Here is a 121,896-nt window from a genome sequence, read left to right as displayed (position 1 = left end):
TTAATTGTTTAAAATTTGTTTAATTCTTTTTAATTTTATTCAATGTTTTCTTCTTTCTTTCAGACGGCAATAGGTTCCTTACGACGCGATTGTTGTCATCGCTAAGGTTATAAAATCAAAAACTACTATTTGTACTTTATTTTTATAATACATAGAAAAGGAAAACTTTCATCCCAATTTATTGAAGACTCAAATGAATCCACTTAACCTCATTTTGCTGTAAATAACTTTTCAAATAACAGAATACGAGAAAAAATAAGACTTGGCTTAAAAGTCTCGCTATCAGACCGTAAAATATTTTAAGTAAAAAAAAATGCTGTATGTCACCTGCCGTCAAAAAAATGTCAACAACTCTTCTATAATTTAACGTAATTAATCCAATATGTACATGATATTATTATAAATGCTGTAGTTACCATAAATATTATGAATGCTATCCTTACCCTTTGTCATTTCTGTGAAGCACACGGACCGCGATCTTTATTTTGCACGTTTACAACTGATAATGACGAACACATTACGGAACCTTCCAAAGCAAGTGTTCAGTGTACAGGCTGTGCCTCGTTAGGTCCTGAAACTGTTTTAAAATCTACAGACGACGATGGCACCATATATTGTAGCAGAGAATCTGTACCCAGTGCCGACGTTACGTCATTTCTGAGACAAGCTGCTATTCGAAGTATTACCTGTGAAGTAAGTATATTTCATAGGATTTACCTACATTAAATTGTTACTGCAGAAATATTTCGACCGTTTTCAATAACTTATCTCTTAGTATCAGAATCATATATTACAATATAATCACCTATATTTGTACATAAATAAATTTCTTAACAATGTAATACAATCTTACTTTAATTGGTCTCGTCCATTTCTTTATTATTATAATATTGATATCTAATGAAATTTATATAACTAGGTAAACTGGAGCAAGGATGGTGGCATAGTATATTTTAGTGAAGCACAAGGTCATGTGCTAAGCTTCACATTCCAGCTGTGCGATACACGAGCAAGAGGCCTCAAGCGATGGTTCTCTATACTGGTGCTTATGAAAGACAAGATGTTGCTCTTGAACATTACTCCAATGCTCTCTGAACACATGAAAGTAGGTTTATTGTAAGTGCTACATATTTGTGAATCACTAAAGAAGAAAGTTATATTAAATTCTTATTATTCTAAGAAAAATTGATTACATCTATTATTTTAACAATAAACAATCAATTTTTTAATATCTTTACCATGTGATCGGTCCTTCATGATGTGACTCTTGGTATTCAAATACCACTGACAGATACCCATTTAAAAATAAAAAACCTAATTTACAAAAGTTCATGAATGACTTCTGCAGTGAAGGAATATCACCATACAAAAAGCAGACTTGCAGTTTTTTTTCTTTTTTTTATTGCTTTATTACTGGTAGGGCGTTTTGTGGGCCTACATTGACAGGTACTAACATCGTGCCTATTTCTGCTGTAAAGCTGTAATGCATTTCAAATTAAAGGGTGAATCAGCTGTTGTACATTAAAAACTGGGACTTAGAACTCATTTTTCAAGGTGCATTAATGGCGATATTAACGTAGCAAGCTAAATTCATAGACCATTTTTTCCTAGGTGATCAGGAAGTCTCAAAAATGACTGCAAAAGATACCATTTACTGCATACACTCTTAAAAAAAATCCATTCCAAAAAAAACTCAACTGCTTTGAATGGATTATCTGCTTGATCCATGAATGTGCACTTATTTCATTGTTGCAATAATATTTTCAGAACATAGCTGCAGAGTTACAAAAATTGGCTGTTGCAGTTTTTGATGAGGAACAAAAAATTTGCTCACAGAGGGCATTGAGGTTAAGAACAGGGAGAAATGATTTTGGTCAGTCAAGGTCACTTGTTCAGTTGACAGGTAGGTACTATTCAGTTTTTTTTCTAAAACAAACATTTTGTAAAATCTGTTATCAAAACAAAACCTGCACTGCTTACTACACGCATCTCAGTAATCAATGTTTTCAGGAAACAAAGAAATATTCAAACTGTTGCACTCACATTTTTCATGGATACTAAAGGCAGGGGCACGTGTGTTTTCTGAAAATCTATATACCAGTCAAGATTTATTAAAAAAGATAAGTCCCATTATCCCAATTCTGGAGTCAAACTCAAGTGTTATTGAAAGTAAAGCAAAGTACATCCCTATGAGAGTTTTGGAGTCTATGTTATCAAATAATGTGTTCAGAGTAATGTTATTCTGTACATTGACCGGAGTGAATGTGAGTTTTTGAACTTTTTATTATATTAATCACATTATTAATATTCACAATATAAACGAACAAGCTGGTATTTAGTATTAGTTTAACATTATTCTGTAGAATCTGTACTGCTGTTTTTTTGTTGCTGTTCTTTTTTAAACCTGTTTAGAGCATGGAATAGTTTATAATTAACTAATATTACCAAAACAATAACATGTCTCAAGTAGTGCCATTTATGCAAGTAACCAAACAAATGGGTACACACTATTACATGGTCTATAATTTGGTCTGCCAATCTACAGCAGTTAAAAGGTATATAGATTCTAAAGCTAATCTTTTTTTAACATATACCAAACTTCTCAATTCAATTCATTGGTGGCATTTATTCAATATATATTTTTTTTATTTGTTTCAGATACAAATGCAAACCAATTTCAGGGATCCAGAAGAAATATTAATAAGTTTCAGGAGTTTACTACCAGAATTTGATTCATCAGCCAAACATAAAAAACCGAATACAGACCCTTGTATTATATCTGAAATAGAACATGGTAATTTTATTTCCAAATGGATGCAAACTTTACCTGTTAATTGTGAGTTTATTACTATTGAAATTAACTCAGTACTCACGAATAACTAAAGGGTTATATAATGATAAAAGCTATACATGATATGATTTATTATGACATGAATTATTCCAGGTCCAACGCTGATGAAAAAAATTGAAATTGCAATAAAAAATGAACATTTTAATGAAGCAGTTCTTCGCCAACATGTCTTATCATTGGTTTTACAATGGCAAGGGTAAATTGAAAAACTCAGTCCATTGGTTTGATACAAAAAACTAAAATATGGGTTTTGAATAGAATTTTTCTATTTGTTTTTTTGTCTTTGTTACTTCCAGAATAGCACAAGCTGTAAAATCAACCATGAAATCATCAGACAACAAAACAGATTCTGTTAAATTGAAACAAACACTCGGTGTAGCTCAGTATGATGAAACATTACTTAAATATTGGATGGATGCATTCTGTAAATAAAATGCCGATGTGTAGTTATTTAACTAATATTTTCTGAAATAATTAACTTATTTTTGTATTTATTTTTAAGGTGTTATACAAAGCTGAATGTTCACTTAATAATAAAAATGTTTACTATTACCTACTGTTGTAGTTTTTCATCTTTACGAAATTAATTATTTCAGTGATAAAAAATATCATATCAGTTTAGTTATTTCCAAACTAAGCTGTCCTTTGTAAGAGATGTCAAAACTTTAATATGATGAATGCCAAACATAATAAGAATAGAAAATGTGTTTAGGCCAGTGGGTCATAACGTAAACCCTGTGACTGCCAATGAGTCTAGTCCATTGGTCCTGAAATCTCTACTAATTGGTATTCATTGTTTCCGTAAGTCACGTTATTTTTGGTCAATATTCGGAATATTCACGTCTATGATTTATGGACACTTGATATATTGGTGCGGCCTTTACTGTGGCCACATGGTATCCGTCATAGTGTTCAATGAGTTAAACAATAGTAGTGTCAACAATTTAGCTGATAAATATTGCTTATTATATAGAGAATTGGCAATCACCCACATCAAGTTGATATCATTTACATTGTCTGCCTATCAAAGGTAATTAATTATTATCTACTATAAAGACAACACTAGATCAATTAGTACATATAAAAGGCGAAATATTTGTTAGTGTTGTTGGGACTATTCAATTATAAAATAATACCAAGTAATTAGGGTGTGTAGTCCTTATATTAAAAATTAGACATTAGCACGACGACTGGGCCTTGCTTTTTCATGTCCCTTGGTGCGAACATAGGGTTTAGTGTGAGAGCGCGGTGCTCCTGGAGCAGGGCCAAAGTGACGCACTGCCTCACGAGCATTTCGCTGACCTTGTACCAGTACTGTCTTCTTGCCAGTCGGAGCACGAAGAGCCAGCTGATCAAAAGTAAGAATTTCTCCTGTAAATACAGAAAATTGAAATCAATTTTCATTACAGATACACAATCAAACAGAAACATCATAACATCTTTGAAAGATGTTTTAAAAAAATTGACATGGCCTAACTTACGTTGCAAAGATTAAAATTAATATTTATTTACATAAAAATATAAATTGCCATATGTTTGATGGACCATCAACAATTGATAAACCAATCTGGCAAATTTCTTTTTTTACTGATCAGAATAAACTCTGTAATAGTATCTCTGTAATAATTTAAATTAGAAATAGTTTGTTAGTAGTAGTGTAGAAGCATTAAGAAAATATTTTTTTTCTTACAATTGGCTTCACTGGTGCTCATAAAATAAAATTATAGTGTTGATCTATAACAAATCTCTTTTTCAAATTAATTATCAAAGTTAATTATCAATTTACAATATAATTATCTTATATAAAATTATTAAATGATCTTTTCACATCCAACAGACTTGTTATTATTTACTCCTTTTAAAGTATCAGAAGAGTTATTTTATGGACTTAACAATAATAGATAGTAAATGGGAGTCTCTAAATATACATTGAACACAATATAATAATAGTGAGCTAAAATTGTTAGTTTTGAGCATGAGATTTATAACATGGATAAGTTCAACTGTTTTTCTCAGAATCTAATAAACTTGTATTGCCTTATATAGTAAATTCTGGACGTTAATTTATTTTTTCGGAGATTCCTGAACGATTTTATTTCTGTTATTTCTATGATTTATAACCTTATTGGCAGAAAAAACAAACATCTCACCTCCAGCAGCCAAAATGCGTGCACGAGCTTTTTCGGTAACATGAAGAGCAGCCACCGTCATCTTCGGTATCTTGTACAGTCTCACGTCATTTGTGACTGTCCCCACTACCACGGCAATCAAACCCTCACGAGTTGGCTTCTTCATGTGGCGCGCCAAACGAGACACAGAGATTGGTGGCCGGTTGATACGGCTCATAAAGAGCCGGCGTAGAACGATCTGATTGAATTTGGCATTTGTACGTCTGGCCAAGTATCTGTAAAGCTGTGGACAAATAGTTGAGGTTATCGTAGGTCTACAACAATTTTCGCAGACAAACTATGTGCGTATAATAACAAATAAAATTTTAAGTAACATCGCTAGTTATAATGAAACATTTAATCGTAAGTACCTTTACAAGTAACCTCAAGTAAATATCTTGAGATTTAACTTCGGTGCGCCGAACTTTCCTGTCGTGTTTATGATTGATGTCAATACCCTGAAATATTCATAAGAACACATAATTATCACAGTTTCGTAATTAAAATCACTTTGAACTTTCACATCACTGTATTTTCACTTGGATTTTTAAAGATTTATTTATTTATTCGTTTGGCAAAACTCACCATCTTGACAACCAGAAGAAAAAGAGACTATAGACAATAGAACAGAGTATCCTAGATACATCAAAATGTTTGACAGTTTATGTTGGTGTTACCAATAAAATATTTGGTGTGGCAATCTTACACTCTGGCAGGAGCGAAGTTGTTGAATTATTTTATTTTGTTTATTTAATAGTGTTTCTTCATGTTTAAATTTGTAATTTTGGAGGTTTTATTGAACTTAAATTTAATCATTGCAATTATTCTGCGATTTTTCCTCACGTACTGGTGACTGTCCTCGTCGATCTTATAGATGACGACGACGACTTCGATCTAACCAATAGATATACTCACTGAGTTTTTCACCAGTTCTTCTCAATGGGTCGCGATTCCGATACTGTCGTAGATTCTGCGAAAGACTCCTCGTATTGGGGTTAGTGTTAATAAATCCAAACAGGTTAAGCTCGTGAGTTCACCTACCGTTCACACGTAGTTGGAATAGAGTCTCAGGCTACTAGTGATTAGGTAAGGATAAAAAGGGCAGACTTCGAACTCAAAGTGTCAAGAGCATTGAATAAATGAGTTTCAGGGCTCCGACGCAAGTTTTTGAGCAACGGGGAGGTTTCAGTGAGAGCAGTCAGTTCAACTGCGACAAGCTCCGCTTACCATTCCTAACACGTAGGTGGAAGTCAGGCGGTTTCCTCCTGACCAAAAAATAAAAAAGATTTATTTACGTTAAAGTTATCATCAAGATTGTTTTCTCATAATTTCTTATTATTATTTACATATATGTATATATTTAAAGATGCGGGGATCTTTTAAGTTTAAAACAGAATCCAATATGTCATTCTCCTCATAAAGATCTTTTTAATGTCACTCTCGCGGTTATGAAACAAGTGAGGAAAGACTTTAGTTATGTCAACAGGACAATTTAGTTTCGACCGCCGTTTTTTCAAAAGGGATGGAATTTAATACGAAACATAAAAAATTAACAAAAGCCAAAAATTCTGTACGTACGCCTTCAATTGCGAGATCACGTTTAAACAAAAAGAAAATTATCACGAGACAAAGAAAATGTGCGTGTCTTCCTGAAAATTATTCTGTGGTAGAATTCCCAGCAATTTGGAATGAACTACGACAAAACGGTCAGCTCTGTGATGGAACGATAATGTGTAGGGATTTGAAAGCAATAGGTGTTCATCGCGCCATACTATCAGCAGTTAGCCCATATTTTAAAGCTATATTTATAAACTCTTTAAACAAAGGTGAACCTGAGGAAACTAAAATATTTGTAGATGTTCCTAGTTTCTATATGAATCTAATACTGGATTACGCTTATACTGGAACTTGTAAGGTTACAGCAGAGAATGTTGAGTATCTTCTGCCATACGCAGACAAATTCGATGTTGTGGGAGTTATCCAACTTTGTTGCCAGTACTTACTGCAAGAATTAAAACCTCATAATTGCCTAGGAATATTTAAATTTGCTCGATATTATTTTTGCGGTGAATTAGAAAAGAAGGGGAAAATGTTTATAAGACAGCACTTTAATAAGATACTAAAGGAATGTAATGAATTTAAATCGCTTACTTTCGAAGAATTGGAAGACATTTTACGAGATGACGAACTGAACGTTAAAAATGAAGAAATTGTTTTTCAAGCTTTAAAGACTTGGGTCGAACATGACTTAGAAAACAGGAGAAAGTACATTCCGTCATTGCTTTCATGCGTTAGATTTGGTCACATAAGTTTTAAATATTTCAAATCAAAAATATTACAATGGCAGCCAGTGGTTGATGATGTGGTAAATATATATTTCTCTATTTTGAGCTTAGAGATGATTAATAAATGTATAATAGTTAATTTAAAAAATTATTACAGAAATGCCAAGAAGCGTTATACCCAGCAGTGGTGTTTTTAACATTACTAGATTCAAGACCTGGTATGGAAGCAGATTTAAACGATCCACTGGCGCGACCTAGAATTCCTTTTGAAATACTTTTTGCTGTTGGAGGATGGAGTGCTGGTAGTCCTACGAGCTTTGTTGAAACATACGATACAAGGTTGATTCAGTATTTAATTTATGCTTGCAATACTTACTCTAGATATATAATATAATTATTGAGTTATTTGCCAGCAAACAACTATAAGCAACTAATCGACAATGATATCGTTCATTAGCTGTTTTAAAGAGTAAACCCAACTATTTTTATTGAAAGCCATTCAAACCTTTGTCGTTTCAACTATTAAAACTTATTAGGTACTGGTCGAATAAAGACATACATAAAAATTCGCACAAACGCGAGTATGTTGTTTTGTAGGTCAAGCATGTTGCCGTCATAGATCCTGTGAATATTTGTACTTGAATCTTTTCTGTATTTGCTACTTGGATGCGGGCGCATATTTTCTGCCCGTGCATGTTCGGTTTTAACATTGCTCTAAGAGTTTCGTCAAGTTCGAAAGCCTGCGTAGTGTGGAACAAAATGTAGACTCAGAGAGCTATTCTGAGCTTTTATTAATAGAGCCTCGCCAAAGCATAAATAAAATAAATTAAATAATCGTATAATTGATGTAGGAGATGATTTAACCTGCAACTGAAAATTATTTCGCTTGATGTTCTGCTTTTGGAGGCATGATAAAAGCTTCATATATTTCAGAGCTGACCGCTGGTTTCTTTCAATTCACATGGACCTTACTCCACGTGCTTATCACGGCCTCTGCACACTGAACAATCTGATTTATATGATCGGAGGTTTTGATGGTAGTGACCATTTTAATACGGTACGTTGTTACGACCCTGTCACTAATACGTGGCACGAACGCGCCTGTATGTATCAAGCCAGATGCTACGTCAGCGTTGTCGTGCACGGTCAGTATTAGATTAAAATCATAGGGATATTGATAGTTTTATGAAATTTTATCAATTTTTGTAAATTTGACAATACTTAACTATGAACATTCGTGTAGTATTTTAATTTAGGTACATTGATTCTCAGCGGTATTCGGTATATTGCAACAGTTCCCTGCTAGAATATGTGATTCTCGATCCAAAAAATAATCGATAATCGTCTTTATTATTTTCCCTAATATTGGTTTTGCTTAATTAAAATGTAGTCTAATTTAGAGAGGTCGCTCGTGAGATTCGATTTATTCTTTAAAGATTTTATACCTTGGTAACTAGACTTTTAAGCCACACTGTTTTCAACTGATAAAACCATAGGCAATTAATATTTTTCTGTTAGGTTAAGGTAGTAGTTATCAGTCTTTGTATACCTACTTTTTTATATTCGAAGTTGTTTTCTATTTAAATCTTAAATTATTAAATATTTATATTAGACGGTATGATATACGCACTTGGAGGATATAATGGACGTACTCGTATGGCTTCAGTAGAACGGTACTATCCTGACAGAAATCAATGGGAGATGACCACTCCAATGAATAAACAGCGCTCAGACGCTAGCGCGGCATCACTAGGTGGCAAGGTGCATATTTTACTAAATATAAAAATTATTTCGTGGCATAGACTAGCGGATAATTAATTTCAGATGTGTTGTCATATTACTAGTTCTTGGTGGATCCTGGGATAGCTAGTCTTAGTAATTATATACCTACCATACTTATTATAAATATTTAATACAAAAAAACCCACAAAATTAGCTTTTAATCTAGCATTGTTGATTATAATAGTGGAAATAAATTTTATTGACTTCTTTTAATTTGAATAGTAGTAGTTCGACCGTTATTCCAGTAGCCTCACAATCGCCATGCGCCTACCTATTTTATTGTAGTGATATAGCTTAAGTAACTAATTAATACATTTGAACTTAACATTATTTCTATTTATATGTATTTTTCATTTAATGTTAGATTATTTTTTTAATGCTTAGTTAAAAATCATGCTTTAATAGCTCTTATATTGTACACTATTCCCCTCTTATACATCGTATTTCTCTCTGATAATGGTTTGCTGGAAGAAAACTCATGAATGAGTTAAGCTCGCCTTTGTACATAGTATTTAGAATTCTTTAAATCTGTTTTTATTGTATTTTCTTTTGTGTACAATAAGTATAAAATAAAAATAAAATAAATAAAATTAACAGCCCTTTAGAAGAAATTGTTCTAGATTTTTAATCGTTAGTGTCTGTGTGCTTAGTGCGAGCTTTTAACGTTCTTGATAGCGTAAAAGTTCACTCAAATTTGTGTAGAGTTCGAACAACGCCCCTAGCGGCAAACGTTCCAACTCCACTCTTCCATTTACTGGTAGTAGGACCTCTTGTGAGTCCGCACGGGTAGGTACCACCACCCCGCCTATTTCTGCCGTGAAGCAGTAATGCGTTTCGGTTTGAAGGGTGGGGCAGCCGTTGTAACTATACTGAGACCTTAGAACTTATATCTCAAGGTGGGTGGCGCATTTATCACTTAACCACTTGACACCAGGTGGGCCGTAAGCTTGTTCACCCATCTAAGCAATAAAAAAAAACTAAGCACACTGATTTATTACTTTTATTATCCAGATTTATATAGTGGGCGGTTTTAATGGACAAGAAGTATTGAGTTCTGCAGAAGTCTTTGACCCAGAGACGCGTCAATGGAGTTTCATCAGGTCGATGCTCAGTCCTCGCTCGGGAGTTAGTCTCATCGCCTACAGGGAATGCTTATTCGCGCTAGGTGGCTTCAATGGATACAGTCGTCTTAATACTGGTGACTTTAGTTTTCCTACAATAATATCAATTATTTCCAAAATATAGTCTTAATACCACATTTAATTTTAAATCGCGCTATGGTGATTTTAGTCACTCTTTGGAAGTACATCTTCACGGGTGTGAGACTTATTTTATTTATTAGTCCCACGAGTCATTTTATACTAATCATACACACAATCAGATTAAAATGACACTACGTCCCTTGTTTGCCGCAGACCAGCGGCTCTCAATCTTTTTTACACAGTTAGAACACTAACATATTCTTAAGAAATTTGCGACACCCTCAAATAAGTGCAATATTTTGATAGCATCAAAGTGAAGTGAAGTATGTATAGGTAGGTACATTTATTAAACGTAGTTGTACAGTTAATATCTAGTAAACAGTTGTATATTTACACTATGTAAGTAGCACAGAGATGCAAATTCGCAAGATCACCTTAGACAAAAATATCATATTTGTAAATATCGCGAGACACATGCCAGGAGCTTACGACCAACCAATGTGTCGCGATACGGTGGTTGAGAGCCGCTGTCGTAGATAATAGACTTAGTGGGGTTTATGAGTTGATTTAATTTTTAAATTATTATTTAACAAAGGTGAGAAATTTAATCCACAACGCGGCGGCGAATGGCAGGAAGTAACGGAAATGTTTAGTGCAAGAAGTAATTTCGCCACGGTTCTGTTGGACGATATGATTTTTGTCATCGGAGGATTTAATGGTATGAAATGATACTATAGGAAACTATTCGCATAACTTTCGATAGGACCATAAGGCTAGATATTTTATCTGAAATAGGTTTATTTGTCTTTTTCTTAGGATTTATATCTAGGCTATACTCGTAATTCTTACATCAAATATATTTAATATTCAGAAACAGGTTATTTACTTCAGAGGAATATATTAGCAAAAAGAATTTTATCCTTGACTATTTAAAAAACCGACCTTTTTTTATTGCATAGATTGGTGGACGAGCTCACAGCCCATCTGGTGTTAAGTGGTTACCGGAGTCCATAGACATCTACAACGTAAATGCCGCCACCCACCTTGAGATATGAGTTCTAAGGTCCCAGTATAGTTACAACGGCTGCCCCACCCTTCAAACCGAAACGTATTACTGCTTTCCGGCAGAAGTAGGCAGGGTGGTAGAACCTGCCCGTGCGGACTCATAAGAGGTACTACCACCACCACTACCACCAGTAATTACGCAAATTATAATTATGCGGGTTTTATTTCTATTTTTTTATTACACGTTGTTATTCCTTCAGCGTGGAAGTCAATCGTGAACATTTGTTAAGTACCTACCTATTTCATTAGAAAAATTGGTACCCGTTTGCCGGATTAGAACACTGGTGCATCGCAAGATACGATTGCATCAGAGGTTTTACCCTATAGGCCACGTCGACTAAATTATGTATTCACAGTTTATTCACAGTAATACATGTTATGTTCCCTACTTGACAAATAATTAGTACGGAAAGTATTGATAATAAGAAGATGTAGAAATATCTAGACGCAATGTCTGATTTCCATTATTTCAATTTGTAAATAAAAAAATGTCTGTTTAATTTAATATCTATACGATCTTTTTTGGAATAAGATTTCTTTAACTAATTGATATAAAAAAAAACTGCAATTATTACACTAGTACACCCGGCTTTGTGCTTTTGGCGCTATAATTTGATGACTTCTGTAATTCTCAATGTTTCATTAAGTTGCTGTTTGATTATTTTTTTGATAATTTCTGTAATTCTCAATCTTTCATTATGTGACTTTTGTTTTTTGATAATTTCTGTAATTCTCAATCTTTCATTAGGTGACCTTTTTTTTTGATAGCATCTGTAATTCTCAATTTTTCATTAAGTGGCTGTTTGATTTTTTCTAGGGTCCACAACAATTCCTCTCGTGGAATGCTACGATGGAGATACTCTAGAGTGGTACGACGCCGCTCCAATGAACTTGAATCGTTCAGCGCTCAGTGCTTGTGTTCTTGCCGGTTTACCGAACGCGCGTTCCTTCTCTTATTTGGCGAAAGCTGTGCCTGCCGCTGGTGCTGATCAAGCTCCTCAATCCTAACAATTACGAAGTCATTTAATACCAACAATTTAAAATTTACCTTTGATGGTGTTGAAGTGGTGCAATCGAAATGCAATAATTTTTGGATTAATTATGAAAATCATCAACTGTATTAGTGACTTTTTTGTAATTATGCGATTGTTTCAAATATCTGTGATATTTTAATTGTATATAGGACTTTCTGTAAATCTTTTATCGAATCTTAAATCATGGTGCATCCTTATTTTATTATGAAAATGCTAATCGTTTATACTTTTTTTTTGTTTTGAATACGTGCGTCTTTGTAAAATAAATGTATCTAATTGTTCGGTAAATTTGTGAGATAGTTTTTCTGTGATAAAATTGAAATTTAAAGGTTATTTTTGAAACTTATTTTTATACTTGACAATGTTAAAATCATGCAGCAGATCGGCGCAGTGTGAGGAGAAATCTGTGATATTTTTTATTTGTTTTTAAAATGGTAAAAACATGATAAATGAAATTTTTGTAAACCGAGAAATATAAATATGAAATAAAGAAAAACATTTATATTATTAAAGTATTTTATATAGGTATACATATTATGTATTATAACAAGAAAACATTTATTAAGCGTGATCATCGAAATCCGCATGGAAATTACAATAAATGTGTGTGGTGTCAAGGATGGGATAGCCATTAAAGACTTCGAACTCAAGTCTTAAGGTGGTTACAGCATTCACTCTATGTGGCCTGTGGACCTTCAGTAAACATTGGGTACCTCCAGGCAATTCATGATTCGCTCTAGGATCTAAGTTATTTTGAAACTTCGCTTCCTGAAACTGTGTGTCACTAGGGTCGCTGTTTCAACTGCACACAAATTTGTAACTTTTACGCTATCGAGAACGTTAAAAAACTCGCACTAAGTACACTGAACTAATATTAAATTGTTGTATGCGACTGGCATTTGCGTGAAAGGTGTGGCACGAGGGTGTGATTAAGAAGAATTGGTGATTTTCATGGCAGTTCCCGTAACATTCTGAAAATATCGTCATTCGGTGGGATTGATATTTCGAGCTCTGTGAACTCTGATCTTGAGGCTAAATTCGCTTCTATAATATTGAGACTACTAACAGATACCAGACTTGTAGGTATCATACAAAGCAGAGGTTCGGTGAAACGGTCCTTGCGCCGGAGCTCCCAAATTTTTATTTTTTTATTGCTTATATGGTTGGACGAGCTCACAGCCCACCTGGTGTTAAGTGGTTACTGGAGTCCATAGACATCTACAACATAAATGCGCCAACCACCTTGAGATATAAGTTCTAAGGTCTTAGTATAGTTATAACGGCTGCCCCACCCTTCAAACCGAAACGCATTACTGCTTCACGGCAGAAATAGGCAGGGTGGTGGTACCTACCCGTGCGGACTCAAAAGTGGTCCTACCACCAGCTATTATTTGTCTCCATGCAGAACAGGGTTATTGGGGTTGTTGATAATGTTGATCATTTGAAACCTATGGGTTATACACTGCTGCTATGTACTCTTCATTAAGTGAGTCGTGGAGTCGTGTCCCTTTCAAGACAATAAAAGGAGGGCCACAAATTTCTAAATTTTGATAATAAAGGGTTTTGTTTAAATTTCGAATAACAAAATGTAGTTGAGTGAAATTTTGAAATATGTACCATGTTACATTGGCATGTTAGTCATTGTCATGACGGGCATGCTGCACTCACGAGAGCGTAACATTAATAAAATTTAAAGTTGCAACGTATGTACTTATAAATGTAATATACTAGGACTATTGTTTCAACAAGTTTTCATTTCTATAGACGCATGCTTACGCGTTTAACTCGTTTATTTTAGTTACAGTGTAGACAGACACCTTTAAAGACAATATGGGTAACAACATTTCAACTGGAACGGCCCTTTGATTGAGGCATCATGTTCTTAAGAAATTTATTAATAGAAAATAAAAAAATAAATTTACTAATCAAATTCAAATTCTAATTCAAAATCATTTATTTCAACTTAGATGTCAGCATAACACACTTGTTCATAGATTATACACTTAATATATTCGAGATGCACTTGTTGAATGTCAAAATATAAATAACAATGTTAACTCTACCACCGGTTCCAAAAAAAGCCACAGTCCTAAGAAGAACCGGCGAAACAAACTCAGCGGGCTCTTTTTTTTTCTTCACAATTTTTTTTTTAAATCTGTTTTGATTCTGGAATTACAATATGCACAAACGAAACATTGACGATAGCATCGTAGTTAGAAATAAACAAAACAAGCCGAATCAACGGGGCACAAGACTTGAGTGGAGTGCTGTCGTGCGTATTTACTACGAGGGGGGAGGGGACAGAGGAGAAAATACTGTTTTCCCCTCCCCGCTGACCCACCCGGGGAGTTTCCGTCTCGATCGAATCGCAAGTAAAGCGAGGGCGGCAGCGAAACTAAGCACTTCACATTTTTAGGCGCGCTGTTTTTATTCATCAATTAATATGGACTTAAAAGGAAAGGTTGCATTGATAACGGGCGCGGCTTCCGGCATCGGCTTAGCCTATAGCGAAGAATTATTAAAACAAGGTGCTAAGGTAAGAAATTAATGAAACATACGCTGCGTCACTTCACCACGATGTAATTTTAAGTTCAAGGTAACAAAAAAACTGTTGAATGAAGTACTTAGGTACTGTGCAAAGACGCTATGCACTATTTTGTACTATAAAATTGGACATTTTATCACTTGTGCCATCATTATTGATTTCTCAAATACTTTTATTTTTACTGTCTGAATCCGTTTGTATTGATTTTTGCCGGCGCAATGCTCCGGTCATTGACATGATTTTTTTTTTTCTTACCTTTGTATAAATTAGATTATATGGTACACTTAATGTGTTGATTAGAATTAGTAAACATATTCTGTTAATAGTAGACTTTAGTTTTGCTAGTAATACATTAGAATTTTAAAAGTAACATTGTTAGAATAGGTATTAAAATTGATAGTGCAGAGAGATTGATATCAAATATTATTGTTCATCGATGTCGAGAACTATACCTAGTACATAAATGAACAAAATTAAAAACAGTACCTAATTAATAATGTATAAAAAACATCACCGATAATATTACATTACATTATTTCTATGAAAATAGTTTTTTGGAAACTTTACATTTAAATTTATGTTTTTTTTTTTTAATTAAAATAATAAAACCGATAGAGTATCTGTATAATTAATAGTGTAAATACGTGGGCCTAATGTTTGTTTTAAGCGAAGATGAAAGAAGGTGTCGTTAATTGTATATAATCTGTAATACACATTGCAGGTTTCCCTATGCGACATCGATTCGGAGCGCGGGGAACAAGTAACAGAAAAGCTCGCTTCAAAATATGGCCGAAAAAACGTTTTGTTTTGTCGATTAGATGTTACTGACTATCCACAATTTGAAGGTAACAAAATCACTACGTAGTATAAAACAAAGTCGCTTTCTCTGTCCCTATATGCCTATGTATGCTTAATTCTTTAAAACTACGCAACGGATTTTCATGCGGTTTTTTTTAATAGATAGAGTGATTGAAGAGGAAGGTTTATATGTATAATAACATCCATTAAATAGTGGAGAAATCAATAATAAATTACAGTTTCCGAAGCGAAGCGAGGGCGGGTCGCTAGTTTTATATAAATAATACTAATACTAATATTATAAAGAGGAAAGATTTGTTTGTTTGTTTGTTTCGAATAGGCTCCGAAACTACTGGACCGATTTGAAAAATTATTTTTCCATTAGAAGCCGACATTGTCCCTGATGAACATAGGCTACTTTTTTAATTTTTTTTTAATTTTTTTTTTTTTCGTTTCATGTGTGTTTTAAGGTTTCCGAAGCGAAGCGAGGGCGGGTCGCTAGTATATAAATAAACTTATGCATAACATAGGACTTAAAAAAGAAGACATTGATCAAGATTTGTAAATTATGTTTTATTATTATTATTTACTGAAAATAGCCCAAGATAGAGACACATGGTATTCTTTAGAGGAGGCCTTCACCTTCACTTGAGGAGGGTTCATGCAAACAAACTTCTATATTCACAATTCAAACTTTTTTTAAAAAGCGCTTTCTACATTTATACTTTTTAAATGAAGAGGAAGGAGGGAAGAGGCTGAAATACGTGTTAATAGCATCACCATTATTTTTTATCTTCTTTATATTTGAAATATGTATGTAACCTACTATTTGCATGGAATAAAAGGCTTATTTTTTTTAAATGATATTTTAAAATTTGCACCAAGGTAATATTAGAGACGTACCCGATTATTTTAAAAATAAACTGGCGTTCTCCGCTCCGGATATCCTTAGAGTTTTAGTACCAGTAATTTCTATAAATACTTCTTGAACAGTTAGGGTGACGACAAGACATCGTATGTATTTTCATCTCGTTGTTGCATTATAAACAATGGATGCTATTTAATAACTTACGATAAAAGAGAAGTAGGTTGTTGAAAATTAGCATTCGGCCATTTTATTAACACAGTCAAAACATTCCTTGCTTTTTTCCCCCCTACCTATTTTTTATTGCTTAGATGGGTGGACGAGCTCACAGCCCACCTGATGTTAAGTGGTTACTGGAGCCCCTACACATCTACGACGTAAATGCGCCACCCACCTTGAGATATAAGTTCTAAGGTCTCAAGTATAGTTACAACGGCTGCCCCCCCTTCAAGCCGAAACGCATCACTGCTTCACGGCAGAAATAGGCGGAGTGGTGGTACCTACCCGTGCGGACTCACAAGAGGTCCTATCACCAGTAAAGTAACCTAACCTGGTAGCCTTCGGAGGCTATGCCAGCGTAACCGAGCGAGTAGGTGAGCTCACGGGGCTCTGACCTGAAGAGATTCTTTGGAAATTAACAAATTGGTGTATATTTTACATTACGCATTTATAGATTTCGTAAATACTAAAAGCATATAAGTATTTCATGGCCTAGTTTCTATGTAGTCAGGACTTGACAAACCGTTAGACGAAGTAGATAGGTAGATTGCAGTGCGCTTAGTGCGAGTTTTTTAACGTTCTCGATAGCGTAAAAGTTTGCTCATATTTGTATGGAATGCGATCGTTTGCCTACGTTTGCCGCTAGGGGCGCTGTTCCAACTGCATACAAAATTGGGCTAACTTTTACGATATCGAGAACGTTAAAAAACTCGCACTAACACACACAGATAAATATTGCACGAAGGTAGATTAGAATTATAGTGTCGAAGCATTATTAGGTAGGGACAATTATTTTGCATTAGCATATATATTATATATGACATAGCCCGAAGAGTTATGAGATTGAAGTGGCTGTAGATAAAGCACAGTGCTGGAATCGAAAAACTCTGGAGTGGTGACCGCGCATCGTAAAACGCAGCGTGGGTCCCACGAGGTGGAACAACGACCTGTTAAAGATCGTGGGAATCCACTGGATGTGGACAGCGTGGCGTCGCTCATTGTGGTGAACCTTGGGAATACCTATTTCCAACAGTGGACGTTTATTGGCTGGTAGTGATTTTGATAATTAATTATCAAAAGCGGTATTGAAAGTCATAGAATGGTCATAGTAAATCGTAACGAACTTGTAAATGGTCAATCGGTAACGCGGTTCAATCTAAAAAAAGCCCCTTCTTTTGCCTATTCCGTGAGTTATATTATCGCTAGAAGACTTATAGGTAAATTAGATGGGGTCAATAAACATAGTCAATAATCCGAGTAGTTTTTTTACAGTGAAAATGCCAATTTGCCAAATTAAATTTAATCGTCATGAAAGCAATGAGAAATTTTCTGCTTATGTACTATATAATGCACTTTTGCAGAGGCATTTGTGATGACAGTAGAGGAGTTCAACCGGATTGACATTGTCATTAATAATGCTGGCTTCATGAACGACAGGCTTTGGGAACTCGAAGTCGATGTTAATTTGGTAAGTCCGAATGCTATTTTATATTGACAATGGCAAAAGCGTCTCTTGTCATTATGTCGTAAAGTTCTTACTATACGGACACTTCTCAATATTGCTAAATCTATCAACAAAGTACATAGTTATAAAGGAAAAAACAGATAAGCACCTTTTCTCGGCTTTTTGTAAACCGATTTTTCATTTTGAGTGGAAGCTTTTAATGAACTTGGGTGTTTAAAAAGAAAAACTAACTTTTTCATTTCAAAATTTATGTTAAAAAATTAACACTTAGTGCAGTACATAACCTTAATATGTCAGTGATTGGCATCGTATAAATATCCCGTAGCTAATAGTTCTAGAATACATATTCAATACATACATAATAATGCTGGTTGCATGGTTGGTTGGTTGGTCGAGAGGAAGAGGTAGACCTAAGAAGAAATGGATGGATTGCATGAAAGACGATATGTGTAAAAGGGTAGTGAGCCAAGAAATGGCTTAAGATAGAGGAGTATGGAAGGACAACATGTTGCGCCGACCTTTAAGTAACTGGGAGAAGAGCATGAGAATGACGATGATAATAATGTTGGGTGCGTATAGAATGGCGTCATCAGAGGTACGCTGCTCGCATATCGGTTTATGGGGAAGGATCGCGGAGGGCAAGGCGGTGTCATCGTGAACACGGCCTCTACAGCATTTGCGAGACCTCAAGTGTCGACTCCGATCTACACAGCAACGAACTACGCTATTGTTGGCCTCACCAGAGCTTACGGGGTGAGTGAATATTCCTTTTACTTTTTTATGTATGGCAATTGGCTTCTTGCGATACCGTTGTTGCCAGTGTCAAATTTATAAAAATCTTCATTAAAAATACATACAAGGTTTTATTACAAATTAAAATATGGAGCGAAACGCGATGAAGTTGATTGATATTGAGACTGTAATCAATTTGGATCAAAATGAAATAAACGAAATGAGATGGAATAAAATAAGGCTAAGTAAAACGCAGCTATTTATTGAGATTTCAGTGGATTTTTTTGGGTACCCAAGAAGCCAAGTTCATCGTCTTTCTTTCATTTCTAGACTTGTACACTTTCACAGGTGCTAAACGGCTAATACATGTGCAAGAATACTAAATAAATAAATAAAACCACACAGCTTCGCTCGACGCATTCCCACAAAAATGTTCGAAGTGGATATTTATTGAAGAAACAATAATTTTAGTTCAAATACAAAAATAACGGTACCCGTATAATGTTATAACTCAAAGCAGGAATTTGCTGTTTGGACATAAAACTGCTTTCAGACTACGCTATAATATGATAACATATAGTATATAGCTCATAGCACAACAATATCGCGCGCCATACATTGTTATGGACACGATCACACTGTACAGTACTATATATTATTGGCATTTTTCATCCTTTGGTTCATAGGATCAGTACCACGTCAATATGACCGGAGTGCGATGCCTCGTCGTGTGCCCTGGACTCACGGACAGTGGTTTGGTGAAGGATCTTGACAAGCAGCTTATGTCTTCAAAATACGAGACTGCTTGGCTAGGGGACATTACAGATTCTAAAATGCAGAGGTGTGTTAAATCAAAGTAATTTAGAACTTTATTAAAAGCAAGAAATACATAGTAGTAGATGTAATAATAATAGTAATAATAAATAGATGATCAACCATATAATGCAATAGTAGAGCACACTTAATTAGCCAGCCCCAAGAAACCGTGACATTTACTTGAGCGAGTCTGTAAATGTCACTAAAGTTCTACCAGCGCAAGCTGAGAAAGTAAAAATTTAAATAAAAATAATAATAATAATAAATATTTACTAACAATCACGCCACGTTAACTGGTCACGTACTAAGTTCGTAAAGAACTTGTGTTACAGGTATCAGATAACGGAAATAAATGTAAGATTTTTATTATACACATACATATTTTTAATAAACATCCACAACCCTGGAAAAGACCATTTTTTTATCATACAAATATCTTGCCTTGGCGGGATTCGAACCCGTGACCCCCTTGTGCAGTGACCATGTCACTTACCTTTTTTTTTTCCTACCTAAGCTGATAGCCTTGAGAGGCTATTTCAGCGTAACCGTGGCTAGTAGGTGAGCTCACGGGGCTCAAACCTGGCGACGATGCTAACACGAACCCTAGCAAGAGCCGTGCTTCGCAGAATCTACCACCGGATCGGAAACGCGACCCACTGAGAAGATCCGGCGAGAAACTCAATGGGCTGTGTCTGAGAGTTAATTTACTCGTCGAGCCCTTCGAGCCCGAACGGTGACCGGTGTTTGAAGTACCTAAAAGCACCGTTAGTGGATCGGGAGGATCCGAGATGACATGTTTTGGGTGACATCGACTACTTTCCATTCTGTCCGCAGGATCGGGAATGTAGTTACCGGCGGCCACGATGAGAGGGTTCTCATGTCGTGCCGCTTTATCGAAGTGGCGCATCGACGCCGACTGCAAATACTTACTGACGGACTCTAAGTCCAGGTCGTCATGGAGGTCGACGTTCCTGACGAACCACGGGGCTCCGACGGCTATCCTGCAAAAACGGGATTGAATAATCTGGAAGGATTTTAAGTGAGTGCGGGCCGCGTGAGCGAACACTACACGTGCATAGGTCATGACGGGGCGTATGCAAGTTTTGTAGAGTGTCACCTTATTTCTAAGGGACATTTTACTTCGCCTGCATATCATCGGGTAGAGACGTCCTAGAATGAAGGCGGCACGGTCGCGTACCGTCTTGATGTGAGGGCGGAATGTCATCCTACTTTCGAGGGTGACGCCTAAATATTTGACCTTCGGGGCCCACGGTATGGGCTGGTCAAACATTGTGATTGGGCGAATGGCGGAGGCGGAGGTGTCGACGCGCCTAGTCGGGAGAGGGATGCTCAGCGTGGTGTTCGGAGGGCGACCCCTTTTGAAGAGCACCGCTGTCCTTTTCGTGGGGTTGATGTCGATGCGCCACTTCCGGAACCACTTTCCCGTGGTGGTAGCTGCGGTCTGAAGTCGTCGATGAAGAAACGCCTTCTTCCTACACGAGTAGTAGATAGCGGTGTCATCGGCGAAGAGTGCCAGATGGGTCTCCGGAGACCGGGGTATATCATTGATATACAAACTAAATAGTAATGGGGAAAGGGCGGAGCCTTGCGGGACTTCGGCTGTGACGTGACGGGGGCGGGAACGCGTTCCCTCGACTCGATATCGGAACGAACGGTTCGACAAGTAGTCTCGTATGATGAGCACGAGTCTGTCTGGCACTCCCATGTTATACAGTTTGTATATCAAACCGTTGTGCCAGACTTTGTCGAACGCCTTCGCTATATCGAAGAAGAGGGCTCCTGTCGGGATGGGTCACTTACCACTACACCAGACGATGTATTACTTTTGTGTCTTTTTTTGTTTATTTTTTCTTATTACTTTATTTTATATTTGTTTATTAAGGTAATTATTTGACGTGTTATTTTTATAACTCAAATTTTCTGTTATATGTGAAATCTTGTAACGCATGTTTTTAAGTGTATATTGTTATTAATGATGGTGATGTCGTTTTGAGGTCGATTATATAATATATATAGTAAATCGCATTTTGGTCCTCACGATACAGGCTGTACCTAGTGTGAGGATCATTGAATATATTGGTATCATTGGTTATATATTTATATTGTTGATGCCGTCTGCGTAATCTCTCAATTTGTTAAATATGTAAATAGTATTCTAGGTCATGATGTAAAAGTTTATTATAGTATATAAAATTATTATTTTTAATATCACTTCGGAAAAAAAAATTGTAAAGGAAATTCAACTCAATTTGAAGTTGTCGTGGCCTAAAGGATAAGACGTCAGGTGCATTTGTATATTATTTCTTTTTCTTACCTATGCTGATAGCCTTGAGAGGCTACTTCAGCTTCACCCTAACGTGTAGGTGAGCTCACAGGGCTCAAACCGGAGTGTTCCTAACACTGGCCCTAGCAAGAGCAGTGCTTCGCAGAATCTACCACCGCATCGGACACGCGACCCACTGAGATGATCTGGCGAGAAACTCAGTGGGCTGTGGCTGTGAGCCCGTTCACACACCGAAGCAAAAAAAAAAAGTAGGTACATGTTCATGATGAATTCAATTTGAATTTGATATTGTTTGTTTACAGCTCTGATCACGTTGGGAGAGCCCTGGTGGATGTACTCGCGAAAGGTCAAAGCGGCTCAGTTTGGATTGTCGAAAACGCTCAGCCGGCTAGGGAGTGGCGCGGCTAAGTGTAAATCGGCAAGGCATTTCGTAACATTGAGCGACATTTAGACTTGCTAGCACAATGAAGTTGGTTTAATCTCGGCCGCACATTCTAAGAAATTTTGTTCCGCCAACGCGCACCCATTTCACAAGTGGCGTCCTGATTCTGAAAATAGACATAATCTCCCAAGAAACAGTAATTTGTAAGTTTAGGATCACACAAAGACCGAATTTTAAAAAGTATTTAGCAATCTAAATAATTTATTCCTGAATTTCGAGAGGGTACTCTCGAAGGCGGAATATTTTTACTGTACGAAAATACTGATAATCGTCAAACTATTTTTTTTAAATTATTACATTATGGTATGTCAACATTAAACATCTAATAAAAACAAAAACTGCTTGAACTTTCAACATTGAACATTTTTTAAAGTTCAAAGTTTAGAGCAGCAGAAAACAAACTAATACCAGAGATATATATTAATAACATTTTTTAATTTATCCCCAACATAAATACAAAGTCTGAACATTTGCGAATCTTACCCATAAATTCGGTCTTTTGCTTCGGCATTTCTGTTTCTTATTGCCTACGTAAGAGCTCTGACGCGCTTCTGGCGAGCATTTGGCCGATCTATGTGAGGTCTAAGACGTTATCACAGACTTGTCTACAGCCTGTTTACTGGTGATAGGACCTCTTGTGAGACCGCACGGGTAGGTACGTGAAGCAGTAATTCGTTTCGGTTTGAAAGGTGGGGTAGCCGTTGTAACTATACTGAGAACTTAGAACTTATATCTCAAGGTAGGTGGCGCACTTACGTTGTAGATGTCTATGGGCTCCGGTAACCACTTAACACCAGGTGGGCTGAGCTCGTCCAACCATCTAAGCAATAAATAAATAAATAAAGCCAAGCGTTAAATTCCCGAAAAACATTACTTTCTTCCAATGTGCGGCGCGACTAAATGTGTAGCCCAATAATAATATTGTTTATTAATGTAACGAAAAGCCATTTTCACCTAATTTAAGAACTAAACTTCACACCATCTGATACATACCTACTTAACTTTTTCTCGAGAGTGTACTGTTATTAAAACTTACTTCGCAAGGGAATTAGTAACGGAGTGCAGTGGAGTTTAAAATTAAAATAGGTACTAACATAACATAATAACTTTTAGAAACTTTAATATGTATGGATTTCTTAAACATTTTTAATGCTTCACCTTAAATTAATACAATATATTGCTCAAAGAATGGGTACATAATCGCTTTCATTCTATTTATAATTTAATGTATGACGTAAGGATATTGATCTCCTACGGTTGTGTAAATATTATTTTTCATGCAATTTTAGATGCGTATTTATATTTATAATGAAATAAAAAACCACCAAAAACATATTTATACAAAATTAGAATCTCATACGATTAACAAAATATTTTGTGTAACGTAAGCGTTTAGAAACAAATATAAGATTTAGTTTTCGACAGAACCAATTTAATTAATGGTATCGGATCTGTAAAATGGTACGAATGAAAATCGAAAATCAGATACTATTTAATTGGATTTTTTCTCTATAGGTTAGGAGGTAGAATAGCCTTCCCTTTTTCCATAGATACCGTACATTATACTCGATGCGGTAGTTACGGAGACATTTACAGAATTTGTACGTAGACATGCATAATTTAAGTTGGATGGTATGTAATTAATTCGTTTATGAATTTAGAAAAAAAAAATACATAACAATTTACGTTCGATAATTTTATTAAACTTATATTTAAGAAGGGAAAAGCAAAGGGAAGTTTGCTTTTAGTTTTATAAGAATTTTTGTACATTATGTTGTTTTTTATGCCATGCAGATGTATGTTTTGTAGTAGCTTTTGTTTGATTTGCAAATAAATATTATTCGACTTGTATTTCATATCTACCTACCAGATATGGGTATTGTTTTGTTCCATTATTAAAACCACCTACAACTACGTAAGAGAAACATTCGATGAGTGTATCCTCTTTAATTACGGTACATACTACATCAGTCTTTATTAGTGGTGGGGCGTATTGTAAAATTACCACCACTTTGATTTCCGCAGAGAAGCAAGAATGCATTCCGGTTTGAGGGGGATAATAATAATTGGGAACAAATCACGCACGGTCATCCGGTTACAATTTAGGACTCCCCGTATTGAGTACCAGACTGATAAAACAGCTTAAAAATGATTAAATATATACTTAATATAGAAAATAAATACCCAGACAAAAAGCAAACAAACCTGTTTATCACACAATATTTTCCGATGTGGGAATCGAACCCACGAGCCTTGGCGCAAGTCAGTGCGTCTAACTACTGCACCACTGAGTTGTCGACATATAGTTTAAAACCTCCTCTGTAGGATATACGTTTTGATGTCGGTGGGATCAGGTAACCACAAGACTAGTCGGTAATACCTTTAGTTCATTCAAGACGCGCTTATCAGGTACCTAATAAATAAAATTACTGTTTGAAAGATTTGTAGTAAATGTATATTTTCATAATAATACAATCACCAGGTACAGTTTTGAGAAACAGATTTTACAAATACCACATCTTTTGTCAAACTGATATCAGCATGAAAAGGACCCCTGCTGCTCTATTTTATTTTTACACATCTTTTATGAAAACTAACAATGTTCAAAGTGATATTAAATTTTTTTTGTCCTTTTCTAGCATAAATAGATTTACAATTAAAATTTAATGTGATAAAAACTTTGGAACACTTCACTGTTTGATTACGAATACAAACACGCGACGCAAATCAAAGCGCGCTGAGAGATTTGGTAGTAACCCTGGTGAGCCGCGCTGGCGTCACTGGAGACCGCATCAGCAGCCCTACCATCACATTTTATTTAACTACAATCTATAAACAACTAAACGGCAATTAAACTTTTAAGTCACCCACATTAAGGATTCTTTCTCAAATTAGTAGGACCGCTGCTTTAATCGTCATTGCTTTTTAAAATAAAAATGGAAGAGCAATGACGCTTAATCAATAAAAACGTTCAATAATCTAACAATTATAGGCACAAATGCACAAATAGGTGAGAAGCTTTATGAAAATACATTTCATTGGGCGCTAAATCATATTAATCAGTACACTATGCAAGAAATTACATGACATTGGTGTAATTTACAAGTTGAGAGGCATTTTATGTTTTCCTTCTCACCACAGAATATTGACATCTGATATCACATGAGTTACATCCTAGCATCATGTTGGTCAATAACCTTGACAATAACACACAATTTTGATGCCAAAATTCAGTTCAACGGACAATGATCGCCCACAGCATTTCTATCCTTACAAAACTCTACTTGTGAGCTCTCTCGGCCGAAATAATCTATTGTATGCTTACGGGAATTTCTTTCTCATTCCTTCCATTAAATTGGATACAACACTATCACACCAAAAAATGTTCCACCATCTTAAAAACCTTTCAGTAGTATTATTTCCCGTAGTGACATACATAGCACACACGCACAGTCATATTCGATCAACACTTTTTTCACCAACTCGAACTTTTCCGTTACTTTTCCATTTGTGATAAGTCCTCGCGATAATAAATTAAGATTCTGTCTTGTAGTCTTCTCATCCCCTTTTCTACTTAGCTGTAACAAAGAATGGGAGAATTTGAAAGTTTAAGACAAATAAAGAGTTACAGAAACTTCATAGCCTTTGACTTTCTTGCATTTGAATTCTTATCACTCATCTTTAAACTTAGCAAAATGCAAAGAGATTTGCAATATTGTAAAATGATAATATAATATTTTTTTTACTTTGCTTACTTACAAAATTTTACAATTTTATAAAAATTTCATGAAAAGCCAATACTTTTTTATTTGTTTGTTCTAGATGAAATATTAAATAATTACTGGAGCCGCTATACTTTACAGCATGAACGCCACTATGTATCTATCTATATTGGAAATAAGCAGAACGGTAGTAACTACACATGGATACAGTTCAGCCTTTTTTTTTCTTGGGCTGGGACCTGAACCTCTTACAGAGTTCTCGTGCGCCCTATTTGTAGGACAAGATGGCAGAAGATGGTAAAGGCCAGAGTCACAGAGATTAAATGCTGATCCACTAAACTAATCTTGCAACTTTGCACTAAATGAGCAAAGCACGAGCAAGCAGCTCATAACGCTTCATAGGCAGTGGCTTGGCTCTGCCCCTGGCATTGCTGAAGTCCATGGGCGACGGTAACCACTCACCATTAGGACCGTATGCTCGTCTGCCCACAAAGACAATCAAAAAAGAAGAAGGAGGAAACAATTCATCAAACTATCTAATGAGAAGATATCAACTTGAGACATATTTCGTATAGTGTGTAGACTGGGTAACAGTACCTGGTGCAGACTGTTCCGGCGCGGCGGTGCTGGTGGAGGGCCGAGAGCGCGCACCGCGGTTGGAGCGCCAGGCATGTTGCTGCTGGTAGTGGTGATGCGCGTACTGTTGGTTATGTTGATTGTGTTGGTTGTGGTGCGCGGGATGACGCCACGACGCGCGAGGGCGCCAGGCCCCGCGCCGCGCCGACGCTACGCCAAACGTCTCTGAGTTCAGCTTACGCTCCGTACGCCAATCCGTCCGCTGAGACCTCCCCTTTGACCTGTCGACGGATTTATATATTAGACCACTAGATGTTAATTACAAAAAATCAGTAAGGCAATCAGAAGAGACTTTTTAGATTAATTCTTGCTTATAGTGTACTTAGATTAATTTTATAAACACAACACAACACTGAACTTTAAATGATTTATTGATGAAGTAAATGAAAAGTTGTTGAAAGGCTTCACTTGTGTGCTTAACAACATGTTACATACTTTTGGTGTAATAATAATTAAATAATTTGGTAATTTAATTCTCCTGATGTCAATGCAAAACAAAAACGTTAAAACAATTAATTAGACTATTTACTGGCACACAACTCAAATTGAACTCTAACCTGAAAAACTGATATGTTATAATTGAATATGGATAGGTACCATTTGAAGTTGGTTTTTAAATTTGTACCTTTGGACTGTTTCAGTGTGTTTGACTATCAGGATATTTATAATTTATTAAGAGTATTATAATATGAATTGGTTTTATTTTGAGAAAACACATACATAGCTATTTTATAGTAAGCTGACCTCTCAACAGCCTCACAGGATATGTTGTCAAAGAAGCTCTTGGTCTTGTCATAGCCAGTGAAAGACGAATCTTCCTCGACTTCAGGTTCGCCGGCACCCGTTTCGTTGCCAGAATCGTCTTTCTTGTCCACTTCTACTGTTCCCTGCATTGGAGAATAGGACATATTATGGATAGATATGTTTCATTCATGAAAATTTAATTTTGTAAATTACAATTTTTATTAATACATGTTATTTGTTCTCCCTATATCTAACCATATAGAGTATTTCGTCAACTGGGTAGTTGATTAATAGCATTAATTATAAAAAACAAAGAAATTTGGTGATAATATCATGGACTCTTTATCTGAACAGATTTTAAAATAATTTATAATACATAAAAAATTATTTAATGGATTAATATAATTAATTAGTCATTGCAAATGAAATTTTTTATAACTTTGTTACACTGCAATAAACATACAAACCTCAACTTTTACATCTCCTTCACTGATCTTAGTTTTGGCAAGTTGATTCCTCAGTTCTTCAAATTCAGTATTGGCCTGTTCAAAATCATAATCATTGTCGAACTTGAGTGTGTTCTTGTTTCGAGGTATGAATCCACCACGGCCACGTCCACGTGGCCTGCCTCGCCATCCTCCACGATTAAAGTTTTGTCCATCAAAAAACCCTAAACAAAAAGAGACTTTCAATAGTTATATTAATAACAATACTAATTATACTGTACAAAACAATAATTGTATTAAACTACATTTTAAATCTACACACAGCATAAAGACGTTGTGATATGTTGTTTGTGTTCTAAAAAGAGATAGATTTGAAATTACCTTGATGATTGTGATGCTGAGGTCTAGGTTGGTGTTGCATATTCTGTTGCTGAGGTTGTTGTTGTTGTTGTTGTTGTTGTAGTGGTTGATGGGGTTGCTGCTGATTCGTGCCACTCGGAAAACGTTGTCGGTTGCGTGAGTTGGTACGATTGCGTTGCTGGCCCTTTTGTTGTTGCTGCTGCTGCTGCTGTTGTTGCTGTGCAGTGTTGTTGCTCCCGCGTCTGCTATCCCGTTGTTGACCTGAGCTGCCAGCGCCTGTACCAACCTTTAAAATAAAGTTTTGAAAGTAGTCAAAACTTGTAGATTGAGAGTATGATAAAAAGAAGCGGATTTTGTGAGACAAATAACTTTACTTCTCCGTTCAAAATCTGAGAATGCTAAATTAATGTTTTTTTTCCTTTTTAAAACATCTAGTGTGTATATTTCAGTGCTATATTGTGTCTATTTGTGTGACACAATGGCAGGGTATGTTCTTCATTGATGATTCAACCTCAAACAGATTTGTTTATTCTTGACCTGGATGTTTAATATCTACATATTATATCATCAATTTAAATTATCTTTGGTTCCCATGGTCCTAGTTTGGATCCACATAATATCCTTTACTGTGATTTTTGCCTTGATATTTGTTAGTTTCTAGACCAACCACACTGCATAGGATTACCAATTATATATACTATAACTTGATTGTTTTTTATTTATTTAAGACTGGTGTTTGTAATAAATAACTCACCTGAATGCTTTGGTCAGCTGTTGGACTTTTCCTATGAACACCGACAGCAGGTGTACCTGACCGAGATGCATTTTGTTGGGATCCTCCACCAATGAGGTCAAGCATTGAGCCTGTAATAATTGTTTCACACTAAAGCTTTTAATTAAATAGAATGTAATTTAAATATTAAAGCAAAGCTAGTTAATGAAGTCTATGCATATTGTGATGATTACACAGATTATGTAGATACAACAAATTACAAGTATACACAAACATTTTTACAAGTAACAGACCAAGGAGCAGAAGCTTTTAAAAGCAATTTTGTTATTTACATTGAAAATCATGGTAGACTTAAGGAATATAAAGGTTTAAATTTAACAATTAAATTAATATGCTATACTTATTGAACCATAAAACATTTATAAGCTCTCTGACGTTAATGCCAGACTATAAAAGGCCATTTAGAAAGTATGATCTACACAGTAGAACCTTTATGTAAAGTTTAGTTTTATTTAGAGAAGCATAGAACAATTCTTTTGAATAATTTGTTGACCTTATTAGTATTACTGTGTCACAATTTTGTTCACATCAAGATGCTACCAAAATTTATTATGTTAGCTACAGATGATATGCTTTGTGTTTATATAATAAGCAGTAATGTTGAAGCTCAAGCTGAATGCTCATTAAAAATAAACCTTGGTCTTTCACTTGGTTGGAGTGGTGGTTCACTCCAGAACCAATTGGAGCCGTTACAGGCTGAGCTTGTGATGCCAGTTCCACAGATTGTTGAGGAGACAACTCACTCGTCTTGTTGAGCTGGTTGTGAACTCCACTTGGAAAGCCAGCCATTGGATGATACTGAGGATATGGAGTTTGTCCAACAACTGGATGGTTAAACTGCCCCACATACTGCCCAGGAGCTGGTCCAGTACCCAGAGTTGGGGGTACAGACATCTGCATAATGGCAGGATCATTGGGCATTGAAGGAACATTATTTAGCACCCTGATATCCTTGATGTCAGAACCACGGAACAGAATGTAGTCATATACTTGGCTTTGAGGTGCTACCGGATATTGAGTCTCTCGATCCTCCGTGCCAAATGAACGCACTAAAAGAAAAAATACAATAGTTAGTAATCTGTTTTCTTTGAAAATTAACTATGACGTAAACTTTACACTATATACTATTATTTAATTTTTTTATATACATCTTCTTGTGCATTGTCCTGGTCTTCAACCGTGTATGTTGTTTTACCATAACCAATCATGATAAAACAACATACATATACTAATTCATTCCAACTATTATCAAATCATATCTAATCCATTTCTGTATCCACAATAGACATTTACTAATTTTTGAGGCATAATTATATTGCAAATAATGGTTACCCCATGGATATCAAGCTACGCATGCTAAATAACATATACAAGCCTGTAAATACACCATCAAGAGCTGTATAAGATGATTGGAAATGTATTTCATGCTTGACTTTTTTCAAGCTTCAATAACTACTAAACTTCAAGATTGATTTTGTAATAATTTTAAATTTACAACTATCAAATGTAAAAATAATTTTTCCATTTCAAATTATTCCCCTTTTCTGAATTATGATTAAAGCTCATGGGACTATGAAGAGAAAACCAACATATTTAAATTTTATATTATCTAGTATGGACCCATTACATGTTTTAGACTGTGCATTGTACAGTATATGTGGAAATGTAGCTCTCCAGAGGATAAAAGATGTATTGTTTAATTAATTTAAATTGAGTTACATACATTACATTTATAGTAGGTAGACCAAAATCAAATGACTAATATGAAACTTATTAGAAAATAGATTATCGGATATTTAATCTTACAAGAATTGAAGGTAGTTAGCATATGATTTTCAAGGTCAACGGTGTATATTCCAATATAACATTTTTTTTTATTAAATATAGCTAGTCATTCAGACGTTTCATACGACGTGTTCAATGTAACAATTGTTATATACGGTGTACGGCAAGAACAGTTTACAACGTCACCAATGTGTAAACGCAATCAAAGGCACATTTCTATTTCATTTAAAGAGGGTAGAAAAAAAAATGATGTCCTGCAAGAATCAACTTTTTATCTTATGACGATTTCTTCTATCTATAAAGTTTAATTTTCGTACAGGTGAACTTGGATCATACGGAGGGAAAATCTTAGCACTTTCTCGAGTACTTACGATTTCTGGCGAATTAATGATGAAACGCGGTGTTTTAGAGACATTACAATATTTCACGTTTACATTAACTGCAAACCAATAGTTTACATAAAAATTTAAAGAGAAAGAATCCATTTTTTAGCTTACCGCTAGCCAAGGCGATAGTACATTCCTGAGGATCGACAGTAAAAAGTCGGCCTTCGTAACGAATGTCAGCTTTCGATATTAGGCTTATTTTGGAGCCTAATTCAGGCATTCCAGAACTCATTATGTCACTTTGCTTGACCGATTTCGATGACAAAGATTTTCGACGATTTCAAAGACTGAAAAACTATCCACCGAATAAATCAGAACAAACAACAAAATGACTGACGGGAAGTTGGCAACAAGCGCAGCGTTTACAAACAGCCAGTGTTGCCGAATAAATTACAGACTCGCATAGTCTCACAGGCGATCCATAGATTATACACTACAATTTGCTGACTTCGCGCCATATTATATCATGTGGATTCAATTCACCCGAATTCGTGTTCACATTTCTTCGCTACCAGTAAAACGTTTGTAGTAGGTGTAGAAATTATAAGATCCAAAATTCACATTCACAGATCAAGAGTAGAACGGAAATTGAAGGTATAGATCACAGGTAAAAGTATACGACATTAAGTTAGTAGTTGTAAGCACTTATTAACTCCATGGCATACAAAAATATATAGATTTATAGGGTTTAAGTATTAGTAATAAACATAATTATAGGTATATTATAGGTATACCAATGCGCATATTGCTTATTTACACAGTTTTTAAGTATGTACCTACTTTAAATATATATAATTATCACTGACCATTATGTTTTTTCTGCAATTGGACTGGTAAAGGAGGAGTATCTAAAATTAAAAAAAAATTGAAAAGCGCTGGAAGAAATTGTTTAAGATGATACTATCATCTCGTTTTTACCATCGCACTTGCCGCCACTGGAGTAGAATTCATTCATACTACCTGGAGCCACTGTGTTCATCCACAGTGCGCTGCCAGAGATCTTTTCTGGCACGTACCCTCCGTCTTTGGAATGAGCTCTCCTCTACGGTGTTTCCCGAGCACTATGACATATCCTTCTTCAAGGCTTGTGGAGAGTACTCAACGGTAGGCAGCGGCTTGGATCTGCCCCTGGCATTGCTGAAGTCCATGAGTGACGGTAACCACTCACCATCAGGTGGGCCGTATGCTCGTCTACCTGCGAGGACAATAAAAAAAGTTAAGTAATTGTACTATTTTGCTAGGGCTTCTACAGGCTTAAGCTTAAAATAATGGTTAATGACTAACCATTTAGCATCTGTGAAAATGCTCAAGACTAAGTATGGGAATTAAAACAAAATCTCAAAAAGTGGCTTCTCTTCTTCCAAAAAGTTAATTGAATTCTCTGAATTCCCAATTAATCAACTTTAATTCAGTTTACCTCATTTCATTCAATTTTATCCTATAGTCTAGTTCTGATATTCAACTTATTTTTAATTTCGCTAACTTTTACTTTTTACATAACTAGCAAGACTTGATTTCAAATCATCATTAGCTCACACATATACACGGCTAGACATAAGCCAAGGTTCACCATAATGATCAGACTACCTGTATCTAACGGATTCCATAACAAAATTCCAACAGGTTGTCGATCCATCTTGTAAGGCCTGACCACACTGAATAAACGTTGTCCCAAAATAACATAAAGTTTTGGCTGTATTGTATGAGCCCTTAATTTTTTCTGTCTAAAAAAAAAAGATTATTATTGTCAAAACCGCAAACTTCAAAATAATCCTACCAAACAATTTGTTTAAATTTCCAAATGTCCGTTGAGTTTGTAATTCTTTCTTTTTCGTGTTAGTTGAATACAAATTTCACTTTATGTTTGTTTTTGTAATATACTTGTGTAATTATAATCGAAAAATACGAATATAACTCAAGACGATTGAAGTGGAAAATGATGGAAAATCCTTTAACTTCAACGCCTGCCTTATCCAGGATTAGTATTGGCGGGAGCAGTAACACTTCAATTAGAAGACGTAGTTTGATACCTCAAAATAGAGTGGCCAATTCAAGAAATGAGGTGAGCAAATATGAATGCTTCAATTATTTAAAGGCAGTGGCTGTATTTTAAATCGTGCATTAGTTATAAAAATTACAGAGGACAAGCTTAAAACTAGATTTTTTTTTTATTCTTGTCACATTCTATTATATTAGGTTTTTAATAAGTAATATGAAGTTTTGATTGTTAATACACCAACCATAAAATAACAAGTTTTCCGCATGTCTGAATAATCCAAAAATTGTCCAATGATACTAAAACAATAAGTGTCTAGGTGTATGTTTTGATTGCAAATATATTTTGTTTTCTAGATTAAGTTTATCAATACAAGTCTAGCAATACTTCCTCACACTATATAAGAATGTAATCTAGCAAATTTAAAAGTTATTATTATTTATTAAATTTAAATTTAATGTTGTAATTATTAAAGTTTTAAAACATATATTTGGTCTAAAAGTATAAAAATCTTTTTTCCGTAATATAATCTTTGTTAACAACTAGGAGTGCAATGATGATGATGCTGAAAGGTCATCACTTGTGGCATCAGATCGCGTGGTTGCATCTACCCCACAGGCATCTCCACGTCGTGGAAGGGAGACTATGTCTTCATCACCACAGAAAGAACATTTCCAAGGTTGCCTTAAACTTTATGCAGAAAATGTAAGTTTGCTGACAACTAATTGATGAGATAATAATAATATATTCTAAGGAATTGAAATAACAGTTCAAAAACCTTCTCACATTTATGTTACTTTCTCATATTTATGATTCAGAATTGACTTATTATCACGGTAAGTGTAAAATATATTTGCTTTAGTTGAGTTGAAATAAAATTCTAAAGTGATGAAAATGTATTGTAAGATTACTGCTAATTTGGTTTCTTAATAAAATTAAATATATTTATTGATTATTTATAAAGTTTTCTCAACGATTTTCTTTGTTTCACAGAAAATAACAAAAGACAATGCATGGAATCTACAATTGATAGATTTTATGACTTCCATGCTTCGACGTCACGATGCTCGTATGGATAACTTGCAAACTGCTTCCACTGTGGTTGATGCTTCTGCTAGAATATACTCATTCAGAGTTGATGCCGTGCATTATGATGTACTTAAAATGGCTGGTGGTTTAATTAAAGCTGCTCAGGTAAACCACTGTTTACTAATACTATTTTTACTCTTGATTGACATTAAATGTATAGTTCCCATTGTCATCCTGCACCTGATCTGGACCGTTTTAAGGTATTTAGGGTATTTTCTAAAAGTGACTTCATACCATCATCACAATTAGCTCTGTAACCTAAATATTTGATTCGAAAGATACTAAATTCAATCCAGTAGTCCTTTCACCTTGTTCTCAACCAAATGAATTTCTCATTTACTGTTATTGGTGGAAATGATAAACTACTACCGTAAAATTAATTACAATTATGCAATAACATCTTTATTCCAGTCAAAAAGAGGCAAAAAAGATGATGAAAATATACAAGACGAAGGTGCATTAGATGGAGATGTGAATGCTGCACCCATTAAGAAAAAAAAGAAACGATCTAAAGGAGCGATAGCAGCAAATCCAGAAGTTTTTAATGGTGATTTCGACATCAATGACTGTATAGGTAAGTTTGTATACCTACATGCTATCCCCGTGCGTTCCAGAAGGCTATCCATATGCATATTACCAAAAATACAACAAAAACGTAATTAATGAACCTATGAGTTAATAAAATAAAATTTTAAAACTGTGTCTACATATTATTTCAATTATACAATTTTAGGATAAATGGAATTTAGATAATTCCATTTATCCTAAAATTGTTTAATTTAATCTCATATGCTACAATTTTATTCTTAATGAGTGATTGGACCTTATAAGCCACTATGATGAACACAGGTGTCTAGATAAACACTAATTACAATTTTAAATATTCTTTCTCTAGTAGGCTCATGGGTGCTGATAGAAGTAGTTTGTAATTTTTTTTTAAAAACAGTGTGTTTTATATAGATCCATTTTTTGAGAGGCTGGCCGCAACTACAGGAGATGTCACATCATCAAATAGAGCGTTCAATGCTACATTACCAATTCATGACAAAACTCTTGCGCTTATTCTGAGGTAAGAGTAATGGAAGGAGTTGATCATTGTGTTTGACTAATTCTCATTAATGTTAAAATCTAAATGCTTAATATGGTTTAGTTGTATAGTAATTGAAGTATTTAAAAAAATATTCCAACAGCCTAATTTTAAGTAAAAAAGTAAAATTTGATTCATCCAATGTAAAAGAAATTATATATAATTAATTACTTAATTACTCTTAATTGCAAATAGTATTCAAACAAAAACTTAAAGTGATGTATTATTTTTTGGTAGCATGCAAGATTTGTTTGTTTCATTATGCAGGACCGACACCAAGTTTTTAGAACCTGTCAAGGAGAACATCCCTGAAGAGTTGGACTTGTCACACCGCATCACCCTCGCCGTAAAGTTACTGCCGCCGTTTTTAGAAACGGATGCATTATGTGAGCCTTTCACGGGTTTCTCTATAAGCAATTGGGATCCGGATACCGAAGACAAGTTAGTGCCATAATATATATGCTGAATGAAACATTTGGCTATTTTCTAAGAGTTCCAACCAACACAAGGGATACAATTCTAAATCTAAATTTATCAGACATCTCATGGTCGAGCGCGCGCATTGTGTCTCGGCGATAAATTTTTTTTTTTTTATACATTTGGGTATAGTATCCAATGTTGGACTTTAGTATAACAATTTTATAGGAACAATTTTTGTGAATGCAACTTTATTTTGCTTGACATGTTTTGAGGATGAAATCTACAAATACCAAAGTGTAGATATCAGACACTGATACAAAATGATTAGCTACGCATCATATGTGTTGTGCAAAATTATAATTTAGTTTTAACATTAATTTATTGATTGTTTTAATAGAAGTAGATTCTATAAAAATAAAAAATGTGGTTTTGTATATTGTTATGTTATGGGTATGGTTAAAATAATTCTTATAAATTTTGTAGTGGGGAAAACAGAGTGACAAATTGGGTGGAAGAGAACAGATTGAATCTATCACAGCAAGCCTTGGCTTTTGATGTCAATGCTGAAGTGGAGCCGATACCTCAGGATGACTTACACAATGATTTGTATGGTGAGTTTTGCAAACTGTACAATAAATGTTGTTTTTCAACAACACCTCTTGTGAGTCCGCACCGGTAGGTACCATCATCCTGTCTATTTCTGCCGTGAAGCAGTAATGCGTTTCGGTTTGAACCATGGGACAGCTGTTGTAACCATATTGAGACCTTTAAGGTCAATAGGTAAGGTATGTTATAGGTCTCTATGGGCAGTGAGCTCGTTCACCCATCTAAGCAAAAAAAAAAAGATCGATGCGTTTTACGAGTAAAGGTTAACGTTTGCAGACGATGAGCCGCTGGGAGGCGTGGAGAGCGGCGAGGAGGCGGACGCGGCCGTGGCGGCGTGCGTGGCGCGCGTGGCCCTCCCCGCGCCCCGCCTGGCCGACGCGCGCCCCTCCGCGCCGCACCACGCGCGCCTCGAGTACTCCTACTGCTCCCTGGCCGCCGCATGGGCGGGGCCCGCGCACTGGAGACTCAAAAACAACAGAGGTTCTTAATTCTACCTATCTATAAGGCTACCTTCGCACGGGCTATATATTCAATTCACTAAATATTGAATAAATATATGTCTGAGTAGCCACATTTATTAACATCATCGTCAGAAATGGTAGGGGCGAATAGGGTGATCGAGCTAAGAGAATTAATGAGCACACCAATCACGTTTGTTAGAACGTCACGTTTGTTGTTATTGTAGTTGTTGTCTTAGATCAATTTAGAAATCTTCTCTTGGCGTTAGCGAACGAAAACGAATGACAGTTCTTAGGATGGAGACACCCCTCTTCAAGAATGCTGATTGGTAAGTGTGATAGCGTCTACGCGCCTCCATCGGCTAGGCTCTGTCGTAGTGGTCATCGAAGTTAGCCGAGTTCCGATGTTACCGCAATGGTGCTGCCATCTCTCGGGAATCGTGCTGCATTTCGTTTAGCTATCAAACTAATGACCGTCCCAAACATATGAATCTTCTGTTTAATTTGATAAACTGTCACTTTATTTAGTTTAAAAACAAATAAATAATTGTAATCCAATAAAATCGAAATATTAACTTTCTCACTTAATCTTTATTTACCGTAGCAAACATAATTAATCATATTTTAACATTGGCTGTACAGCATCAAAGCTTTCCGAGCGAACGCAATCGATGGGCGGGCGGCTGATGGCGGACGGCAACAAGAAGCCGGCGCGGACGAAGCGGCAGTTAGACTTCGAAGGCGCGGGACTCACGTTCGACTGCCGGTCCGCGCCCGTCGGGGACTACGAGCCCATCCAGCCGGCCAAGATCATGATCAGCAGGAAGACGCTCGCCACGGGACACACGTGGAACGAGACCAACTTTAAAACTCCTATTGATAGGTAGAGTGTTTTTTATTGTCAGGCTTCAGGATACTATTAGTACTTTCTATGTACAAAAAAATCTTAAATATATATATATAAAAAAAGTTATTAAACTTAAATGCAATTCTAAACTAATGACGAATTCGTCGGTAACCATGAAAACTCAAGTTTTCGAAATGTTGGAAATTCTTTAATGATAATATCAAACTGTAATATTTTCCCTTTTGAAGTGAAACTTCCTTATCGGCGTTGGAAAAAAATTTACCGTCACATTTTTCGGTTACGCGTCACATTTTTCCGTTACGCGCCATCTTTTTTGTATTCATGTCTATGATAATAAAATCCTCTTGTTTAAACTTTATCTAATTTAACTTTTTTGTATTCATGTCTATGATAATAAAATCCTTTTGTTTAAACTTTATCTAATTTAACTTTATTTAACCAATTTCTAGAAAGTTGCATGTAGATCATTTTTCGAAAAATAAGGCCATAAAGAAGTTTCACTTCTTACGTGTGTACACTAGTACACGCACACATTTTTTTTATTATATGTTCCTTCTTGTCTTTACCCCTTAGATGTGGTCCCCACAACATGTTTACTCTTCTGTCGAAATCAGAAGTTAGTAATTTCGTAGGACCAATTACAAAAATTTGTATGGAGTTGGAACGTTTCCCTACGTTTGGCGCTAAGGGCGCTGCATACAACTTTGAGTTAACTTTTACGCTATCGAGGACATTAAAAAACTCGCACTAAGCACACAGGTCAGCAGCACCTAAGATAGTTTCGAGTTCTATTTAATCCATTCTTTGCGCAGAGGTCTGGACGAATCGCACTTCTGCAAATTATTTTTACTGCGTAAAGTGACGATGTCGCGGAAACGTGACAACGAACACAGCAAGCCCGAGGAGCCCGTCACGGTCGAGGAGGTGCGCGACTACGATTACAATAATGAAAATGATGCCTCATATTGTCCCAACATACCGCCGGTGAGTACATTCACAATTCTACAATCCTATATTCTCCCAGTCAGTGATGTTAGAAACTCGCAGTTGATGCTGTTTTTCTCAACTAATTACAATAATAATCAACTGGTTGAGGTCGTGCGATACTCATATTAAACAATTTGACCGATAAATCTAATGACATCTATTATTGATATTTTATTGTATGTATAAAATTTGTATTCGTTAAGATTGTTAGTTGTACTTGTTAATATTGTTTACCTAATCTAATCAGTTTTAAAAATAATCAAACATACTACCGTATTCTGTCGTTAAAAAAGTAATATTTGAAAAGCTAATTTTTACTGGTGGTAGGACCTCTTGTGAGTCCGCACGGGTAGGTACCACCGCCCCGCCTATTTCTGCCGTGGAGCAATAATGCGTTTCGGTTTGAAGGGTGGGGCAGCCGTTGTAACTATACTGAGATCTTAGAACTTATATCTCAAGGTGTGTGGCGCATTTACGCTGTAGATGTCTATGGGCTCCAGTAACCACTTAACACCAGGTGGGCTGGGAGCTCGTCCACACATCTATAGAGCAATAAAAAAAAAAGCAATATCACAAACATAACTTAAGTTGTTGTTTTTGGTAGGATGCTGACGAGTGGGGCAACGAGGACGCCACGGCCGCCGGCGACCTGCACGAACAAGTCAAAGCCGTAGAACTCGAAGACATCGGGGACATGCTCGAACCACCAACAAAAGTAAGTTCGATCGTCACATTATTGATCCCGATTGATCTACGACAGTGTACAGGTTTCATTCCCAGTTGGATATGAGTTAGAAGTCTTGTATGTGTTAAGAATATTTGTAACAAAAAAAAATAGTTTCGTCTTGATGTCGTTTTAGATTTACTCATACCCAAGGATAAATATATATAATTATTCTATTCTTCTCTTGTGTGCTTCGTGCGAGTTTTTTAATGTTCTCGATAGCGTGAAAGTTATCTCAAATTTGTATGGAGTTGGAACGTTTGCCGCTAGGGGCGCTGTTCCAACTGCACTAACAACAATACACTAACACAGAATTACAACGAAACATATAATGTTCCGCATCCGTATTCCAACAGGTGGCCAAAATATTCATACCATACGCGATGCGGGCGAAAAAGGTCGACATGAAACAATTGAAAAACTGTACCTGGAAGATGCTCACTGAAAAAACTCCAGAAGGTTCCAAAGACGAGGTCACGGAAACGTCATTCTTTTCGATTTATTCCAGACTTCCGAGCAAACTGACGCCGAATATGAGAGAATCATTAAGTGTACCATTAGCTTTACTCTCAATTTTGCATTTAGCAAACGAAAAAGGATTGATTTTAGAGAAACAAGAAGACCTTAAGGACTTTGGCATAATAGGTTTGATAAAATAATAAAACAACTTGAGGTGAGGTTCTAAAATACATATAAATTTAAGCATATTCCTCACTACCTCCACTGAAAGCATGGCTTGTAGCGAAACTTGTGTTTTGAATACTCTAGTGTTTAGTATCTCAAATATGACCATAAAATATTAGTTAGTCACAAATTTTGATTGTTATTTACATTAATTTTTTAGTGAATTTATTGAAAGAAAAGAAATACCTAAAAGCCATTATTACCTGAACTACAAAACGAATTGTCTTTGACAACATCCATACATAATTCAATAAATTTGATGCGTCATCTGAGAGCTTACCTTATGTCAAAGTTGTGTATTGAAAGTAAAAAAAAATGTTATTGTAATAAATGTCAGTTTCTTGCAGCAACACTATTCCAGTTAATTACATTAGTTTCTAGGGTCGCATTTCCTTACTATCCTACAGATGATTAAATAATGTGCTATTATCAACGTTTCACAATTAGAAATGCAATGGATGTATGTACCGTAATTAAATATTGAATCTTGTAAATAAAGTTTTGACATGTGTCAAAATATATGAAAAAGTTTGTGAAAACATTGTATAGATGTTTTTAGAATAGACTTTATTTTTATATTTAAGTATTGAATAATATTTAGATATGTATGCAAGTACCAAGCTCGTTTTTTATTTTATATTCCCTGGCTTTTATTATTTACTATCAAAAGAGCAGTGAGGTAATCTATACATCAACAGCAAAAAAGGTAGATGGATAAGAAACATCCTTAATTTTTTTTATTGCCCGTGTAGCCAGACAGCCACATGGCCCACCTGATGGTGAGTGGTTACCGTCGCCCATGGACTTCAGCAACGCCAAGGGTAGAGCCAAGGCGCTGCTTACTGTTAAGTACGCTCCACAAGCCTCGTTTGAAGAATGTCATAGCGCTCGGGAAACATCGTGGAGGGGAGCTCATTCCAAAGTCGGATGGTACGTGGCAAAATCTCTGGAAACGCACTGTGTATGAACGCAGTGGCTCCAGGTAGTATGGATGAACTCTACTCCGGTAGCGGGCGGTGCGATGGTAAAAACGAATTGATGGGACCATTTCAACCAATTCCTCAGACCACTCCATGAAACATATGGTACAAAATACAGCGAGAACCGAAGTCCCTCTGCAGAATCAGAGGTTTCAAACGATCCGTGAGATCGGGATTATCGACAATCCGAACAGCCCTCTTCTCTATAGAGTCAAATAGAAGTAGCTGGTATTTGGAAGATCCGGCCCAGAGGTGGGAGCAGTACTTCACGCGAGGCCAGACTTTTGCTTTATAAAGCAAAAGCCTTTCTCTAGGCGCGAAGTACCGTTTCGCTCTGTTCAGGACGCCTAGCATTTTGTACGCCAGCTTGGCTTTGCCGTCCAAATAACTTCGAAATTGGACATCGCTCAAAATGTCGACCCCAAGTATCCCAATACAAGTAAAAGGTTGCAGGGATACTCCTTCGTCTAGCCTAGTAGTATTATTTACTTTTTAGATTTAAATGGCGACTGTGCAAGACATTCGCGCATCGAAACAACGAAAATAAAATTAATCGGATGTGGCACTGTTACAAGCCATACATGTAATTTGATTTTTTTATTGCATGCATGGACGGGTGAATGAACTCACGGCCCACCGGGTGTTACACGATTACCGGAGCCCATAGACATCACTACGTGAGACATGAGGTCTAAATCTCAATTGTATACTAAAACGGCTGTCCCACTCTACAAACTGGAATCCATTACTGCTTCACATCAGGAATAGAATGGCTGGTGGTACATAACTGCCTCGCAAGACGCACCACGACCAGTAATTACAACAATTTGTTTTTTTATTGTTTAGGTTGATGGACGAGCTCACGACTGGTGGTAGGACTTCTTGTGAGTTCGCACGGGTAGGTACCACCGCCCTGCCTATTTCTGCCGTGAAGCAGTAATGGGTTTCGGTTCGAAGGGTGAGGTAGCCGTTGTAACTATACTGAGACCTTAGAACTTATATCTCGAGGTGGGTGGCGCGTTTACGTTGTAGATGTCTATGGGCTCCAGAAACCACCTAACACTTAACACACTTAGCATTAAAATAATATTAGGGCTGCATCATAATTTGGAAGAGAAGGTCAAGGAAAAGATGAAATCAATAGATTTTAACACATTTATTCAACTGTACACTGATTCACAGTAAGAGCTTTCATGGAAAATCACAAGCACAGTTACCGACAGATCACCTAACATTACAATTTGACTGTGCCACGGCTTCGCAGTGGCAAAATGCTATAAACATAATTACATAAGATAATACGGTTTCGCGTCTACGGGACCACGCATGGTAACAAAGTCACAGCAAGCCACCCCGTGTAACAAAGTAAACACGCGATGGTAGATAAAATAAATTAATTTAATTATAAACAATTAACATGTTACTGTGCCTATAGAAAAAAAAAAAATTGTCTAAAACATTTGTTTTGCTACTTGTAAGTTGTTGGCGTTTATTTCTTAGAAACGGGCTTGTAGGCGAGCTTTCTAGACTTGAGCGTGGACCACTTGTGCCGCTTGTAGTAGTAGACAACGGCGGCAAGCATGGAGAACATGCCGATAGCTTTGATGGTCATCTGCCGACGGTCGTCCAGTTCGGGTTCTGAGCACCATTTCAAGAAAGTCGCAACATCCTTGGCGAGCTGTGACGCAGTCGCCGGCGTGCCGTCACTGTACTCAGCTGCCTGCCAAACATAATATAATATTTAGAGAGGGCGTTGATATTACTCGTATGTGTATAGAAAATAATATATAATGCAGTCTATTCTTCTTGTATAAGGCTAATTTTGTTTGTTAATGAAATATCACCAATGGACATATATAACGAGTTTAGAATTATCCATGAAACTTACTTCGTCAAATAGAACTTGCGCCATAGAGATGGCACCTCCTGGGAAGTATGGATTGTAGTTCTGTCCCTCACGTAGCACTACACCAGCAGGAGGTTCCATGTAACCAGTCAGTAGCGCGAAGATGTAATCTTCGCCGCCCTTACGTCCCGAGCAGATCAGAGACAAGTCCGGTGGGTAAGCACCTGATATCAATTAACATTTTTATTATTAGTTTTGTATTTAGGGAGTCAAGCATAATCACTTATTAACTTGCACTATTTAAATTTGATCTTTAAAATCCAGATAAAATTTTCTCTTCTATTTCAATAATTTCATTAAATTTAATAATACTAATATGTTTTTAACACCAATGCATAATACCTTTGCAATTTTTTTTAATGTAAATCTATTAAGTGAAAGTTTTTTTTTTTTTTTTTTTTTTTATTGCCCTTGTAGGCAGACGAGCATACGGCCCACCTGATGGTGAGTGGTTACCGTCGCCCATGAACTTCAGCAATGCCAGGGGCAGAGCCAAGCCGCTGCCTACCGTAAGTGTTGTTAAGTGGAGCCATGTGCCTTGAGACGTAAGCTTGATGTCTCAGTTTCATTTTATAATGACTTCCATCTTTCAAACCAATACCCATGACTGCATCTACCATCATAGTAAGAGGCATGGCAATTATTAAAAATATTAACTACCCAGACCTTTAGAAATCAAGGTTACTTAGTTTCCCTACAGGATTTCATGACATTGATTTCTTGTGGGCCCATTCACAAATGATACTAAGATTTTGCTCTGCATTTTATTATTTTCTACACATACCATTGTTTGCAGCACGAGCCGCATTTTCATTGGGGTATGGAGACGGCAGGTAGTCAGAAAGTTTACCAGGCCTTTCAAAGTAGTTGCCCTCCTCATCAGGACCATCTTTAATCATCACCTGAAAATGTTCAAGTTACCAATTAAATATTATACATTGTACTGCTATGACAGTTTTGTTCTTACTATGTTGGACAAACCTATAACTAATGAATATGAAAGTAATTTTTCTCTTTTAACTGACTACTTGTAATAAAAAGGGCATGTTATTGACAATTATAAAATACATCAAATATAATTGATCCCTAGAGTCATTTTTTTATATCATGCTTGGTATTAATGTCTCGCACATGATCATAGCCGGCCATTTAACGGCCGTCTGGTGTAGTGGTAAGTGACATGGTCACTACATAGGGGGGTCGCGTGTTCGAATCCCGCCAAGGGAAGATATTTGTATGATAAATATAAATGTCTTTTCCAGGGTTATGGATTCTATTAAATATATGTATGTGTATAATAAAAATCTTACATTTATATCCGTTATCTGGTACCTGTAACACAAGTTCTTTACGAACTTATCACGGGACCAGTTAACGTGGCGTGATTGTTAGTAAATATTTATTTATTTATTTATAGCATCAGGATAAAATTAACATTTATTTGACATAATCACCGATGACTGACCTCAGCAGCTTCAGCCTTAGCCTCGTCTTCAGTATGGGTGACATTGACCAAATTTCTGAAGGCAATATACTGCAAAGAGTGGCATGCCTTGCAGACTTGTTTGTAAACTTCATAACCCCGACGGACACTGTAACAAACATGGAACTAGGTGTTCTATGACAAATGATGTTTGATAGGTATTATGTTTTTCTTTGCCTAATGTATATACAATTACAATCCATTTCATACAGTAAAACAAGAAAATTGTATTTTTTCTTACAGTAATGTTTTATAAACATAATTTTTATATTCATTATGACTTTGAACGTCCTTGATTTTGATCATAAAGGTCATCTTAATGTTAATTTTTCTTTATAATTTTATCTATGACTTTTGTTGTATTATTGAAATTGAATTTAAATGCTTAGAGTTCTAACTCTAAGAGTGAAAACTCACCTAGCGTGGTCCAGGGAGCTGAACCAGCCACTGTGATTCCAAGGGTTGTGAGGTGGGTGAGCTTCAGAGCCTGATGCCTGCACAGACTGCTCAAGTGCAAAAAGTAGAGCTCCAACACCTCCACCTACCACTCCCAAAGTGGACAGCCACTGGAATACGTTTATTAGATTGAATTTGAGCACATGCACAAAATGCATCAAAAACTGTTGGATTTAGTAGTTATCTCTCTGAGTTATGGCATAGTTTGGAAAAAAGACTGTTTCACATTAGAAACATTGTAACCCTTTAATACCCCTATTTTTGTGTAAATTATTTTTTTACAACCATATTAGTTAAATGGTACGTGACCTGTAGGCCTTCCTTCCTTCAATGGTTGATTGAAACCACTGTGGAAAACTCTTTAAAAGATAATCTCTTTAAGAGATGTTATCCTCTTATTTTTATCAAAAACAATAGCATAGCCTTGTGGAGTAAATTTATCTAGCCAAACTATTCTTGTCAGTTAATTATTGGAAAAAAAAAATCCATAACTCTTAGCATAGTAGTAGTATCATTAGTCTGTTTTGTCAAGTTTCCATAAAACCATATTTGTGTATAAAGTGACACTCAACTTTAATATTACAGATACATATCTTTAAATTTATAAAATTTTAATGTTATTTAAGAGCTATTTCAAATACGTAATAAATTAGCAACACTAATATTACTAATAATTAGTTATTATAAATTTTTCAGACTTCATCAAACTTATAGATGCAATATTTAACTAATGAATCAATTATTACTCTTCATATCAGCAAACATCAACTGATAAGTCTTGATATTTTATGTAATTATTGACAATTTATTTTTTTAATATCATTTAATTTAAGTGATCCTTTTAATCTTCGTTACTAAAGATAATTGCACAAAAACTTCAGGATACAAAGTTTAAAAGCAAACAAAATTCATAAAACTAGTAGCTTTAATATTATGTAGGAAAATAAATTTTGTTACAGCAAAACTTACCACTTTTCTGTTTTTTGTCCATCCTTGAGTGTTGGTGGACAGCTGACAAGCCTGCAATGTTCGATCAGCATTAGAATTAATATGTACTTGTTACATAATGCAGAATAGGTTATCACTTTTAGATCCAATTTTTTTCTACACACTCGGATATATTAACATTTAATTGGATTCATTTCATACAGAGCGTCGTTTGAATTAAAACTTATGAACCCTGGATAAAAACTATAAATTGATAAATTCACCAGTTTTCAGTGACACTTGGAACTTCAACTTTGTCGCATTTGATAACATACATGTCTATCGTACTGTAAGCACTAATTACTTTTAGAGAATTACGGGATTCTGAGGAACATTTTTAGTACCTGAGGCCAAACTAGACCATATTTTTTCAAAAGACGTGCCCCACAAATCCTACCGACGGTGGCCGCCATGTTTGAAAACCGTCGTAATGAAAGATGACGACTAAAATGACATCTACAGCTAAAATGCCAGAGGTAAAAATAGGTCGATTAACTTTTTTTCTGGCAGAAGTCAAAGTCATTATACAGTATTTTTTCGAAGGCTTTCAAGTTTCTGGATGTAAAACACGTCGTTTATTATTTCTTTACTTACACATTCTACAATCTCCGATATTTTGAATACTTTACAATTTTTGACGGCAAGGTTTCGATCATAAATATGTTATGCAATACTTCATCATCTGTATCTCTCCTCTGCTGGATGTAGGCCTCTCCCATAGTCCGCCACAATGAACGATCCTCCGCCTTCCACATCAAATCTTTCCCAGCATATCGCCCCAATAATTCGTATATTATTTCACTCATACAAATTTTCCTTTCTTCTTTTTGTTTCAAAATTAAAATTCGTTTTGTTTTTGTCATTTAAGCTTGCAATACTTACATCTACAGCAGAAACTTAATTTGTAATATCAAGTAAAGTGTGTCCGATATTCATTTACCGTCAATGGAAACTAAGTTAAAGTAAATAAAGCAATTTATAGTGTAGCAATAGGAGGACCAAATTAAAATAAAACGATCATTCAATAGAATATTCAATAACGAAAATCATCGAGTGATACGGACTCTCCGGTAAAACTTATTTCACTATTTAAATACTGGTATGTGAATCAGGATAATGTGGTAAGATAGTCGGGTTCGCTATCGGATGTGTAAGTGTAAGTAGGAGTTTGTGTCAGGCAGGGGGGCTGACATACCGAATGAGCTCAGCAGTGTTGGTGTCTGCAGTTCGATTGATGGAGTTTTATAAGCAGCATTAGTTATACAGATAATATGGTCCTGCTGAGCCCATCGATCAGAGCCCTCAAGAAATTCATCGCAGCCTCCGATATGCTTTTGGTTTCAAATATGACGCCACAAAAATGGAGCATATGGTCATGTGATTATTAAGTTAATATATAACTATTGAGGAAGAAATAAAGTTAATAAATAAGTTTCGAAAAAGTATCTCCTTTGTCGTATCACTCTTGTTAGAGCGGTCGTGTTCGTCATTCAGTATCATTGCTGTGGGCAGATACTATGCGCCTCACGAGCAATCGCCACTTCTCCCGGTTTGTGGTGAGTATAGTACACTTATGCAAACAACCGCCAACTGCATGCCGACTTGACTTGGTCGATCTATTGCATGGACAACCTTCCACGCGATTTGGTGCCTTCTAGTTTGCCTGGAACGAAAAGGCGCTCTATGCAGATATTTCTTCGCCGAGAGATATGTCCATAAAATTATAGTATGCGCCCACGTACGAGCGCCGAAAGACGCTGCCTATTGCTGAGTTCCAGTACCAAGCATTCGTCTCCAGCATCACATCTCCAAACCATCAACCTTCTTTTTCTCCACCTGTCGCAAAGTCCACGTCTCCGCCGCGTATAAAAATAAGAAGAAATCAAGAATTTATACAAAAAAAAAAGTATAGTCACATTAAAAATTCAAACTGACAAAAGGAGGCTTAATGTGACATGAAAACTTAGGTTTATTCCTAGTAAAGCGATTCATCAAACAATTCCTATTGAGTTATATTTCCAGTTTACTATAACACTAAGCCTACCGAAATTTTATATACATATATGTAGATATTCATACTACAAAGGATAAAAATAGTGTTTTTCTTAAATAAATTTTAACACGTGCAGGACAAAAAAATAGATTTGTCCGTTTTATCTACACGTTCAAAGCAGAAGAAACACTAATTTAACAAAGTTAAATAATTCACTACTTTGACTGATTCGGTGGTGCAGTAGTTACCGGCTCGAACCATTGCGCCGAGGGTCGCAGGTTCGATTCTCACATCGGGCAAACATTCGTTTGGAGAATAAGTTTGTTTGCTCTTTGTTTGGGTGTTTATTAGTTATATGTTTATAATTATATTTAAGCGCATATAAGTATGTATGTCAGTCTCTGGTACCCATAACAGAGGGCATCCAGGTCTACTCAGGTCTAGTGACCTGATTTGCTATATAAACCACTTATGGTATACTTTTTATCTCAATAAGAATAATAATAACATAGGAGTCAGTATTAAAACATATCGAAGAAATGTTGTTTGATAAGGGTAGTAAAATTATAAAGCAAAGGGATCAATAAGTTCATTTGACCCGTCCATCTAAAATTTATTCTGGCAGCCCTGTATCTTTAATGGGGTTGGCAACTGTCAAAGTGGCGCTGGTGTGCATTGTTCCCATAACATTCAATATTTGTATTGGAATTTTTGATTAAAAATTATTATAAGCACAATGACGCGTTGTTTTGTACCAATATGCTCAGAAATTGGAGTACATCAATTCCCGAATGTATGAAAATACTACATCTATAAACACTACCTATGCTTCGTCATACAATAATTGTCATTTAAACTAGCATTGTAGAGATAATACACACACTAAACTGAATACTAAATTAATCTTAGCATTCTTATAAATATTTAGAAATTTAAGAAACGATTAACCCACAATCATGTTCATAACATGTGACATTTTGTTCTGCACAAACGTTTTGTTACATGATTTGAAAAACAAAAAAAAAAACAAAAAATGTTTAAAAAATGTAATGATGATTTAAAAAGTACTCTTAAATATTGATAGTTTGTACTTAATGACGCTTATAGTAATTTTAGACATGATTACATTAGTTATACTTTTATTCCCTATCTAAATTATTTCTATTCTGACGTTTCTGATGGTTTAGCTTTGGTAATACTAGATGAAACAAACAGCAGATTGAAAGAAAATCATCTTAAAGTTAATTACATTAATTGCAAACCATTAGTTTGCATTTTGTCACAAAAGAAGCTGATGTTTGTTACATGCAAATGAATTATAAACATACACATGCAAACATAAAATGTAAATTTATCTTTTAATCCAAATTAAATGTACATTAATATTACATCTAAATAATAGAAATGGTTTCGAAAATTTTTATTGCACTCAACAGCAGACGAGCACGCAACCCGGCTCATGATAAGTGGTCACCAGTGCTTATAAACTTCAGCAGTGCCATAAGGGTTGCTGTCTATCACTGAAGTTTTAATAAATTATTAATATACTCAGTCACAAGCATATTGATTTCACATAATGAAAATGTAAGAAACAATCATGTTTGGGCATTTTCATTTATATCTGCTCATACAGAAAACACAACTTAGCAAATATATTCCACAGTTAATCTAAATAATTGCAAATAATGCTTTTGAAGACCGTTGACTTTTGATCATTAATTAAAATCATCTTCTCGTAGAATTTACAAAAGGTTATTTACAAAAATTTATATCAGTATTTTCATATATTACTAACTTACTAATTACAACTATTCAAACGTAACTATAAGACGTATTATAACTATAAGAACTAAACAACCTATTTTAAAACAAACAATTTAGTTCTTAAGAACTATTTCAATTATTCATTTAAAAATTATAAACATATTTAAAAAAAATTAAGATCCCTTGAGAGTTCACGTTCCTTGCTGAATCAGTTTCTCTTCTGAAACGGAGAAACAAAGTATCTTAAGTATGTAACAAATATTGAAAAAATACGACCATGAAAAATTTAGTGTTAATGTAATCATACTTACAAATTAATATATTACATAACACGTTCTGGTTCAAATATAGTGCATCAATCTTTTCATGTTTCAGACATTTTAGTGCTCCTTATAATTTTTCCATAAAATTTTGTCATTATCAAACCTTTGTCTACAAAAATAAAAACATTATTTTATATTGGGTAGAAGGATGAACGTGGTCACAGGCCACTTGGTGTAACTTGGTTATCAAACACCAGGAAACAAAACGTGAATGCCATCACCTAACTTTGGATGTGAGATCAATTGTGCTGTATTTTATTTAAACAGGAAAGCATGACTGATTGATCATTCCAAAAAACTAGTTCGGGCCCACTTGACAATAAGCATATAATACGCTGAGTTGCAAAACATAAATACTTCCACCCATTCGAGACAATTTTATTATCTGAGGTGTGTGTGTGTGATAGTACGAGACTTAATACCGACTGTTTTGATCAAACTTAACATATATGATAGCTAGGCAGCAGAAATAGGAAGGACCATTAGTTAGTGCTAATTCATTTAATTATATTATGAATAATAATTCTGTTAGCAAATAATATACCGGGAAAATAGTGTAAACTCACCGTTATCAAGGCATCCGAAATAGCATTTCATTTTCGTTCTTCGAGGCATGCTGATTTTCAATAATAAACTTTCTGTAAGAAATGAAAATAGTTACACAGGCTTACGAAACGCTAACGAAGAAAAAAGTATTGGAGCCAAGTTATGTCTAAAGAGAATTCAAAACGGAGTTTCTCAATGTCTAATCGTCTAATATTCTCATAAAGCTAAAAGATGCTCTAAATTAATTCTACAACGTAAAATAACTCACACCAAGACAAAAAAAAAACGATTTAAAAAATTAAATCGTTACGACATTTTGAAAACTTTTTTTTTTTTTGAGATTGTTTTACGGCCCTGGAATTTTGAAAACTTCAAAGCAGTGTTTCCACTTACGTTTTTTTTAACACATTTTACCCTAGTTTATTTTGAATTTTCCCTAAAATTTCCTAGACAACTTTCATAAATCCTTTATATAGAAAGCATAAATAAAATACAGAAAATAAACCACAGCATATTATTTAATGTAGGTATATATAATATAAACGCCCCCAGAAGATCATAGATCTATAGGATTAGAATTTTCAAGGAAGTCGACGCATTGCTTTTATATTCTTTTGCTGCACACAACCTAACACTGTTCGGTTCTAAAATTGAGCAATTGTTTGCTGGCAAAGTTGGGAACTTTCTATGAAGCAAGCCGTTCAGGGTTTCATTAGAAAGCCTGTTTCTTTTGTCAGTTTTTACATTTGAGAACACTGAATAATCTTTCCACCTCAGTCTTTGAAGAAGGAATTGCTAGCAAAAGTGAAATGACAATTACAAGGTTTTCGTAAATGAAATTACCATGATAATCTTTCATGGTACATGAAGTACCTGTATATTACAATACAAGTAAGTTCTGGTGACATCAACGAAAATAGGTAAATAAAAGTTCGGCGGATTATACTTATTGGGATTCTGGGGAATCCCTAAGAAAAAAGCAGTGGCTTAATCTATGATTTACTTTACTAGAGGGTTACTGTTGAATCAAACCTTCTTTATAGTTTTTATACACAACTCTGTTTTATTCTTTTACTTGTCAACTCGACTTAATGTCATTCTCTCTCCATAAAATAAAATGTTCATTGTTTTACTTTAATTATCGTTTATTTTAAAATTCACAACAGTTACTAGTATAGGCTTTGCTTTTTACCCCGAAATATCCTAAATCCTGGTATTTTTTTAATTGTCTTTATCATCCAAAATATCAGCTATTTTTCCCTAAAAAAGGGAGAATTCCCTAAAAGTGGAAGCACTGCTTCAAAGTACGCTAACCTTTTTTATTGAGTCAGAACTCGTATCTGCCATCTAGTGAGTTTATTAGTTCATTAAGGCCAAAACGTTTCAAAAATGACCTCGCCGGTTCCTAAAGATGACGCTAGTTGAATGTTCTTTTCCTTTGTATGGGAGTTGCACCCCCCTGCATATCTTGTTGAACCCGGAATTCGGCGATTGCACTGTCCAAAAGTTATTAAGAATTGATGAGGAAAACATTCAGAGATATGCGTGTAAATATATGAATACTATATATAAAGTCACATTTTTTAACTATTTATTAGCATCAAGTCACAAAAGGTACGCTATACAATAAGTTAGTGCATTTTGAAATCGGCACTTTTTGTACCTTAATCCATCTTTCTTAATATTGATTTTTTTCAAATTGACAGATTCAAAAGTTGTGTATCACGCATTGGAAGTAAGATGAAGGTTTTCACGCAAAAAAGGAATCCTCTAACAGGCTGTACTGAGTGGGATATGCAAGATGAAGACAACGATTATCACCAAGAGATCGCCAGATCAGCCTTCGCTGATATGCTGCATGATACTGAGAGGAACCAAAAATATAGCAAGGCTTTGAAACTGGCTATTGAGAAAATGCACAATGATGGAAAGAAAGCCAATGTCTTGGATATTGGTAATTCAATGTACAGATATACTGATAGGGGGCACCGGCGCTTATATCAGTAACTTCAAGATTGTTGTTCTGGGTGCATTAGATTTGGGCAGCTGTGATCGTAAATAAAAATCTATAATTGAAAAAAAAAACTTGAAAAATAAATAATAATTGCCATTTTTTAACTGAAGTATATGTAGGGAAGTAACAAGAATTTATCTTTTTATTATAGGCACAGGTACAGGGCTCCTCTCCATAATGGCAGCAAAATCAGGTGCTGACACTATTGTTGCTTGTGAGGCTTTTCAACCTATGGCTGAATGCTGTCTCAGGATATTGGAATGCAATGGTGTGGCTGATAAGGTAACTGTTATCCCAAAAAGATCTACAGAACTGACTGTTGGTGAAAATGGAGATATGAAACAAAAAGCTAACATTCTAGTCACTGAAGTGTTTGATACAGAGTTAATTGGGGAAGGTAAGTAATTTATATTTCAAATATTTTCTTAATGAAATATGATATAAGTTTTCATTAATTTATTTTGTTCAGTTCTAAACAGAGCCATAGTCTTGAAAAGAGTGAAACAAACTGGCTAGGGCTTTTTTTTTCTTCTATTTTTGTTAACTTTAATTCCATAAATAACTCAGTTAATAATGCTTTCAGTTAAGTAAAAGTATCATTCATTGACTTTATTAATGAAATATTTGTGACTTTGCTCTTACGTGTTTATGTGTAATTTACTTTACTACCAACTTAATAAGTTTTTGAGACATCTTGTAAGAGGTAAAGATGTACAGTTCTATATAGCCACTTAACGGAAATACTGCAAAAGTGAACCACAAATAATTAAAAAATTATGAATATCCTAGTTACATCGAAAAATTTGTGTTAGTATGTGTGTATGAAATTTGAGTATACATAACTTGGATGTTGTGGTATAAATTTGAAGCAATCTTGCACTGAAAAGAGTTGCTTTTACATGTGTGGTGTGATTGAATAAGTTTTTTTTGTTATTGCTTAGGTGGGGGGACGAGCTTACAGCCCACCTGGTGTTAAGTGGTTACTGAAGCCCATAAACATCTACGACGTAAATGCGCCACCCACCTTGAGATATAAGTTCTAAGGTCTCATGTATAGTTACAACGGCTGCCCCACCCTTCAAACCAATACTCGTTACTGCTTCACGGCAGAAATAGGCGGGGTGGTGGTACCTACCTGCGCGGACTCACAAGAGGTCCTACCACCAGTCATTACGCAAATTAAAATTTGCGAGCTTGATTTTTTATTACACGATGTTATTCCTTCACCGTGGAAGTCAATCGAGAACATTTGTTGAGTACGTATTTCATTAGAAAAATTGGTACCCGCCTGGAATTCGAACAGCGGTGCATCACTCTACACTAATGGTACGTCTTATCCCTTAGGCCACGACGACAAGTATGTTGTAAACAACCATTAAATGGTCCAGATCATAAAGAACGTGAATTGGAGTTTACTCACCACTGTAATCATTTAAATAAAATTTTATGAAACACAACATAAAATAAAAATGATTATACTTAATTCTAGGAGCTCTGTCAACATTCTCTCATGCGCACAAGTTCCTATTAGAAGAAGATGCTATAGTTGTGCCAGATTCAGCTGTCATATACGCTCAAGTTGTTGAATGTCCAATTTTGCAGAAATGGAATAAACTAAATGATCTAGCTGATGAAGATTTGCAAATTATTCTCAAGACTCCTAAAAAGGTTTGTACTAATATAAAATCTATTATCAGTTCAGGAAGACTAAAATGGCTGTACTGCGTGTACTTCCATTCTGCCCATTTCTTTTGAGGAGCGGTCACACATTCTCGATTAAAAATTAGAGGTTTAAGAACTGAACTGAATAGTGTATCACTCATTAAACCTCAAATGACAGATGGAAGACTCTAATAGTAGATGGTACTGTCAGTCCAGAAGAGTACATACCACCATGATGCCAATTTTTATTTTTCAATAGTCATGTGCTAAGTTAGAAAAAGATATTTCTGTGATAAAACAAAACTGAAATTTCGACCTCATGTCTCAGGGTGGATAGCAGCAAGCAACTTGTGATGTCTTTGGGCTCAGACAACTGACTATCATTAGATGAGTCATGAGCTTGTTTACTCATGTATGCACCAAAAAGTTTATTACTGAGTAGAAACCAGCAACTTGTCTGTGTCCGAGTGCGATGATGGTCAGTGAAAGTTCACTTAAACATCCATATTTATATTTTAAATATTGTGTATAAAAAGTTCTTTCTATAATCATAATTGTACACAAACTTTTAATAATACTTTTTTGAATACATACAAAACACTACTATAACAGTATGATTCTATTGTGATACATAGATACATTAGATATATAAATAAAAACATACTAATAAAAATGTACAGTAACAATCCAATAAAAAAAAATCTTTCGTTTGTTCTTTGAAAACAATATGTTTAAAGGCAAGCAGCATATCTTTAAAAAAAAAAACAATGAAGTAGATAAACTTTAAAGCTTTTATGGTTTTGTTAATATATAATATATGGTGGTGATGGATGGATGGTGATAGTGAAATTTGTCGAAGATTCCCTAGTGTCATTCACAACTAACGTTTTTTTTTTATAACTTTCAGATCAAGGAATGTGCTGGTTCGGCCGCTGTTCACGACGTGCAGCTGTCTCAAATATCGCGTCAATCATTCCGAGAGCTATCCGATCAGATACCGGTGTTCTACTATGATTGGTCGGGCGCTACTCCAATTATCATGCAGAGAACTGTGAAGCAAGAGTTCTCAGTGGTAACCACCGGTAAAGCGCAACTGGTGTTCATGTGGTGGGAGCTGAATATGGATCAAGAAGGTTTGTTGTTGTGTACTTATTTATTTCCTATTGATCACTGTGTTGTACTGTAAAAACTGAGATCTTAGAACTCATGTCTTATGATGGGTGCCGGCATTTACGTTGTAGATGTCTATGGACTCCTGTGATCACTTAATACAAGGTACGCCGTGAGCGCATCCATCCAACTAAGAAAATAAAAAATATCGCTAATAGAAGTACGATTCACGTGATAAATGGCTAATGTTTTATATATCGGTTGAGGGAATCGTTTAGGGTGGTGGTATTCTCTGTGGAACATATTGTGTGGGATCGGTGTATGTCTCAATAAAGAAACAGTATATTATAGTAACAACAGTTTATTCGAAGATTAAAGTTCTTTGGCAAGGGAGTTTCCAGACTAGGGGTCCGTGCGGCGGCTTATTGAGAAGGCCATTCGCTAGCTTCCCCGACTGTGTGGACTGTGGAAAAATTTTGTATTAATAATAATAATCATAAAAAAAATCAAAGAAAACATTCACGATAAGTACAACATAACGTAATCGAATTAATTGCTGACGCTTCAGTTGTCTGATCATTTGGGTACAAGCTATGAACGACACGTTATCATAGTGTTAATTCGTCAAACTATTTGCTTATTCCAGGAAAAATATCCTTGAGTTGCGCGCCGTGGTGGAGTCATCCAGATGCCGATATCTCGTCTCAGACGCCGCAGGACACAATTCCGTGGCGCGATCACTGGATGCAGGCGGTTTACTATCTACCGCAAGAAACTGAACTGCACAAAAGCATGGAGGCAACCCTGGTTTCGTGCCAGGACGAATACTCATTGTGGTTCTACGTGGAAACGGAACATAAACCACAACACTACCGGCGGCCGATCTGTGAATGTGGAGTTCACATGGCGTATTCGAGGACTCACGTCTCGTATTTGAACGACGGTAGGCGAAGCAAACAATTCTTGGCTCAACTGAAGAAGGAAATAACGAACGACTCGATTGTCCTGGATTTGAATGGAAGCAATTTCATGGGCTTGTCGGCCGCGAAAATGGGTGCCAAGGAGGTCTTCATTGTCGAAAAGATGAAAATGAATGTCGGCATTTTAATGGATTACATCGCCGAGAATAAGCTGAGCAACGTGACTGTTATACCGGAAGCCGGCGATGACGTTTTGAAGAAAGTGACCAATGTCGTAGGCGATCCTAGTTTCACCAGTGCCATATTGCCTTGGGAGAATTTGAAAATTGCCTATTTACTGTTTAAGTATAGGGAGAAATTGAACAGCGGTTTGTCGGTCATACCGGAGAGATGCGAGTTCTGGGCCGTGCCGGTGGAATTTCAGAATTTACACAAAATAAGGGTGCCGCTCGGCGTCTGCGAAGGGATTGATATGTCCAAATTCGACGAACTCGTCGAGGTATGATGTTGTTTGTTTACAAAATTAGTTTGGTGTTTCATTGGACTTCAAATATTTATTTATTTATTAGTCGTATGTAGTCGTCGTGGCCTAAAGGATAAGACGTCCGGTGCATTCGTATGAAGCGATGCAACGGTGTTCGAATCCCGCAGGCGGGTACCAATTTTTTTAATGAAATACGTATTCAACAAATGTTCACGATTGACTTCCACGGTGAAGGAATAACATCGTGTAATAAAAATGAAACCCGCAAAATGATAGTATGCGTAATCACTGGTGGTAAGACCTCTTGGGAGTCCGCACGGGTAGGTACCACCACTCCGCCTATTTCCGCCGTGAAGCAGTAATGCGTTTCGGTTCAAAGGGTGGAGTAGCTGTTGTAACTATACCGAGACCTTAGAACTTATATCTCAAGGTGGGTGTCGTATTTACGTTGTGGATGTCTATGGGCTCCAGTAACCACTTAACACCAGGTGGGCTGTGAGCTCGTCCACCCATATAAGTAAGAAAAAAAAAAATTGGTTGTATTACAGACTTCTAGACTGATAAGCGACGCAGAAGTGGAAGCTCAGCCTCTGTGGGAGTACCCGAGTAAATGTCGCGGCGTACCGAGGAAGCTGATCGAAATTGATTTTCATGACCTGAAGCCTACTTACGCGTTTAATGGCGTACAACAAATAATGTAAGTTTTCTACTTTAGGTAGTTTTAGAAGTTTTTGGATCGGACAACGTTCTAGTGCTGAAATTATGAAATGTCCTTAAAATGAGTTTGCGGATTGTACATAACCCCTGGCTGATTTGCCAGATTGCAATTTGCTGATGTCCAAGAACGTCACTAACCACTCAAACTCGGTCAGTAGGGCCGTATGTTCGCCTGCAAGGATATTAATAATAATAAAAAATATATATATTCTTGCTTTGAATTTTTGTGAAAATTTTATGAAAGCATGTAATGACTTCTTGTTAATAATTTTCATAGTAACTTCAGAAACCTACGAGTTACTATATAAAATAAGTAATAGCAAAAAAAATAGATTATTATAGTATATACTTTTTCCTACAGAGAATCTCAAGACGATGAAGGTACTACATTAACTATAAATGGATTCGCGTTGTGGGCAGTGTGGAACATTGGTGGAAAGGACATAGTCACAGGTCCAATAAAGAGTCCTGTTTTAGGCGAAAATATCGAATGGGATCCTCACACAAGACAAGCGGTCAAAATACTTGTAAGTTTGTTATACTTTACTTGAACGATGGTGGTAAGGCGTACTGTAAGCCCACACGGGTAGGAATCATGATCCTGCCTATTTCTGCCACGAAGCAGTCGTGCATTTAAGCGTGGGGCAGCCGTTATACTGTACAAATGAGATTTAATTAGTTTTTTATTAATAAGCTGATTCATCGAAAGTTAGCGTTTTTTTTGCATACTGTACTTAAGGCGACGAGCATTTGATATGTAGAATTGAGTATCAATAAGCAGCGATTAGATAAACTGGATTATTTTGTTATGTGCATTTAGAAAGCCATTAGAAATATTATGACAATAATAATAATAAATAAATAATTTGATATCGTCGATACGACACACTATATGTCTACACTCTGACTCCGTGTGGAGAGAACTAGAGAGTTGCAATCACGTATTGTAGTGGGTACAGGTGCAACATTTAGAATGTTCGATTTCATCTTTGTCTTTTTATTTAATTTTTTTTGATAGTCTTTAATTGTTTTATTTAATAAAAAAATGTGTTTCTTCTAGAAAAAGACTTTTACAATGAAGACTTCAGACAAATGGAGCTATCAAATCGCCTGCGACATTGAAAAAGGACAATTTAATGTCAATTTAGATTTAGTCTGTAATGAATAATTTTGTATTTTGCTAATATCTATGTATATCTGATGCATTAAAACGACGTGAACAATGTAGATATATTTTGTTTTATTTTGTAATAATACCCTCCCATAACAGAAGAATAGAAGAGTGGATTATATCGACATCAGCGGCCAGATTAATTATAATTAATCCACCCTGGGTAGCTGGACCCAGGGCCCTGAAACTGCGATACTTTAAGACAATTTTTTTTTAAGACATTTTTTTTGTATATAAACTAGCGGCATCTTGTAACATATGCCCCTATACTTATACGTTGTTAAAATTAAGGCATTTAATTATTGTATAACTAAACTCTGAAAAAAAAAATCATACAAGTCTTTATTTCTTATAGACAAATTGAGCGAATTTTATCAATTTGAGGTGTCGGAAAATTTACAAAATCCTTCATTTAAAAATAAAATATATGATAGGTAATATGTTATTGTCATTTACAGGAGCAATGAGAAACTAACCGAAGCGAGGTCGTCTAGTGGCCGACGCCCGTAAACATTTTTGTTGAAGCTTGAGTTGCTTATCTATAACTAATTTATGTGTATTATCTATGGGTGGATCGACGACTTGCTAACGGTCAAAAATCCGCTGTATGGGGGCAGCGTCGGTCATGGCTAACCTCAGAGAAAATTCAGAGAAAAACTGTCGTGATTTTTTAAAAGATTTTCCTATTTCACTGCTATGAAATGCATCTCATGTCTTAAGAACTTCATGGACTCCAGCAGGCCCTTAACGCCAGGACCACGTGACTTATGTAGCTTAGGTCAATCCCATTTAACACTAATCATACCAACACTTACTGGTACCTATTTCTACCAAAGCGGGCAGTTAACGGTACCTATATGACAAGTATTACTCAAAATAAACGAAACAAAAAAAAATTGTATAATAGTTGTAGACTAATTATTAGTACGAAAAATTAATGAAGTCAAATTTGCAAAAGCAATAAGATGATACGTGCATTTTCAATGCAAAAGTTCAAAATGGGTCGTTTGACCCGTTATGGTATGTTTAGTGATTAGTGTTAATTATTTAGTTTTTATAGGCTCTAACGTTACTCGATTCTACTTTGACTTAGCACCAAGCTCGTCTGTTAATAACTAGAAATAATACACAATCTGAATACACTAAACATAAACACCCACATATATCGATCATTGATATAAATAAAAATATTCCCAGATTTAATATTAATCTCTTTTATATTAGTCATAATATCACATAATATCATTCTGTCTATTTATAACGTGAAGGAGTTCATCTGTTTTGGTTTGAATGGTAGGATAATAATTATTCATAAAATACAAATAATTTAGTCTTTGACCTCATATCTCGAGGTGGGTGATATTTATTCTTATGTCTTTGGATTTTCGAATTAACTTAACACCAGATGGCTATGAACTTATTCTATTTATGTCATCTAAGCAAAAATAGTAAAAAACATACTAGAGAAAAGCTTTTTTTTTCTTTTTCTTATCGCCATATGCACAGACGGTGGCTAGTAAATTTGTCTGCCAATGAGTTGATGTGCACTTCACGCTCTGTGGATTTTGGTTTTTTTTTCCTACCTAAGCATCAGCTGAATTTCAGCGTAACCTTAACTAGTAGGTGAGCTCACGGGGCTTAAGCCGGAGTGATGCTAACACTGACCCTAGTAAGAGCAGTGCTTCACAGAATCTACCACCGGATCGGAAGCGTAACCCACTGAGAAGATCCGGCGAGAAACTAGAGGGGTCTGTGTCTATGGGTTAATTCGCTCGTCGAGCCTTTCGTCGCAAGCGACGGGTTCGACGAGGACGGTGACCGGGGGATTTCAGTGAAAACTACTAATAAAGTAGACCATCGAAGTACAAACAGATATGATTGGTTGTTGCTTATTCTGAAATTAAATATTCACAGCTTTTAACGTTGCTTAAACAGTTGAGGGAGAAGAAAAATAAACAAACCGAAATTATTAGATTCATAATAAACAAAGTTTCAGTATTTGTTTGTCCGTGTTAAAAACGTCGCTTTCACGACAAACGCATATAAATAACATTGCTTTATTTGTCATATTTTCAGGTCAACTTTAACAAACACGATAATTTCAAGCAGCGTTCCGAGATAAAGTGGGTATGAAGTTAATTTCAATTTTATGACGGCTTAGCAGCGCCGAGTTGTGGTCAGAAGGAACTAGGCTCTACGCTGTGTGGTCATAAACAATGTTGTGACGCGTTTACAGTACGCACAGCCTTAAGGAAACGTTGCGTGGAAGTCGGTGGCGATTTATTTACATGAGCCACAAACGCGAACGGATGTGTTCTAAATTAAGTTATGACCGTGTATGACTGTGGTCATTTTACTGTTTATGTTCGTCGTAAGGTTTTATGAGTTTCTCTTCAGGAGTAGCCTGGTCGCTTAACCGAACATTCCCTTTAGTTGCGAGTTTCTAGCTAAAATTAACGGGCGTTTTAATTTGAATTAAAGCGCCCGTTTTAATTCAAATTAATTGCTCTTGCAATTAATTGCTCTTCGTTAGTCTCGCCAAAACTTGAGCACGGCCGGACCGTTTTGGCTAATTTTGGTCTTGAATTATTTGTAGAAGTCCAGAGAAGGTTTAAAAGGTAGATAAATATGAAAATGCTCGGAATTAATTAAAAATAACAATTTGTTTATTTTATACAAAAGTTTACGTCTTTTATTTATCGGTTGAGGCACTACGAAGTCTGCCGGGTCAGCTAGTTTGAAATAAAACGGTAACTTAAATTTTATAAAATCTTCTTTGCTCTTCTTAGCAGTTTAGTTTGGATATTCATGTTTTGATTATTAGAAATGTCTCCTGTATTTTTTGTGTGTATTTTTGGTGCCACAAACATATCGAAACAGGAATTAAATCGAATATAGATCCTGACAACTTGATATCATGTAAAACACATTGTACCTTTACTGGTGGTAGGACCTCTTGTAAGTCCGTGCGGGTGGGTACCACCACCCTGCCTATTTCTGCCGTGAAGCAGTAATGCGTTTCGGTTTGAAGGGTGGGGCAGCCGTTGTAACTATACGTGAGACCTTAGAACTTATATCTCAAGGAGGATGGCGCATTTACGTTGTGGATGTCTATGGGCTCCAGTAACCACTTAACACCAGGTGGGCTGTGAGCTCGTCCACCCGTCAACGCAATAAAATTAAAAAAAACCTACTCAACATAATGTCAATTTTGAATGTCCTTGTTGGAGAAATTTAATGTAAGAGCATAAACAAAAACAAACAAAAAACTTGACACATTAAATGTAACTAAGTTAACGCTTCCTTTTGGATGCCAGGAATGAGACCAAATAGGTACATTTAGTATTTACTATATCTGTGCTTAAAGTTTCTGCTATTCGATACAGTAGAGGTATAAATAAATATATAGACATAAATTTATATATCGACTTTATGCTGTATATCTGCACGTTTAAGTAACTATTTATAGCCTATTAGGAAATCTAGTGAAGTGGCCACTATATCTACTGTGACCTTATCTTTATTTAAGTGTTAGAATGATACAAACGGTAGTCGTATTTATAGAGATCGGCTATGAAATTTTATACTGTGATTCGAAAACTAGATATTGCTTATATTTAAAATTATATGTATTGTTATTATTATTGTACAAAATGCTTTCGCAGTTATCACAAATAATAATAAGAGATTGATTTAAAGTTTACAGATGTTAAATTTTTAAAGTCCGATTCGGCAAGTCTATTGTTGAAAGAGCGTAATGTTGGTGATGTCAGGCAGAACAACTTTTACGAAAGTGTATTTTTTTTTTTTTTTATTGCTTATGTGTGTAGACGATCTCACAGCCTACCCGGTGTTAAGTGGTTACTGGAGCCCATAGACATCTACAACGTAAATGCGCCACACACCTTGTGATATAGTTCTAAGGTCTCAGTATAGTCACAACGGCTGCCCCACCCTTCAAACCGAAACGCATTACTGCTTCACGGCAGAAATAGGCGGGGCGGTGGTACCTACCCGTGCGGACTCACAAGAGGTCCTACCACCAGTAACACGCCGTAACGTCACAGCTCGGGTTGATAGCCATAGTGTAAAATAAACATGGGATTATACAAATGTCATCATTGAAACGTGTGAACAAGTAAATAAGTATACTCATACTGAAATCATTGCCTGGTTTTCTTTAAAAAAACGCTAAGATAATAAGGTTCCGTCGTGTGTGATATAATTGGAAATTCATGCAGTAGGTAGGTGTTTAGTTCAAAGTTGGACACGTACCAATGTTTGCTTTTCCAGTTTTTTACCGACACCCCGTTAGAAATATATTGACATTCTTAATGTATGGATAATGGATGCGAAATAAAAATAAAGATTTTTTTTTCTTCAATCGCTTTCTATTATCTTTTTACGAGAAATCTAACTAGACGCTACACATTTATATGTAAAGTTTACATATTTTGTATGATATTGTAAACTACATTGATATTATAATTAGTCCCGACCACGGAGACAAGTTCTTGAGACGACGGCACCAAATCATATATTCGAAGTTTTATATTTTATTTATGTATTTTTGGACGCACGCAATATAATAAAATTAAAAATCTAGTGACGCGTAGGGTGAACGACCTCGGGGCAAGGCGGAGCGCGGCTACCTTCGACTTATAATGAGGGTTCATGACACACTGAACAAGCATTTGTGCATAGTTTAGTAATTGAATTGAAAAGTAGTTTTTTTTACTGGTGGTAGGACAACTTGTGAGTCCGCGCGGGTAGGTGCCACCACCCTGCCTATTTCTGCCGTGAAGCAGTAATGTGTTTCTTTGAAGGGTGGGGCAGCCGTTGTAACTATATGTACTTGAGACCTTAGAACTTATGTCTCAAGGTGGGTGGCGTATTTACGTTGTAGATGTCTATGGGCTCCAGTAACCACTTAACACCAGGTGGGCTGTGAGCTTGTCCACCCATCTAAGCAATAAAAAAAAATCCGATTCGGATTCAGTGTGCTTAGTGCGAGTTTTTTAACGTTCTCGATAGCGTAAAAGTTAATTTACATTTGTATTGGAGTTGGAACGTTTGCCTACGTTTGCCGCTAGGGGCGCTGTTCTAACTGCATACAAATTTGAGTTAAGTTTTACGCCATCGAGCACGTTAAAAGCTCGCACTAAGCACACTGGAATGTACACACCCTGTATGTAGGTAGTGAAAACGTAAAGGGGAATAAATATACACCACAAAACCACTACTAGCAAAGTACTTGTAAGTTGTAACTGTATTATTGAATTCCATATTTCTCTATAAACCAAGATTGAGATGAGATCGTAACGGTCACAGGCACAACGAATACGTTGAATAATATACGTTGAAGACAACGATCCACAACACACATACGAGCTTTATTTTGCTGGCCATTCTTAAGCTTAACATGACATGGCTACACTGAAGGTTGGTACTGACCAGGGAAATCCTCAATGGTCAACAGCACCGACGCAGTATAAAAAAAATACAGTACCATACTCTGAATTCAGTTATGTTTTCCCGTTCCGGGCGTTAGTACATATAATATTTCTACCGACTTTGACCTCATGTGCGAAGGAGGTCGTCAGCTATTACATTGTCAATCAGTTAGATTTCCCATTTAACACCAAGTACATCACGTGACAAGTCGCATCAATCAAGAGCCCATCAACAGAAACAACGCTGCCTTGTCTTTTTATAAAGTAATTTATAAGAGTAAAACTGTTTAATAATATTACGCCGGTAAGAGTAACGTTATCTATCGCTGAATAGTCGAACGAATATTGAAGGATCTAGTAGCATCTAGAACGCTTGAGAAGTACTACGCCATCTGTTGTCAGATACCGGAAAACACACAATACTCGACTTTTGTGGAATATTCTCGACGATTCTAGGGATTTCGTCTCGACTATAAAAGCGTAGCAGAGGTGGCACGCAGTCAGTTAGTAATCGAAACTACTCGAAGCGAAACAGCGAACGCATCACTTGAAGCGAAGCGGAAGAAGCGAATTGAGAATTTTAAAGTGTTTGTGAAGTTTTTAAGTATTCTAAGTACTAATACAGTATTAATTTGTATTTTAGTGGAACTTTTTATTTATCCCGAACCTCAGCACGTAACAATAACATAATTCTGATTGACAGATTTTTTATTGGTAACATAATAAAAAATTGATGCTTAACAAATATTCATTCGTAGATGCATACCTTTTATTTTTATTTATTGCTTAGATGGATGGACGAGCTCACAGCCCACCTGGTGTTGAGTGGTTACTGGAGCCCAGTTGTAGACATCTACAACGTAAATGCGCCACCCACCTTGAGATATAAGTTCTAAGATCTCAGTCTAGTTACAACAACCGTAAGTGACCGTCAGTATACCTACAACAAACGTAAAATATCTAAATAAACTTTAATAAACTCTAAAGAAAATTTTAGCACGCATTCCGTTTTTGATCTTACGGAAAAAATACACACAGGTTCTACCTCAAACTACTCTACAACATTGCACAAAGTTGAAACTAAATGCATATCCATAAGTATCGCGAACGGATCAGTATGTTAATGACATCGTTTATGGTAATACAAGTGCTCTACGCCTCAATCTCGGCTGTTGTTCGTGACATAAATCTGCCATAAGGGTCTATTAGGTCCTATTGTGAGCTCTGATGAAAATAAATGCTCTCGTACGACTGTTTGTACGAACATGCCCCGGTGATACGGCCGCTGAGTTTTTGAAACCGCTTTAAAGGTAATAAAGGCTTGGTTTAATTTATTGATTTTCCATATAAGTACTTAGAATTCGAAGTATAGTAAACTGTCTTATCTAACGGCTAAGAATAATGATTCAATATTATCTATATTAAAATGTGGAATTCAAAACAATTGTGTAATTCGTTAAAAGCTGTATTTGTTGTTCCTACTAATACCTACGTTTTGACGTGACAACGTCTTATAATTTGATGGAGCAGGCTGCACGCCCGAAAAAACATGACTCATGCGGCGTTACCTCGCTCTGAGGCGTTCCACGATCACGTGGCTAAACTGGCAATAAATTTCTCCAACAACAACAAAGACGCGATCATGGCATTAGTCAATTCGAGTCTAATTCGAACATTGAAAACGTCATGAGAGAAATTGAAGCGTTACGATCAATTCAATAGTGATTTCCATTTACCTCCTTCTCTATATCCATACAAAATATCTATCAAACATATAAAATCAAAATTTTCTTTTGAAAAATGAAACCATTCCATCAGTATTTTCTTATGACGTTGTCACTACCAATATTTTTTTTTGCTATCTTTCTGAAAATCGTAACATTACCTATAGCTTACATAAAACATAGCACACATAAAATTGTATTTATTCGATACGTTAGATTAGAAATCTAAAGTTTATTCTAAATTGTTTACAAAAAGTGTGCCTTCCTTAGAGATACATCGAGTGCGGTTCAACGTATTCAATTGCCGATGCGACTTCCATTACTAAAAAAGCCATACCGCGGTGCGCGTCGCTACCCACTCCATAAACTGGACCAAACTTGGTTCTCCACCATTAATAGTACGTAATTTGTCATGTAGTAACGTAGTTAGTTTTTCCGGTGCTCCATTCGAGGAAGAGGCGTTAAGGATCTGTATAATGAGCGATCGGCTCTGAATTATGCAGCCCGGTTTCGGTCACAGATTGAATGTTGATGTCGTGATGGTTTACGCACATGACGCGTGAGGTTGACCTCTTTGCCCACTGTTGCCTAGTGGACGGCAGTTAAAGAGATTACGCAGTTTGGTTATTAAAAGATTTTTATTTAAAGAAAGATCACGCATTGGTGCACTGCGACAAGACGTTATTTGGCTGACTGATGTTTTTTTTGTAAGTTCGCTATTTATAGTTATGTAGTATTATAAATTGGCTCTATTTTTTACGTCGTACAATTCGTTCATCTAATCGATTTGTATCGTGTGATGCGTCTATCGTTGTTCGATTCTTTTTGGACAGACACCAAGTTAACCTAATACTTAGCATAATCTAAGTTAAGCAAGTCTTTGTTAAAAACAATACTGCATAGGAATTATGTATAATTTCCTTAACTTGTAAAAGATAGACTGGTGGATGATCTGACGGCGACCTTAAATTCCTTAATTTCGTTTTGTAGCTACGAAGTGTCTTCGTGTGTTAATATATGTCGGAGAGATCACAATTATTTACACCATCGTCAGACTTCGTAGGGGCGAATAGGGTGATCGAGCTAAGAAAAATATTGAGTACACCAATCACGTCTGTTGTCTTAGAACAATTTAGAAATCTTCTCTTGACGTTAGCAAACGAAAACGAATGACAGTTCTTAGGACGAGGTACTTACCGCTCTTCAAGAAGGCTGGTTGGGAAGTGTGATGGCGTCTAAGCGCCTCCATCGGCTCCGCCATCTCTCGAGAATCGTGCTGCGTTTCGTTTAGCTACCAAACTAATGACCTTCTCCGATATATACCTAGTCAGGTCATAAGTATTGTCACACAGTAAAAACTTTTCTTTTAGAATGCTGGCCACAAAAACGTTTATTGAATTCGAATTTTGAATTGTTAATGAAAATCAAAATGTATACTTTCAGAATTTTACTCATTTTTAAATATGGAGTGGACGCTTTAAGAAGACCGTGTTGCAGTTATTGCGTTGCATCGTTGCGGTTACGCGCCAATTCAAATTTTTAACATACTGAAAAATTTGAATATAACAAAAAAAATTGTTTATCGTACCATCAAACGATACAATGAAGACTCTAGTGTAGATGACAGGTCAAGAAGTGGTCGCCCTTGGTCTGTTAGGACTCCAGCAGTGATAAAAGTTGTGAAGGCGCGAATTCAAAGAAATCCCAAACGTAAGCAGAAACTGTTGGCCCTTCAGATGGGGTTAAGCAGAACCACGGTGAAAAGGGTGTTAAATGAAGACTTAGGGCTTCGGGAATATCGAAGAAAAACAGGACAACGTTTGAATGCTCGTCTAATGGACCTGAGACTGAAGAGATGCCAAGCTTTGTTGAAGCGGTACGCGGGAAAAAAATATCGGGAAATTCTTTTTTCGGATGAAAAATTTTTTACCGTAGAAGAGAGCTACAACAAACAAAATGATAAGGTGTACGCACACAGTAGTGAAGAAGCGAGCAACCGTATTTCGCGTGTCCAACGAGGTCATTTTCCATCCTCGCTTATAGTATGGTTGGGAGTTTCTTATTGGGGCTTAACAGAGGTACATTTTTGTGAGAAAGGTGTAAAAACGAATGCAGTTGTGTATCAAAATACAGTCCTGACGAACCTTGTGGAACCTGTTTCTCATACCATGTTCAATAACAGGCACTGGGTATTCCAACAAGATTCGGCGCCAGCTCATAGAGCGAAGAGCACACAAGACTGGCTGGCGGCGCGTGAAATCGACTTCATCCGGCACGAAGACTGGCCCTCCTCCAGTCCAGATTTGAATCCATTAGATTACAAGATATGGCAACACTTGGAGGAAAAGGCGTGCTCAAAGCCTCATCCCAATTTGGAGTCACTCAAGACATCCTTGATTAAGGCAGCCGCTGATATTGACATGGACCTCGTTCGTGCTGCGATAGACGACTGGCCGCGCCCATTGAAGGCCTGTATTCAAAATCACGGAGGTCATTTTGAATAAACTTTAGTGTCATAAGAATCTATGTTTTGTTAAGTTCATTTTGGTATATGAATGGTTACATAATGAATAAACTTGTTTCAATTATTTTACATTAAACATGTGACAGAATTTATGAACTGACTAGGTATTTTAGGCCATTCCCTAGTACCAAGATGACCGAGGGCTTTGACGTTTAAACCGTCAATGATAGCCACTTAAGTGTTAAGGTTGAATCTCGAAACTTCCCAGTAGTGGCTCTGTATGTATTACATACGTGTACATTTTATACAAAAAAAACATGCACTTCTGATGGTTTTTTTTTGGTATAAAACACTATTGCATCGCCATATCAGCTACGTCCACGCTGCAGGGTGCGAGCTTAATGTAAAATAATTGGTTCCCCCATTGTGATGTCATCCGGTATGTCCATCGACTTGTGTTGGCTCGCGGCATTGGCGTAACGGAATCTTCGGAATGCAACTGACCATTCACAGTATAAATTGTGTTGTTTGATACGCTATGTCAAACAACAACGTCGATTGACTTTTATGTCATAAAAAATGATCGGGTAAATGAGCGTGTTACGTCGTGGTAATTTGGTAAATGAGCGTGGACTGTATTTATTGTTTTGAGATATTTATTTTTTACCCTTATATGACAAATTCAAAGACTGATGTAAGAGAAATAAATAAAGTTGATGCGTTGCTATTGGCGGCTATATTTGAGAGAGAGTTGGGTGTCATGGCGGACGTCGCTCGCTGACATTTTGACGTTCAGAAACATAGCACGGATTAATGTCTATTCTTGTAAAACTTAAGTCGTGTCGATCTCCAATGAAATGTTTGAGTAAAGCACTCATTAATCAAGAATCATACGTCGCAAGGTGCTTTAAGGATATTACTTTTTACTCGCGATTCAATTCGCGTTAAGGTATAGACTTTGTTAATCAATTCGGGAGCAAGGCATATATTATTTGAGGATGCTGCTATAAAACTATGTTGTTTGTCTTTCTGTTCAGCGCTAGTCCAAATTTTTTCATTTTTATTTATTAAAATCGTGAAAGTTTGTATAGGTATGTGTGTGTTTGTTTGTCCTCCATTCAGGTCGAAACGAAGCAACGGATAGATGTGATTTTTTTCAGTCACGGTTTTAGGTCAGGGCTGTGACATAAGCTACATTTTATTCATAAAAAACATCTTATTCCCTGGGGACTACACGGACACTGTTCATTCACCCCGCGGGCGAAGTCGGGGTTAACGGCTAGTTATATTTAATTGCAGGTCCTAGAATTTACATACTACATACAACCTTTTTCTTTTTCTGACTCCGGGCATCATGTTGCAATACATTTATGTGAGTAGACCCAATTGTTATGTCGGACGACCGTGTAAAACTATTACTATCCTTTGGGAGTAGTCATATTTTTCTAGATTAAAGATGACATACATTCATTAGTCCTAACAGTGTGTAGGTACACCGAATTTCACGATGGTCCATTGAGTTATTGAAACGTAACAAACTAACGAAAACACTATCGCACTTGTACCCTAAGTGTCGATTTAAGAGCATAACAGAGGACCATAAGAAGACGGTAACGTTTCCCAATAGACGCCTTACCGCTCAGAAAACGACATAATGATTCGTTCTATGACACGTTTGGCCCGTGGTCCGATTAACCTTTGCAGGCGCCGCGGGCCCGACCTTATTCCGTTCCATGAGATAAATTGAATATCGGTAGAGCGGCCCGGGGCGCGTTGGGCAACATCATATGTATTGTTAAATATCACCTCAGTTCGTGATGCGGAGAAGTAACCCGGCCCGGCACGAGAGTTTGACGTGTGTAATCATGTCGTCAGCCTGGAATGCGCGGCATTATAGTTACACGGCGTGTGTGCGCCGGCCGTATTGTTCGAAGTTCACGAATAGATAATATTAATTTTCAACGACATTCAGTACTCACTGTTCGATGTAATTTTATTTTTTTGCTGTTTTTTTATTTTATTTTCTTTCTACTCCCTTGGTAGCCTATGGGGATATTCCAACTACGCGGGAAGAGAACAATCTGCCATTAGTATTTTATGCCACGCTTGTATGTACCGCGTAATGTTTCATTTGTCATGAAACTTCTCAAAGAAATTAAGCCTCGAACGTAATATACGTCATTTTAGTTATTTGACTAATATATGCATTTTATTTAACACTAGCGACCCGCCCTCGCCTCGCTTCGGAAACATTAAAACACACATGAAACCAAAAAAATAAAATAAAAAAAATTAAAAAAAAGTAGCCTATGTTCATCAGGGACAATGTCGGCTTCTAATGGAAAAAGAATTTTTCAAATCGGTCCAGTAGTTTCGGAGCCTATTCGAAACAAACAAACAAACAAACAAATCTTTCCTCTTTATAATATTAGTATAGATATAGATTGTGTGAAAGTGTCAGTCTGTAGTAGATTCATTCGCGAAGCAGTTGCTCTTGAGTTGTTAGGTGTCCTTCGGAGGCGCTCGGGCAGCTGCTAGTAAATCCCACCCCTCCTGGCTGAGCCTTTGCTCGCCCACCTGTCCTGGTGAAACTGGAAAGGCCTCCGGGCCACCAGTAATCCTTTAATCATAAAAAAAAGTGTATTTATTATCTACGGTCAGTCTCAAAGTTGAATTATTGCTCTTTCAATTATACATTTGTCATCATGAAATACATAATTTATTAATTGTTCTACTGTTGATACACATGATCGTAGCTACGAACACGCCCTTTGGTTTATCATATTTAGAAAGTATTACCTTTTTTTGCCTTTTTAGTGATGTTGAGTTGTTACCGATGCCCATTGACTTCAGCAATGCCAGGGGCAAAGCCAAGCCGCTGTCTACCATATTCTATACACATGGTAAAAGTGAGGCATTCCATTTTTGACAAATGTCTTTCGGCAACTTCATACGCGGCTTAAAAATGAAAATTAAAGACTATGTTTTAGTTTTTATTTCGATAATAATAAATTAAAAATTTCGTATCTTTTCATACATTATTTCTACAACACTAATTCTATCTAACTATTTTTAAGACATTCTCGACAGTAAGTATATCAATTTTGCGTAAAAATAAGAATATCTATTCTACTTATTCGTTTAGTAGGTGGGCTTTTAACATTTCCGGCCACAAAGGACCATACACTCTGCTCGTACCCTAATCCGTGAGTGAATTGTGAGTCCGCGCGGATAGGTACCACCGCCCTGCTTATTTCTGCCGTGAAGCAGTAATGCGTTTCGGTTTGAAGGGTGGGGCAGCCGCTGTAACTATACTGAGACTTTAGAACTTGTATCTCAAGGTGGGTGGCGCGTCTACGTTGTAGATGTCTATGGGCTCCAGTAACCACTTAACATCAGGTGGGCTGTGAGCTCGTCCACCCATCTAAGCAATAAAAAAAAAAAAAATAATCGCGCGACCCTGTAGGAGGTTCGACCTCCAGCCCAAACAAAGTAGTATTACTTCCGTAACTTACGAGCGATCGATCTTAATTTATTCAGGTGGCGGTTGTTGTTAAAATTGTAACGTTACTATAAAATTGTTGATTTATTCTTCATTCATTGAGCAACGGAAAGTGACATCGGCTGTTCTGTATCCAAGCTGCAATAGTTCTATTAATCCTTATAAATTTAACGAGGCAATGTCGCGGGTCACACTTAGTCAATGGACTAGACCGCCTAGGTAAGTGAAGTCCTCGTCCGTTCCTGCGTTGTTGAACATACAACGATTAAGCGTAGTCGGATAACATTTAATGCTTTGAACACAGAATGAATGGAGGCCCTGCGTAATTGAAACATATGATTGCGAAACTAAACACCGGTTATTGAAGACCAACAAAAGGTCAACCGAAACGATTGATAATGTTCGCTTAATGCAATAGAGATAATATCATTACTGAATCATTGATTTAGCTTCGTTTAACGGCTTTGTAATGTTGTGAAATTGTAATCGTTGGTTATTTAACATACTCGGACAGTTCTTATTATTCAACATTGCCACGGAAACTTTACGAAAGGCGACTTTCACGGATCCCCGGATCCGCTCTAGGTACTTTTAGGCTCCTCAAGCACCGGTCACCGTCCTCTTCGAAAAGTTTGACGAGCGAACTAACCCATAGACAGAGCCCACTGAGTTTCTCGTTCGATTGTTTCAGTGGCTCGCGATTCCGATCCGGTGGTAGATTCTGTGAAGGTAGGACATCTTGTGAGTCCGCGCGGGCAGGTACCGCCGCCCTGTCTGTTTCTGCCGTGAAGCAGTAATGCGTTTCGGTTTGAAGGGCGGGCAGCCGTTGTAATTATACTGAGACCTTCGAACTTATATCTCAAGGTAGGTGGCGGCATTTACGTTGTAGATGTCAATCGGTTCTGGTAAACACTTAACACCTGTGTGTGGGCTGTGAGTTCGTCCGTCCACCTAAGTAATACAAAAAAAAAAAGTTATTGTAAATAATAGTGACGTTTCGAACATTTTATAGTTTTCGTGGTGCCACTTGGTGTTACTTCGGGGAAGGCATTACAATATTTTAACAATAAATATCGCATGAAGTGATTTGCGAATGGGAAAAGCCTTTGCACCTCAAGCGCTCGCCAACCTCATTATCGTTCGATTTAGTGGTATAATGTCAATAATTCAATGCGATTACACTCCCAACTATAAATACTAGAGCTGAAAGGTCAGTATAGTATTTATTAGGCCTCTAACACGCATGAATTATTTTCTCTTTGGCGAAATAATCAATTGGAATGATACTTGGGTTACCAGAGCCTATAGACAAAGTGAACGCCACCATTCATGTTAATATAAATGTGTCGCAGAATGGGCCTTTTTTGATTGAAAGATTACTTGTGGCCCGAAGGCCTTTCCAGTTTCACGAGGACAGGTGGGCGAGCAAAGGCAGAGGCCGGGAGGGGTGGGATTTGCTAACAGCTGCCCGAGCGCCTCCGAAGGAGACCTAACAACTCAAGAGCAATTGCTTCGCGAATGAATCTACTACTGGATCGGAATCCCGACCCGCTGAGAAAATCCGATGAGAAACTCAGCGGGCTGATGCAGGGGTTAGGTTGCACGTCAACCTCTTTGTCGAGTTCGACGAGTACGGTTACCGGGGCCCCTAAGCCTGCTCCTAGTATTAGAGCTGAAGGCGTCTAATGCAAAGGTTATTGGATCTGATGCAAAATTATAATTTGCGTAATTACTGGTGGTAGGATCTCTTGTGAGTCCGCACGGGTAGGTACCACCGCCCTGCTTATTTCTGCCTTAAGCAGTAATGCGTTTCGTTTTGAAGGGTAGGGCAGCCGTTGTAATTATACTGAGACCTTAGAACTTATATCTCAAGGTGGGTGGGGTATTTACGTTGTAGTTATCTATGGGCTCCATTAACCACTTAACACCAGGTAAGCTGTGAGCTCGTCCACCAATCTAAGCAATAAAAAAAAAGAAACGCCAGAGCAAGACACGCTAAACGTACAAACACGTACAAACAAATATCAAAGTTAATAAAATCGTATTAACTTGCGCAGCTTTTAGATAATTTTTTTAGTTAAAACATTACAAAAATCATTGACTCGTGACGTCAATGTCTTTTGCATATTTATATAAACTAGAGGTCCCGCAGTAGTCGAAATTCGACTATAATTAATTGGAATTGTAAGTTTTTACACTATTATGATTGTATTTTATACTTCTATAATCACAAATTTTGCCAAGACTACACTATAAAAAATATTAACAAAGACAAACAATATTTAATCTATTCTCAATTTGACAACAGACGTCAAGAACAAAAGATTGACAATAAATAGTATGCATGCGTGTGTGCGTCAAATACATGGTATGTAGTGTGTGTAATGTTTTCTTTATTGATTTAATGTATCTTTTATGCATTATTTAAATAAAAAAAATTTGCGTTGTGCACTTCTTCTTTTTTTTTTTATAATTGAAAGTTTACTGGTGGCCCGAAGGCCTTTCCAGTTTCACCAGGACAGGTGGGCGAGCAAAGGCTCAGCCAAGAGGGGTGGGATTTGCTAACAACTGCCCGAGCGCCTCCGAAGGAGACCTAACAACTCAAGAGCAATTGTTTCGCGAATGAATCTACTACCGGATCGGAATCGCGACCCACTGAGAAGATCCGGCGAGAAACTCAGCGGGCTGATGCATGGGTTAGGTTGCACGTCGACCTCTTTGTCGAGTTCGACGAGTACGGTTACCGGGGTCCCTAAGCCTGCCCCTAGTATTAGAGCTGAAGGCATCTAATGCAAAGGTTATTGGATCTGATGGATCCGTAAGGACGTGTCTAGGGCGTCGACGGTGACTGGCTCCTGCATGATCAGGATTCGGGGAGTAGTCAGCGGCGGCAACGATAAGGCGATTATCATGACGCAAAGCCTTATCGAAGTATCGTTCCGACGCTGACTTCATGTATTTCCGAATTGATTCGAGGCCCAGGTCGTCGTGTAGGTCAACGTTCCTCACGAACCACGGAGCCCCGACAGCTAACCTGCAAAAGCGGGATTGTAGGGATTGGAGGGTGTCTATGTGTGTGCGGGCCGCGTGAGCGAACACCACACTCGCGTAAGTCATGACGGGCCTTATGCAAGTTTTGTAAAGTGTCACCTTGTTCCGAAGGGACATTTTACTCCGCTTACAGATCATGGGATAGAGTCTACCGAGAATAAACGCGGCACGGTCACGGACTGATTTTATATGCGGGCGGAATGTCATCGATGCATCCAGGGTAACGCCCAGGTACTTGACCTTCCTGGCCCAAGGTATGGGTTGTCTAAAGAGAGTAATCGGGGGTGTGAGATTCCTCCTCCTAATACGGGAGGAAATCCGTGTGGAGCTTCCCCTCTGAAATAGCACCGCAGTACTTTTCGCTGGGTTGATGTCTATGCGCCATTTTCGGAACCACTGTCCTAGGGCTAGGGCTGCGCTCTGAAGCTTCTTCGCGATTAGGGACTTGTTTCTACTGGAATAGTAAACAGTCGTGTCGTCGGCGAATAAAGCTAAATGGGTCGGCGGCGACCGGGGAATATCGTTGACGAATAAGCTAAATAGGAGGGGTGAGAGGACAGAGCCTTGCGGGACTCCAGCTGTGAGAGGTCGTGGGGAGGAGCGGGTTCCCTCGACTCGATATCGAAAAGAGCGGTTCGACAAGAAGTCCCGTATGATGAGCACGAGACTATCCGGCACGCCCATGTTGAATAGTTTGAAAATCAAACCATTGTGCCAGACTTTGTCGAACGCTTTTGCGACGTCGAAGAAGAGAGCTCCCGTGTATAACGGTTTTGGTCGATTAAGCCCCACAAGAATGTGCTCCGTGAGGCGGTGCACCTGTTGAACGCATGAGTGATTTGTACGGAATCCGAATTGTTCATCGATGAGAATGCCCTTGGATGAGACGAAGTCTCTGAGGCGTTTGTAGAGCAGACGCTCATACAGTTTGCCTAGAGACATGAGGAGGCTAATCGGGCGGTAGCTCGTCGGATGATTTTTTTGTTTACCGGGTTTATGTATGCCGATAACGTCCGCTTCTTTCCACACCGCGGGAAAGATACAGTTCGCCATAGCGGCATTGAAAATAGATGCCAACATCACGATGAGTTGGACGGGTAGAAGTTTAATAACGCGGTTAGATATACCGTCGGAACCGGGAGCCTTGCGAGGACGTAGGTCTTTGATCAAGTCTTTAACTTCCATCGGGGTGACGGGTGGTAACGCATCCGAGGGTGGTAGGGAGCACTTCTTCTCTACATTCTCTTTAAGTGTGGAAAATTTCATACTCCTCCGTCCGCGCAATTTTCGTAAAAAGGGATACAAAGTTTTTGCTTCACCTATTAATATATAGATAATACTCTTCAAATCGTTATTTCATAAATACGCAGTATAGTATTGCTATAGAACTAAACTTAACTATCCACTTAATATCCATCTCTCAAGTAATGGGTGCGCTTATTCATCTGTCTGCGTACATTTGCAACTAACCGTGTAACATGTTAACTCCTTCATACCTTGAGGCCTTGAAAATAATATTAAGCCTTCAAAAGATACATTACGAAATTACACTGTCAGATGTTTATGTATTTGTCATTGGAATTATGAAAAAAAAGCTGACATTCTGACAGTATGCGATAAAGTTAGTTGGTGCACTTTAAGCTATATTTCCAGTAATCGTGTTGGTTATAAGTTTTTTGTACTGTAATATTTTTAATAAAAAATTATCGAAGTAGTAAACACAGCTGTAGTTGTAATAAAAGGTGATATTAATAATGTTGATACTAGCATTATGTATCATTTTATTACAAAAGAATTGAAATTTGGAAAACTTGAGGGGATATGATTAACATCTAATCCTATAGTTTATCGTGGGATACTGAAATAGACTGTCCTTTCAAAATGTTTACTGCAATATTAGGTTTTTGATTTAGTACTATATGAAAACGAAGTGGCAATGGTTCGGACATATGTATGTGTCGCAGAGCCGATGGGCGATGGAGCAGACGTGTTCCGGACTGGAGACCACGTACCGGTAAGCTCAGCATTGGGCGCCCCCCTGCCTGGTGGTCCGATAATTTGCAGCGATATGCGGGAAAAATTTGAATGCGGAAGGCTGAGAGGTTGGATGTATCCAGCAGTGGAGAGATACAAGCTGATGATGATGATGAAAAATAAGTTAAAGTTTAGTTTAGCCGTTCTAACTATACTTGAGACCTTAGAACTTATATCTCAAGGTGGGTGGCGCGTTTACGTTGTGGATGTCTATGGGCTCCAGTAACCACTTAACGCCAGGTGGGCTGTGAGCTCATCCACCCAACTAAGCAATAAAAAAAAAGTAATTTTCAAAATAACATTATTAATATCACTCCTATCATTGATAATTCCCCGTCTAGGGTTAAGTGGATTAATGAGCAAAAACATACCAGTTACGCATAAGGAATTGCGGTGTAAAAAAAACCGTAATTTATAGTTTAATTATGTAAATAAAAAGTGCAATGTACAGCAAGAGCAGTGTTGGGAAGCCATAGAATACTTTACTTTAATACGGACATTATTGTCTGTTCTTTTCTACTTTGTATTTTAAATTCAATTAATGAAGAGGACGGTAATTAATAATAATAATAATAATAATAAGCCCCCCGAAGTTCCAACCATACGTCCGAATCGACCATCAGATTCACGTGGGGGGCGGACACGTGATATGAAACTACTGGCACGGCTAACATGGCTCTGGCAACCCATTAAATATGGAGACGCGCTTAAAAAGTAAACGTATAGGGCCGCTACCCGGGGGTGATCGCCGGGGCGCACCTGGAGCTGACGCTGGGTGTGGCAGCATACGAACCGTCAGCGGAGAGGAGCTGAATAGGCGGGCTCCCTCCGGGTCACTCGAAAATGCTACAGCCAATCTGAATTCCGAACAACAAACTGCACCTATAGCCACACCTGCCTTAGATGTTGCGCAGGGGGTGAATACCCTTTTACCTGCGTCCACTAAGGCTGGTAAACCACGTGTACGTATGAGATGGACAGAAGATGTAAACATATTCATCATGCGTACCTACTATCGCGTCACCAAATTAGGAACAGATATGACCACATATAGGAAATTACTACATGAACATTTTTTAAGACAGTACCCCCACGTTATGGTTTCAGAACAACGAGTTTCAGACCAAAGGCGAGTTATTATTAGAAATAGAATGCTTACCAATGAAAAATTAGAACAAATAAAAGAAGAAGTTAAGCTAGAACTAGAACAAGTAGATATCTCCCTACATACACAGCCATCACTTGCCGAGCTGCAAATAATTAACAGTACAGACCAAACTCCGCGACAAACAGTGGTAACAAGTACACAATCACCCTACAACTACCTAAATGCAACCGAAACACAAACACCATTTAGTACTCACGTATCAACGCAAACTGAAACTACTATACTATTAATGGAGACTGAAATAGAAACTTTACAGACTTCAGTCCTCCCAGATTCATCCACGGAAAAATTCAAAGAAAATTTACAAACAGCTATAATAGAATTTGCGGGTTTAGATCCTACACTCAGACCTCGACTCCCTAAGCTAAAATATAGTTTGCGTCTTGCCAAATTAACTCAGTTTTTTAATAATACCTTACTACCTGAGTTTTTCACTGATGAATCACAATTAACCGATATTCATACACTTATATATTGTAGTGCCCTAGTAATAACACGAGAGCTTGGATATAACACCGAATCACAACCCAAACCCCAACGCATTAATAAAAAGCCAGCTTGGCAAGATAGACTGGAAAGAGATATAACGCAACTTAGATCCAATATCGGTAGACTAACACAATATTTAAATAATAATAGATCAAAAAAGATAGTAGATACGGTGAACAAAATTATAACTAACAATAGGATACACACCGGTCATGACAATAACAATAAAAGACCCGAAGACGCTCTGGACACACTAAAACAAAAGTTAGCACTAAAATCGCACAGACTAGCTAGATATAAAAAAGCACTTCAACGAAAAAACGACAATAAACTGTTCCATACCAACGAAAAAATATTTTATAGAAACCTGAATACAAATAAAGAAAACCTGACAAATAGTAACATAGAAACTCCAGCAATACATAATTTGGAAGAATTCTGGGCAGGTATTTGGGAGACAGAAGTACACCACAACGAGGAAGCACCATGGATAACCGAGGAAGAAAGAAAGTGGGAAGGCATAGATGAAATGCAATTCAAAGACATAACGGAATCTGATATAAGATTCGTCACAAGCAGGTTACATAACTGGAAATCACCAGGAATAGATAGGATTCACAATTACTGGTACAAAAAATTCACTACACTTCACAAAATAATAGCAAAAAATTTTACCAGCATTATTCACGGACAACAAAGCACACCCCCATTCATAGCTAAAGGTATAACATACATGCTACCTAAAGGCAAATACACATCACAACCATCACAATATAGACCCATAACTTGCTTACCTACAATATACAAAATTCTCACATCAGCTATAGCCCAAAAACTTACCACTCACATAGAACAGCACAGTATTCTCGCTGAGGAACAAAAGGGGTGTAGAAGAGACAATATGGGATGTAAGGAGCAACTTATTATCGACTCTGTAATTCATAGACACGCAGCTACCAATAAAAGAAATTTACACTGTACATATATAGATTACAAAAAAGCTTTTGATAGTATTCCACATTCCTGGTTACTATACGTTCTAAAAATATACAAAATTAACCCTGTTATAATAGACTTTCTCAAAAACATAATGCCTCTCTGGAAAACGACACTTCACCTAAACACAATCACTAGTAGAGAAATAGTAATAAAAAAGGGTATATATCAAGGTGACTCCCTGAGTCCTCTGTGGTTTTGTCTCGCCCTAAACCCTATATCACAGATATTGCAGAATTGCAACGCCGGATATAGATTAAAGCATGATAGCACTGAAACTTGTATATCACATTTAATTTACATGGATGACATAAAGCTATATTCAAAAACAGCAAAAGAAATGAAATCACTAATAGACGCTACGGCTAATTTTAGCAAAAACATCGGTATGCAATTTGGTTTAGATAAGTGCAAAACTATTCATATAGCAAAAGGAAAGATCCAGCCAGGCAATTACACAGTAAGTCGAGATGAAATAATTACAGCTATGGAACCGAATGAGTTGTATAAATACTTAGGATACCAGCAATCAAAAGGAATAGACCATAATAAATTGAAAAGCTCTTTAAGGGATGAGTATAAGCATAGGGTACATATTTTAAGTAAAAGTAACTTAGCTGCTAAAAACTTAATAAAAGCAATAAACACATATGCGATACCTATATTAACCTACTCCTTTGGGATCATAAAATGGACTAAAACAGATATCAATAATATACAAATAGCAACAAGAACTATACTTACTAAACACAATTGCCTACATCCAAAATCTGCCATAGAAAGAGTGACAATCAAAAGACAGGATGGAGGAAGGGGCCTTATCGACATATTTACCCTATGGACCACACAAATATCTAAATTACGATCATTTTTCTTTGAAAAATCTAGCAGTAGTCAAATCCACAAAGCAATAGTTAGTAATGATCTGAACCACACACCGCTAAACCTAACCCAAAATTTGGAAGTAGATAATGTAGAAAATAACTCTGAAAACTGTAAAATAGAACAATGGAAAAAGAAAACACTCCATGGCCGACATCCTCAAGATCTCGAACAACCGCACATAGACAAATCAGCATCAAATAAATGGCTCACTCTTGGATTTCTATTTCCAGAAACTGAAGGCTTCATTATAGCAATCCAGGACCAAATCATTAACACTAAGAACTATAAAAAACATATTATCAAAGACTCTACAGTAACAGACGATAGATGTAGAAAATGTCACAACCAACCAGAAACTATTCAACATATCACTGGAGCATGCCCTAATCTTGCACAAACAGACTACACACATAGACATAATCAAATTGCAAACATTATACATCAAAGACTAGCTCTCAAATATGAACTCATCCCGGACACACATACACCATACTATCAATACACTCCTAAAACAGTTTTGGAAAATAGCACTCATAAAATTTACTATGACCGCGCAATACTAACCGATAGAACCATACACTACAACCGTCCCGATATTACCGTACGAGACAAAATAAATAAAATCACTTACCTGATCGATATAGCTGTCCCTAACACTCACAACCTACAAAAAACAATAGCAGAAAAAATACACAAATATGCAGACCTTAGGGATGAAGTTTTAAGAATCTGGAAACAACAAAAAGTATACATTGTCCCTCTAGTATTGTCCACAACTGGTGTTATTCCAAAACATATACATCATGGTTTGAAGCTCCTTGACCTAAAACCTAACACCTACATACTTCTTCAAAAAGCTGCTATATTAAACACGTGCAGAATTGTACGAAAGTTTCTGCAAATAGAATATGATCAACCACATAACGCAATAGTTAGCCAACCCCAAGAAACCGTGACATTTACTTGACCGAGTCCGTAAATGTCACTAAAGTACTACCAGCATAAGCTGAGAAAATAAAAATTTAAAAAAATAATAATAAATATTTACTAACAATCACACCACGTTAACTAGTCCCGTGATAAGTTCGTAAAGAACTTGTGTTTCAGGTACCAGATAACGGAAATAAATGTAAGATTTTTATTATACACATACATATATTTAAGATACATCCATAACCCTGGAAAAGACATTTATATTTATCATACAAATACCTTCCCTTGGCGGGATTCGAACCCGCGACCCCCTTGTGTAGTGACCATGTCACTTACCACTACACCAGACGGCCGTTTAATTATGTCTATAAAAGAATTTTTTAAATTTAAGTATACAAATCTTTACAAAGAAAAACATGTGGTTAGAGACGATAATATTTAGTAATTAGGTGCTCGATATAAAGTTAATTTAAAAGGCTTCGTTCGACTTCAGTAGTACGGTCGTTGAATTTCTCGCCAGATCTTCTCATTTCTACCGATATCGATCCGGTGATAGATTCTCTGAAGCACTGTTCTTGCTAGGGTTAGTGTTAGCAAATCCTCCCAAGTTGAATCCCTTAGGCTATCAACGATTTGGTTGGGAAAAAGTAGCAAGGGTTTTAAATTTCTTGCTTCATAATATTCCATTTTTTTTTAACTTGTATTTGCTTAAAGAAATTTACTGTCGATAATTCTATCAGCAGCTCATTCAAAATAGCCTACATTATCAAATGAGAGTCAGAAAGCAAGCCTTTTGGTACGCTAGCTCGAGTCGCTTACGTATTTACATTTAAACGTTTCTAATAATTATCGGAGGGCACGTAATAATTTGTTGTACCTTCGGGGCTTGTAAATGATTATTTATTTGTTGTTGTGCCGCCAACACGCCGATATAAAGCCTCACTCACAGCTTGTGCGTCAGGGATGGTAAAATAATAGGAAAGAGAAAAAAGTGCATCACCTGGAAAATTAATTATTCGGCAGGAATTCGTATAAAGCTTTAGAATTTTTTTTTTTAACCCGATTAGAATCGCGCTTCCAGTCAGCCGAAAAACAATGCAATTTCGTACTGTTGTATCAGATATTAAGGTTACGGTTACATTTCATTGAAAAGAAGAAAAAAATAGGCTCGTGAATTGGAAAGTTTGACACCCCTTTTTTTTTTTTTTTTTTTTTTTTTCGGGTAGAGGGCCGAACCTCCTACGAGGTCCCCGCGCAAAAGGGGCGCGCGGGGTATGTGAGACTCAACGATCTGCATGGTGTTGTGAGCAGACCGCGGGCCCAAGGATTTTAGAGCCCACCCACTAAACGACTCCTCTGCACTCTTACACCCGACGTCCGATCCCCTCCGAGGTCAGAACCCGGATGAGGTAGGGGGGCTACCGCGGTCAACACTACAACCAGACGGCGCGGCTCACCCCAAGGACGCCCAGCCGACGGAGCCTTCGAGGCGAATCGAAGGCTCTGAAACGTCGGCCGTCTCGGTACGGCAGCCCGTCGGGCCGCCCAGACGGTGCCGCTGGTGTCCCGGAATACCCCGCTGGACCAGAACCAGCCTGCCGGGTCGGGACGCGATACACCGTCGACCGGTCGCTCTAATCACTCCACGGCAGCGCGCTAGAGTGCTGGTAGCGCGCCGCGCGGCCTCACCCCCTCAGGTCGCCCCTTGACCTTCACCGGGGAGAGGCCGCCACCTACAGGGGCCGGGACGTACGGGCGTATTCCCGCCTCCGGCCCCCGGCTCGACGGCGACGGATCGGTGCGGAAAGGGAAGAGCTCTCCCTCTCTCGCTCCGCCGCCTCCTTCTGCGATATGGTGGACTCGCAGAAGTCGAGCATCGCCTTCCAGGACGCGTCGCTGCCGAGCATCGTAGCCACGACGCGCGGCAGCGAGAGGTCCTCTCCAATGACCGCGACGAGGGCGGCGCGTTGCTCGTCGAATCCAGAGCAACGCGCCAGCGTGTGTTCCGCTGTGTCTTCCTCGTCGCGGTCCGCGCAGTGGTGGCACTGCGCCGTCGGTTCCCTTCCGGCTATCTTGTGCAAGTACCGGCCGAAACAACCATGGCCGGTAAGCATCTGCGTTAGCCGGAAGGTGAGGCATCCGCGGTCGCGGCCCACCCAGTCCGCGAGAACCGGGCGGACCGCCTCGACGGTTCGGAGGCCGGCCGACGGGTCCGCCAAGCGGCGAGACCACGCCTCCAGCACGGACCGCCGAGATTGGAGCCTCCGCGCTCGAACTACTCCTTCGCCGGGGCGCCCTTCCCCCCTAGAGCGGAGGTCGCTACGCCACCGGTAATCGGCAGCGAGCGCCTCCGCCTCCAGGTCCCAGGGTGGCGCCCCGGCGAGCAAGCACGCCGCCTCGAAGGAGACGGTGCGGTATCCTCGGATCGCCCTGACCGCGATCGCGCGCTGCGGACGTCGCAGCGCGGCGACATTCTGGCGGGTCAGGGCGTGGCACCATACGGGCGCGCCGTATAGTGCCATCGACCGCACCACCCCCATGTAGAGGCGGCGCGCCACCTGATCGGGACCCCCGACGTTTGGAAGCAGCCGGCTCAAAGAGCCGGCCGTCGCCATCAGTCGAGGGCCCAACTTCGCAAAGTGAGCGCGGAAGTTCCACCGACCATCCAGTTCAAGGCCGAGGTACCGAAGACCGGTCACCCCGACCCCGACGCGGACGCCTCCGATCACGAGGTGGGCACCCACAGGCGGCGCTCGTCCCGGCCCGTGAAATAACAGGGCCTGGGTTTTGTCGAGCGCCACCTCGAGCCCCAACCGTCGGATCCTAGTGACGACGTGTGCCACGCCTGCGCACGCCAGACGGGCAGACTCCCGGTAGTCCCTCCCCGGAGCCACGATCAACGTGTCGTCGGCGTAACAGATTACGCTCAGCCCGGGGAGGGGTCCCCGAATGACGCCCCGCAGGACCCAGTCGTAGCCGATGTTCCACAGCAGGGGGCCCAGGACGGACCCCTGCGGAACACCGCGCTCGACGGGGAAGCGGTACATCACCCCACCGTGTCCGATGCACTGGATCGACCTGCCCTCGAGATAGGAGCCGATCAGTCGGCGGAGGTATGCGGGGACGCCGTGATACTCCAGCGCCCCCGCGATCACCGACCAGGGCAGAGTGTTGAAGGCGTTCCTTACATCTAAGGATAACGCCATCGCCACCCCGCCCCGGGATACGGCTTCATCGGAGAGGGCCCGCACGCGCAGAATTGCGTCGATAGTCGAGCGGCCCTCTCTGAAGCCGTATTGCTCCGCCGAAAGATCGGGACCCGTCTCGGTCAGGTGCCGGACGATGCGGGCCGCGACGATCCTCTCGAGCATCTTGCCCGCTTCGTCCAGCAACACGATGGGGCGATAGCCCGCGGGTGAGTCCGCGGGGCGCCCGTCCTTCCGCAGAAGGACCAGTCTGCCCGTCTTCCATTTCGACGGGAACCGTCCCGACTCGAGGCACGCTTCGAAAAGCCCCCCGAGCCGGTCCCCTAGGGCCTCGAAGGCCAAGCTCCAGACCCGGCCGTGAACGCCGTCAGGGCCGGGGGCCGCGTCCTTCGCTCTCATTCTGGACACGGCCGCATGGATCTCCGCCCCCGTGATAGGGGGAGGGGGCTCCTCGGCAGCGGGAACGCTGGGGCGACGCGGAGGCGTGCCCCACGTGGCGTCCATCTGGGGAGGCTCAAAGTCCCCCCCCGCTGCCGGCGGGAAGAGTGCCGCAACAATTTCCCGCAGCTGCCGAGGCTGGAGCCGCTCGGTCACCGGGAGCGCCCACGGTTGCAGTTTCCTGCGAACCATCTTGTATGGGCGCCCCCAGGGATCTTCGTCGAGCGACTCCAGGAGAGTCTTCATGCTCTGCTTCTTGGCCTCGCCGATGGCCAGCTGCAGCGCCGTCTGCTTTTGACGACAGTCAGCGTGCAGCCGGGCCGCCGTCTCCGCGAACGTAGCGTCGCGACGACGGCGGCGGCAGTGGCGTGCGCTCCGGCGGCGCGCCCTCACGCACTCCTCACGGAGTCTCGCGATCTCGGGCGACCACCAGAACGCACCCCCACGTGGTGCTCGGGGGCCGACCCGGGGCATGGCGGCATCACAAATGTTTGCCATGGTGCCCCGGAACCAGTCGACCTCCGCATCCACGTCCGCGAGCCGCGCGGGTTTTGGCGCCCACGCAGCAACAGCGGCCGCCTCCATCAGCAACTCCTTGTTCATTCGTTTCAAGGCCCACCTGGGGAACGAACGGGGCGCACCTTGCGGGAGCTCCTCCTCACCGCGGGCGCCCGCGGCTGACGACGACGACAAGGAGGAGGCGGAGAGCTCGAATCGGACGTATCTGTGGTCCGAGAGCGTCTCCGCCCCCTCGAGTACGCGCCAGCCGCGGGTGCGGCGCACGGCGGACGGGGACGCGAACGTCACGTCCACGTGAGATTGCCCGTTCCACCGCACGCAAGTCGCGACCGTGCCTCTGTTTAGGAGACAGAGGCCGGTCGCGATCGCCCACTCCGAAAGGGCCTCGCCTCTCGCATCCGTGCGGGGGGAACCCCAAGCCGTGCACTTGGCATTGAAGTCCCCCGCGACGATGACAGGGCGGGACCCGAGGCGGTGTAAAAGCGCCTCGAGCCCGCCCAGAAACCGCTCGAACTCGGCGAGGCTCCTGTTCGGAGAGAAGTACGCCCCGATCACGACGGTCCCGTCGATCCTAGCCGCGACGTACCCGGGTCCCCTGGCCACCATTTCCAAGGGGGGTAACGCCGCGGACTGTCTCAACACAATGGCCACGGAGCCGTCGACGTCCCCCATCCAGCAGTCCTGGTCGGTGGGGACGAAGTACGGCTCCGCGGCGACAGCGACGTCGATTGACCACTCCGCCATGGTGTGGACGAGGAGATCCTGTGCCCTGGCGGAGTGGTTCAAATTACTTTGAAGGAAGCGATGGACGCAACCCATTACGGGGCTACGTCCATCGCTCCCTCGTCTGTCCCGCCTTGCGGCTGCTCTGGTGCCGCGGCGGGAGCTGACTCACCGGCTGCCCTTTTTGCAGCCGGCTTCTTTTTCTTTCCGCCCCTCCTCGTTTTTGTAGAGGAGGGGGCGGATTTACACGCCGGGCCCCCGGCCCGGTGGTCGGCCTTCCTTTTGGCCGCGTCGCACAAGACGCAGTGCGGCGCGGCTGTGGTGCAGGAGGCTGCCTTGTGCCCCGGTTGGCCGCAGCGGAAACACAAGCCGCTGCGGTCCACGGTCGAGGGGCACTTGGCGAGGCCGTGGCCGGTGCCGAAGCACCGAAGACAGCGCCACGGCCTGGCATCCTGCAGCTGCACGTGGGCCACTACCCAGCCCACGCGCAGCCTTCCTGGGCTGTCGGAAGGCCGCCCCTGTGGAGGGGTGGCCAGGAGGTTCGCCGTTGCTACCGGGCAACGCGCCCACGCCGTCCGGGTACCGGAATATGTTTCCCGGAGCTCCCCGACTTTGACGTCGGCGAGGGCGCAGTTGCCCTGCGACGCGATGGCCGCGGCGACCTCCTCCTTCGTGGCGCACTCGTCGAGGCCCGTGATTTTGACTTCACCCATCTTCACGGGCCGCACGATGCGCACCACCTCGGGGTCCGGCAGGATCTCCCTCAGCCGGGCCGCCAATTTTTCGGCCGCGGCGTTGGTGTTCGGGCCGGGGCACTCTATTAGACGGGCCCCGTTGGCCGTCTGCCGGACCTTGATGCCCCCCTCCACGCCGAGGGCGTCCACATTCACGCCGCCGCGCGCCTGGGTCATCACCTCGTGGTAGGTGATGCCCTTTTCTTTGCCGGCCGGCAGCAGCTCCACTACCACTGCAGCCGACCGCGGGGCGCGCGGCCTCCTTCGTCCGTTTCGGCCCCTCGGCTCCGCTCGACCCTCTTGACGGGGAGCGACGGCCGCAGGGGCGGGCTTGGGGCGCGGCGCAAGAGGCGCCGCCACCTTTTTGGGCCCGCGCCGCACCACCGTTGTCCAGGCCTCTTCCATATTGGCCGGGGCCGGGGGCAGCGGGCGGGGCTGGGGAGTCGGTGCCGGTTTGGCGGCGTTGACGCCTCCCTTCTTCTTTGTCCGGCTCCTGCCGGGCCCTGCCTTCGCAGGCTGGGGCGGAGCAGGAGCGGATGCCGGTTTCTTTGGGGGGGCAGATCTTGTTGCCCCCGAAGCTGCTGACCGCGAGACAGTCGCGGCGGGAATCCTCGCAGGTGTGGCTGTCTGTTTGGGGCCGCTATAAGTTTTCGCGGCCACTGTTCTACGAGGTGCGGGCACAGGCGCGCTGCCTTTCACCTCATGGGCGAGGGGCGGTCTCGCCCGCTCCACTTTGGAGCTGCGCGCCTCCTGTATAAGGAGCTGCCGCCTCAGCTCCTCGACCTCAGTGAGGCCTTCTGCTTCGGGCGGAGGAGGGACAGGGGCGGAGCCGCGTTGCCGCTCGATGAGATCGGCAACCATTGTTCGCAGCTCGGCCATGTCGACGCGGAGCTGACCGTTCTCCGCCCGAAGCAGGCCATTCTCGGCCGACACTTGCTCGAGGCGAGTGTGCAGCAGAGCCACTTCCTGCCGCAAGCCCGCCGTCTCCGTCGTCGTGGTGCGGTCCACGACGTCCTGCAGCCTTTCCTCAAGTGTGGCGGCCGCAGATTTCATGGCCGACACTTCTGAGCCCTTGAGGCCTGCAGTCGACTTGGCCGCAATGGTCTCAACAATTTTTCCGGCTATTTTACATGATCGGAGGGGGTCAGAGGGACCCACCAGCTTTAGGGATCGCTGTAGCCGCTCGATCTCTTCTATTTTTCTATTATTTTTTGCCTCACGGCAGGCGGCCCTAGACTGCGCCGAAGAGGCAGCGTCCAGTCCGCAAGACGATGGCTTGTTTAAGTCAATTCCTGCGGCGGGCGACGCCGCAGCAGCCGCCGGCCCTTCCGCCAACGCCATGTATTTGGCGCTGGCAGGCTCTCCTTCCGATGAATCGGACGGAGCGGAGGACGCCGGCCGACGAGCCGACTTCCGCTTCCGCCGAGTCCGCTGCCGATCGCATTCGGCAAACAGCGCTGGCGTCTCCCGCCCACTAGACGCGTCGCCCCTTACGGAGCTCCGCGCCGAGTACAGCGAGATTAAGCTCTCGCAGCGCTCTATGACTACGGTTGGGACTCTGTCCCTTACGCGACCCGTGTTGTCGCCCCCTTCTGCGTGACAGTGTGTGCCCCCCCCAGAAACGGTGGGGCAGCGTGCGGCCGATTGCTCGACCGCACGGAGGGATTCTCCCCCCGCGGAGCGGGAGGTACCCTCCTGGGGTAATACTTTTCGCACAGATGTCATGATTTTCATATTTCCTTTTTGATTAACCAGGGGTCGGTCCCCTGGGGTCTGGTTGGTACCCTTGGGACTGGACTCCCTCCAGCCATTCATCCCATCGCCGGGCACCAGAGCTTAGGATTGGGGCATTTTTTAAAGAGGTTTACGTCCTCGCGGCCCCGTGCCTCGCGGCAGCGGCCCCCGTCCCCCACGCGGTGAGGATTACGGGTTGGCCGGCGGCCTGCCGAGTGCAACGAGCAACACGACAGACCACCGCCCGACGCTCAAAAGAGCAACAACGACGAAGCCACGCCGGTATACCGGTACCCCCCTCTGGAGGGCGTGCCCCTGTAGCCGAAGCCGGGGACATGGCGACCAGCGGCCGGAAGATGCGTAAGCAACGCCGGCTCACTTCTCCATCGAAGGGCAGGCCAAAAGTGGCCCACCACCACCCATGGGTTACGTCCGAAACAGGTCGGACGTGACCCGAAGAAAAACAAAAAAGGGGGAAGAAAGGGGACAAGAGAGGGAGCCCGAGCGTCTCCAGGAGGAACACCCTTCAGCGAGTGAAGGGCGTGGAGAGCCCGCAACTCCCCCTGCTGGTTTTGGTCCGCGTCATCCGATCTCTTTCGTTGCAAAGCCTAACTAGGCTAACCTACTCCTACACCTAGCCTACCTACCTAACACCTAGAAATCCTTGCAACGAAAAAGACCGGACGATACCCCTGGGAGTGGGACTGTTCCCAGAGGATCCCGTTATCCGCCACCTACGGACGCGCCCGGTGGAAGTCCAGCAAAACTCCCCCACAGACGGAGCCCCCGGCCACGCAGAGTGCGCGCCGGGGGGCCCGCCCAGGTCCCTCGGGAAGTTTGACACCCCTTTTTTTTTTTTTTTTTTTTTTTTTTTTTTTCGGGTAGAGGGCCGAACCTCCTACGAGGTCCCCGCGCAAAAGGGGCGCGCGGGGTATGTGAGACTCAACGATCTGCATGGTGTTGTGAGCAGACCGCGGGCCCAAGGATTTTAGGACCCACCCACTAAACGACTCCCCTGCACTCTTACACCCGACGTCCGATCCCCTCCGAGGTCAGAACCCGGATGAGGTAGGGGGGCTACCGCGGTCAACACTACAACCAGACGGCGCGGCTCACCCCAAGGACGCCCAGCCGACGGAGCCTTCGAGGCGAATCGAAGGCTCTGAAACGTCGGCCGTCTCGGTACGGCAGCCCGTCGGGCCGCCCAGACGGTGCCGCTGGTGTCCCGGAATACCCCGCTGGACCAGAACCAGCCTGCCGGGTCGGGACGCGATACACCGTCGACCGGTCGCTCTAATCACTCCACGGCGGCGCGCTAGAGTGCTGGTAGCGCGCCGCACGGCCTCACCCCCTCAGGTCGCCCCTTGACCTTCACCGGGGGGAGGCCGCCACCTACAGGGGCCGGGACGTACGGGCGTATTCCCGCCTCCGGCCCCCGGCTCGACGGCGACGGATCGGTGCGGAAAGGGAAGAGCTCTCCCTCTCTCGCTCCGCCGCCTCCTTCTGCGATATGGTGGACTCGCAGAAGTCGAGCATCGCCTTCCAGGACGCCTCGCTGCCGAGCATCGTAGCCACGACGCGCGGCAGCGAGAGGTCCTCTCCAATGACCGCGACGAGGGCGGCGCGTTGCTCGTCAAATCCAGAGCAACGCGCCAATGTGTGTTCCGCTGTGTCTTCCTCGTCGCGGTCAGCGCAGTGGTGGCACTGCGCCGTCGGTTCCCTTCCGGCTATTTTGAAAAGGTACCGGCCAAAACAACCATGGCCGGTCAACATTTGCGTCAGCCGGAAGGTGAGGCATCCGCGGTCGCGGCCCACCCAGTCCGCGAGAACCGGGCGGACCGCCTCGACGGTACGGAGGCCGGCCGACGGGTCCGCCAAGCGGCGAGACCACGCCTCCAGCACGGACCGCCGAGATTGGAGCCTCCGCGCTCGAACTACTCCTTCGCCGGGGCGCCCTTCCCCCCTAGAACGAAGGTCGCTTCGCCACCGGTAATCGGCAGCGAGCGCCTCCGCCTCCAGGTCCCAGGGTGGCGCCCCGGCGAGCAAGCACGCCGCCTCGAAGGAGACGGTGCGGTATCCTCGGATCGCCCTGACCGCGATCGCGCGCTGCGGACGTCGCAGCGCCGCGACGTTCTTGCGGGTCAGGGCGTGGCACCATACGGGAGCCCCGTATAGTGCCATCGACCGCACCACCCCCATGTAGAGGCGGCGCGCCACCTGATCGGGACCCCCGACGTTTGGAAGCAGCCGGCTCAAAGAGCCGGCCGTCGCCATCAGTCGAGGGCCCAACTTCGCAAAGTGAGCGCGGAAGTTCCACCGACCATCCAGTTCGAGGCCGAGGTACCGAAGACCGGTCACCCCGACCCCGACGCGGACGCCTCCGATCACGAGGTGGGCACCCAGAGGCGGCGCTCGTCCCGGCCCGTGAAACAGTATCTTTTTTTTTTTTTTTTTTTTTTTTTTTTATTTTTTTTTTTTATGATTGAAGGATTACTGGTGGCCCGGAGGCCTTTCCAGTTTCACCAGGACAGGTGGGCGAGCAAAGGCTCAGCCAGGAGGGGTGGGATTTGCTAACAGCTACCCGAGCGCCTCCGAAGGAGACCTAACAGCTCAAGAGCAGCTGCTTCGCGAATGAATCTACTACCGGATCGGAATCGCGACCCGCTGAGAAGATCCGGCGAGAAACTCAGCGAGCTGATTCATGGGTTAGGTTGCACGGCGAACTCTTTGTCGAGTTCGACGAGTACGGTTACCGAGGTCCCTAAGCCTGCTCCTAGAGCTGAAGGCGTCTAGTGCGAAGGTTATTGGATCTGATGGATCCGTAAGGACGTGTCTAGGGCGTCGACGGTGACTGGCTCCTGCATGATCAGGATTCGGGGAGTAGTCAGCGGCGGCTACGATAAGGCGATTATCATGACGCATAGCCTTATCGAAATACCGTTCCGACGCTGACTTCATGTATTTCTGTATAGATTCGAGGCCCAGGTCGTCGTGTAGGTCAACGTTCCTCACGAACCACGGAGCTCCGACGGCTAACCTGCAAAAGCGGGATTGTAGAGATTGAAGGGTGTCTATGTGCGTGCGGGCCGCGTGAGCGAACACCACACTCGCGTAAGTCATGACGGGCCTTATGCAAGTTTTGTAAAGTGTCACCTTGTTCCGAAGGGACATTTTACTCCGCTTACAAATCATGGGGTAGAGTCTACCGAGAATAAACGCGGCACGGTCACGGACTGATTTTATATGCGGGCGGAATGTCATCGATGCATCCAGGGTAACGCCCAGGTACTTGACCTTCCTGGCCCAGGGTATGGATTGACTAAAGAGAGTAATCGGGGGTGTGAGATTCCTCCTCCTAATACGGGAGGAAATCCGTGTGGAGCTTCCCCTCTGAAAGAGCACCGCAGTACTTTTCGCTGGGTTGATGTCTATGCGCCATTTTCGGAACCACTGTCCTAGGGCTAGGGCTGCGCTCTGAAGCTTCTTCGCGATTAGGGACTTGTTTCTACTGGAATAGTAAACAGTCGTGTCGTCGGCGAATAAAGCTAAATGGGTCGGCGGCGACCGGGGAATATCGTTAACGAATAAGCTAAATAGGAGGGGTGAGAGGACAGAGCCTTGCGGGACTCCAGCTGTGAGAGGTCGTGGGGAGGAGCGGGTTCCCTCGACTCGATATCGAAAAGAGCGGTTCGACAAGAAGTCCCGTATGATGAGCACGAGACTATCCGGCACACCCATGTTGAATAGTTTGAAAATCAAACCGTTGTGCCAGACTTTGTCGAACGCTTTTGCGACGTCGAAGAAGAGAGCTCCCGTGTATAACGGTTTTGGTCGATTAAGCCCCACAAGAATGTGCTCCGTGAGGCGGTGCACCTGTTGAACGCATGAGTGATTTGTACGGAATCCGAATTGTTCATCGATGAGAATGCCCTTGGATGAGACGAAGTCTCTGAGGCGTTTGTAGAGCAGACGCTCATACAGTTTGCCTAGAGACATGAGGAGGCTAATCGGGCGGTAGCTCGTCGGATGATTTTTTGGTTTACCGGGTTTATGTATGCCGATAACGTCCGCTTCTTTCCACACCGCGGGAAAGATACAGTTCGCCATAGCGGCATTGAAAATAGATGCCAACATCACGATGAGTTGGACGGGTAGAAGTTTAATAACGCGGTTGGATATACCGTCGGAACCGGGAGCCTTGCGAGGACGTAGGTCTTTGATCAAGTCTTTAACTTCCATCGGGGTGACGGGTGGTAACACATCAGAGGGTGGCAAGGAGGCTCTGCGTTCTACCTCACTGTCTACTAATTCTACATGCACAGGGTCCACGGATTGAGTGCTGGGCGTGCACTGGGTTTGCAATGTATCGGCCAGCAGCTCTGCTTTTTCGTCATCATCGAACGCCGTGAGTCGGCCTGAGGGGCCTACGAGGGGGGGCATAGTTACTACCGTATCCGATTTGAGAGTACGAGCTAAGCGGTAGTAAGACCTTTGAGAGGGCGCGAGTTCTTCTAAGAAATCAGACCATCTGGCATCTCGGACTTCGGCGATGCGAGACTTTACGTCGCGTTGTAGGGCACGCATTCGAATACGATTTTCCGCGGTAGGATACCTGTCGTAGGCGCGTATCGAGGCGTTCTTAGCTCTAAGGAGTTCCCTAATATCGTCGGACAATTTGAAGCGGTGAAGGAAGTCCTCCGCTACAACTTGTTTCGATGACCTATCTAATGTCGAGGTGATGTGTGACGTTAAGATGTCTATGGCTTCAGCGGTATCCTGAGGAGACGGGGTAGAGTCCGGGCTAAACGGTAGCGATGGTGGATCAGATTCAGCCAGGCTGATGCCCAGCGTGTGCCAATCCACCACAGTCCTCGTGACGGGAACGGAATCGGGAGCGCGACCGAGCTTCATAACGACGGGACGGTGGTCTGAATCTAACTCTGAAACTACTTCGATCGAGTGTAAGCGCAGAGTTACGTTTTTTAATAACGCTATGTCGAGTATATCCGGGCGATGCGCGATATTTAGCGGGTAGTGAGTCGGGATTAGCGGAGCGACGATATCGAAGGCGAGATTATCGACTAACGCGTCAAGCCGCCTGCCATTCGGGGTTGTGGTGTGTGAGTTCCACCTAATGTGTTTACAATTTAGGTCGCCCGCCAGAATGACAGAGCTCCCCATGCCGAGCAGTGCCTCGATATCACTGCTTAGAACGATCTTATCTGGTGGAAGATAAACGGACGCGATAACGATCGGCGCGTGTCCCGTCAGTGAGATTCGGCACACTGATGCTTCGATATTAGCGAGCGCGGGAGGATCGAGTGGGACGCAATGCAGGGCTCTTCTATAGTAAATGACGGTACCACCACCACGAGCAGAGAGCCTGTCGTTCCTGACCATGTTATAGTTCGCGATTTTAGGGTCACGGCGCGCGGGCTTAAGTAGGGTCTCCTGCACTAAAAAGATATCAATTTGATGGTCACGCAAAAAGTCAGAAACCTGATCACGCTGATTTGCGAGACCGTAAGCGTTAAAAAATCCTATCGTTACGGATAGGGGCTTTATTCTACTTATATACGCCATTGATTACCGGCGGAGTGAGGGGAGGACGTACGTATTTAATGACGCGTATACGTCGGCGTATTCTTGCACAACGGCGATAAAGTGTTGTGCAGTGGAGGCAGAGCGAATGGCGTCGCCCAAAGCGTTAACGCGCTCAAAGTTGATCGACTGAAAGAAGTCGATCGCTAAAGCGAGATTGTCGGACGCGGTCGGAGGGCAAGTCGCGGGAGAGGGACGAGTCGCGGGGGCGGGACGAATCGCGGAGGAGGGAGTTGTAGCCGTGTTCATGTACGGCAGCGGTTTCGCCCAGGCCGAGACACTGGGCACCGGCGCCGGAACGAACGCTGGCTTAGCCTGCGACACAGAGGGTGCCGAGGCTTTGATGTCTGGGCCGGAAGCTCGGAGGCGGTTTTGGCGGGCGACGCGGCGATTTATTTTCGGGGCTCGGGGGCATCCGCGGTAATTTGCGGGGTGACCCTGTGTTCGACACAGGACGCAGCTAGGCGGTTCTGTCGCGGTTTTTTGATCGCGAGTGCATAGGGCCGTGGCGTGATCGCCTAAGCACTTGACGCATCGGGGGCGCGCGTGACAGTTACGGGAAGAATGCCCGTATAATTGGCAGTTATGGCACTGGCTAGGTGTGCCTTTCTTGTGTGGGGTTTCGACTGCGATTCCGGAAAGGCTACAGACCGTTCGGATGTTGAATATTTGCTTACCCTCGGGGGTAGGCTGGAGGGCGACGAGAACCATATTATATGGCTCCCTTCCGCGGCCTGTGTGCATGCGGTGTACGGAGTTAACCGGTAGGCCTTGTTCGAGAAGGTCGGCCTTGACGAGCTCGGCATCCAACTCTTTAGGGATGCCACGTATAACGGCACGGAGTTCGCGCTCCTCCTGGAGCGTATATGTGTGGAAACTTATACGCTCCTTACGGAGGTAAGAAGAGAGGGCCCTATGGTCGTCGGATGTTCGAACCTTAATTTGAATGCCGTTCGCGAGGTTACGGGCATTCGTAAAATTGATATTTTTGGCCTTAAGGGCCAGGGAAACTCGTTCCCAAGCTGCCTTCTCTTGAAGGATTACCGGGGGAGGGGTAGGGGTCTGGGCTTTATTTTGTGCCACCGGACGCGGCGACGGAGTGGCACGGGCTGGAGGCGCAACGGGAGTCTGAGGGCGGGGGCGCGACGCGTTCGCGGCTTTGCTAATTTTAGCGGCCGCGGGAGCTCGAGACTCCGCGGCACGCTTCTTACCCTTTTGCACCAGGGTGAATCCATCCGTCGATGAGGCGGGAGCGAGGTCGACCTCCATCTCCGAGTCAGAGTCGGAGGACGAGGAGGCGGGCGCAGGTGACCTACGAGTAGGTGTTTTGGACGGCGCGACGGAGGCCGCGGATGATCGCGCTGCTGGAACGGTGACCACGGCGGACGACGCAGCAGTTTTACTCGCCAGTATAGGCGACGCGGGAACGGCAGGCACGACGGAGGCTGCGGTGCTCGATGCAGAAGCTTTGCACGCAGGTACAGGCGACGCAGGAGCAGCGAGCTCGGTGGAGTCCACGAGAGGGCTCGCAGTGTGATCGGCCTTGAAGGCCTGAAACTCGGAAGTGAGCTTTGGGTAGCGAAGCCGGAGAAATTCCGCAAATACAGCGTCCATGATGTCTACGTGCCCAGGTGGGGCTACCCTGGGTCTTAGAAAACACTCGCCTTGCGGCGAGGCCCCAAATTCTCGGACCTGAGCGGTTCTATTGAACACAGGTGGCGATGCGGCACGATTACTGCAGGACAAAGAAAAATCACAACAAAACGGAAATTACAAAAAGAAACAAAACAATTAAACACTTCCAGGAAGACAGTTTGTCGGCAGATGTACCACGAACACAGAAATAACAAAAGGAAACAAAACAAATAAAAACTTCCAGGAAGAGCACTTAGTCGGCAGATGTACCACGAACACAGGCCGCGCGAACAATGGCCGGGCTAACAAAAGCCGGGCGAACAAAGGCCGGGCGATCGAGTGGTCGATGAGCACGTCCGCGCGTGACGGGTGCCTCTATCGGAATGACTACAGTATCTAGTTAGAGTTCTAGGCAATTATTTGAACACGTTAATGCGATGAAATTGTATAATGCTATACAAAGTACACCGTAGGATGTCGCTAAGATATAACAGTATAATAAGGTGTGGGTTTATTTTATTAGTGTTTACTTGCTTGCGTATATTATTTATGTACAGTAATTGTAGGCAAGCCAGTTCAGCAATCGGCTGCACCCGCTGATCATTACATCACATGATTTATTGTAATCTAAAAAATAAATATATACCATGTCCAATTTATTTTAGATTCGTTTTATATCTAATGGTTTTTTGATCAACTCCACGCCTGTAATAAGGAATATTAATATTTAAATTTTAATACCTGGACTCGTCAGTCGGATACCCATTCTTTTTGCCACTGTAACGAGCACAAGGTCTAGTTGATTGGTGAACGGTTACTGTGGCTCGTGAGTGACGGCGATTCCAGGCCGAATCCGCACCGTACGGAGGTGCTTGTCATAGGTCTCAGAAAACCGCATTGGAGAGAATCTCATCTCAAAGGCGGATCGTAAGCGACAAAAAGGATCTTTGGAAACACACTTGCCTTTCTTTAAAAGAGGCTTGCAGAAACTACTTATCGGAAAAAAATGCCTATTTCTGCTTTCATTCTGCTGTCATTGCTGACATCCACAAGCGACGGTAACCACTCGCCATTAGGTGGGTCATAAGCTCGTCTGCCTACAAGAGCCATAAAAACTGAATGCAGGAGTTCTGTTTTGAACGTACGAAGGAGCTTTTCGTAGGTGGCTGGCGGTGCGATGGTAAAAAGGAGATAATGGGTATGTCTATCTGTAGCAACTTCTCGTTATTGCCCTTCGAATATACGGATCCATAGGTTCCAAACGAACGTAATATTAGAAGAACATAAATCATTACATACGGACTGGTATTAAAGTAGATCTGATATTTCCTCTCCATCAAAAGAACAAGTGGTTACTTTGACAAAGAAATAAATACGATCGCGGTATTATGCAGGTGCACACTTCCACGCTCTGGCTATTAGTATGCAAATTTGTAATTCTGCGACCTAAGTTTTAATTACGCGGTCTTATTCATTCATCGCGGAAGACGATCGTTAACTGAATTTTTTTCGCTTCCATCAATAATCATAATATTAACAACGATGAGAATGCAAGCTTAAGATATTTATTAAATGCCTCGGTGACTATAGATTACCGGAAAGCGGGTTCAGTGACGTTAATTGAGCAAGAACTGTGTCCAGAAGGACACGAGTAGGCAGTAAACGATTAAAATATCAAATGCTATAAAACAGTGGATTGATTTTAATATGTTCCTTGGTTTTTATAATTTGAATTTGAGCCAAATCACATGATCCATCGCAACAGTATTCGGTCGTTCTTGGTCCGTGCTCAATAATGCCCGTTTTTTGTTGAAATGAAATTCACTGCCATAGTATTTGTTGTGTTGAAATGTACATTCATTGGCATTACGAAAGAAGCGCCAACCTTAAATATTTTGGCGATTCTTCTCAATTATGAACTACACTCTGGATCGGCGGAAATGTCATGTTTTTTTTTATTGCTTAGGTGGGTGGACGAGTTCACAGCCCACCTGGTGTTAAGTAATTACTGGAGCCCATAGACATCTACAACGTAAATGTGCCACTCATCTTGAGATATAAGTTCTAAGGTCTCAAGTATAGTTACAACGTTTGCCCCGCCCTTCGAGCCGAAACGCATTACTGCTTCACTGCAGTAATAGGTGGGGCGGTGGTACCTACCTGTGCGGACACACAAGATGTCCTACCACTAGTAAAACAAGTGAGCGTTGTAAAGAGCCTATAAATGTAAACTCGAATAAAACACTGATTTTAACTGATTTCGTCCAATTGTTTTAAAATTTCGCGGCTATCTACAATACACATATTGTTATTCAACGAGTTTTCACCATGATTGAATCTGTGATCAAGGCGCCTACAATAGCGTCCAAATTTCGGGGACTCAGTAAATATGAAAATGGTAGTAAGAACCCGATAAATAGTGGTGTGTTTGATTTGGTTCACTTAATACAAGAGTATAGATTGTCCTAACTATTAGCATTGTGCATATATATGAATCTGGATTACAGTTATTGTTACCTACGACTTTTACGTTGTTCTTGTTAGGTAACAGACCATAAAGGTCTATTATAGTCGAAATTCACAATCCTTCATCTCTTGAATAGTCACACGTGGTTTGGTATAACTGCCCTGTCTATGTCTAATGAAAAACAGATATTTCTTCCTGTTTGAAATGCACGTTAATTGTTATTCCAAGGTAATCGTGATTGCAACGTCATATATCAAAATTGGCGAGGGAATTCTTGCAGTGGCGGTTTCTCGGTAACGGTGGTAGCTGAATATCAAATGAGCCTAATCTAGTCTATCAACTTACGACTTAGTCAATATTTAATTTTGAATAAAGAATATAAACAAACGAAATTCAACAGCTTTCAGCGAAGAGCTTTAAACTTTGTTATTGACGAATCCATCTCGTATTTGCGTATCTTGCATTTAAATCGAAATTACACTTTGAAAGTTGCAAGCGCTGGATAGGTTCGTATCCATCAGTTAATGCTGTTAATAGTCACGATCGATCATTCGCTGTTTCCGACCGGATAATTAGTTGCACAGAACATCGTACTTCGTAATCAACGTTCTATTTCAAAAGCTAATGCACCTGACAGGGTTTATATTGCGATTAAAACCGAGGGTGTAGGTATGTAGCGTCTGACAAGCTTTTAATTCATAAGCAAAGGGTAAAAATTTATGTAGTTTGTGACGTTATAATAAAATACAGAACTAGTTTCATTTGTATAATGGTAATTTAAATTTTTTAATTGAATCCTGGAGAGTTTTTTTATTCGAATCGTTTTTTTTTTCAAATTTTAATCCCGATAGGTTCTGACCCTTCTAGCTATCTTTTTTTGTTTTATTATTGAAGTTGAGCCCTGTCGCGTGAGTTTTGATGTATGGTTAACGTCGCTCATGGTCATTAGCAATATCAATGACAAAACCAAGTTAATAGGCGCTGACGACTTTCCTCGAATCTCATTTGCGCGAGGACTTACTCTAGTCCTCAGAAAATACTGTCGGATAATGCTTGAGATAAATTATTTCTAGGGTCGTGTTGTAGTTTTATGTAGTATAAATAAAGTCTACTTCAAACACAGCACGGTGTGTGATGGTAAAAATGCGATTTTGGCCCCCAAACAAATTTCTCAGAACTCCCCATGTAACCAATTCAGTATTATAAATCGTGGGAAAAAAATAATTCGTTCTTGCACGAAGCAATACCTTAAACATACGGTCGGATAATGCAACTTGGATTGGAATCTGCTTCTTTCACATTTGGTCGGTCAAATGCCATAAATTCCACGTTGTCACCACGAGTGTTGCAGCAGAGAGGTGTGGTATCTGTCATGTTCCACCACTTTAATGCTCGGCATACTTATTGGCAATTTAATCGGTAAAAAGAGGTTGATTCACGACGTTGACGTCCATTAGGCAGGACATTACAGTGCGATCATGATAATAATGAACGTGGTGAAGTGATTAACATAATTTAAATTGTCTAATAATATTTTAGGCGAGACTTTTTGGTCTAAAAACTTCATCCGACTTAAGATCCCTTGCAGTCATATTATGTAAACCTCTTTAATTGCAAATACGATCACGAAGTTGCCCCTTTCTTCAAATAAATTCTAAATCTATACATAAATTGACAAAGCTATTTTTGTTAAACGATTTTTTATTTATTTAGTAGCTATTCTTGGATCAGCTTTAGTGTCATCTATAAAAAAATTGGAAATTAATCTAAATCATGAGTTGCCCTGTGGTTTATAGTTGAAATTCGGGCGAATAATATATTAGATGAAATTAAAGTTCACTCAAAACTTTTCGCAGGAAGAGGACTCGAGTCACGAGAGCTGATCGACACGTTCGGAGATGGTAAAGAAAGATTTTTTTAAATGTGTTTAGCGGAAATTCTTCGTATTCCTTTCATTGTTCAACGGGTTGAAGTTTTTGTTTTGGTCCGACAGTAATTAGGGCTTGTGAGATATGTTCGATTGTGTTGAGTTCGGAATGATTTATTAAGTGTGCGTTCATTTAGAGTGCTGCTCAATTTTTTTTTTATGTACTCGCTCGGTTACGCTGGCATAGCCTTTCAAGGCTATCAGCTTAGGTAGAAAAAAAAAAACTATTTATTGGGTTTTTTTATGATTGAAAGATTACTGGTTACCCGAAGGCCTTTCCGGTTTCACCAAGACAGGTGGGCGAGCAAATGCTTAGCCAGGAGGGGTGGGATTTGCTAACAACTGCCCGAGCGCCTCCGATGGAGACCTAACAACTCAAGAGCAATTGCTTCGCGAAAGAATCTACAACCGGATCGGAATCGCGACCCGCTGAGAAGATCCGGCGAGAAACTCAGCGGGCTGATGCATGGGTTAGGTTGCACGCCGACCTCTTTGTGGAGTTCGACGAGTACGGTTACCGGGGTTGCAATGCAAAGGTTATTTGATCTGATGAATCCGCAAGGACGTGTCTAGGGCGTCGACGGTGACTTGTTCCTGCATGATCAGGATTCGGGGAGTAGTCAGCGGCGGCAACGATAAGACGATTATCATGACGCATAGCCTTAACGAAGTACCGTTCCGACGCTGACTTCATGTATTTCCGGATTGCTATTTACTGACTATTTCCCGTTTAAATGTATGGACAGAAAATAGCTATGATCGCCACGACAATATTGACGTTTAGCAATTAGGAATGTTCACAATGTCGTTATAAAAAATGGAGTGTTCGATCTCATGATTAAAAGTGTTTGACGACGTTGTGTTGTGTAACCTATGAGCTCCTATAACCTCTTAATACCAGACGGGTTTGTGAGAGTGTTCTTCTCCGCACAGACTCGACTTCTTCGAACCTGAGGACGTGATCGGAATCTTTCTCGAATAAGCTCCCATAAATATTTTCTATCCCTTGCGATGTGAACCGCCACAGTGTGTTCCACAGTCTATCCCATCCAACTCTGCATTGTCTGCGCATCCAGAGTTTCATAAACTTTTATCAGACATCTGCATATTCAATACAAAAATATTCTCGAATCACTCTGATGAAATTTCTCAATCGTGTGTTCAAAATAAAAAAGACTTCTTCACAAACAAACGCTTCTCAGTGTTGATGCGTCCTGTTTGTTCGTTTATCTGCTTAATGAACGAACGGCTTCACACGTCACGGGCATTAACTTTTACAGACACCCAAGTTTATTTACGTCACAAGCAGTCTCAATTTACATTTCACTAAGATTGAAAATCCAATACATGTTTGTTTCGTTAAAGTTGTGGAAATAATTCATCTATTTGCAGTTATATTTTAAGTCTATTCACTGGTCAAACAAAGAGGTTACGGAATGCTGTACTCGACATAATAATATGCTGAACTTGCCTAATTCGTAATCCCATTTTCTGATTATTGTGCTAAAGTTCCTCTAGATATACATATATTATATGTATTATAGATCATATGTACGTAGTTTCTGTTATTATTGTTTATTTTGCAATTTGACAGGCGCGAGGAAAAAATGCAGTGAATTATTATACAATTCGCGACTTCTCAATCAATTAACTGTTACTTTATTTAATTCATCAAAAAATATGTTTATATTTCATTTAAATTAAAATTTATCGTGATAATCTAATAAATCAAGTTTAAAAGTTTTTAATTTTGCGACTGAAGACACCGATTGTTTTGAATCGTGGGTGAATTAAAATAACTTTTACGGTTTAATTTTACGTTTTTTAATGTCGTTATGTTAATACTGACGTCTCGAATATTTTACAATTTTCGAGGCCAAGGACGCCTGAGCTTAAAGTAGTAACTTGACGTAGTTTTCATTAAGAGTGTATTAATATTATATGAAATTATTGCATTTATTGCTATTGCATCTGAGAATATACTCTTAACAAATTTCAACCACGTCGTTGCTTAAGTATTTATTTTTATTTAGGCGCTAAATGTTACTGACGGAAAAAAATAAAATATAATATTTTAACGGATAAAAAATATCAGGTACCGGAATAAAGAAAACATGACGAAAATTACTCACGAAATAAAATTGGATCTATGAACTTTGTTTATATAAGGGCACGAGAGCTAATGGTGTGCGAATGTTTATGAAAGAATGTGTGTAGGTATGTGACGTGTGCGTTCGAAAGGGAAAAGACCAATTAACCAAATTGTCTGCTAGCTTAACTCGATCCCTGTCGCAGTTTAAAAATTAAAAGAAAAAAATATACTACTGTCTCGCTGACAGTTGTTAAAGGGGGAATGGATATGAAGAATCTGCATAGGGTATTCGATGATCCTCACTTTTTCTTCTGTTGAAAATTAATCATGTGTTTCCGGTTTTTTTCTTTGATAGGTGGCTGAGCGAGCTCATACCCTCAGACGCAGCCCACTGAGTTTCTCGCCGGATCTTCTCAGTGGGTCGCGTTTCCGATCCGGCGGTAGATTCTGCGAAGCACGGCTCTCGCTAGGTTTCGTGTTAGCAAAGTCGTCAGGTTTGAGCCCCGTGAGCTCACGTACTAGTTAAGGTTACGCTGAAATAGCCTCTCAGGGCTCTCAGCTTAGGTAGGAAAAAAAAAGAGCTCATAGACCTCCTAGTGTGGAGTAGTTACCGCAACCCATAGACATAGATAGTAACGTGAACGCCGCTTCCTCCGACAGGGCCGTCACTCGTACATTTAAAATGAATATCCACATTTCTATTTCGGTGACAGTAAACGGATTAAGAGTTCCGCGTATCTGTAACATAGAGGCTTTACCCTGTCGGTATATTTTGGGGTATTTATAATTGGTCAATTGACGTAGGTCTGACGGTTCAGCCCTTCTCCCGGCTGATTGCAGTGGCCGGTTGTCTTTTTGTGCAATTACCATTGTTTGGAGAGACCGGTAATTATTCGAATAACCGTAATTAGTTTTTAATGTACGCTCGCTCGGCCTCTAGTAACTCGATTTATTAGATGGACGTATGGAATAACTCGATTAATTGCTTCAAAGTTTGTTAATATTTTATATCTTCATAAATTTGGACAGTCGTTACATGAAGCAAATTTTTGAAGGTTTTTTCTTCATATTTGTATAAGCATATGTGGTTTCTTAAGATTTTTCTAGCAGGATTTTGTTTTGGCAAAGCAAGACCATGGTTCGAAAGAGCGATTAATTATTTCTTAAAATATTCATAATGCTTCCTGTTAAATGTTGTGCCTTTCATACGTTTTTTATTAGGGTGGTAGGATTACTGGTGGCTGGTAGGTCTTCCCGGTTTCACCGAGAGAGGTGGGCCAGTATGGGTTCAGCCAGGAGAGGTATACTTTTCACGTTACTACATTTTAGTATTAAGCTCGTATACATATATAGTATCGTATGTAGTATTATGTGTGTGGTAAACACTTGCTAAATGGCTGAATATCCCAGATAAGGCAAAGGACCATAGCCGTCACCCCCCTTGAGATATGAGTAGTGATACCTATCCGTGCGGACTCACAAGGGTCCTACCACCAGTAATTACGCAAATTATAATTTTTCGGGTTTCATTTTTATTACACGATGTTATTTCTTCACCGTGGAAGGAATCGTGAACATTTCTTGAGTGCGTATTCGTATTAAGTACGTTTCATTAGAAAAATTGGTACCTGCCAGCAGGATTCGAACACTGATGCATCGCTACATAGGAATGCACCGGACGTCTTATCCTTCAGGCCACGACGACTTCAAGGCTAATGTTAGCACAGTCTCCAGGCTGAGCCCCGTGAGCTCGCCTATAATTGTAAGAAAAAGGATTCGAACCCGCGACCCCCTTGTGTAGTGACCATGTCACTTACCACTACACCAGACGGTTGTAAAAAAAAATAATATATTTGTAGAAGATAGAGAAGATATTTGTATGAAAAAAAAATATCGGTTGTCTGTAAAGTCGGTTTACTGACGATGAACGTGACAACGTCATAAGAATATACTGATGGAATGTTTTTATTTTTCAATTATCGCAATTACCGTTGCTATAAACAATTGACACCACATTTACTTTTCACTGAACTTCATACTTGACGAAAACATGTAAATGTATTATTGTATAGCAGCTGTCCACGCGGATGCATCGTTCACTCAAGTAGGAGAGAGACAGATGTCGAACGCTGCCGAACGCGGAGGCCGATTGTGCCTCTATGTCGCTCGTTGCGCGCTCTCGCTTGCACTTCAAGCCTTAAATTGAACGCCTCAGATCGAGGTAACGCCGCATGAGTCATGTTTTTTCGTGCGTGCAGCCGGCTCCATTGAATTATAAGACGTTGTCACGTCAAAAACTTAAAAAAAAACCAGTCAAGTCACACTTCGTACAGATTAGAGGAAGTGATGATTTTTAAAATATGATTAACAAGAAGTGGATGTTTAAAGTCGAAGAACAGGTTTAAACCGCGCAATGTAGATGTTACTGATAATCATGAAGGAATGAGGGCTCTTGAGATCAATAAAGTAAACAAAATATTATTTCCTTTTTTGTATAAATTAATTTAAATATTATGTCCAGGTACGGTTAATTTATCTGACGCGAATCTGAATAGGATAAGTAATAATGTAAGATTTTATTACGAATAAACCACGGCTAAGTTTCCATCGCATCAAGGAACTCAGAAAGGGTGCTCAAAATTAAATCAAAATAACTTTTGTTATTTAACTAGAAAAAATATTCTTACATCTATTTAAATTGTTAAAAATAGGACAGTTGCGTACTTTGTTTGTGAGCAGATTTCCTTTCTTTGTCCACAGATTCGGTAGAATCTGGCGCCAAGTTCCGTTCAAAAATCCTGTTGTAAACGGAGCGCCAGACTACCGACTGTGTTTACTGTAAGCAGAACGGTTTTTTGAGGTTGCGAAATTTTATTTAATTCCACGGTACTTCTGGTTCCTAAATTGTACATTATATCAATCACTCACAACTTTATTTTACTGATATTAACTAGTTATATCAATTACAACAATTAATCTACTTGAAATTATTAATTTTATCACCACATTTTAGTAACCATTGACGGGTTTTAGTATTTTCATTATTGTTTTGGAGATAGTCAAAGTCTTGAGACTCAATAATAGAATAAAACAGAAAATATAATACATAAAATGAAGCGAAATTTTGGGGTGTCAGTAATCATGACTGAATTTCAGTTATAGGGCGAATACTAGTTAAATAAGTTTTAGGAAATTTATGCATAATGGATTAGTAAAACAAAAATAAGCCGTAATAATTTTTCACTTGTTTTTTTTTTATTGCTTTAAATAGGCAAATGAGCTCACAGCCCACCTGTTCGATAAGACAATTACCTGAACGTCAAATGAAAGGTAGCAGGTAATAGGTTAAGTTCATCGACTCAAAGAACGCTAGTCTGACGTGAAAATATGCAAGAGATGAGCGATACAGGCCGCTGTTCCGGGTTGGTCATTAAGGCTGACGGGTTGCCAGAGTAATGTGTTAAATTGCTTTTGCATATGGTAGCTTGAATATAGTTTTTTATTGCCTTAGACACATAGATACCAATCTGTTTGTGGTAAGCTGTTGGATATGTTTAAATGTGTTTTGCTATGGAAAGGTGAGTTATTAAGTGAGAATACGTCTGTGCCAATTAATTCGGCTTGGCAATTTTAATCGATAATCAATTTAAATCTAGCTATCGATTGTAGGTGAGAAAGTAGAGGTTTCGATGTTCAAGGATGTGTTTTTAGAACAAACTCTTTAAAATATTTCATTTACAGACAGCTATTAGGGAATAGAGCTGCTTGACTGGCAGTCCAGTATATAGGTACAGAATAACACGAAGAACTGAGATAAGTTTTCTTTTTTAGTTATTTTTATAACGATACATTTATTACTACCTCTTTTTTTAGAATTTTTACTACATATTAAATGACTCAATACTAGTATTTTAGCATATAATTTCCCATTCTCTTTGGTATTACAATCAATGAACATTTTAGTTTATTTTATTCCATTCGATCCAACATTAGTATAGTTTTGGCATAGCTCATGTTATTTTTTTAAATTACGGCATAGTAATTAATTATAATATAATATAAATCAGGATGCTAATGTTGTATAATAATGGACAGAACACAAACTTTGTAATTAAAAAAGTTAATTCACAAAAAATAACCTTAAAATTGTCTTGAAATGATTTCATGGTAACATTTTAGCTTCCATATATGTACAAGGTACTGCAGACCCGCTGTTTAAACGAATGTCTCAATAATACATTCAGTTAAGTGGCAATAACGTTTATCCTAGATCTTTGAGGTCAAGCTGCGGAATGGTATGACTCGGGAACTAAAAATGCGATGGTCAGTGGATACATTTAATCAGATTATTGATAGGGAAACAAGTCTTGTTTACGAGCGGGGTTGCAAGACTCATAATTGAGTTGAATTTTTTAATAAATACTTTTAATTTACTTACTGGAGGTAGGGTGTTTTGTGCGTTCGCACGGGTAGGTATCACCGCCCTACCTACTTCTGCCGTGAAGCAGTAATGCATTCCGGTTTGAAGAGTGGGGTAGCCATAGTGCTGTAAAATTGACACCCCGAACTCATGTTTTGAGTTCGGAGTGTTACAAATTTGAGTTAACTTTTACGCTATCGAGAACGTTAAAAAACTCGCACTAAGCGCACTGGTGAGGCATCCATTTAAACAATACGAAGAATAAATATAAAATGTACAAGTGCATAATTTTAATATTTTTTTGGTTGCTTAGATTTAAGTATACTATATTAGTCAGTAACATTATATTTTTAGTATTTTTGAAAGTAATAACAAATGATAGTGACCATTTAGTTACATTCTTAATTGCGTTCGAGGGTAATTGTACGTCTGTCTACTTCGATAAAGCGTCACGACACGAGAACCCTCTCATCGTGGCCGCCGGTAACTACATTCCCGATCCTGCGGACAGAATGGAAAGCAGTCGACGTCGCCCAAAACACGTCATCTCGGATCCTCCCGATCCACTAATGGTGCTTTTAGGTACTTCAAGCACCGGTCACCGTTCTCGTTGAACCCGTCGCTTGCGACGAAGGGCTCGAAGAGTAAATTAACTCTCAGACACAGCCCACTGAGTTTCTCGCCGGATCTTCTCAGTGGGTCGCGTTTCCGATCTGGTGGTAGATTCTGCGAGGCACGGCTCTTGCTAGGGTTCGTGTTAGCATCGTCGTCAGGTTTGAGCCCCGTGAGCTCACCTACTAGCCACGGTTACGCTGAAATAGCCTCTCAAGGCTATCAGCTTAGGTAGGAAAAAAAAAAGTACGTCTGTATTAGTCTGGCAAGCATGCGAAGCGCTTCGAAACGCACTCTGTGTGCTTAACGTTAACCCAATTTTGTATGCAGTTGGAACAGCGCCCCTAGCGGCAAACGTAGGCAAACGATCCCATTCCATACAAATATCAGCTAACTTTTACGCTATCGAGAACGTTAAAAAACTCGCACTAAGCACACTGAGCTTAAATTGACAAACTCGTAAAATCGTTCATCTCCTTCTGACGCTCAAGTTTTCCGAAATTACGAAATAGCAGTTAATTATAATACATTCATCAACGAATCTAAATACAAATAAACATTCGATTACTAGTGAAGACAATAAAAAAAAATTTTTTTTTTTTTAAATGCACACGTCGTTTTAGACGTACAGCGTTGCTCATTATGGATCGGTCGCCTCATATTCGCGGCGCAATCGGCCGTGCATCTGACGATGTGTCCGTGACAGTACTTAGCTATTACGGCTTATCAACAGTAGCCATCGATGCACCGTTGCGTCGTTGAGTCGATGTCATCATGCGAGTTACTGTCCTTCCATAGGCCGGCGAAACGCATAATTTGATGCGCGATGCCATTTGCATAATAACTTATTTTAATTCCGTTAAAGATTAAATTAAATACCATTGAAGACACTACATAATGATTGATCTTAAAAACCTAATCTATTGAAGTAAATGATTCGACTTGTGTGATATTAAAAGGTACTGTTTGTTATGAAAGCATTATAGCAATTCCGTTTCCATCAGATCCAATAACGCCTTCAGTTCTAACGCTAGGAGAAGGCTTAGGGACTCCGGTAACCGTACGCGTCGAATTCGGCAAAGCGTTCGATGTGCAACCTACGCCCATGCATCAGCCCGCTGAGTTTCTCGCAGGATCTTCGCAGCTGGTCGCGATTCCAATCCGGTGGTAGATTTATTCGCGAAGCAGCTACTCTTCAGTTGTAAGATCTCCTTCGGAGGCGCTCGGGCAGCTGCTAGCTACTCCAACCCCTCCTGGCTGAGCCTTTGCTTGCTCACCTGTCCTGGTGAAACTGGAAAGGCCTCCGGGTCACCAGAACGCCTTCAATCATAAAAAAAACAATTCTGTTTTGGTGTCTATAAAGAAACTCGTTTGTTATTATACTGGGATTAACTTTAGTATACCTAAATACCTATATACCTAATACCTAAATACGTTTTGTCGTTTCCGATCTGACAATTGATTCCGTTGTTGGTTGGTTGGTTTGGTGCAGTTAAATTCGTTAATTGCCTTGTTGTAACAGAACATGTCTTGTATCAACGGACAACATTTACAGTGCCTAATTGGAATGGTTCGTGTCACGATTATATCACTCATTTAGTTGTTGAGTGATTTTTATCGAACAACAAACAATCACCGCACAAATGATATCATATAATCATAATAATAATTAATAGATTTAAAAATATTTTACTGAATTAATAAGAAAAGCTGTTTACTATCATTTTACGTCACAAATGGCAACCTTTGGTATCGTTTTCCTGAAGCAAAGGGAAGTTCTTCCGTTTTTTATTTATCTCGGTAGATCGAAATCTTAGTTGCTTGAATTCAACAATTGCGATTTTTCCTACATTTATTGTATGTGCTCGCGATAGTGGATCTTATCAGAAGGCTTGAAGTGTACTAAAGAGCAATTGAGAAGATTACATAACCGAATAAGAAACCGAGACAAGAGAATCATAGGAATCAACGTTGACCGAAGGATTGCGAGATGTATGTGGCATTGCTAATAGTAGGCAACTGAGGCAATCCGTAGAGGGACATTCGCGTACTGAAAGACGGAGTGTGGGTAGGTGGTTTCCCATTAGGTAGACCGATGACTGACTTGAAGATGACCGACGACTGTTGATATGGGGTGAAAGCGGTCAGCGCCGGTCATATTGGTGAGAAATTGGGAGAATTCTGTATCCAGTAGTGGATATTTTTTTTGATGGGTGGACGAGCTCACAACCCACCTGGTGTTAAATGGTTACTGGAGCCCATGCACATCTACAACGTAAATGCGCCACACACCTTGAGATATATTTTGCTGGGAGTCCTCAACAGAGCGAAGCGGTATTTCACGCCTGGACAAAGACTTTTGCTTTATAAAGCACAAGTCCGGCCTCGCGTGGAGTACTGCTCCCATCTCTGGGCCGGGGCTCCCAAATACCAGCTTCTTCCATTTGACTCCATACAGAGGAGGGCCGTTCGGATTGTCGATAATCCCATTCTCTCGGATCGTTTGGAGCCTCTGGGTCTGCGGAGGGACTTCGGTTCCCTCTGTATTTTGTACCGTATGTTCCATGGGGAGTGCTCTGAGGAATTGTTCGAGATGATACCAGCATCTCGTTTTTACCATCGCACCGCCCGCCACCGGAGTAGAGTTCATCCATACTACCTGGAGCCACTGCGGTCATCCACAGTGCGTTTCCAGAGATCTTTTTTGCCACGTACCATCCGGCTATGGAATGAGCTCCCCTCCACGGTGTTTCCCGAGCGCTATGACATGTCCTTCTTCAAACGAGGCTTATGGAGAGTATTAAGCGGTAGGCAGCGGCTTGGCTCTGCCCCTGGCATTGCTGAAGTCCATGGGTGACGGTAACCACTCACCATCAGGTGGGCCGTATGCCCGTCTGCCTACAAAGGCAATAAAAAAAAAAAAAAAATATAGAACGTAACTTCTCGGGATCCTCCAAAAAGTCCACTGAAAAAGTTTCAGTAAATGACCACCATTTTACTGAGATTATATTTCATCCCATATCATATCATCTCATTTCATTTAATTACATGCCAATTGATTAAATTTCTTTCGTTTTTTATTGTACATAAACTGTATATAATTAAAACGGCGAATTATAAAAATCTTATTACTTGAAGCTGGCTAATGCACAAACCGTGCCAGAGCCAAAAATTAAAGACGAAGAAGAAATAAAAATCTTGAAAGTTTTTTTATTAATTGGCAGCCCTAATGCGACTGGACATCATAGGAGCCGCTATCTGCGATCAAAGAGGCCGGCGTCTTTCGGCGTACTCGTTCGAGCCTGAGTTACACTGGACATCATCAACAGATTACAACGAGTTCTTTCATTTATGAATAACACATTACAAGCGCTACGAATATGTTTAATGACGCTTTTGCATAGTTGAGATGTCTGTAACATAATAGTTTAAGTCTCGGTAGCTTAATGATTTTTAGATTTACGATGATGATATTAACATTACACTTTGTTGTTACACAGTATCGTGACGGCTTTTGAAGATTATAAATGCCTTTTAATTTGATATGACGCGAGTTCTTAATTACTGCATCAATTTTAGGTTTTGTTTTTCGTAAAGTGAACCATATTCTAATCGACTTTGTGTATGTATATTGGCATGAGTGCTAGTGAGTTTGGAACGAGATAATCGTATTGCTCGTTAAGAGCTAGAACGACAAATAAAAAAAGGCTTTTATTTCACCCCTAAAAATATCTAATACATTCTATATCATTTATAAATTATCTTTATTAAATTACTTTGAACGGACTACTGGTGGTAGGACCTCTTGTAAGTCCGCGCGGGTAGGTACCACTGCCCTGCCTATTTCTGCCGTGAAGCAGTAATGCGTTTCGGTCTGAAGGGTAGGGGGCAGCCGTTATAACTATACTGAGATCTTAGAACTTATATTTCAAGGTGGGTGGCGCATTTACGTTGTAGATGTCTATGGGCTCCAGTAACCACTTAACACCAGGTGGGCTGTGAGCTCGTCCACCCGTCTAAGCAATAAAAAAAATGATTTATTTTAAATTTAGATTAGCGTGAACCTCTTCTGTTTTGAGGGTAAGGCCTCCTCCAAAGATAGCCAATAGTCTCTATCTGTTGCGTTTTCCATCCACTGTCTACCGACCGTTCCTTCAATGTCGTCAGTCCATCTGCTTCTAGGTCTTCCTCGTTTTCTATTTCCCCGTGGGCCTGGCACGTCAGCCTCTATCGTCACTCATTCTTGCCACGTGACCAGGCCATCGCCATTTTAATCTCATAGCACAATAGCTAACTAAACTACATACGACATTTCTTGTATGTATTATATGTAAGATGTAACACATGGTTATGACCACGAGATGTAACACGTGACTCAATTTTGTCACATAGCGCTAGGGACGCACTGCCAGGCCGCTTAGTACCAGTGAGAGTTCTCTAGAAACCTTGCTTGAAGAAGGACTTGTCATGTGCGCAAGATTGTGAGAGTGAGTTTAGTTTAGAGAAGGATGCTATGTGGCAAAATTCATTTGTTAGAATGTATTCTTGGTGAATGCGACGGCTCTGACCATTACCTCTAAAACTCTTCATCGATAGCGGGCGGTCCTTTAAAAATGTGTTTACTCAAAATTTCTCGTTATAAATGGATATCATACTTCAAGATAGTTGGGGTCCACAATTTTACCTCTCTACGGACTTCGGTAATCACTTAGCACAAGCTAGTATCGAACTCTACACAGCTAGAGCCAAAAAAATGTAATCTGATATGTTTCTCGCAAACAATGCCAATGATTTAAGCCTTTAAATTGCTTATCAAACAGCAAATATTTTATCTCTTAGATCATAAAATTACGACAAAAAAGATCAAATTAAACACAAGCAAACGTTTCCCATGTCACCAAAACGTATGTCTTTAATATGTTACATAAAGTTATTGTTACATAAAAACAATCAACAGTCGTCAAACCGTGACTAACACGTGTAGAACACAAACAAATAGAATAAAATATCTATGTTTATTTATTACGGTGTATGACGCACAAGTTAAAGGATACAGAGCAATTACTCATTCCAAACGCAGTTGGACAGTTCCAGTAAATATAATAAATCAAGTGCACTCGCTTTATGCCAGTAAAATGAGCCTTTGTATTTAATATCACCATGGACACGACTTTCCATAGTAGTTAGCTAGTAAAATGATCATAATAATGTAGGATTGGTAAGAACGGAACGTATGAAGAGAGTGTGGAACGAAGCGTTAAGATGTGAGTGAGAGAAAATGGAAAGAAAGGGAGAAGAGAATGACAGACAGGAGGACAGAAAAAAAGGAAGATGGCGAAAACGGTTAAAAAATGAGCAAGCCGTAATAAAAGTGTTAATTAATTTTTTTAATTATTATAACAGAAGATTTTGGAACAGTGGAAGTTTTATTTTATGCGCTGCGATCCCCATTCTACAACAATATTGATTCGCACTTTCAATATTTTCTGTTTTTTGCGGTAGGCAGCGGCTTGGCTCTGCCCCTAGCATTGCTGAAGTCCATGGGCGACGGTAACCACTCACCATCAGGTGGGCCGCGTGCTCGTCTGCCTACAAGGGCAATAAAAAAAACACAGTAATAATAATAAAAAATAAACTAGCCGTCACGTCACTTTATTATCCACGTAATAAGGTTACGATAGAAAATAGTTATAATTTGAAATATACGTATCCAATGGGAATGCTATAAATTATAAAATAACATGTTTTCGCCCCGCAATTCGTAAGAGTATCTTTGTAACCTAACGAGTTTATTGGGATTCTTGGGGTCGATATTTCGAATGGTTTTTAATATTAATCGCTTGCAAGGCAAAGCTAGGTAGGTAAAGGTAAGCTATTGGGAGTTTTGAATAGAACAAAGTGGTACTTTACTACATCTAGAATATGGGTCGCCGGTTGCGCGCGGAGTACTGCTTCCGTTTTTGGGTCGGGGCTCCAAATAACAGCTACTTCCATTTGAATACAAACAGACGAGGGACGTTTGGACTGTCGATCAAAACGAGTGACCATATCGTCGAAGTCGAAGATTTGTATAGTGGTGACACAATAAAATGTTCCATAATTGAAAATCTGGACGAGAGAAGCCGAGGATCGTGCTTAGTGGCGAGCAATTGGAGAGGTCTATGTCTAACAGTGGCTATAGGCTGATGATGATGATGATGATGATGAATTGAAAATCTTATTCAATGGGAATTTTGGCGGGAGTTCGATCGCAGCCGCAGCGATTTGCAGTACTATTCATTTGTTGGTAACGTCCCTAAAATATTACACCTCTACATGCGAATGATCACGAAGCGTTGTACAAAAACAGAATGTTATCTCTTAGCCAAAAAACAAAAAAAAAACGTGTATGTAAATCGTACGACTAGCTGTAAATTTTAATGAACGCAGCAATTTGTTTTGATTGCCGAGTTATCTGTGACTAAGCGATTGTTATTGTGCAAAAAATCTTGAGATTTACTCCGAAGGCTGCTTACGAAGCGATCAATGGGGTTCCTGAGTTGCAGCCGATCGAACTCTTGTTTTAAGCTCTTGTAGGAAGACGAGCAAATGGCCGACCTGACAGTGATTGATTTTTTTTTATTGCTTAGATGTGTGGACGAGCTCACAGCCTACCTGGTGTTAAGTGGTTACTGGAGCCCATAGACATCTACAACGTAAATGCGCCACACACCTTGAGATATAGTTCTAAGGTCTCAGTATAGTCACAACGGCTGCCTCACCCTTCAAACCGAAACGCATTACTGCTTCACGGCAGAAATAGGCGGGGCGGTGGTACCTACCCGCGCGGACTCACGAGAGGTCCTACCACCAGTAAAAAACCGTTACCGTCTGAACGCACTCTTTGTGTGTACTGTTGTGTTATTATCACGTTCACTAAAGGTAATATTATTTTTGTCGGTAAGTTTTTGAAACTTTTGATCTTAAGTAGCATATATTATGTGCCACATTAAAATAGATTGAATTTTAAGTGTTCGCTGTACTCAATTTGTCTGTTTCATCCTTCGAGATTTGGAACGTGAGCACGTGTTTTATATTTAGAAATTATGAGTGACTTCTTCATGCGCGTAATGAAAGACAGCTTGTTTTACTATATTAAAATGTAGTAATTTCTTTGAAGAAAGTATTTAAAAAAAAAATTTTTTTTTTAATTTTAATATAGCGTGCTCATATACCAGATATTTTCTTTTTATATTAAGGGCCCTAATGTCTTTAGAGATTATCATGAGATATATCTACTATGGCAATAGAAGTATGATTAACTAGGGTTCATAGTAAGATAGATTAAACTCAAATCGAATTTCAAACGCGCCAACTAAAGCAAAGATAGTTGCCAGAGTCTCCCTCCGAAATGCTCCTCTCAGGTGATTTATTAATTATGTCACATTAAGGACATTTCGAAACGATTTTAAATTATGTTATAATCGAGAATCTTCTATTCTATATTTTGGACCACCAGCCTCGGCATGAAGGCTTTGATTTGATGAAGAAGAATTTGATGCTAAACGGATACGAGATCCAATGATACACATAAAACCAAACATATCACACATTGGTATTCAATTTTTTTCTCTACCTATACTGATAGCCTTGAGAAGCTATTTCAGCTTCGCCCTAACGTGTGTAGGTGAGCTCACGGGGCTCAAACCGGAGTGTAGCTAACACTGGCCTAAGCAAGAGCAGTGCTTCGCAGAATCTACCACCGGATCGGAAACGCGACCCACTAAGAATATCCGGCGAGAAACTCAGTGAGCTGTGTCTGTGGGTTAATTCGCTCGTCGAGCCCTTCGTAGCAAGCGACGGGTTCGACGAGGACGGTGACCGGTGCTTGTGGTACTGTTAATGGATCGGGAGGATCCGTAATGACGTGTTGGAACTCTATTGCAGTCGACATAATAATATGCGTTTTGATGTCAATGACCTCGGGATACCGTGTAACAACCTGTGGCAACGTGCGATTTACTTTACGTGGACCCTAAAACAAAACTCCAAGCGGAATTCTAAACTCATACGATACAGTATTTTCCCGGAGGATTACCGTTCAACGGAATCGATGTAACACTAAAATTAACCGTGAAGTGTGTCTAAGGTGATTAGTCTAAGCGCCTCTAACGAACGTTTAGTCTGCGGCGCGGCGGTGATGCCCGAAATTTTATTCGTAAGTAATATTTCTCGATATCACCCATCATATATTTTTTTTTTTTTTTATTACTTAGATGGGTGGACGAGCTCACAGCCCACCTGGTGTTAAGTGGTTACTGAAGCCCATAGACATCTACAGCGTAAATGCGCTACCCACCTTGAGATATAAGTTCTCAGGTCTCAGTATAGGTACAACGGCTGCCCCGTGGTAGTATCTACCCGTGCGGACTCACAAGAGGTCCTACCACCAGTACCAAAAAGCTATGTCGACTCTTATAAGTAGCTTCTAATAACTTTTTACGTAAGGATTACCTCGCTTAATGTTTTTGTCAAATCTATTATATATTACCCGCGGCCCCACCTGTGTGTTCAAAGAAAAGCGTCATATATTTTTTTTAAAGATAATAAATTAGTTTCTAATGGAATGAGATCTTTTTTCAGGATCAAAGGTAGCCTATGCCATTCTCCTCGCCTAAAACTATCATTTTAAGAAAAAAAAAACACACTTCAATCTGTTGCTTCATTTTGACGTGAAAGAAGGACAAACAAACACACAATTACACTTTCAGATTTATAATATTAAGTATACAGGTAACAATAAACAATAATATGCATATAGTAAATAGATATAATTATTATTGAAGAGTTACTCGTTGAACGCGGCAAAGAGTTTGACGTGCAAATTAATTCGTTTCTCGCCGGATCTTCTCAGGGGGTCGCGGTTCCGATCCGTTAGTAGATGTATTCGCGAAGCAGCCGTCCTTGAGCTGATAGGTCTCGTTGGGGCAGCTGTTAACAAATTTCACCCCTTTTGGCTGAGCCCGTGCTCGCCCACTAGTTCTGGTGAAACTGGACAGGGCCACCAGTAATCCTTCCTTCCTAAAAAAATATTAATCTAGAATACATGTCTCCTCGATTGCAGGTTAAAAAAGAAACAAAAAAGGAGGATGCCTCATCTTCCAGCTAATCCAGGGGCTTATCGTCCATGGTGATTTCGGTATGCTTCATATTGGAACGGTGTTTAAAGAAATTAAATAAAATCAAAACTGTCTTCTGTATGATATTCCCAATAAGTTGTTCTAAACACAGTCGATCAGCTCAAAAATAATCAAATTAAATCACCCACAAACTTTATTGTTAATTGCTTAATATTTTGAATACAAAATTGAAGCTTACATCTATGGAGAAATAAAAATAACGTCTTAACGACTCATAAGTTGACATGTCTCAAACAAAATTATCAAAGCTTAGAAATACGGGTGTTATTTATGGAATGGATTCGTTAAATCGAAAATAACTCCTTAAAATACATTAAATGATACATTTCCAGGAATATTTTTGTATTATAAATTTCATGAATGGCTCCCTAAAATAAATGAACACATCGCTACTAAGCTGGCAACACGATACGAATGAAATTCTCCGGGGAAATATGTCGAGTGTTGCCACACCTTGGGTGGCCATCTGTAATTTATTAACAGGTTAAATTTCTAATTAAACCACGCCTATGTTTTTAATCTATAGAGCGGACGGTCATTATTTTGCGTTATTATTATGAGTAGTGTCAGAATATTTACTCGGTGTTGGGCTTGATTCGTTTTTGTACCGGTTTGGCAATAATGATAATAATGGCTCCAGTTTTGTACTGAGGTGTTCTCGTGGGCGGTGATGTTTTAAGCACATTATGCAAGACTAAAAAAACGCATTTGCTCCACTGTTTGTGTACTGAGTCAGTGAGTCTTTCACCAAACGGTAAATAAGCAACCATGATAACGCGCTTGAAAGAACTTTAGAATAACAAAATAAAACCAATGATCACGATTTCGCTCCTCGCACTCCCGCCAAAAAGTGCAATGTACACGGTACGTACTTAATTTATATATTTATCATATTACATAAATATATTAGGTACATATTAGGTACATACTCTTGAGAATCTGATTTATTTCTGTATCACAGATAAGTAATGATTTACTGTCTATGACAATTGTACAAAGCTGCATAGTAATAGAGGTAAAAATATGGAGCTGTCATTTCAACCCATCAGTTACTTTGATTAAACAAGTACATAATTTGATTTAAAAAAAAACTGGTTAAAGATTTGTGACTTTATTGCACAAAATTTCTGGCACCTTAAAAATTAAGCGATTTATTTTTTGAGCGACATACAATTCTTAACATACAATAACATACAGACGTCATACAATTATCTTTCTTAATATTTACATTTAAGTTAAAGTTCATTGTATATTTTTATATTTTTTTGAAGTGAAACTTCTTTAGGCGCATGGGGGTAAAATTTTTACAGAACGTCACGCAGGTATGCAACGGAAGTGACATCAAACTACTATTGAAATTAAGTACTTGTCAAATGTCAGTAGTAGTAGTTGTTGGATTTTTACAACTGGAAAGGCAAATTTATCATACCATACAGCCTACTATTTTATAATTTTTTTATCGCCTAGACTGTTATGCAGGTTGAATTGCTTTTGTACTGGAAACATTTCCTCTTAATATGTGAAGTTGAGGTAACTTGTGAGGGGCTTATGTACCAGCGCTGTAATAAAATGTGTTTAAAGCAGTATAGTTGCACGCTTTGTATCTTATTCGTGGCCGAAAAATTATTTTCTAGTTTGATATTAAATATAAATTCGTGACAAAACAGATTGAATACCGATTCGCGATTTAAAAAAAATACTTTTTTGTTTTTCTTGTTTTCTGTTTCCAGTACATTCCATAGACTTACGAGTTACGGTGTACTATCGTGGCACTTATCTGCATGGCGTGTAATTACCATAAAGTGGGGTTTTCTGCTCGTACCGTAGAGAAACACCTCACCATACTAAGAAATTACTATAGCACGTACATACATTATAAAGTCAGTTTTCTTGTGTTTTCTTTTATTTTGAGGTTATAAGAAACAGAAGAAAATGAAATGAAAAGAATGAAAATGTGTTACACTATTCATTTTAAATGAAGATTTCCGATTGAGGGGATGGGATGAAACAATGAGAGTTCATTTTTTTGCTGTCCACATTCAATCGATCTCACAACTGCGCGGCTGGTCTGATAGTAAGCGGCTATTGGTGTCTTTAGATACCAAAAAAGGTCACACTAAGAAATAAAACTACAGCAATGGTATAATGTCCTTCCTCCATCCTCCTCCATCCCAAACCAGAACAGACACAATTAGTAATAGGGGATTTTGTTACTACGGATGGGCTTGGGATTTAATAGTGGAAATAGGCCGGTGTCGCGTGATATAGGCAAATGGCACAATCAATAGCCAAATAAACTAGTTTTATATTATAGTTTACTGGTGGTAGGACCTCTTGTGAGTCCGCGCGGGTGCGTACCTCCACCCTGCCTATTTCTGCCGTGAAGCAGTAATGCGTTTCGGTTTGAAGGGTGGGGCAGCCGTTGTAACTATATTTGAGACCTTAGAACTTATATCTCAAGGTGGGTGGCGCATTTACGTTGTGGATGTCTATGGGCTCCATTAACCACTTTACCAGGTGGGCTGTGAGCTCGTCCACCCATCTATGCAATAAAAAAAAACATTACAATCCTAAGAAATGCGTCACAAAATATTGTCAAAATAATTATCACCAATTGCAGTCACGTTTATTGATGCATTTTTTATTTTGTAAATAAGACTGCTGACTGTTAACGATATAGTTTTTCCGATGATAACATTTAACTAATTAGTTAGTAGTAGAACCGTTAAAACAATTTAAGCATTTCGCATCGCTTACTTTAATTAGTACGCAAGATGTTTGCTTTTAAAATAATGTTTTTTTTTACACCCATATATAAGATAATTAGTAGTTATGTGCAATTTCATAAACCCGTTACGTATAAACTTAAAATTAAGTGAAAATTTTGTTATAAAACTATTTTAAAAAAGTGAATCAATGTATAAAATGTCTTGGCGACGAAAATAGTGTATCGTTTCAATTAAAGTAAGCAATAGACTATGTTGATTATGTATTTACATTATTATAATACCATCGTTGTTTTTTTTTTTTATTGGCGTCTAATTAACTATTTAAACAGTAAATCTATTTCTTTAATACAAATGCAGAGCTTTTACATGTGAGCGCCAATTTGAATTTGAAGGATGGAGACAGCCGTTGTAAGTTTTCTGAGACCTTAGAACTCATATCTCAAGGTGTGTGGCGGCATTTACGTTGTAGATGTCTATGGGTTCCAGTAACCACTTAACACTAGGTGAGCTCGTCTACACATCTAAGTAATAAAATAAAAAACAAAAAATATTTTTAGACTGATCATTATAGTGTTATTTTAATGACCGACGTAATGAATGAAATAGGTAATTGACTGAAAATTTACATTCAAATAAACAGTTTTATGTTTTTTATTGTTCGATTTACGCAACGAATTTAAGGCCCATTTGATATAAAGTAATTAAAGGAGCTTATACACACACGCACTTAGTGTTGAAGTATCAATTGTTACACATTATGATGTCACAGTCATTACGACTTCGTTATTAAGTAAAATAAGGGAGGATTGCATATCTGTACTGTAATTACACAAGGTCAAATTCACTGGTAATTAAAACACATGTAAAATGTATTAAAATGTAATTATGACTCTAATAGTACACTGTAACGTAGCGACACACAGTTCACGTGTGTATGCCAACGCGTGGGATGCAACGACTCTTTTACATTGACGATATATGAAAAATTTAGGGATGTTTTTGTGCAATTAATCAGAGTCGATGTTAATGTTTTTTTTTTTTTTTTAATATATGAGTGTATCTGAACTTAAAAGCTTTTGAAGCTTTTAAACGTCATATCGAGGGGTGAAAAGTTATTTGGTTTAAGCGAAATTTCGCTTAATACGCGAAATTTATCTTTGTAAATAAATGTCCGTTTTTTTTGCTATTAGTATGAGCAACTAGATGTTTTTAATTGTAATTCAATTAAGCTTACCGTATTCAAATAGCTGAAGATAATTTTTTAATGATATTTTTTCCAATTTTAATTAAGCTTTAAATGGCTCTCCTGTAAACTGACAAAAATGTCGCTTAAATAGCCTTTGACTTCTCCATATGATGTTTAAAAAAAAAACGCTTGATTGTCAAATCAAACTAACAACTTTTTTATCCTGTTGATAGTAGTTAGAATATTAGAGCGAAGTTATAAAATTATTTGATTGCGTATCAGTATTCCGTACGTCTATAAGTTTTCAAATTAATCGGATATTTTGAAGTCGATGGAAATGTTGTTCAAACATACATGGCAACATACACATAAGGTAATCCCCATAGACACAGTCTACTGAGTTTCTCGCCGGGTCTGCTTAACGGGTCGCGTTTCCGATCCGGTGGTAGACTCTGCAAAGCGACTTTGTTTTATACTATGTAGTGAAGTTGAAAAATTATAACTAAAAAATTGAAGTAAAAAGTTTTTGACTGTTGCGTACCAAGGTCAAAACTCAAAAACAATATGTATTGACAAAAAACAAGACTCAAAAACAATATGTATTGACTCAACGATATAATATCCATGTCATAATGTGTTTACTCTGTTTCCAAGGGGCTATTTGGACCACAAACAATCCGGTACGATCTCGTTATGCCTTTGTCGTTTTATTTATCATTCATTCGTTCGGTGAGTTGGCTCTGCTAACTAAACGTTTGAGACTGTATTTAGTGAGAGTTTTTTAACGTTCTCGATAGCGTAAAAGTTAACTCAAATTTGTATGGAGTTCACGCTTTTGTTACGTTTGCCGCTAGGGGTGCTGTTTCGAGTGCATACAAATTTGAGTTAGCTTTTACTCTATCGAGAACTTTAAAAACTCGCTCTAAGCACCTAGGACAAATGTAGCGGGCGCAATAAAAAAAATGCTTTTTATATAGAATTTTCGTGTATATTTTTTTGGTATTTTTATTGCTTAGATAGATGGACGAGCTCACAGCCCACCTGGTGTTAAGTGGTTACATAGACCTCTACAACGTAAATGCGCCACCCACCTTGAGATATAAGTTCTAAGGTC

At 39.7% G+C, this 121,896-nt stretch overlaps 8 protein-coding genes and 2 long non-coding RNA genes across 18 annotated transcripts in view; 6 read left to right on the top strand and 4 right to left on the bottom strand.

Moving 5' to 3' along the window:
- Window positions 1-305: 305 nt before the first annotated feature.
- On the top strand, window positions 306-3,408 carry LOC101741932 (folliculin). Of its 2 annotated transcripts, none has more exons than XM_004931537.5 (7): window positions 306-693; window positions 920-1,105; window positions 1,768-1,903; window positions 2,011-2,264; window positions 2,659-2,836; window positions 2,945-3,047; window positions 3,148-3,408. In XM_004931537.5, the coding sequence occupies exons 1-7, from the start codon at window positions 427-429 to the stop codon at window positions 3,281-3,283; spliced, it is 1,260 nt and encodes a 419-aa protein (XP_004931594.2). In that variant the 5' UTR covers window positions 306-426; the 3' UTR covers window positions 3,284-3,408. The 2 variants fall into 2 exon arrangements, with proteins under 2 accessions (XP_004931594.2, XP_012550427.2); XM_012694973.4 differs by having other exon boundaries at window positions 316-693; window positions 2,659-2,794.
- Window positions 3,409-3,994: 586 nt separating this feature from the next.
- Window positions 3,995-5,625, bottom strand: RpL18 (ribosomal protein L18). The gene is made up of 4 exons (NM_001043752.1): window positions 5,605-5,625; window positions 5,391-5,477; window positions 5,002-5,263; window positions 3,995-4,222 (listed from the first exon to the last, which is right to left on the bottom strand). Exons 1-4 carry the CDS (start codon window positions 5,605-5,607, stop codon window positions 4,023-4,025), a joined length of 552 nt encoding a protein of 183 aa, NP_001037217.1. The 5' UTR covers window positions 5,608-5,625; the 3' UTR covers window positions 3,995-4,022.
- An 846-nt stretch (window positions 5,626-6,471) lies between these two features.
- Window positions 6,472-12,883, top strand: LOC101742076 (kelch-like protein 10). Its single transcript, XM_004931538.5, has 7 exons — window positions 6,472-7,384; window positions 7,462-7,643; window positions 8,238-8,449; window positions 8,917-9,065; window positions 10,098-10,284; window positions 10,884-11,006; window positions 12,171-12,883. Exons 1-7 carry the CDS (start codon window positions 6,542-6,544, stop codon window positions 12,359-12,361), a joined length of 1,887 nt encoding a protein of 628 aa, XP_004931595.1. The 5' UTR covers window positions 6,472-6,541; the 3' UTR covers window positions 12,362-12,883.
- Window positions 12,884-14,734: 1,851 nt separating this feature from the next.
- On the top strand, window positions 14,735-24,445 carry LOC101742233 (15-hydroxyprostaglandin dehydrogenase [NAD(+)]). The gene is made up of 6 exons (XM_004931539.5): window positions 14,735-14,923; window positions 15,654-15,777; window positions 18,176-18,282; window positions 18,859-19,032; window positions 19,698-19,852; window positions 22,435-24,445. The coding sequence occupies exons 1-6, from the start codon at window positions 14,831-14,833 to the stop codon at window positions 22,538-22,540; spliced, it is 759 nt and encodes a 252-aa protein (XP_004931596.1). The 5' UTR covers window positions 14,735-14,830; the 3' UTR covers window positions 22,541-24,445.
- Window positions 24,446-25,006: 561 nt separating this feature from the next.
- LOC101742368 (protein LSM14 homolog car-1) lies at window positions 25,007-31,871 on the bottom strand. Of its 8 annotated transcripts, none has more exons than XM_012694972.4 (8): window positions 31,558-31,871; window positions 30,019-30,324; window positions 29,237-29,346; window positions 28,504-28,768; window positions 28,144-28,346; window positions 27,653-27,819; window positions 26,894-27,153; window positions 25,007-26,152 (listed from the first exon to the last, which is right to left on the bottom strand). In XM_012694972.4, exons 1-8 carry the CDS (start codon window positions 31,676-31,678, stop codon window positions 26,145-26,147), a joined length of 1,440 nt encoding a protein of 479 aa, XP_012550426.1. In that variant the 5' UTR covers window positions 31,679-31,871; the 3' UTR covers window positions 25,007-26,144. The 8 variants fall into 8 exon arrangements, with proteins under 8 accessions (XP_012550426.1, XP_012550425.1, XP_004931597.1 ...); XM_012694971.3 differs by having other exon boundaries at window positions 29,911-30,324; window positions 31,558-31,861; XM_004931540.4 differs by having other exon boundaries at window positions 27,677-27,819; window positions 29,911-30,324; window positions 31,558-31,861.
- A 1,249-nt stretch (window positions 31,872-33,120) lies between these two features.
- On the top strand, window positions 33,121-40,985 carry LOC101742606 (condensin complex subunit 2). Its single transcript, XM_004931542.4, has 12 exons — window positions 33,121-33,508; window positions 33,989-34,147; window positions 34,436-34,636; window positions 34,943-35,105; window positions 35,492-35,600; window positions 35,886-36,059; window positions 36,522-36,649; window positions 36,921-37,124; window positions 37,745-37,985; window positions 38,783-38,954; window positions 39,562-39,672; window positions 40,038-40,985. Exons 1-12 carry the CDS (start codon window positions 33,383-33,385, stop codon window positions 40,338-40,340), a joined length of 2,091 nt encoding a protein of 696 aa, XP_004931599.1. The 5' UTR covers window positions 33,121-33,382; the 3' UTR covers window positions 40,341-40,985.
- Window positions 40,986-42,486: 1,501 nt separating this feature from the next.
- On the bottom strand, window positions 42,487-46,598 carry LOC100127128 (cytochrome c1). The gene is given in 7 exon segments (NM_001112759.2): window positions 42,487-43,065; window positions 43,234-43,415; window positions 44,036-44,153; window positions 44,717-44,843; window positions 45,152-45,300; window positions 46,160-46,210; window positions 46,522-46,598. Coding segments are annotated over 7 exon segments (927 nt in total). The 5' UTR covers window positions 46,591-46,598; the 3' UTR covers window positions 42,487-42,834.
- Window positions 46,599-49,202: 2,604 nt separating this feature from the next.
- Window positions 49,203-51,588, bottom strand: LOC134199672 (uncharacterized). The gene is made up of 4 exons (XR_009974256.1): window positions 51,072-51,588; window positions 50,824-50,895; window positions 50,246-50,366; window positions 49,203-50,154 (listed from the first exon to the last, which is right to left on the bottom strand). It is a non-coding gene; the product is annotated as an uncharacterized LOC134199672 (long non-coding RNA).
- A 457-nt stretch (window positions 51,589-52,045) lies between these two features.
- Window positions 52,046-58,937, top strand: LOC101742905 (protein arginine N-methyltransferase 7). The gene is made up of 9 exons (XM_004931543.5): window positions 52,046-52,417; window positions 52,510-52,757; window positions 52,969-53,214; window positions 54,307-54,485; window positions 55,387-55,612; window positions 56,236-57,008; window positions 57,542-57,690; window positions 58,072-58,237; window positions 58,771-58,937. The coding sequence occupies exons 1-9, from the start codon at window positions 52,215-52,217 to the stop codon at window positions 58,876-58,878; spliced, it is 2,298 nt and encodes a 765-aa protein (XP_004931600.2). The 5' UTR covers window positions 52,046-52,214; the 3' UTR covers window positions 58,879-58,937.
- Window positions 58,938-116,363: 57,426 nt separating this feature from the next.
- Window positions 116,364-121,896, top strand: part of LOC110386127 (uncharacterized) — a 6,507-nt gene continuing 974 nt past the window's right edge. The window contains exons 1-2 of the long non-coding RNA XR_005245238.2: window positions 116,364-116,460; window positions 116,792-116,866. This is a non-coding gene — a long non-coding RNA (uncharacterized LOC110386127). The remainder of the gene's footprint in view (window positions 116,461-116,791; window positions 116,867-121,896) is intronic.

This window comes from Bombyx mori, chromosome 11 (assembly GCF_030269925.1).
Source record: "Bombyx mori chromosome 11, ASM3026992v2".
In the NCBI taxonomy this organism is placed as follows: Eukaryota; Metazoa; Arthropoda; class Insecta; order Lepidoptera; family Bombycidae; genus Bombyx; species Bombyx mori.
The sequence above is the reverse complement of the archived record's forward strand: the minus strand, read 5'-3'. Positions and strand labels throughout refer to the sequence as shown.

Bases quoted from the DNA above. Each gene is read 5' to 3' on its own strand.
- LOC101742368 (XM_062671084.1), bottom strand. From the start codon at position 31,678: ATGAGTTCTGGAATGCCTGAATTAGGCTCCAAAATAAGCCTAATATCG. The intron at 30,325-31,557 runs GTAAGCTAAAAA...TTTTTCTTTTAG, and splicing joins TACTATCGCCTTGGCTAGCG to TGCGTTCATTTGGCACGGAG. The intron at 27,820-28,143 runs GTTTGTATGTTT...TCTCCAATGCAG, and splicing joins AAGGAGATGTAAAAGTTGAG to GGAACAGTAGAAGTGGACAA.
- LOC101742606 (XM_004931542.4), top strand. From the start codon at position 33,383: ATGATGGAAAATCCTTTAACTTCAACGCCTGCCTTATCCAGGATTAGT. The intron at 34,637-34,942 runs GTAAACCACTGT...TCTTTATTCCAG, and splicing joins GTTTAATTAAAGCTGCTCAG to TCAAAAAGAGGCAAAAAAGA. The intron at 39,673-40,037 runs GTAAGTTCGATC...GTATTCCAACAG, and splicing joins TGCTCGAACCACCAACAAAA to GTGGCCAAAATATTCATACC.
- RpL18 (NM_001043752.1), bottom strand. The intron at 5,264-5,390 runs GTACTTACGATT...ATTTGTCCACAG, and splicing joins ACTTGAGGTTACTTGTAAAG to CTTTACAGATACTTGGCCAG. The intron at 4,223-5,001 runs GTGAGATGTTTG...CTGTATTTACAG, and splicing joins ACGCATTTTGGCTGCTGGAG to GAGAAATTCTTACTTTTGAT.
- LOC101742233 (XM_004931539.5), top strand. From the start codon at position 14,831: ATGGACTTAAAAGGAAAGGTTGCATTGATAACGGGCGCGGCTTCCGGC. The intron at 14,924-15,653 runs GTAAGAAATTAA...TACACATTGCAG, and splicing joins TATTAAAACAAGGTGCTAAG to GTTTCCCTATGCGACATCGA. The intron at 19,853-22,434 runs GTGTGTTAAATC...GTTTGTTTACAG, and splicing joins ACAGATTCTAAAATGCAGAG to CTCTGATCACGTTGGGAGAG.
- LOC101741932 (XM_004931537.5), top strand. From the start codon at position 427: ATGAATGCTATCCTTACCCTTTGTCATTTCTGTGAAGCACACGGACCG. The intron at 1,106-1,767 runs GTAGGTTTATTG...TAATATTTTCAG, and splicing joins TGCTCTCTGAACACATGAAA to AACATAGCTGCAGAGTTACA. The intron at 2,837-2,944 runs GTGAGTTTATTA...GAATTATTCCAG, and splicing joins GCAAACTTTACCTGTTAATT to GTCCAACGCTGATGAAAAAA.
- LOC101742076 (XM_004931538.5), top strand. From the start codon at position 6,542: ATGGAATTTAATACGAAACATAAAAAATTAACAAAAGCCAAAAATTCT. The intron at 10,285-10,883 runs GTGACTTTAGTT...TATTTAACAAAG, and splicing joins ATACAGTCGTCTTAATACTG to GTGAGAAATTTAATCCACAA. The intron at 11,007-12,170 runs GTATGAAATGAT...GATTTTTTCTAG, and splicing joins TGTCATCGGAGGATTTAATG to GGTCCACAACAATTCCTCTC.
- LOC101742905 (XM_004931543.5), top strand. From the start codon at position 52,215: ATGACGCTAGTTGAATGTTCTTTTCCTTTGTATGGGAGTTGCACCCCC. The intron at 52,758-52,968 runs GTAATTCAATGT...TTTTTATTATAG, and splicing joins AGCCAATGTCTTGGATATTG to GCACAGGTACAGGGCTCCTC. The intron at 57,691-58,071 runs GTAAGTTTTCTA...TTTTTCCTACAG, and splicing joins AATGGCGTACAACAAATAAT to AGAATCTCAAGACGATGAAG.